The sequence below is a fragment of the Poeciliopsis prolifica genome, unplaced genomic scaffold (genome assembly GCF_027474105.1).
Source record: "Poeciliopsis prolifica strain line A6 unplaced genomic scaffold, Auburn_PproV2 SCAFFOLD008, whole genome shotgun sequence".
NCBI lineage: Eukaryota > Metazoa > Chordata > Actinopteri > Cyprinodontiformes > Poeciliidae > Poeciliopsis > Poeciliopsis prolifica.
The window spans coordinates 9442565-9586743 of NW_026562383.1; the positions used below are offsets into that span (position 1 = coordinate 9442565).

Consider the following 144179-nt stretch of genomic DNA (forward strand, 5'->3'; position numbering starts at 1 on the left):
CAAAATAAAGTCTGACCTGTATACAAAATGCTTCGCATGGAGAATGACTTGAGCTGCACATCCAACTTCACAAACAATCCTCATGTGAATCACAGCAAGGGCAGCATCATGAATGAAATGATACAATGTAAAGACGTTTGAGGGTTATCAATATTAGGCTCTGTAAATCTTTACAAATGAGACTGAAGAAAATGAGCAATTACTGTCAGGAGAAACAACACACTGCTTTATAACAGAGCTATTATTAATTTATTCTTAAACACACAACAATGTGTCATCAGTTAAAACTAATATTTGTCTGAGATTTAAACAATGTATGTTAATATTTATTTCCCTTACTTGGACACAGTGTGAACCTCTTTTTAAATCTCTTTTTGTTTTGTTTTTTTTGCTCAGCTTAATCCTTTCATCTCCTGTGATGACTGGAGATTTTGTCTCATTTCGAAACTCTTTTGAACGTTTGTTTGCACTTAAAGCAGCAGCAGCATGGCGTTTTAAGTGCCACCAGCTGTGCATAAATATAGCAATATTTGCTACGCTTTCTCCGTTTGATAATGACTAATCTGTTTTCATCATCTTGAATGAAGGAGTACACCTGCAAACCCATGGCTTTGGCTTCATGAATCACTCTGCTGGTAAGTCAGCTGCACAAGTAGAAGGCATGATCCAGTGTGCGCTGATATTGCAGAGGGGTAACAAGAAACCCAGCTGCACTGGTCAGAATGACCACATATTGGCTGGTTATTTGTTCAAAACAGCAACTTAATATACTTTTTGCTCCCTTTTGCAATAAAAAGTGTGTGGATAAATCATGCTGTTTGAGTCTTGTGTGGAGTTTAATCTTTAAAATCTAATAAAAACACAAGCAATACGCTTGAACTTGATGTAATGCCTTGTCAAAACATTCCCACTCCTTGAACTATTGCACATTTTTGTCGCATTAGAACTGTAAATTTACCTTAATTTAATTTACACTAACAAGGCGGTAATTATAAAGACATATTTGAAGTGCATTCCATATGTATCACGTCCTCTTTATTCTGATACCCCTAGATCAAATCCAGAGCCTTGAAAAGTCAATAGAGTCTGTGTATTTTAATCTCATCCTAATATTAGTCCCGATTGTTGTTTACCATAAATCTGGTTAGATGAGAACAAATAGATATTTTTGACCTGCTTGCAAAATTAACGGAGGAAAATTTGTGTAAGGCTCTGAAAGACTTGAGCTGGGGGTTCATGTTGACCTTCCAGCTGCATGAGGACCCAACACTAAAAGCCAGAACTTCGTTGGAACAGTTTAACACAAAACACACGTATGTATAAGAAGGGCATAGTCAAAGTCCAGCTCTCACAGATGTTTTGTTCTCTTCTGCCCTCAGCTGGTGGGAAACACTCACAGCAACTTCAGCTGCTTTCCACTGCAGTATTAAACAGGCAGAAATAGAAAATTGCCAGCCCTCATTAATGAGTCCTTCAAGCACACAATTAGTTCAAAGCCTTTATTTGAAATTAAAACCAGGTGAATACTCGAAACGTATTTCCTAGTGTTACAAAAAGAAAACACAGACAATAATAAAAAACATACTTTAGAGCACATGTGCAATACAATGCCCTTATAAACACTTCAGCTTGAAATAAATAGGTCATGACATCACATATGGTTCATAATTATGGCCAACATGGAGCCTCTTTCATGCAACGTTGTGCTTCTGCTCATGGCTAAATGTGTTGCGTTCCCTTCAAACGTAGCCAATAAATAATGAATAACTCCTGAATAAAATATAAGTTAGTAATAAGTGACCACAACGACACTATAGCTTATCTTCATGTTGAATGCTGTACCGCAGCCTATTCTTGTTCGTCAGAACATTTTCCTACAAGGGATGGGGGGGTTTATGCTGCAACATGGGGTATGCAGTAGTGTAGTATGTGTTTTAGCTCAAATTCATCCATCTAGTTCAATGTTTACTTCCACTTTACCAAGGTATAAATTGCGTAATTTTATCTGCAGTAATTTTCCTCCATCCTTTACCTTTTCTCTTTAATTGGTGTTGAAGAGTGGGACGAAGTTTTCTCCCACAAATGTCACTGAACTCCAAGGGAGGCAATCAGGATGCAATTTGATCAGGCTCAGCTAACTCTATTGATTCAGAGCAGCAGTGGCTTTTGCATTGCCATCTCTCTGCATAACCAACCAGTATAGTTGGTTAGGCATTTTCATAAAAATGTATTATTTCTATGCATATTCCCCCACGTTAAGGACAGAGTTAAGCATCAGAAAAACATAATCTTCTGTCTCAGGTGTTAACTGTCCATTATTATTGGTCATTTTGTCAAGACGTAGTCACTGTAATTCTTCAACCCCATTACAGGCACTTTAGAGACTCCCTGATTATATAGTGTATCTATAAATAAAGTAACATCTATGTATTAATCAGACGTCCCTCTAACTAATATAAGTTTAAATGTGAAAATGGCATAAATCTCACATTTTTTCTTGAAGGTTCACTTGTCATGTTTTTTCATAAAGGCTAGATTTATGGAGAAATCTGAAGACTGAGGAGGAGAGAAGGATTTGTACATTTGTAATTTGTGAATCCTTCTCTGACTCCTTAGTCTTAGTCTTGAACCAATCTGCAGTTAGGTTTAGGTAAGGTACTTTAAGGTCAGGTAAGGTAAGATCATTTTATTTAGATAGCACATTTTCAGCAACAAGGCAATGCAAAATGCTTTCTGTGCTTTTTTAAAAAAAAAAACTCTCTTTAGGCGAAAGAGTTTAAAAAAATAATAATAAAAAAAATCTGGCTTTCATAGAAAATTGGGTATAAGAAAAGACATGAAGCAAACATGTAGAATATGGTGTTTTGGTCAAATGAGACCAAAATTGAACTTTGCTATGAGTGGAAAACAAACACTGCAAGTCACAATTTGAAGATTAAAAAAAAACTTTACTTTTGAAAAGACGTGAAAGAAAAAAGATGATCTTTTTTTTTTTTTAAACCGGATAAACAAACGGAGACGGTCAACCCAGTCGCCTGCACTCAGAAACCTGATCCGAGCTGGGCCCTCCGAGCAGCAGCGCCCCCTGCCGCCGCAGCTTCTCACCTGCACTTGAAAACGCCAGCCGCAGCAGCAGCCCGGTCTCTTCTCTCACGCCACCGGGACTGCCTGTCCTCATAGGCAGTGTCTGCTGCGATACACCGTCACACGCCAGGGTCCACGACCAAAATCCAACATGGTGAGTATCAAACGGGCTTTCACTTATTTATTTATTTTTATTATGTCACAAAGCCCGCGTTTGGGATTAATTAGACGCGAAAAGCCTGCTTGTGAGCGGCTCCACGGAATAACCTTCACGCGTGGTTATAACGGTGACAGGCGCAACAAGCCGCCCCTGGACGGAGCCTGTCAGGTGTGGGGGAAATGGACGCCCGGGGGGCTCGGCGGTGTTGTGTGACCAGATAAGGGCTCGGGCTGCGGTCGCTCCCAGCATGCGCAGCAGCAGCAGCCGGCTGATGAAGCAGGGCCGTGGCCTTTACTGCGCGGCCCTGCTCAGCCTCTCCGTGACGTCCGCCGCAAAGCCCCTAATATCGGACAGGTCTGCAGAAATGCTGCCGGAGAAAAGGGAAGCGCACGGAGCTGGCGTGTCCGTGGAACGTGCGGCGAATCGTGGGTTTACGGAATTAAGGAATTACGGTGGATTAAAGGAGACTGCGTCACTCTATTTAATGCGATCGCGTTAAAATATGAAATTGCACATAGGCCGAAAACAAGACGTCATCTGGACAATGTTGTCTGTCTAATCATTAGTTATAATCATGTAGATGCGCTTTGTTGTGTTTAATAAACGGGATAACATTATTTGGACCTGATCTGGGTCAGACTTCATTATTTGTACGAATTTCACTCGAAATGAAATTCAAGAAATATTAAATATCAAAGTAAGGATTCTTACGTTAATTTTGCATTTTACTTTTATTTTATTTTTTAAATCTACAGTACGTAAGGCAAACTGGTTAAGTAATATGTTTGATTTTATTAAGGCTACCATTTCAAGACCCATAGTTTATTTATTCATTTTTTTCATTATTTGTTTATTTATTGCCCATGATGCTCAACTGTGATCCAAACCTGGCAAATCGTATTTTCTGCCAAGATATTCATATTTTTATGAATATCCATTGTGATGATTTGATTTTGTAATTTTGTTTATTATTTTTGTTTTTTTGCTTTTTTGTTTTATTGCCTATAATCTTTCCAAATCATAAGATAACCTGGTCATGAAGTATCACACTAAGGCTTCTTTAGTCTCATAGACATTAGTACTTTTATTTCTACTATTATCTGTGGGAATATTTTGCTTTTAGTCCTCTTAAACTGTAAGATAAGCCTATTACAAATACCATGACATACCTTGGGAACTAGGAAATCCATCTTTCTACAAGCAATTTATGATCATTAGTGCAAACTCAGTAGCAGGAACAGTCCGTTTTTGTAATATGATATTTTCAAATTCCATTTTATAGTTTTCTTGGTTTCAGTAACGGCTTGTATGCTTCTTAGGGGTGAACATTTTAAAGCAGTAGTAAGCTCTAGAGGAGAGAGAATGTAGAAAGAGGTCCAGCTCGACCCGTTCAGCTGCAGCATGTGGATAGTGACTCAGTAATTCCTGATTCGTTGCTTCAGCCATAAGGCAAAATCTGCACCCTCCACCACCACCACTTCTTTCCTCCTAGGTTCAGTTTCAGACATGTCTTTCTTTTTATAACTCTGCCTGGAGCGGCTGTGCACGCTGTGACTACGCGACATAAATAGAAACATACGATGAATAAAGTGAACCTCTGCTGCTGGTTGTGTGTAAATGATTGCAACATGTGACATGTAAGCCACTCCCCACAGGTGAACTTCACTGTGGATCAGATCCGGGCCATCATGGACAAAAAGTCCAACATCAGGAACATGTCCGTGATCGCCCACGTGGATCACGGGAAGTCCACGCTGACCGACTCGCTGGTGTCCAAGGCTGGGATCATAGCCTCAGCCCGGGCCGGGGAGACCCGCTTTACGGACACGCGCAAAGACGAGCAGGAGCGCTGCATCACTATTAAATCAACGTATGTGTGCCTGGACACAGCTCTGTGGTTCCAAACATGACTTCAATCGTGAATGATTCCACTCAACAGTGAAAATGACAGACATAATCCAGCTTAAAATCCAACACAATAAAATATCCATTAATAAGTCATTCAGTGCAAATGGGTAGCAACGTGTTTCTTCTTTGTTTTTGTGTTGGGTGGAATAACGCTACAAGCTCAAAAAGCAAAAGTCCTTGTCGGACTACATTCTAAAACATGCCTTTCAGCGTGAAACTCAACCTCAAGACTGAGATTCTTAAAAGCCTGCATACATTTCCACATGCAGTGTGTTCCTTTACACACTGCATGTGGGTTGAACGCTCAAAAGAACAAAACAAAGCAACTGTCCTGTAGCACATTAAGCTTCTTGTTACATGAGGAAGCAGCAGTCCTTTTGTTAAAAGTAGCCCGAATAAAAAGCACAATTCTCTGGAAGAGGCAGTTTGCTGTTCTGCATAACTTGTGCTAACGTTTAACTCGTCCAATCATCCTCGGTGCTCCTTTGGCACCTGAACAGTTTGCAGAAGCCATATTTCTACAAAGGGGATCAAATATTTACGTCACTTGATGACAGTCAAACCAATGTTAACTTTTATGCAATGAGATTGATTCTGGATTTTTTTTTTTTTTTATAGTTTATACACTGAAAGGACACTGTTACATTTGAGACAAATTCCTTTCTAAGTAAACAAATAAATAAAATCCCTACAGATCAAATATTCTCCTGCTCCCACCTTTCAATCTGTTTCCATCTTATCCACAATATAGTTCACCTTCTGTCTTGAATTTAGCTGAAGTGCTTAAAGGTGTCTTAGCTTGAGTTTTTAGCTAAAATGACCTAAGTGTACAATGAACGTGTCTGGCGGTATTTCTCTCTCAGGGCCATCTCCTTGTACTACGAGCTTGAAGAGAACGACTTGGCGTTCATCAAGCAGAGTAAAGACGGCAGCGGCTTCCTCATCAACCTGATTGATTCCCCGGGTCACGTCGATTTCTCCTCTGAGGTCACAGCTGCCCTCAGAGTCACAGATGGCGCCCTGGTGGTGGTGGACTGTGTCTCAGGTAATCACGCGAACAGTAACCTGCTCTTTAATGCTCTGCCCGTAGGCAGAGAGTCACCTCTCTCACCTCTCTTGACAGGTGTGTGCGTCCAGACTGAGACCGTACTGCGGCAGGCCATCGCCGAACGCATCAAGCCGGTCCTGATGATGAACAAGATGGACCGGGCCCTGCTGGAGCTGCAGCTGGAGCCAGACGAGCTCTACCAGACGTTTCAGCGCATCGTGGAGAACGTCAACGTCATCATCTCCACCTACGGAGAAGATGAAGGGGGTCCCATGGGGAACATTATGGTGAAGCCTGTTCACAGCTGCCACAGCAACACACTTCTTCTATTTAAAAAAAAAAAGAAAAGTTAATGGTAAAAATCTTGTAATTCCTTTCGTCAGATTGACCCTGTTATCGGAACAGTTGGATTCGGCTCCGGCCTCCACGGCTGGGCCTTCACGTTGAAGCAGTTCGCTGAGATGTACGTCGCTAAATTTGCGGCGAAAGGAGCCACTCAAAAGGGTCCAGCAGACAGGTGTAAGAAAGTGGAGGACATGATGAAGAAGCTGTGGGGAGACAGGTAAAAAAAAATAAGAGCAGACTTACAGAGTAAGCCATTCACACTTTTATTATGAATATTTTTACTGCCGACGCTCACTCTGTGCTGTGTTCTGTCAGAAGGAAATTATTTTAAAATCCGTCCTAAATCCTAACCTCTATAAACAACTCCTGCTCTCATTTGATGTCAGAAACAGCGAACTAAGAAATGAACACACTCAGCACTAACATTTTGCTCCTGCATAACATCACCAAAACATTTTACAGCAAAGTACCAGGAGATGTTGGACTTGGGAGAGAAGACGTATTAGTAGCATTCTTAACTAGATCTGAATACTTTCTAATGTTTTGATTTGGTGTTTGATCGCTTTGTTCTTTTCTAGATATTTTGACCCATCTGCAGGCAAATTCAGTAAGACGGCCTCTGGTCCTGAAGGCCAGAAATATCCTCGAACCTTTTGCCAGCTTGTTTTGGATCCAATCTTCAAGGTGAGAATTAAGCAGGTTTGAGGTTTTCAGAGGCTAAACGCATCAGCAGAAGTTCATTTCTTCGCCGTCGTTTTCAATTCCAGGTGTTCGATGCCATCATGAATTTCAAAAAGGAAGAAACAGCCAAGCTAATCGACAAGCTGGATGTCAAGTTGGACGCTGAGGACAAGGAGAAGGAAGGGAAGCCTTTGCTGAAGGCAGTGATGCGCCGCTGGCTTCCTGCTGGAGAAGCCTTGCTCCAGATGATCACCATTCACCTGCCCTCTCCTGTCACGGCACAGAAGTACCGCTGCGAGCTGCTCTACGAGGGACCGGGAGACGATGAGGCCGCCATGGGTCAGACATTGATGTCCTTTAACAAGAAGCATTTTAAATGTTTCCACAGTGCTTCAATAATGAACTACATTTTACTTTGACTTCATCTGATTTGGACTCTTGTGTCTCAACTCTTTTTTTTGTCAGGTATCAAGAGCTGTGATTCCAAGGCTCCTCTGATGATGTATATTTCCAAGATGGTCCCGACAAGCGACAAGGGGCGTTTCTACGCCTTTGGACGTGTGTTTTCTGGCTGCGTGTCCACAGGCCTGAAGGTGCGAATCATGGGGCCAAACTTCACGCCCGGAAAAAAGGAAGACCTGTACATTAAACCAATCCAGAGGTAAGAATGTGCTTGCAAAAAAAATAAAAATACACAGCCTGGCAAAATCCTTGATAGGCCTTTAATTAACTACAAAAAGTAGTTCCAAACTAACGTGGAAGAAAATTTTTATTCATTTTAAAAAAAAAATTTATATCAAAATGTGACTCAATGTCCTTTTATCCTTAAAATAATCTTGAGTTTCTTTAACAAAGATAGGGAAACTATCTTCAACAACCTTGCCTTGCTGCTGAAAATGTGACACATAAATAAAATTACCTTTACCTTTAATCCAATACATGCAAACAGAGCTACATTAGAATAGTAGCTCAAAGCAAATTCCTGTGATACAGCGGTCCAGTCAAAGTACAGACTGGAATTCAATTGTGACTCTGCAGCAAGACCTTTGATAGATGCTGTGTATTAAACCTGACAGAAATAGATTTCTTTTGGAAAGCAGAATGGACAGACTTTCAGCTGATATCTGTAAAAAATAGTTCTAAAAAAACATTTTGCTGGTTTTTATTTGTTAAAAACAGTTATAATTATCCTTCCATTTTATGTAAACTTTTCAGAAGCTTCTATAAGAGGAAAATGCCAAAAGGTTTAGGACTTATGAATATTATTGGATTCTTGTATTATGCCTCTGTGAAATAAATGTTGGCTGATTCTTTTACTTGCTTCCTTGTGCAGAACTATTCTGATGATGGGTCGGTATGTGGAGCCGATTGAAGATGTTCCATGTGGCAACATTGTGGGTCTAGTTGGCGTTGACCAGTTCCTGGTTAAGACTGGGACCATTACCACCTTTGAACAGGTAGCATATCGTTTTTTTTTTTCTTTATGCTTTGTATAAACATTGTAGCAAACATTAGCTTCCTGTTACAACAATACAGAAATAGTCCTGACTCTTGTCCTCAGGCCCACAACATGAGGGTAATGAAGTTCAGTGTGAGCCCCGTGGTCAGAGTCGCCGTGGAGGCCAAGAACCCTGCCGACTTGCCCAAACTGGTGGAGGGTTTGAAGCGCCTGGCCAAATCGGACCCCATGGTGCAGTGCATCATCGAGGAGTCCGGAGAGCACATCATCGCCGGAGCGGGAGAGCTGCACCTGGAAATCTGCCTCAAAGATCTGGAGGAGGACCATGCCTGCATTCCACTCAAGGTGGATGGAGAAGATTTCTTTTCCTGGGATAATGACTTGGTGCTCAGGAAGTCAGGGAAGGAATGCTGGATGTTGGCTGAAAGATGATGATCCATTGAGACAAAGCACAGTGACAAATCATTTAAAACAGCATATTTTAAAAATCTTACATTTGATTCGAGTAATAATTACATACGCCTACTCTCAAGTTTACATAACCTAGCTCTGTCATATAAAAGTATGCAGATATTTTTGAAGGTTCAGGCAAGTTTCTTTCAACAGGTTCCACAAAACACTGTCTATGTGGAAACTAGCATAACCCATATCACTCAAGGCCTGGCTAAACCCGCCCTGCCGTAGCTTATCATGTGTCCCTCCAAACTCCACTTATCAAATTAAATGGAACAGTTCCTGCAGTGTTTTGCGATTCCACAATCACAGAAATTCACGCAAAAATGACATACACCTGTGTTTGCTTGTGCTACTGCATAACTGTGAGTTTATTGCAAATTTTCTGCAAAAATGGTCAAAAACATTGAGTATAATAAGTGACTTATAACTCCCACATGCAGGTGGTAGTATTTCTTACTTTTACTGTTGTGGCCTCATTTTTACTTGATGTCAAGTTGTAGTCGGTGATCGATACGGTGAGTAACAAAAGTCACATCTGCTGTCATACATAAGTAAGATATGGTTATATTCCTTGTATTTTTTTCAAAATTAGCAAAAAAGCAGGAAAAACTAGTGAATTCCTGGAGGGACTGATCAATGTGAGAACAAGTTAAATTGCATTTATTTTTAAGAAACAGTTATCAAATGCAGAGACATCTATTTATTAATATTTTAACAGTTTGTCAATGACTTTTACCAAGATATTCTAACACAACTGGCTCTTGAGAACATGTGTGATCTCGACATGATCCAAAGTGAAAATGAGTTTGACTCCTCTGACCTATAGACTCTTCAATATCCCCATTTGGTCATCGTACGGTTGCGCCTCCCCACATGCTCTGATCCTCCTCCTTTCCTCTGTTTTAGAAATCCGATCCGGTGGTGTCTTACCGAGAGACAGTGACAGAGGAGTCAGATCAGATGTGTTTGTCTAAGTCACCCAACAAGCACAATCGTCTCTTCATGAAGTCCCGTCCGTTCCCGGACGGCCTGGCCGAAGACATCGAGAAAGGGGAGGTCACCGCTCGGCAGGAGCTCAAAGCTCGCGCGCGCTACCTCGCTGAAAAATACGAGTGGGAGGTGACGGAGGCCAGGAAGATCTGGTGTTTTGGTCCCGATGGAACCGGGCCCAATCTGCTGATAGACATCACAAAGGGAGTCCAGTACCTCAATGAGATCAAGGACAGCATGGTGGCTGGTTTCCAGTGGGCAACCAAAGAGGTGCATTGACCTGTCATCATCTCTTCTGTCTAGTTATAGTTCTGCTGTATGTAATTAGTTATCTGGTAATCGCAGACGTTCTCACCCCTTAGGGCGCACTATGTGAAGAAAATATGCGCGCAATCCGATTTGACATCCATGATGTCACGCTACACACAGATGCTATTCACCGTGGTGGAGGTCAGATTATCCCCACCGCTCGCAAAGTCCTGTACGCCTGCCAGCTCACAGCCCAGCCTCGCCTCATGGAGCCAGTTTACCTTGTGGAGATACAGGTATGGAGACAGGATTCAGATCAGCACCAAAAGCATTCAGAAAAACACACGAGTTGACAAAGAAGCAGTAAGAATCAAATACTGGTGTTAGGTAGGATGTAAGGGTCTGTTACATCAGAGGGTCAAAGGCATTTCAGTTAGACTTCTTGTAGTCGTCTCCTAAATGGAATCAACAAAAACAGACTGTGGATGTCCCGGTTCCTTTTAAAAAACTTCAATATGTTTTGCTTTCTGTTAACTACTTAATACCAAGTTATGGATGCATTGAAGGTCCAGATTAGGTAGAGTATTTTGGAAAATGTGTCTTTTTTCCCCTGCATCTTACAACAAATATGCACAACAGTAATGTCTGATAATGCAAGATGTGAATAGAATAATTGGAACTGCAATAATAAATACACCTTGTATTTCACAGCTGACATTTTCATATTGTTTTCATTTTTAGACAGGCTTGAGAGGTTGTATATTTTTGCACTTTAACAATAGTGAGCTTGTTTCTGTGCCTTCTCTCCATGCAGTGCCCAGAGCAGGTGGTCGGTGGGATCTACGGTGTGTTAAACAAGAAGCGTGGACACGTCTTTGAGGAATCCCAAGTTATGGGAACTCCCATGTTTGTGGTGAAAGCATACCTGCCAGTCAATGAATCCTTTGGTAGGTCGCTTTTATTAAATCCTCCCTCAACATTGCATTGACTCTGAGCTCAGTGATTGTAAATATGTGCTTTTTTTTCACATTTTGTGACATTGCAACCAGACTAAACTCAAGTACACTAAATTGGTAGCTAAACTCCACGTGTTACATATGCAAGGTACTATATTTGGATGCAAAGGAACTCCATGTGTCACCCTGGTATGAACACAACAACCCAACTATGACACACGGATCACAGTGTTTTAAGTATGCAAAACAGGTAGAAAAAAACTTTTCTTCATAGTGTTATCTCAAAGGGACCCAAATACAAATTCCAGCTTCACTTTTCATATTTTTACTTTTACAACTTTCAAGCAACTTGTTGTTTTCTTTCTACTTTACAATTTGTTCCTCAATCACATACACGCCTAATAAGATACACTAAAGCTAGTTGAATAATATGTGGAAACAAATCAAGGTGTGAATATATTTGCAAAGTACTGCTACATATTTACAGTCAGTCAGTGAACAGACACACAGCAAGAATTTCTCTTATGATAAATATCATAATTATACAGTAAAAGTACTTTGGTTATTAAAAACTAATTTTTTCCTATGTGTGTTTTTCCTTTTTCAGGTTTCACAGCTGACCTGCGCAGTAACACTGGTGGCCAGGCCTTTCCTCAGTGTGTGTTTGACCACTGGCAGATCCTCCCGGGTGACCCCAGCGACGTTACCAGTAAACCCTTCCAAGTCGTCAGTGAAATTAGAAAACGCAAAGGTCTGAAGGAGGGCATACCGGCCCTCGACAACTACTTGGACAAATTGTAAACTCCCGACTTCTGGATTATAAAATACCAAATCAACACAAAACCCCACCCCATGGGCACTTTAAAAACCGCTGCACAGGCTTAAAGATTCATCACAAAGTTAGTTTATTTTTAACTTGGAGCCCAGAGCAGATCAAAGCTTTAGCTGTAAGGTAGTGGGAGCAGTGATGCTGTTTTGTTTTGTTTTTCTCGTCATTTCACTGCTACTGTACACCAAGTGCCTAGGGTGAGGGTTTTAGAAAACAATTGGATCAAGGCAGTTATTCCCCATTTCTTTAGTTATTTTACTTCACCCCTCCTTTCCTTCCACATATCTGCTTGGATGGGCCTGTACAGTGCACTGTGATACTGCTGCAATAATGCTTAGAAATGGATCATGGCCAGATGTAAACCACAGAAACCACTAAAAAGTGTTACAGACGTAAAACCGACTGAACAGGAGCTTTTGTTCAGTGGATGTAATGAAATAAAATAAATATAATAAAAATATGACTCCTGAGATTCTGTTCTAAACTGTGAGAAATTTTAAAAAAAAAGTGAAAAAATTTCATCTCAAGTATCGCATCTGAGTCACAACTGACGTATTTTTAAATGATTAGAATCCATAAATAAAGCCGATGTGAGATTTTTTTTTGGCACACCTTCAGCAATTTACCTGACCGACTTAAAAATTATGGCCTATTTTCAGTGTTTTCCACCTTTTACAATGACGTCCACAGTGCAGGGGAGGCTGCATTGTGTCTGCACCATGCAGAGCTCAGGTGGAAGACAAATAATTTTAATTTGACCTATTTCAGCTGGTTTCTACTGATAAAGAAGGTCTAAATAATGAATGAACAGTGAGTAATCTTATTATTTAACTTTTTAAGATTTAATGAGTTACTCAGATTTCATCAGACGTTTATGAAGCCTTGTACTAAACAATTCTCACTTCTCATTTCATTTAGATCAGATAAATCTAACGAAAATGAGAAAAAAATATATAGAAATGCTCCCCACCACAGATGCTGTGTAACAGATCCTCCCATCGCTCAAATGTCTGACAGAAAATGCCAGCTACTTTCAGTTTAGTTATTTATATCGTCACAATTTACAACAACTGTCATCTGAAGACAAACAGATCCAATTTATATGCAGGAATATACTGCACAATCAAATCAGACCAACTAGAAAGGCATTCAAATTCAGTTACACTCCAATTGGATCATGATTATAAAACAGAGCTATTTGGTTTGTGGCTCTCTGTAATAAGGCAGGACAGCATCAAGCTCATGAGTCCTCTGTCTCAGAAACCATTATTCATACGCTTTAAAATGTTAGTTTAGGTTTTTTGGTTTTCATATATTCTAGGACATTAATGGCAAAATATTCTTTATATTGGTAAAGGAAAAACCATTTGAGTGAAGTCTAATCCAATCACAATGTTATCATAGACCATATGACAGCACTTTTTTAGAGTATTGCATTTTCAAGCCAATACAAAGTGTTGATTTTGATTGAGAATTTACTCTTGTTCAATAATATTGAACTGCCACAAGCTTCAATTATCCCTGGTCGCAATTACAAAATACCAAGGTCATATATTCAGATTGTATAAAAACATTGTTTATGCAAAATGGGCATGTTGATGGCAAAAGCATATTGATGCTTTGACCACCACTCAAAGCTATAACTTCAAAATTAAAAGCCAAATTGCAGTACGCAATTATGCTTAGAGATTAAAAAAAAGACCTCAGTATACAGACCAAATATTTTTTTACCATCTTAATGACCATCATTTTGAAGGAACAAGGCAGAAAGCCTAATCACAACTACAAAATGTAGCTAGCTTGATTTGCTATTTATTTTTTAAAAAACATACATGGCATTACGAAGAAATGTTAAAGCAACATCTAAAAAGGCATCAGCCAGGAAGTTAAAGTTTAGAATAGGTCTTCCTAAAGGAAAGTCCCCTCAAGTGAGTTAGAGATGCTTACTAACAAACAAAGCCAATGTTTTTGGAATAAACTTTGACCACAAAACCCTGTTTATCGGTTAAACTAACACACACACATAAAAATTATATAAAGAATATATAAAAATCAAACCGGTTCTGGATTAAAGAAATTGCTAAATTAAATTGCAATTGTAAGAAGCTCAAGGAAAGAGAGAGAGAAAAAAAAACTGATTTTAAGTGATTTTAAGTTTAAAAAATATATATATATATATACATACAATGATGCGAGTTCTGACTCATTCTACAATTCTGGTATTTCTATTCAACTGATCGTACATGGTAGTGGTTAATAAAAAAAAAAAGCTACACATCGTTTTTTTTTCCTCATTTAATTGCCATTTATTTCAAGTTACATATATAATGTTAATAAATGCCACTTTAATATACAACCCATCAACTTCAGCACCAAGAGAAAAAAAAAAATCTCTTCCAGCCATAACTTTTAAAATAAAGCTTAAAAAAATCTGAAGAGTTAGTGTGCATCCACAGAGCGTCAAAATAAACGAAGGCAAGGCCAAGAAGTGCAATGTATACCGGGTATAGGCAACTACCAAGCAAAGACACAAGATATCACAGATTGTACTGTTAAGTAAAAAACAGAAAAACGCTCACCTTAGTCATACTCTTGACATTATTATGAAGTTTGGTTCAAATTTGACAAGTTTTCATGAAAGCCTATGAGGTCCATCAGTGTGTGGAAGTTACAGTTGATGCAAAGTCGACTCTGTACAAAACGCTACAAGGACTTTATCTTGGCAAATCTGATAAACTGTACATTCATACAGTTGAGTCTCCTTTGCGCTAAAGCGGTGGAGCAGAAGGAGAATCCTACAGCTTAAGAAAAATTCAGTGTCAAGCTTTATGTTGTCAACCCGAAGCAGTGACAAAGATACTGTGATTAATCTGAGAGACCCCCTCCCTAACATCTCTCAATCCTTCTCGGAGCTGGTTTATAAATCTAGAGCACTAAGGGAGCACGTCAAACGACTGACTTCGTCTCACGTAATAACCCACATCATCTACCTCTACCAGCCATTTGTCCTCCCGTAACAGTCGCCCTGTGAGGAGGAGGGAACAGACTGAAGTCTGACAGATTAGTCCCCAGTATGGCTGCTGAGGTGTGGCCTTGCGCTGGTGTCGGGTTGTCACATTTGATGGAAGATTGCTGGGACGTCTGAGGTGACTATGTGTAGAAGATGACCTCTGGGATCTGTCCGTCTTCTACTGAAGTGCCGTTATTGTTGCCCGCCGCGTAGCAGAAGGTGAAACAGGTCTTTGTGCCGGTGGAGGATGACTCATGTGTTACCTTTCGCATTCCCTTGGTCCCGTAGTGAGAGTCTGGACCCTGTCAGACGCACACACAGAGCAAGATGAGTAAACACTTCCAAATCTGTGGGCTCTTTCCCATACTAGTAATTTCTCTCCGTCTCTCTTCTTGCTGACCTTCAGTGTGGCACAGGCAGTGTAGTTGACGTTGGGTAGAATCTCGACTGGTTCTTTGAACATGACTCTGAAGGTGTTTGCTGACCCGTCACAGCTGAAGCCTGTGTCATTCTGCCCCAACACTGTGTTGCTGTCTGTGTGGATTATCTAGAACGGAGCACAAATACCCAAGATCGCATAAAACCACTAAAAATATGCAAAGATTTGCCTCATAGAAGTACAGTGTCTGATCAAATTATTTATATCGGATAAACCTTTTCAGATTTTGTTACAATTATATTTTCCTCTCACCCAACAATTATGTGTTGTAGTAATACACAGGTTTGTAGTTTTAATGTGACAAAATGAACAAATCTCAAGGTATGAGGCATGAATATTTTTAAAAGACGCTGTAAATACTGGGCCGGTACCTGTATATTGACTTGGTAGTCTGTAGGTCCGTGTATGGAGCCATAAAGTCCAAATCCAACCACAAAAATCCGTCTGTTAACAGAAAACCTGTAAAACAAAGTGAGGTAGATATAATTTTTTCTTGAAATAGCTTCTTAGAGATCAGTTATATATATTCACACACTAATGAGCTTCAAAAATGCAAAAATAAATGATTGCATTTTATGCTGAAATGTTTTATTGTTATTGGTATATAAGTAAGACATTTGTCGCAACCAGCCTACAGCACGTTAGATAACATGAGGTAATATAAGGCCTAGCATCCTTGATCTCAACAAACCTTATGCGGTCGCTCGTCCCACTGTAGCCCCAGCGGCTCTCCACCTGGCCAAAACGGGTGATGCTGCACTCCTTCCCGCGGAGGCAGCAGCGAGGACGGTCGATGAAATCGACACGAGGCTTTGGGTTCACTGTAAAGTGGAGGAAGAGGCTCACCACCTCCCTGTCGGTTAGAATATTAGACTGGGCAGGACCTGGAGGATAACGGCATGAACCAAAAACAGACTTCAGTGTCAGAGCAGTGATTTGAAAGTAAAACAGATGCGGTTAATGTGTGTTCAACTGTGCTCTTCTTAACCTGCTGCAAACTCCTCTATGGTCATGAGAGGGAAGCGGATGAGCGTGAGAGACTTTCCCAGGACTTTGCGCATGTTCTCGGGAGTGGGCTGCAGCTGCTGCCTGCGAGCCTCCGCCTCAGCCCAGCGAACGGCAGCGCCAAACAAACGCACCTCTCTTACTCCTAAAGTGTCCCTCTCCAACACCGCCACCAAAGTATCTGATGGAGATAAATGTGACGTTCATAAACACTCTAATAACTAAATGCAGCTTGAAGCAATGATGACAAAAATTTCAAGTGAGTCTTTACCCAGATCTATGTCTGTGAACCCCTCGGCAGCAAGCGCATCTCCGGTGTTCTTGTCAATGTTCTCCAAACACAAGCTGGCAAGCTGCGGCTCATCAAACAAACGAGCCTAAAACAACACGGTAGCTTGTCAGACTTTGAAAGCATCATCTGATTTTCAGGCAACATCAATGCAGTGAATGCTCCTGGAGGAAGTTGAGTTTGCTCTTTATTTTTGAGCAAAAATAACAAATAAAAAAACTTGTATTCTACACTTTTGTGTTAAACAAACCAAACATATCATTACCAAAATTTTAATAAGGCCTACAAGGGCTCCGTTTTATCTGCCGTCTTATTTGTAGGTTTTGACTTGGGCACTTATTTTGAAAAATGCATATTGAAGAACATTAAACTATTCCCAAATTCCAGGACTTCATAGTCACATTCTTCAAATTTCTCAGCAAATTTTGAATTGTAAATGCTGAAGTTCACTATGAAACTGTCATCTATGGATGGATAAACAGATACATAGTTAGATGGACAAAGAGACTGACAAACAAATGGACGAAAATACATTGATAAACCTACAGATAATGAACACATGGATGAAACTAAGTGTTTCAACAAATATCACTCCTCTGGAGCTTTAGATCCTGAATCTAAGGTAAGGAAGCAGACCTGTGTAAGGAGCATGAAAGCATTGTCTGCTCTGAGGTTTTTCTTCAGGAACTCCACACAGTGAGCCTCCAGGGCAGGAACCGCATACTTTTTGGCTGTATACAGAGTAGTCATCACAGTCTCAGGCCCGATCTGGACTTCATCAGAATACAGGAACCTGAAACAGAAGACATTGTTGCAGTAAAACATAGATTTAAAAAAGTAATAATAATAATAATAAAAACTCCTTACTTTAGCAGGGCCAAAAAAGCAGCTGGTTCCACATCAGGAAGTTCAATTTCCGTGGAAGTGGTCGCCATGCCACCGTTGAACATGGCATCAAACACCGCGCTGCCCACAGCCAGGACGAACCTGACACGCCACGGCAACAACAACAGGAGGGGTCAGCTCGCTCTTTTCAAGCCATTTGTTTCTGCTGAAGCTAATCCTCTTACCTGTGAGCTGGTATTCTCTGAACACCCATACCTTTGCCAACCAAGAAATGAACGTCACTCAGCACCTCGTTGTTGAAGAGAAACGCAAACCTCTCCTTGACGGTGCTCTTCGTCGCCTGCCAGTTGTACACCGGCTCTCTGTACACTAGCACGGACGCTGCAGCCGGGGTGGCGCTCGGTGCGGTGGCCGGGGAGGCGTTCGACGCTGCGCTGCTTACCATATTGGACGCCGGGGAGGCCATGGCTCCCGCTGCCGCAGAAGCAGCACCTGCCGCAGCGGGCGGCTGCAGAGGGTTCTGCGCAGTCGGCGGAGCTCCGCTCGAGACACCGCTGCCGTCTGCCCCGCCAGGCCCCAGCTGCGGGTTGGGTCGCCTCGCAGTTCCCTGTACTCCACCGGCTGCACCGACCGCTCCCCCGTTGGATGCTGGCATTGAGAAAACGCTGTTGCTGGGCTGGCTGTTCCCCAAAGGGCCCGGGCCAGAGAAACTAAGGCAAGGAAGCCTGCCGCTGTTGTCTCCAGCGGCCATCTTCAACCTGCTGTAGGCGTAAACAACAAACTTCATCGCTTTCCGTAATTGCAGTGGTCCACACGCTCCTGCTGGGCTTTTATTCCCCCTGGCGATTATTTCAGGTACTGCAAACTGTTGTCTGAATCGCAACTCCTAATTAAGTAAATATTTCTAAGATTAAAAATCAGTGTTACTAGAAAAAACTTTTTTTTAGTAAAATTGCAAAAATAACTTTGATCCTTTCTAAAATATATTTACTGATGACGAGGCAGACGACATACATAAAACTTAAACGTGTAAAGCCAAAATACATTTTTAAAAATAATCGGATGCAACATGAAAAGCTTTATGTTTCTCGAAACTAAGGTCTATATTACATTTAAGCTAGCAGTGTTGTAGACCGGTCTGCAGACCAGTTTTTGTTGGTCTCGGTCGAGTGGTCTAACTTTTTACGTCACTTAGAATAGAAGCTCAAAGAAAGGTGAGCTGCCCCTTAGACGAGATGCCAGCAAAGTTAGCTGTACAGAGACACATAAGCATTTATAATAATAATAATTTTTTTAAAAAAGTCACTCACTGCGCTGAATTATTGTGCGGATGCGTTGACTAACGCGTCGCAGGTATGGGACACCACTGTGTCCAAAAGTCTGCAATATAGTGAGGTGACGTTCACGAGGCTTCTGAATTTCTCCCTACTGAGAATACAGGACTGGAGCCTCACCGAGAGCCATTCTTTGTTCATGTAATGCTCTGCATGCACTGCAGTAGCTATCGTTATTTTATTTAATTATATACATTGGTATTTATTTAATTTGCAAATAAAACACAAGAAGGAAAGAGCACGCAGAGCATGCGCATTACTCATTGATTGTTTTCATTCAAAGTGGCAGCTGTAAATTCTGCCATGATGGCAGTGGACTGTCTCCCAGTGTCTTCATGCATTGGGAAAGAGGCTGAGAACAGTCATGGTGAGCAGCTTAATTACTTCTTGCTTGTTGTTCTTTGGTCAGTGTTCATAGTGGAGCGTTGTTTACCGTCAGTTGCTATGTTTAATGGTCCAGACAGTGGTGGTTTCTGACATGAATGATATGGGCAAATGCCCAGGGCATTATCTTTATGAAATTTATTTCAGCTCTACATATAGGTGTTTTTATGGTAATGTGAATCAATCTGATCAATTTGATTAGCAATTGTGGTCATATTTTACTGATCATATCAGTAAAACAGCCAAAAATCAATTTGATCTTGGAATTGTCAAATTTTCGGGAGACTTTGCTGTAACATGACCTGGTCTGCTAACCATCACCATAATTTGGTGAATCAGAAGGTGTTTGAGAAACATGTCAATATGAAACATGACAATGACCCAAAATATTCCAATTAGGTTAAACATCAGGAAAATTGGAATGCTATTGCTGGATATGTTTCCTATCTATTTATACTGATTGAGGTTGACATACTCTTGACTCATTCCTTCTTTTCCATTTTTACAATGCCCCTACCACTCTTTGAGACTTAATTTAATGTCTTATCAAGCATGGCTAAAGTTAGACACATATGTGAACATTTCTTTTGAAATAATGGACTAATAATGAGATGTCCTAATTTTTCACAACTTGAGTTTAAATATTGGAGTTTAATCATTTCTGGGTGTTTTTCTGCATTTAGCACTGTGTGCAAAAGTTGTTTTTTGAAGTCAAGATTTCATGGCTTTATCAATAAATGTTTCATGTCTAAAATGTTCTCAGTATCATTTTAGACATGAAATGATACTGAATACTAACTAATAAATAGTTAGTATTCCTCTGTAACACAGCTCCTTGTTCAATCAGAAACTCTCTGTTTGGTAACACAGACACAAAGAAGTTCCCAATGTGCTGAGCCAAAGGATTTCCCAGACCAGACAAGCTTTTCCTGACTCTGGGATTTAACTTTTTCTTTCTACTGTAATTGCTTTACATTGAGTTCCTTAACACCAAACTTAAGGAAGTTTGGTGTGTCCAAAAGTCTGCAATATAGTGAGGAAAGGAATAAAGGTAGATCACTGAAAAGGATTTTGATACACAACAGTCAAACAAGAGTAAAAGTAATTCAATTATCCATCATCTACCAGCTGTTTGTAAGGTCTCAAACAGCTGGTGCCACTTTAGTGGCCATTGGGTGGGATCCACCTTGGACAGGTTGCAAGGAAATATAACCATGCACACTCATATCTGAGGACAATTTTAGAGAAAGCAGTCAATAAAATCAACCATATTTTTGGAAGTTATTTCCAATGAAACAGTCTCAAAACAAGACCCCAGAGCCAACCTGCAGCCCCAGAAGTCATTCACAAATTGTGGTTCACTGACATGCAGTTCAAGATTTTCAAAATGCAATCAGGTTATAAATTTTCATGTATTGTTAGGTAGTAGTGTTTCCAGGTTGGAAACTAAATGAGATTTAGGAAAATGGACTTGGACAGTGAGCAAAAGAATACAGACAGTCGTGATCAGGTTGTCCTACACACACCTCAAACTTTTTGTGAATGAAAAATAAACGTTTGAAAAGTGTGAATGAGTATATTTTCTCTCCATATTCTGCACTGTAAAACTGTGTTTTACTTGTTGTTTCAACATTTTCTTTTTTTTCAGTCTGAAAAGGTAATAATAGATTTGTTGAGAAAAAAAATGAATAAATAGATTTAACAATAATTCATCATGTTTACCTTAGAGGTCAGTCAGGCTGGTGAGTGGAATAAAACGTTTGATTCGTCTGTGTTTCAGTCCCTTCACTCTGAGACCCAGTTGTCTTCCACATCAATTCATTTCTGTTTGATTTTAAATAACATTCTGGGATTTTCAGAGTTTGCTTCTTGATTTTCTGTCACTAATTCAACATGATAAAAAAAAAAGTCTTTATCAGTCAGCAGAGTTTGTTATTTAAGTTTCTGGTTTTCTGTTTCTTAGATTTAATTTCGCTGAAGAATCAAAGTCACCACCGTCCCACCATATTTGACAGTCAGTATGATGTTCCTCTTCTGGAATGCTGTGCTAATTTATGCAAAATGCAATCAGTTATACACTTTTCAAAAACTTCCCATTTTGTTTATTCTTTCCCAAATATTTGTCCCAAATTTGGGATTCTCAAGATGATTCTGGGCAAATACTAGACTAGTGTTTTTTTTTTTATGTTGTTTTTTTTTGTGCGTTTGACCTTGGAAACTTCCTGCTGATGTCATTTTTGCCTAGTCTATTTCTTTTTGTTGAATCATGCGCATGAAGCAAGTGATGCCTGTTGTGCTTTAGATGCATTTCTGAGCTCATTCATGAGTCATCAATGGTCTCTCCGAATAATTTAAATAGGCCAGCCACTTTTTATTGAACAGCAGTTCAATAAATCCATAGATGTTTTCTCTATCTATGGATTAACAGTGGCTCTCATCACTATGGTTCACTGGAGTTTTAGAAATGACAACCTCCTTCCATCCTGATATTGTTTCTTGACTAAATATCTTAAGATTATGTAACACTGTTTTTATTTAACATCTGAATCTGATAGATCTGGGTGTGGGCAGTGAAACTGAACAAAAAATATTTTCAGGTAATTTATGATCAACTATTAGGCCACAGTTACTTTCTCACATAAGGTTTTTGGTCACTTTTATCCCATTAAGGTAGGAGATCATCATTTAAAGACAGTATGTATTCAGTCTGAGCATCTTAGATTTTTATTTTATTTTTTTGATGATCAGAAATGTTAGAATTAAAGAAACCTGTTAAATTAGCTGAGTTTTTCCGTGAAGTGAACTTAGAGCTAGTTGGTAGTGATGGTGAACTGACATATCGTTGATCTTTGACAGAGCGGTTGAGCTGAATCAACCCGCCGGGTTTTACAGTGCAGACTGCATCGCCCTCCCATCACGATGATGTTATACAGTCCCATCCCGTCCTCCGTGCATCCCTGCAGCCCTCTGGAGGAGCGAACCCCCTCGCCGCCTGCTCCTCATCAACCGTGACGTCAGGGCGGCGAGGCACGGGGGAGTTGTCCTCGCGCCGGAGCCCGGTGGATGCTGCTGAAACAAGATGGCTGTGCGCGCAGGAGGAGCAGCGGCGGAGAGCTGAGGCAATGCAGAGGAGGAAGCAGAGGGGGGGCGAGGAATCTACTCCTGTCTGTCCGGTCCGGTCTTCAAAGGAGCAACAGTCCCGCAGAAGGACAGACGAGTCTCTCTGAGATGGTGTCAGTTTGTTGCCGCCTGGGTTCTGGGTAACGGGTCTCCGTCGCTCTGAGTTTTTCCTGTGGCCAAGACTCTCTAAAGAGGACTGACTAAACAAACCGCGGAGCACCAAGCAGAGGACAGCCGGGGACGCTCGCACCGCTTTCAGAGATGTCCCTGCTGTGTGTGGGAGGTAAGGAGGGAAACCAGTGAAACAGACCGTGCGTGTGTGTGATGTTGCTGAAGTGTTACCTGCTCACGGTTCAACTGCAGCAGTAGTCCCCGACAGTGCTGACTGTCAGCTGCCTGGAAAAAAGTGTTGTCCGAGCACAGGAGGTTCTTTGCTGAATGGTCATTTAGAAAACCTAGCAGCTCTGAAGGCGTTTTCAAAGGTGGAAGACTTTTGACTGAATATTTCATTGAATGGTGCGTTTTGTTTTCATTCATTGTCGGTACCAAAAATATATTTATTATTATTATTTTTTTTATACATATTTATATTTTTTAAATGGCATTTTGAAGAATGGTAAAATTATCAGCTAATATACATGGCCATTATCGCGCAGGCTGCTGTTTCCCTTCCGGCTGCTGTTAGTTCTTTTGCGGGTAGCGTGCGTGTGCGCGCGCGTGTACGTGTAAGTGTGTGTTTCATCCACTCCTCATTCATGCGTGGGCAGGAGGAGGAGGAGGAGGACGAGGAAAAGCCCCTGCTGCACCGCTGCTCTGCCGCTACCGCGCTGCGCCGCTCTCTTGCCGCTCGCCGCTCCCCTGTGCCGCTCTGCCGTACCGAGGGAAATACTGGCGGCAGGAGGTGCAAGTCTACGGCAACCCCCGACGCACACCCCTTCAGGACCACTCCGCGTCTTCCCCTAAAATGCCATGCGTCACCACACGCCCAAAAATCACTTGATGCTGTCACTGAAACCTCTTATTAGTCGGATGAATAAGCAGAGTTGGCGCGGTAACGTGACGGAGTCCACGTTCAGGACTAGTGAAAGGGCGGAGAAAGACCTAAAACGGGAGATTCTCTTCCACAGTATTCTCCATCACGTTTCTGAGTATTTATTTTTTTATATACAGACTAGAGCTGATTCAGCAACAAACGCCTAGACAAGTGGCAAGAGAATAAAGAGTCAAGCATATATAGATTTCAGTTTAAAATAGCCTTCAGCAAATCCCCGTCTCTATTTGTAGATATGTTTCAAGTCAGTAGTAATTCTTATAGTATCATAAATTTAGAGGTACTTCTACACGATAAATTATAATCGGTTGACTATTATGATGAAAAATGTAATTGTGACAGTAACCATGAATTCTTCATCCAACATGTGGCACGGGGGCCATTTGCTGCCCTTGGAAGAATTCTGTGAGGTCCCTGACTGTAGACAGCAAACCAAGCTGATGCAGATGCACAATGTCATTTTCTACTTACTTTCACGTTGTTAGGAAAAATGTTAGGTACAATATGCTCTTTAAAAAGATATGTTTTTTTCCTTCTTTTTTATTAATAATTTTATTTTTAAAGTGATCAATCAACATTTTACTTAAGATCAAAGTTTGGCAGAGTTAGTTATCTAAATACAGCAAGTGTCTCTGAGGAAAGCTTATTTAATAAACCAAAGCATTTTTTCACAAAACCAAAAGAAAAAAAAAATTGACCCAAAAAGTTTGAAAATTCTAGATATTTCTTTTACGTGAAATCAAATAAGACAAGATTTTCCTCTTGTTTATTTATTTTTTCATTTTTTTTAAACAATTTTCACAGTCTAGCTTTTTTATCGTGGGTTGTCCTAAAAGGAAAAGATCAGGTGGAAATAATAGCAGTGACGTGGGTACTTTAAGTCCCACTAAAAAGCCATTTCAGTGAACAAGAATGAGTTTGACCTAGGCCAAATGAAGTTCATTTCCTTGCTTTCCAGTAGCAAGTAAAGAAAGGTGAACAAATGGGCTTGCCTCTCTAAAAATAGTGCTTTGAGTTACTGTAGTGCTTTTGAATCTCTTCCCTGTCTTATATTCAGCTCACATATACATATTACCATTAATACAGAGGATAGAATCTGAAAATAACATCAATTTGCATGTGATAACTATTGATCCACCAAACCTTTATGCCTGATAGAGAAACAATCTGTTCACACACAAGCTGTAAAGATCAGTTGAGCTTGCAGCAATCTTTCTAAAAGCTAAAAGAAAATTTAAAGGTTTTTATTTAAGACACGATACATCCAGCTGCTTAATAGATGCTGCTGCACCTCAGCCTGTCCCGTCAGTTCCACCCACTGACTGTTCCTGCTCTGAGTCACTCCCAGATGTCATTAAAAAGACCCTGAGAGTCATTCATTCATAAACGCTGGCTTTTGCAGACTACGAGGCTTGGCAGAGAGCCCTCTTTCTGTTCCGCTTACATCATTCATGCTTACCTGGCTCGAGCTATTTCTGGCCTCCATGGCACTTTGTGCCTCCTGAATAGGCAACGTTGGCATATCTGCCAGCCAAGCAGATTTCAGGCACAGACGCATATTCAATCTGAGCAATTTTTGGCAACCTTTTGCCACTTTAATGTCCGGTCATCTTATTGTCTTTCTTTTGGAACACAAAGCCACAGTCTGATGTCGCTGTCAGCAGCTGGATTACTGCTTCTCTCTCGCGATCTGTCAGAATAAGATTCTGTCTGTCTGAATGAAGGCGTCCCTCTTTTGTGTCATGAAACAGCTGAAGTCAGCTCCACCTTCTTCCAGTTTATCTTCCCTGACAGTTCAAGATGAAGGGTCTGCTTGATTTCCTGTTCAGTCGGTTTTCTTGGCAATAACCAGCCCAGTCCTCATAAGTCAGACGGTGCTGTCTTTGGAAGAAATTCCTGAATGAAGATAACGCAGGATATTTACTGCAGGTACTTTTCGGTTACTAGCAGAGTAATTTCATCTTAAAACTAATTTGTGGCGTTTACCACAATTTTTACGACTCCACGAAGTTTGTGCCAAAATGCCTCGCTATATATATATATATATATAAAATGGCCATATATATATATGTTTTGATGAATGTATACAGTTTCTTGCAAAAATATTCACACATCTTAAACATTTTCATATTTTATCATGTTGCATCCCCAAACTTTAGGGTCTGTTAGTGTTTCAAAGCTTAAGAAGTTGATTTAGAAGCTTAATAACATTCAAAATCAGATCAAAATGCATTCAGGTTGACTGTTTGCACTTAGGTAGCAACTTAAAACAATTAATTACACTTGAATTTATTCAAGAGAACTGAATACAAACGCTTGTTAGAAACCAAACACTTTTCTTTCACCTCATAATTATCAACTACTGACACATAAAATCTAAAAACATAAAATGAAGTTTGTGTTTGTTGCAAAAGAAAAAGTTTAAGGGTTCTGAATACTTTTACAACACGCTTTACCCTGTATTAATATCTTTATGTCTTGTTTGTCGTGAACATGCAGAGCATCCCTCAAGGTTGCCGAGGCTGAATGAAAGCACTGATTATGTAATTCCCATCCTTGCTGCAGGTGCACAGCAAAGGAGCGAGCCACTGCATTTAGCATGTGACTCCATCATGAGGCGTCATGGCAGAAGCTGCAGGTTTATCTCCAGTGGGTGCTTGGTACACAAAAAAAGGCTTGGAAAATAGAAAAGTACCTTGCTGACTCAGGGCAATTGTGCGTTTTCGCTTTGTGTTTGCTACTATGGTGACTGGTTATAATGTAGGTACTGTACATGTAAGAAAATTGTGAGAAGGGTTATAATTTGTGTTTCTGGTAGATTTCTAAAGATAGAAAAGCTCAGGTTTTTTATGTACCACAGAGAACTTTAATATCTTATTCTGTAAACATGTCCATGTGAGGCATGCACACATCTGCAGTGAGGCGTGTGTGTGTGTGTGTGTGTGTGTGGTGTGTGTGTGTGTGTGTGTGTGTGTGTGTGTGTGTGTGTGTGTGTGTGTGTGTGTGTGTGTGTGTGTGTGTGTGTGTGTGTGTGTGTGTGTGTGTGTGTGTGAGGACCTCCTAGAGTGTACGCGGTTGAGAGTAGTGGGTAGTGAAGCATTAAAAATGCATGTGTGAATTACGTCACGGCTGGTAAAACAGTGCTGCAGAGAGGGAGCCCAGGCTTACAGAGCACACAGAAAAATCCACAGGCAGATACTGTTTGATTTAGAATGTTATATTTGCCTTTAATGCCAGGAAAAGAGAGAAATTTGTTCCAAATGTGTTAAATAATAGATACAGAGTAATAAACGTCTTCATGGCTGAATAATTAATATGAGATGAGCATGTTGCTATTTGACATTTTTTTTACTTTTCCGAGCACATTGAAATCCATGTTTAGCACTGGAAATGGTTTCCCATGTGATCTAAGTTGTTGAAACATCAGGGCACATAAAGAATCATATTTTCAGTCAGCATTTGCATAACTGTCTGTTTGCATTCCTCACACACACTTATGTAATGCTGAGTGTGCTTGGTGACCTCTGCCTCTTTGTGGTGATAATATGTATATTTTTTAGGTTCTATGTTATATATGAGTTGCTTATGGAAAAAAGGTACCTTTATGAAAATATATTTTTTTGTCAACTGTCAATATTTTCTATAGTGGACTTAAAGAAGTACTTTCTTAAATACCTATTACAATAAACAATTTGCTTCTCACAAGCTAACTTGCAGAAATGAACTGAAATTATATGTTTGAAGCTAGTAGTTAGCATTGCACAGTAATATGATGTAAGTAAAAAAGACATTTTGCAATGCAGCCAAACTTATTGTTATATTTAGGTCTGTAAGTTTTTTTGTTTTTTACTTTCAACTTGTTCCCAGATTTTAAGCTGAAGTTGTTCTAACAAATATTTTGACAATTTTCACTAAGTGTCTTAAAAGTCTAGATAAAACTCATGATATTTTGCTGAAATTTTGTGAGTTAAACTATAAATTTGTGGATAAATGTAAGGTTGAAAGAATATCAAGTATGTTTTTTTTAATATCATTTTTTTGCATTAGAAATCTGAAGTGTGCCAGTGTTAACATCTTGGTTTTTGTTTCTGGTTTCATAATTTCCTTTCCTTGTTCATTTACTTAGATTTTTGCCTTTTTTCATTCCTTTGTGTGTTTTAATTCTTGGTTTACTATTGTGCAATTAGATTTAGTTTATTTTTCTGTTATTGTTTGTTAGTTTCAGGGGTTTCCTATGTTATATTTTCTCGCTTCCTCCTGCTTATCTTCTTCCTTCCTTCAACCTGACTCTCAGGACAGCTGTTTTTTTCTCCTCATCTCGTCTGTGCTTATGTTTTCCCTCCAGCTGTTCCTCATTTTCTTGGTTACACCTTTTGCATATATACCCATCTGTTCCCTTTTGTCTTTGTCTGATTCTCCCCCCTGTTAGCCCTGTGTTTTTTCTCCCTCAAAACGTTTTTGCTGTAAGCATTTTGTAACTCTCTTTATCAATTTGGTTACTCTAACTCTTCCACTTTCCCCTCAGTATTTTAATCTGATCCCTGAGCTTCACGTAACAGGTAGACATTAATATTCTGCATTCTTAACTCTCCCAAAGAAAAACATTCCCCACAGCATGATGCTGCCACCACCATGCATTATTGTGATCAGGATGATGCTTAGCATTCTATCACAGATACAAATTGTTTATCACATTTAGACCAAAAAGTTAGGTTTTGATCTGATCAGAGCTCCTTCTTTTACATGCTTCCTTTGACTTTACACTACTTTAACTAGGACCCTTAACATGATGACCTCTGCCCTGAGAGACCTTTACAGAGCAGCTGGACTGTCTAAAGGCAACTGGTCACACAGGATTTTATATCGGGATGTCGAAACAGCATATGATTACACATACAAAATGCATACAACACTTTTTCAGATATTTATTTTGTAAAAGAAATTTTAAAAACTACTTCCTTCCACTACCAAAGTATTCACTAAAAATACAATTAAACAGAAGAAACATTTTTTAAATTTTCTTCTATTAAAAAGGTTTTGTTTCAATTTCCGACATGTTGCCTTGACTGCTATTTTAGTACATTGCAAACCTCCTTGGTTCGCCCTCTCTGTATGAAAACAGAAGACATGTGAGCATGAAAACAGATGGTGTTCCTGTGTGTCACCATGTCCCTCTCTGTGTTCCCACAGTGAAGAAAGCCAAGCTGGATGGACCCCAAGGTAAGGCCTCGGTTCACCAAAATAATAAGAGGCGGTGCATGAGGAATCTGTGTTTTGTTTATGGCTAGATCTTTTAGAAAAGAGTTAGCGATCGTGTTGCTGAACAGAATGTATATTCGATTGTAAAATGCAGATTTATTTTCTCCATCTGATATTTTCTGTTCTTCTCCTTGCAGAAAAGTTTAACACTTATGTGACTCTAAAAGTGCAAAATGTGAAGAGCACAACCATCGCTGTCAGGGGCAACCTACCCTGCTGGGAGCAGGACTTCATGTTGTGAGTCCTTCCGTGTCCTCTCTCTCTCTCTGTCTCTCACACACACACACCTTCATCACAAGCCTCTTCTCATTCACCCGTCTTCTGCTTCTCCCTCCACTGCTGCTCGATTGCTTGATTTCTATCAGCTTTTGTCGCTATTTCTTTCCACTTCTTCATCCTAAGTGCTCTTTATCCCAGTATTGTTTCTCGCAGCTCTTCCTCTCCACCTTCATCAGCTGTCTCCTACTCTTTTTCATCTGATACTTCTGCCTCTCTCTCATTCTCGTTCTTAACTTTGGCCTCCTTCCACCTCTTCTTTTCTCTTCTTTATCACGTCCCCTGCATAAACCCCATTCATCTTCATCTTGGTCTCACCTCTTTCTCTCCCCATTCTGTAGTAACCCCAATGCTCCTGTTTTCCTCTCCCTCCATTCTCTCTCTGCAGCTTTCTTCTCTACACTAGATGTTTCTCCTTTTATCTTTTTTTTATTTCATCTTATATTTTCATAGATATTGAATGGTATCTCATTGCAAGCGCTAATATTACACAACAGTGAATATTTGGCTGTTGGAGTGATTCAGTGTTGACGACGTAGCAGCATATGGGCGGTGAAGGGTGAGAATCATTTAGCGGGATGTGGGCTGCAGCAGGCAGGATTACTGCGGAGTCCTCTGCATCTGTATGATGTTTGGAGGCGTGCAGCATTGTACTGGGGTTGCATCAGTGGAGCTGTGTTATGTAACATTTGGGCTACAGAGAGGGACTCATGTTCTCCCTCAAACTGAGTCCCTCTCTCCCCCAGTCACTGCTTTAAATCAAACTTCTCTTACTTACAGAAAAAAATGAGTAACATTGATATAGGGAATCTACTCCCCTTACTTCTTAATTAAACTTCCGTCTTTGTCCCTCCAGGCAAGCGATAAAATCACCTTTTCCCTCCCTCCCCTTAGTCATCACTCCTTCATCACTTTTCATCTTTCTCTCTGCTGTCTAATATAGGATTTATATTGGACTGTTGTAGAGTTGCTTCAAACATTTCAGCCTATATGTTAGCCACAGTGAAAACGAAAAATAGGTGTATTCACACAACTGACACATTTGGTCCGCTTTAAACGGAGCAGACTTTGTTTGGACATTTGTGCAGATGTAAAAGCACTCGTGCAAAGCCTAATGCGGACCAAACATATGGCTCAAGACCCACTTTCTGAGATGGTTTCAGTCAGGAAGTTGACGCAGTTGATCCATGTGGGGGTGGAATAAAATCCAGAGGAAATGTCTTTAGTTGCATCATAGCAATCAAACCCTTTTTACTTGTCGACCAGCTGTTTCCATGTTTCTACTTCTGTTTTGATTATTTATTTTGTCAAATTTAAGCTTTCGTGATATCCTAATATTTGTACATTTTTTTATTTATTTTTTTCTCCTGTAGTGAAATCAACAGGCTGGATCTTGGCCTGACAGTGGAGGTGTGGAACAAAGGATTAATCTGGGACACCATGGTCGGCACCGTGTGGATTCCCCTCCGTAGCATCCGACAGTCAAATGAGGTTCGTCACGACCACCACTGCATTCTTCAATGGTTTGTGCAATTTTTTTTATTCCTGCATTACCTGCAATCTTTGTGTACACAGGAAGGTCCTGGGGAGTGGGTCACGTTGGACTCTCAAGTCATCATGGCTGACAGTGAGATCTGTGGAACCAAAGATCCCACTCTACACCTGGTGCTGCTTGATACACGCTTTGAACTGCCACTAGGTGAGACTACCAAGTGTGGGTAGAGTAGCAGGAATTGTTCTCACGAAAGAAAAGCATTATTTAACAAAGTAGAAGTAAAATGCATATAGGACCACAAAATATTGTCATAAAACTTTAAATCCATCTCCAATCACCCCTATTAAACAGACACAAATCTTTCATATCTTTCTGTAGTTACCCAAGTAATTATCTATGTCTGCTCAGTGAAATCACTTGGAGTGGGTTTGGAACAAATGAATAAATAAATATACTATGTATATTTTCAGTGCAAATAGTGACAAATGAGCAGGAAAAAAAGCTGATTAATTACCCTGACCCACTTTTAGTTGTATAGTTTGCCCCAAGAGAAGTGTTTGTGTCCTTTTTCTTCTCAGTGATCCCCTTCGCATTGATTAGGTGTTATTTCTATCCTGTTTCCTCTTCCTCTAATCAATAATGTACACCTGACTCCTCAATATGCACAATATCCAATAGGCACATTCTGCCTATTTATAGAAAGTTGCCTCTGAGACTGTAAGTAAAACAGGACAGTTTTAAATGTAGAGTTGTGAGGTCAAGCCAAAGCTGTATTTCTGTGTTGTTTAAAAAAATGAACCATCAGAACCAGGCCAAAGTATGGCTGATGTTTTTCCACTGTGTTTTGGTGTTATCTTATAGGTAATTTTGTGTGGGATTATTCAAAGGGTTTCAGTTGGATGAGCCTTATTTTGAGAGATTTTGTCAGCTGGAGTTTGACCGAATGATTGCTTTCAGATATCCCTGAAGATGAGGCACGCTACTGGGCCAAAAAACTGGAGCAGCTCAATGCCATGAGGGACCAAGATGTAAGCTGCCAGCCTGTTTGTTTTAACATGCCAAAATAATCCTGCAGTACAGGCACAAGCCAGAGAGCAGGTTGCATCATACTTGCTAAAATCCCATAAAGCTTTCTTCACTTTCCACAGTTCTTTGCATAAATGATCAGGGTTTCCCCCAGGGTATCATAAGCCTGGCGGGCGCCATGCTTTCCTAGTCGTCGTTTTCCTCCCTCCCCCCGCCAGGCTAAGAGTTGCTTGTTTATGTTTTTAGGAAAATAACCAGCGCTAACCTCATCATGCAGATTCAACCCGGTTAGGAGGTTTCATGCTCTCCTCGTAGTCTTGCATCACATTGGTTTTATATTATTTCATTAGTAGTAGTAGTAGTGTTTTTCCAGTTATACGATGCCATATTAAAGATTAATTGCGGGTTTCAATAGCGTTTCACTGGCGTTGTCACGTCATAAATAATTACCCAGAAATATTTTTACATTTCCTGTCTACTTAACATCTTTTAATACCAAAACACTGGACTGCTGGTGGACCGCCTCAGCGTCCTGACCACTGGGCTTAGCAAGTTTTCTGGGGGAAAATCCTGAATGTTGATACCACTTAAACCTTTTCTTGACTTTCTGTAATTTGGAAAGAAAATTGGTAGCACTTTTTTTTAATATCATACAAAAAGGTTTGGGAAGCATGCTAAGCTTTTCAGGTGTCAGGTTGGAAATATTCTGGGATGCATTCTTGCTGATCCATTTTATAGTTAATATAAAATTCCAGTAGAATAAATTGAAAGATGTAGCTTTAAGATGACAAAATATAAGAAAGGCTATTATTTCCCAAGATACTGTGTGCATAACTTTATATATGATGCATATTTTTGTGATCCCCAGCCGACTTCGTGTTTAATAATAAGTTTTTATCTGTACTGCTTCTGTCAAATGCAGTACTCATACCAGGAGGAACAGGAACGCCCTCTCCGTGCGCCAGGAACCCAGTGTTGTAAGTAACCTGCAGCTGATTGTACAAAACAGAAAATGATCCATTTAGGTGTAATTAGATTGCTTTAACTCAGCCTCTGATATTATGTTTGGCCACACATGGGTTGCTGTGTGTTAGAGGGGAAACAGGTCTTGTTCACTGCACCATAAAGGATCAATAATCCTATCAAATGTCTGGAGTCAAGCTCCTTGAGATTGCCTGCGATTTTCTGCTGTTGGTCCAGTCTGTGGAGTTCGCTGAGCCAGCTGTCTGAGGCAATTAGAGAGACTCTTTCCATTCACTGCCTGCATTGGGGAACATTGATGCACTGATGGCGGGAATGTGTGTTGGAGTATGAGTACCAGTTCAGGTCAAGATCAATACAAACCCTCTCCTGTTTCTCTGCAGGTAACTGGAGTCTGTGGGGAGATCAGCAAAGTAAGTGCACCGTATTCTGTACTCAATGTTTTTTATCTCTAAATGAAAAGTTTTTCATGGTCTTTTGCAATGTGCAGCATAATCTATCGATTTAGAAAGGGCTGTCAGGATGCCTCATCAGGATCTGACGTTCTCTGTTAATTAGATGAATCATTAAAAAGTAAAAGTCTTTTCCTTATCACTTTTATTGCCTCACTGCATCTGAAGAATGAGTAGCAGCGATACGATTCAAAAGTAGATCCTAATTGTTCACATATGTTGAACTTGATGGAGATTCACAAGCAGATTGCACTGCTTTGTGAATATCTACTGAAGTGATTCAGAAAATATCTGATTATGCCTATTGAGTACAGATTTGTTTTGAATTATATTTTTGATCGTTACACAAATGCCTTTGAAAGAAAAAATATTTTACCTACCTTTCGGTCACTTCTGATTGTGGAAAATGGTATTTATTCTCCAGTTTTCATTTTATCTTATTAAACATGGAATAGATTTAATTTACGGTCGATTTAAAAGGAAGACAAGAACATTACTTCTAACTATTCCTTTCTCTGCCACAGTCAAAACAAAAAACTTATACATTTTGTACAAAAAAGGTCTGTTTTTCTCTGTCATCTCCCCCATTTTTGTGATCAGGGGATGGTGTTATATAAGTGCCTGTCAGACTCACCCACACAACTGCAGCTATTAATTTCTGTTAGCTTAAAAGAAAAAGAAAGAGCAGGGGGTAATGATAGACGTTGAGCAGATTAAGTTTCTCAGAGAATGATACATGCAGGACCAGGGATGATATCCAAAACTTAGTCTGATGCCTTTTTAGGAGTCAGCAGTGCTACAGTCGCAGACATCATTTGGCTTTCAGAGTGCCAAAGATGAGGATTGATTATCATAAATGATTAATAGGTCACCAGTTTGGCTTTTGACTGCTTCACTCTGTAGAATTGTACAAGCACTTCCTTCTGGGAGGGTAATTGTTGATCTATGAACACCACAGAAAAATAAAGCATCTCTTTAGCAAGCTCTGAACTTTATGTTCATTATGTGTTTTACATGTGAATGTTTGCTATGTTGCCAGGAGAAAGTGTCTTTTTCCAGTTTGGAAAATATTCCTTCATTCATCCATTCCTCTCTTCCTCCTTTGCTCTATCATTGTCTTTCTTTGACATTTGAGTCATGTCTTTTGTAGAACTCTTGCCATAAATGCATTGTGAACATTTGTTATTTTAAAATAAACAGAAAGGACTGTGAACCCTGGAAAGTTGAGTCTTGAAAAGTCTGAAATCTTTCAGAAATAATGTGTAGAGAGTTCAATTGTGAAAGTGTGACAACCAGACAGCATTGGAAAGAAAGAATGGTTTGGTTGCGATTAAACTCTTTTTCATCTTCGCTTCCCTCTGCCTTTTGTTTCTGTGCATTTGAGTAGATGAGGACCCAGACAGCGCCGTTGACGACAGGGACAGCGACTATCGCAGTGAAACCAGTAACAGCATTCCACCTCCGTACTACAGCACGTCCCAACCCAATGCCTCTGTCCACCAGTATCCCATCAGCCACCAGCATCGGAGCTCCAGAAGTTTGTCGTATCCACGCTCTGGGAACAACCAAGATCTTGACTACCACCATCAGAGGACAATCAGGTTTGCACCTTCCTCATTTAGTCATACGTACTTTCATTAGAATGTTTGTCTTTGCCTGTAAGAAAGAAAATCTTTTCAGTTCCCGAAATGACTAAAAGTTTAGGTAATAATTTGAAATGCAACGTTTTGCAGAAAATATTCAGATCTGAGTTGCATTTTTAACATTACAAAAACAGCTGAATGGAGTTTAGTTTTATATATGTGACACAACTGAGCCTGGTTGCAATTAACAAATTCAATGGATTTATAATATAAAATCTCACGATGTTGTCTGTTCACTAGTCAACTTTCCTTGAGCCCACCCAGACCGGTTTCTGTTTCCTTCTTAGTTATTTTCGGGGCTGTGTCATTTCAAAAAAGTGCAATTGCAAGTTTATTGATGGATTTTTCTCTCAGACAGGGAATGAAAATATGCATCTACCTCTCGCTCTATGAATAATTCAGCTGGCAGTCTAACGGTCAATACGGCACATAAGATTAGCTGCTTGTGTGAGTGTATTGGACAGGGGCATCCCCCCTCTCTCCCCACACCTCCTCCTCTCCATCTCATCCACTCTGCTCCGTGTGCACCCTCCCTCTCTACCTTTCTGTTTTGTGCCCACTGCTGTCTTCTTATCTTCTCTATCATCTTCCTTTCTCTCTAGGAGCCTGTGCTCAGTTTTTTAATAGCACCCATTCATCAAGACGTACAAAGCTTGTTTTTTGTTGTTGTTGTTTCATTTCTTGATATTTCCTCCTTTTTTTCTGTCAGCTGTCCAGCAGCATATTTCTGCCCTGCTCTGTTTCTTGCTGCTTGTCTGATACCCTTGTACTTCCTGTGTTTTCATTGATTAGCCATCAGCAGTTCTCTCTACTGCTCTGAGATGCGCATAAAAGGTGTTTAGTGGGGAGCACAGCGTTCCGGTCACAGTGCGTCAATACAGCGCTTAATAATTATTTCTGACGTTACAGCTCACAAAGAGGCTGACTGTTTACTACATATTACTGCATTCTAACTTTTCCTTGCTGTCGTCTATCTTTCCTTCCAGCCCCACTGGAAGCTATGCGTCTTCTGCAGAGCTCAGCCGGTGCAGCAGCCAGCTGAGTGAAGAAGATTACGGAGGAGAGTATGGAGAGAGGGATCCGTATGACGAGAATGACTCATACCACTCCTGCCACTCCTCTGTCAGCTACAGCAAAGGCTCCCCGGACTGGGACCCCGATGAGACCCAGGGGGCGTACAGTGATGAGGGCGGCTACAGCAAAGACGGAGGAGAGGAGGTTGCGCTCTACGAGGGAGATGACGGAGAACTGTATGAGGGGGAGGAGGAAGGTCTATATGAGGATGAGGAGATGATGTATGATGATGAGGACTTGTACAACCTGGACGGGACCCTCAGTGAGGACCTTGAGCCGCCGTTCACTCCCACTCCAACGTCAACCGCACCGCCGATGCTTGACGTACCCAACTCCAGGCCTCCTCTGGAGAAACAGTCTTCTATACACCAACAGCCCCCAGGTAAACCCCCCAACCAAACGTCCAATCAGGCTCAGCCTCCCGCAGCACTGCCCCCTACTGGCCAACAAGCGGTCCAGCCCCCCAAACAACCCCAGACACAACCTCAACCTCAAGCAGCCCCATCTGCCACATCCTTCTTCTCAATGGCCAAACCTCTGACTGCTGCAGTCACAGGCCTGGCTTCTTCATTCCTGTCATCAGTTCCCGCTGCCCAGCCTCCACAAGCTTATCCACCAACGTCAGCCGTTCCTCAGCAGCACCAGTCCGCTGCAGCAAACTCTGTCCCTCCTTCACACCCGGCCACCATGGCTAATTCGGCATCCCAGCTGCCCTCCACTGCCACGGGTCCTCCATCCCAGCAGCCCCCGCCCTCCGAGGTGCCACAATCACACGCCAGCGAACCCGCTACCACACAGCCGACCAGTCTTGAGGATGTGGCGCCTCCGATTGAGGAAGAGTGGTTAGAAAATGAGATGAAGGAAGTTGGTACTCCTCCTGCTCAACAGGAGGAGAAACTTCTTGCAGAGCAGAAAGAGGAGCAGTATGAAGAGAGCAGACCGCCGACACCTGAAGAGCAAAAAGAGATTCCACCTGAAAGGTAAGAAATGTTGGGAATGGAAATGGAATTGATTAACTGAATCGTGAACAGATGATTCAGATCATCACTAAACAGACACACTAGATTTGTGTCTGTTTAATAGGGGTGATTGGATATGGATTTAAAGTTTTATGACAATATTTTGTGGTCCTATTGTCACACCAATAAAAGTGACGATAAAAACTATTCATCATTTCTTGTTTTGGTAGCTGCTCTTGAAAAACACACCATTTGTTATACGCTTCCTTTGGACACCAACCACATAACGTTAGTTTAATTTTTATCACTAAGCTACACACAGAAAATGCAATTAATTATATTTTTTAAATTATTATTATTTATCGGTGTTCTCCTGGAACAAACAGTGGAGAAACTAGTATAACTAATAATCCTGATGATTCAGACAGTTCCGGTGGGTTTAAAAAGCATTAATGGGACTTTATTGTGACAACAACAAACCAAACTTTTATGAAATTCAAAATTTATGACGGTAAATGATAAATGATACAATAAATGCCCACCTCTTCTTAATATTTTTCAATTGAATTAAATCAAAAGTAATTTTCAGAGTAAATCTAAGATTGACTATAAATAAATAAATAAGATTTTAGGAGCCTTTCAGTAATCAGTTTAACTAATATTCTTTTGATATCAATCTTATTCAAAAATTAATGCTTTAAATGTTTAACAAAACCATTACTACAGGGTACAAGAGGGATGTAATTTCAGATGCGTTACATACACACTCACGGAACTAGATTGAGTTTCGTTAGAATAAAATTGTTCATTGGTAGAGAAGTTTGTTGCATTTACAGCTCAGAAGTTCATACTGGCTGATTAGAAGATCAATTTTGATCAACAGTTTTTTTCACCATCTTGTTGTTTGAGAAAACTTAATCTGATCCCAATTGTATATCAGCAACCCAGCAATATTGTGAGTACCAATTTTGTCAAAACTCATGCCAAAAGCAAAAAATGGAGAACTGTTCCTACATTGGCTCTGAAATGTATCCTTGACAAAGAGTATGTTTCACTATCCTTCACTCTCCCTTTTATCTTACTGCAGCTTGAGCACCACACTACGGTGCACTATTGCTTTTTTTTTTATTGTTAAATATAAAATATTCTTCCTTTAGTCCTCCAGTACCAGAGGAGCCAAAGGAGCCAGTGGATCCAGCCATCAGAGCCAAAGAGAACTGGCTCAGGCTCTATAACAAGGTCTTAGACCAGCTACGAGAGGTAAGCTCACTGATCAGCTTCCTGCTGCCGTATTTTCACCACCATTCTTTCTAATTTAGTGACTCTGTTCTGTTGTGTTAGTTTGATTAATTTCCAGACAATAATTTCAGAATGGACCAGTTCAAGAGACTCTAAAAGTTTCTACCAAGTCTTTGAAATATTTATGTGCTGTGCAATATTGATGGGCAGACTAGATATGTACGGCGACTTCCTGAAGTCTATTTTGATCCTGAGTTTGTAGTTCACCAGGCAACAGACATGATGCCATATGCCTTCTATAATTAATACCTTTCAGCTTTCCTAAAATATTAATACTTGTCAAAAGGCAAGCTTTTATTTTAGTTTGGGTGAAGCACCACACTGCTTGATTTAGCTGAGCACTTTTCAGTTTTTGCTTGCTTGGTTTTCACTTGCATATTTTGTTTAATCATTACATTTTGAATTTTGTTGTGCAAAGAATTAATCACTTGCTTCAATGTTTTGTTGATGTTTGTTTCTTTGCGTTTTATGTTCATTTGGCTTCCTTTTCCTTGTCTTTATTTTTTTTATTTATTTGTGCCGACCCACTTTGTTTTCTTTCCAGTTTCATGTCATTGCCATAGCGATACTCACATGCACTTTGCTCGGCCATCATTGGAGCATGCTGACAGGTAGGTGCAGCCTGAACGTTTGCGAATCGGTGAAGTCCTGTCTGACATTACAGACACTCTCATTTTGTTTATTCATCTTTACAGCAGTTTGATCCCTTCTGTTGTATTTTGCAAGAGCTGTCCCACATTTTCCTGATAGCCTGCACTTTTATAAGAATTAAAGATTAGAAATATAGTTTACAAATGGCAGCTTTATTGCTTTGATGTTTGGGTAGCATGAATAAGTAACTAAGGTTTATGTATGTAACATATCTTACAGGTAAAAGCACAAAATATTTTGAAAAGAAAACAAATAAAAGTGGGTCTCGAGAAGCCATATAAGATAAAACCCACTATAAAATATTCAATTAACTTCTGAGACGATTCTGCCCTTGCAGAATCATCAAAGTCTTAAAAAGCGAAGGCTAAAATTTTAAAACGAACTTTCAGAGCCACTGCAAAAAGGCTATGGTAGGTATTTTGTTCTGTCTTTATTTTGTGGAAGTTAAAACCTATCAACCTCATTCTTTTTTAAATGCAATAAAGTGTAAAGACTTAAATGTGTAAAATGTAATCTGCTCTTCCAGTTTTGGGACAAGATTTCACAGCTTACAAATGTTTCTTGGTTATTTTGAATCTACGAGTCAAAACAACCAAGGTTTTCATAGCATAGCTCTCCAGTTAAGCCCAGTTTGTCAAGAGGTTTCTTGATTGCAGATTGACAGTATTTAGGGGCAATAACAAGGCTTCCTGTCTCTTTAAATTCAACAATTTTTATAGTAAGTGTTTAAAAAAAGACAAAACTAACAGAAACGTAGGGACTTACTAGTTTTAGTCTGTTGTGTGTGTTAAGTCAATCTGATGCTTTGGTTTTTTATATTTTATATTTGTTTGTGATTCCAGTTGTGAAAGTGATTTATGAATGATGTGACATACATAATGATTCTTACCCATTGTGAACAGCTTGATTCTGGTCAAGGCATCCATCAAAAATGAAGGAAAGATGTGGTACTTAGTGGACTTCAGACAAAGGAGCAATAAAGCTGCTTATTGTCAGCATGAAAAATATCCAAAACATTATTATTTCTTCGTGAGTCAAGCTATATTAGACAATAAAAAGATTACATCTTTCAGATTCAGACTTGATCTTGTCGTCTTCGTCCTTTGCCTGAAAGGTATGAATGAAACCCATTTAGACAGGATATAGTAACCATGTCATGGAGCCGGTCAGTTAAGTCAACCGTGTCCAAAACGACTGCAAGACCAAAACTGACATTTCTGGCTCAGACCTGTTTTTTCTCTTTAACAGTATCATAGAAAGCAAGTTTGTAAGACCCGGGAAAAAAAAGCTGTGCTATCGAATTCATACAGGATGAGGGAAAAAACTGCAAGGACAGACTTGAAAACAACGTTTTTCTGTGTTTGAGATTATTCTTCTTGTTCTGTTTTTGCATAGGCTCGAGGAGAGACCTCCAACTCGCTCTGGTTTGGTAAAGGAGGGTCAGTAATTCCTAATTATTTTCTCTGTCATGTAAAATATTGTACACACAGAATTCATATACTATCTTGACTAGTTTGATCATTTTTTTCTATAAAACAAAATGAGTACAGAAATTAGTCAGTTTCCAAAATATATAATTTTGTATGTTTCTATAATTAATAAAAAAGATTTAATTGGTAAAATTTTGTGTATTTTTTTTTCTTTTTAAATTGCTTGCTTTTTCTTTAATATTTCACATGCAACCTCAGGTTCAACATTTTAAGCACCAGTATTTTACTATTTTCATTACGTATTGTAAAATAACATTCAAACATACACAGGACATTTCTGTGACTGTGGTTTTTGGTCTTTAGACAATTCTGAATAAACATTTAAACCAGTGAAACTATTCTTGTCATGCTGGGTCTAGTTTAACATTTAAACTGCTGTTATTGAAATGCTTGCAAAAATGAAAGCCTGGCCAAATTTCAAATGACAGTTGATCTAATTTAGTACAGATGATAAAAATCAGCAACATACTCCTTTACCACACTGTGAAATCCAAAGCCAGCTTCAGTGTTGGATTGTTTCAGACAATAAATCCCAAACTCTGTACAATCAGTTCAGGACAATTTTATCATATTCAAAGGTTTATTAAAAAATGCAAAATGTATGAAATTTTGAAATGGAAACTGTGTAGGAATCTTTTATATATCGCAAAGCTACTCCAGTTCTATCTGCAGGGCTTTTTACACTTTAGGCGGAGCAAGTTGTGAAAACTGCAGATGCCTTCTGAAGAATTGACAAGTAAGCCCCCAAAAAAGCAATCATATAAAGGAGTGTGGAGAGCTGTGATTAGTATTTAGAGGAGGAGGCTGGGGTAATTACATTTTCCAGTTAAGTCCTTGAGAAGTCCTCATGTTACATAGCATTAGAAGCAGTGATTAAAAATAGATACATTAGCTTCTCAGGCTCAAAAACTATTTCATGGCTACATTGTTTTTGTAGTTTTTCTGGAGCTAGAAAGAGCTATTACCAGTTTAATAAATATATATTGATGTGACATTGTGTTTTTACAGAATGGGAGGTGCGCTCTATAGTATTGACAGCATGCCTGACCTTCGCAAGAGAAAAGCAATTCCTCTCGTCAGAGATCTGGTGAGAAACGACAAGAAAGCAACAACACAAAGCATTACTGTATATATGCCACACTTGTATTGATTAAAATCTTGAAGCAGATGGTAATCAGTCTTTCTTAGTATTTAAAGATTGTATATCAACACAATTTAAAAAAATATCTAATTTCTTTTATTTCTTGTCTCTCCATCTGGGGTTAAAATTGACGTGTTAATTCACAAAGAAAATCAACCATTTCTGGGACTTTAAAATTTAAAATTAAATGAGAAAAACAAACAGAAAAAAGACAAACACACCCAAGCTCTACTATTAATCTCCACAGATCCTCCTTACAAATTCATCAGCTCCTGGGGTTGCCTCTTTGGCATTTTGCTCCATGTTGTTGTTGTACTGAAAGTTGTACCTTTCTCTCTGTCCTGATTTTGCACAGAACTGAAACAAGTTTTAATGAAAGATTTATTCACTATTAGTTACATATTTGATATCGTGTCTTCTGACAAAATCCCAGAATCTGTTAAAGAATAATCGATCCTCACACAACGCTCCTGCTACACCCTGCCTTAGTGTTGCAATTGTGTTTAAAAGTGATGAGAATTTTGCAGCACAAACATATTTTAAAACAATTATTTCCTTTTGTTTTTCTGTCTGTTTCATTATGGCATGGGCTCATTAGGCTATGGTGAGTATTTAATCATCATTTAATATCATCCAGAAAATCTAAACTGTTGTAAATATTCAGATGTGAGTGTGTGTCATTTTGTCGTTCTCTTGTCTCCAGTCTCTGGTGCAGAACTCTCGCAAAGCTGGAATCACCTCGGCCATGGCTTCAACCACTCTTGGCAATGAGGAGCTGGTGGGTTTTCTCTCCTCACAGCTGTTTGTCACAGTTCTCAAGATTTTCCAGGAAATTATCACTGCAGGAATAAAACTTGCATCTCTCTCCTCCCATCATTGTGCCTGCAGAAGAGCCACGTGTATAAGAAGACCCTGCAGGCTTTAATTTACCCGATCTCCTCCACCACTCCACATAACTTTGAAGTGTGGACTGCCACCACCCCCACATACTGCTACGAATGCGAGGGGCTGCTGTGGGGGATCGCGCGGCAGGGCATGCGCTGCTCCGAGTGCGGCGTTAAATGCCACGAAAAGTGCCAGGATCTGCTTAATGCCGACTGTCTGCAGAGTAAGATCACACAGATATTTGCACATAAGCGTTTGCATCTTTAATTATGTCCTCCACCCAAACTCTGCTTCCTGGTGCCAGATTGACATCCCATTATTCTTGTCCTCTATCCACTCTCACATTCTCCTCCCTCTTCCTTTCCAATTTGTCTGCTGAGTAATGTGCTGTCACAACCCGGCCTCCTTTTTCCTCTTTTGTCTCCCCACAGACTTATCATACAAACTGTTTTTTTCTAATTTTGTTCCACAACGAGAGACTTTTAAGCTGCTGCCTTGATTTTACCATCTTTTATGATATGCTTATTGAATTTCTCCTGGTTCCAAAGGGCTTATTTTAAAATATGTTGCCCAAATTGTGGCGCTATTTACATCCACTCAATAATCAGATCTAGTGGTTAAGTGGGATAATTAGATGGTTTTGGTTTTGGAAACAGCCAAAAGCTGCCAAAGACATTGAAATTCGATCTGTTGCTATTTAAAGTGTGGAGCTTTAAAGAGAGTTATTGCCTGGAATGAGGTTCAGTGCAAGAAATATTCACAATTGCAACTTGTCTTCCTGCATTGCAATGCTTTTGCCACATCAGGAGCCGCAGAAAAGAGCTCCAAGCACGGCGCAGAGGATCGGACACAGAACATCATAATGGTACTGAAGGACCGCATGAAGATCAGAGAGAGGAATAAACCAGAAATCTTTGAGCTAATCCAAGAAGTGTTTGGATTGGACAAGACGATGCACAGCACACAGATGAAACAGATCAAACAGAGCGTGCTCGACGGGACCTCCAAGTGGTCAGCAAAGATTAGCATTACAGGTTTGTTTCAGACTCATTTGGTAAAGAAGGTCACAGAAACCTGCATCTATCCGAACAGGTGCTCCAGGTTTTAAGTCTTACCACAATGTTTCAGTTGAACTGCAATCACTTACTTAACAACTATTTAGGATCCAGTAGCTGCTATTATTACTGCTACTACTTTGTGCATTTAATTTTGGGGCATCAAAATGTAGATGACTGAATCTGCATGCATGCCACACATGTCAGATTTTTATCGGTGGAAAACAATTCAACGTTATGTTTCCACTTGACAAATGTGCAATACTTTATGTTAGTTTCAGTTGTGTTATTGCCTTAGGGGAGATGTGAAAAGCCACTAAAATAATACAGCAAAATATCACTTGATTGTTGTTTTATAGTAAAACGTATTCTATACTGTCAGTGTTTTTAGCTTTGTCTTTATGATCTCTTTCTTTAGTGGCTTGTGCTCAAGGTCTTCAGGCTAAAGACAAAACAGGCTCCAGTGACCCTTATGTAACTGTCCAAGTTGGAAAGACAAAGAAAAGGACCAAAACCATTTATGGCAACCTGAACCCAGTTTGGGAAGAGAGCTTTCACTTGTGAGTACTGCAGCGAACTATGACAGATTTAGACATCATTTTATGCTCACTTTAAAAAGCATCGTTTAATTAAGTTTTATTTTTGCTAGCATTTGAATTCAAGATTCCTAATTTTTGATGTCTGTGTTGCTTCGGTCTCGTCCAGTGAGTGCCACAACTCTTCTGACCGGATCAAGGTCCGCGTCTGGGATGAAGATGACGACATCAAGTCCCGTGTAAAACAGAGGTTCAAACGTGAGAGCGATGACTTCCTGGGTCAGACCATCATCGAAGTGCGCACTCTGAGCGGGGAGATGGATGTTTGGTACAACCTGGGTGAGTTCTGCACAATAACGGATTAGAAATGGATGACAGGAGCAGTGAGTCAGATAAGAGCCAGAGAAACATATAGCTGAAAAGCTTGTCTGTTGTAAATCCAGGAGATTTCACCCTACTAATGAAGTGTGTGCATCTCATATTTATGTAACAGATAAGAGAACAGATAAGTCTGCTGTGTCGGGGGCCATCCGGATGCACATAAGTGTGGAAATCAAAGGAGAAGAGACTGTAGCTCCTTACCATGTGCAGTACACCTGTCTGCACGAGGTCAGCGTGATGGAGAAATAGTTTTATCATCTCGATTGTTTCAGCTACACCATTAAGCATGCAACAATAACACATTTTTTACTAACACAACAGCTGCTACTAATATTGTTAAAAAGAAAATCTTAAGACATTAAAATGTATTAACTTTTTTATTTGTCTGTGTTCAGCACTTATTCCAGTACACCACTGAGGACCAAAACGGAGGTGTAGTAAAGATCCCAGAAGCCAAAGGTGATGATGCCTGGAAGGTGTACTTTGATGAAACTGCACAGGAGATCGTGGATGAGTTTGCCATGAGATACGGAGTAGAATCCATCTACCAGGCCATGACGTCAGTACCTAACTTATTAATACATTGAGCCATATGTTTAATTTACTAGATATCTAAGAATAAAACGTGGGGAAAGAAGAGAAAATATTACTAAATGGCCTTGTTACAATTTTCAGCCACTTTGCCTGCTTGTCGTCTAAGTACATGTGCCCAGGAGTGCCAGCTGTGATGAGCACTCTCCTCGCCAACATCAACGCCTACTACGCCCACACCACCCAATCTTCCAACAATGTTTCTGCCTCGGACAGATTCGCTGCATCAAACTTTGGTGTAAGTCCCATAAAAAAAAAAAGAAAAAAAACTTTGATAGAAGATATGTGATAAATAGATAATGATGCTTTTAAAAACTGGAGCTGCACATGGTCAACTACATGTACTGTGCTGCTCTTGACTTGGTTAAACTATGTTTAATTATATGTTGGCTCATAAACCAATGTGATAAACTGTTTGTCAAATATCAATTAGTCTCAATTCCACTGAATAATCTCTGCAGCATAAGAAGAAGCAAGGAAATTACAGTATATTTATCTGAATTTATTTTTTTAAGTATTTTGAGTGTCTGGTAATCAACAATTAATTCATAGATGAAAAAAAGCAAGAATGACCAAGATATACATCTATCTATTTACCAAAGATTAACACAAAAAATAAAATACAAAAAAATTGCATCAAAAAATAAAATGATACTTTACACTTTCATTCTACATACTAGAGCTAAAACAGAAGATTCTTGATAAGGAAACTGGATTATTTTTTTTATTATTAAAGAGCCTATATTTATTAATACTGTTATGAGTGATTAAAGAACAGGGTTTTACAGTCTAATTTTTAACCTTTGAGTGAGAAAAAGTTCAAATCCACCTTTAGAACCTACCTTAATCTGTCAGCTTTCAACCCCCAAAGCGACACCATGAGAACAGAGGCAGCTATACTTTGTGCTATTTCATCATCTCATTCTGAACACAAGTTTGTGGGTTTGTTCATGCTGTTCCCACCTTCATCTCTGAGATCACTCTGAGACCGGCAGGCGGACTGTTCTGACCCAGGTCACCAGACGGCTTGGGAGGGACTTCACTTTGGATCATTTGGAGAGCTAAAAATGTACTAAGTAACCTTTAGCACCTGCCCATGGCATTGAAGAAACAGAAAACCTTGAAAGAGCTTGTGGCATAATGTACGATCCAAACAAGAATACAGTTTCCACAAACAAATGAGAAAAGTCAATCAGATCTCTTCATGACTCTGAAGGGAAACTTTTCTCTCTCAATCTGAATTCAGCTCCACTGGACGTTGTGTAGGTGTCATGATGGCGCAGACTGGGTAATCAGATGAGATTTAGGCGAACATACCATTGGACAGCTAAAGAAAATTTTGATTCTTGTACAGTCTCTATAAATTTAAAGAGACCAAAATGTCAAAAAGGATTAGACATTGGATATAACTCATTGCAACAGTGATGCAGACTCTGACTCAATTTATAAACGCCAAAGCTCAATTATCTTGTTGTTAATTGGGACATTAATTTAGAGGAACATAAAAAGCAAAAGTGAGAACAGCTCAAGTGCAGCACTAAGAAAATTTACGAGAATCAAAACTGAGGTGTTCATGTGCACTGAAACGATGTGAGACCTAATAAACCCAGGCCTGGCTTTGTGCTTTCAGACAGTAACAGCTGCTCTGTTTTTCTCTGCAGAAAGAACGGTTTGTCAAACTGCTGGATCAGCTTCACAACTCCCTGAGGATCGACCTGTCCATGTATCGGGTACTGACTGCTGATTCTAATTTACATGCTGCTTTAAGCAGCCTCACGAGTGCAGTTGATTATCTGTCTCCCGCTGACTGCCTTTGCATGGGCTATTTTTAGGCATTCCTGTGTGTTTTTAGACTGTGATGAAAGCGTTGTGGATATTTATGCTGATGCTGCAGTTTCTTACGGCCTTTCTGTTTGTCTGCGCTCCAAGAATAACTTCCCCGCCAGCAGTCCTGAAAGACTGCAAGACCTTAAGTCTACTGTCGACCTGCTGACGAGCATCACATTTTTCAGGATGAAGGTGAGCACACACACATCTGAAAGTTGATATTTTTACACCTTTTGAAAATATTACCTTCTAATTAAACATGACAGATCGAATAATTTTTAGAGATTAGCCTGGAGATATATTCTGAATCAGTATAAGTTTACCAAGCATGAAACTGGATCTCTACATGTCAGTTGTTTCATTGAGATAGCTACTGTGAGGTAGCCTCCTGCCGAAGCACTGTGAGTTTGACAGCTACTTCATGGCATTGTTTTGACTCCACCATATGGTTATTCTTGTTTGTGTTCAGGTCCAGGAGTTGCAGAGTCCCCCCAGGGCAAGTCAGGTGGTGAAGGACTGTGTAAAAGCCTGTCTCAACTCTACCTACGAGTACATCTTCAACAACTGCCACGACCTGTACAACAGGGAATATCAGACAGACCCGGTGAGTTTATACGTATGAAGCAGGTCCATACTGCCCGATCAGCGCTCATGCACATCCTTGTCCATATTCTTCCCTTGTTGTCTTTATAAACTCCTTATGTGTGTCAACTTTCTCATTCATCTTTCTGTTTGCAGTCGAAAGCCGTTCCTCCAGATGAACAGGGTCCCAGCATCAAAAATCTGGACTTCTGGTCAAAACTCATCACACTGATTGTTTCCATAATAGAGGAAGATAAGAACTCTTACACTCCTTGCCTTAATCAGTGAGTGTGTTTCCATTGCATCTATTGTAGTTGTACTGTGAAAAGTGTTATTAGATCGCAGCTTTATTGGAAACTGTTCACAACAGTGAACCTGCCTTAGTTTAGCTTTTTGAAAAGGAAACCAGTAAAAAAGAAGGCATTTATTTTAATATTTATGATGATTAAAAGAAAAGAGCCCATGGGCATTGTTTTGAGAAACAATGAGGATAATTGCAGCTTGTTTATTTCCTTATTCCTCAAGAGATTTTAGAGTTCTGTGGTTTCTAGACATAGGCAGAAAAAGTGCTGATGGATATAAATGAGCCTCTTGTTCAGTAACACAGCACCATTACTGGATTTCAAGACTAAAATAGACACAACTGGCTTCATTGTCTCTTATAGGTTTCCCCAAGAACTCAATGTGGGTAAGATCAGTGCAGAAGTCATGTGGAACATGTTTGCACAAGATATGAAATACGCCATGGAAGGTAAGTTGTAAATATCACAGAATAATATTTATCTCTTTGTTTCTTAAATCAAAGAAACACGGACATATTAATAATACAGTGGCTTGTAAATTACTTTGCCTTTGAAGTTGAACAACCACTATCTTCAATGTATTTTATTGGGATTTTATGTGATAAACCAAGAGAAAGTTGTGCGCAATTGGGAAAGTGACATCAAAGTTTTAACACATTTGTATGCATTATAATCTTATAATCATCAAGTAAAAATCTGAAAGATGTGGCGTAAATTTTTGCTGCAAGTATAACTGCAAATCTTTTGAGTTACGATTCAAATTTACCCATTTCTTGTGGGAGACTTTCTTTCACTTTTGCCAGGTTATTATTGTAAATAGAAATTTGTTCTTAATAACCCCCCTGGTTAAATAAAGGTTTAATAAGTAAAAAACTTGAAATAAAACATCTTTTGGGTTTCTTCTTGACTCGCTTCCATTAAGGCCAGACAAATAATTGTCCTGTTAACAGATTTTTCCATGTGAGTTGTGGATCTCTGCGGCTCCTTCAGAGTCGCGCATTTACTAATTTGTTGAATTTTGAAAGCAATTAATGGTCATGAGTTTTATTTAGCAGTATCAAAATAGATCAAATTAAGGATAGTATTCATATTTTATCCATCAATTAGCATATATGCTTGTACCTACTCGGGTCGCAAGGGTGCTGTTGCCTATCTCCAGCGGTGCTATTTATATGTTATCTATAAAAATCTTGAATAACATTTTACATTTTTCTTCCATTTCACAGTTGTACACTGCTTTATCGCACAAAATCCCTATCAAGTACATTGATGTTTGACTGTAGCAGGAGAATGTGTAAAAAAGCCAGTGGGGTGTAAAATAAATTTACCAGACAATGTTTGTGTGAAAAGAAACAAAGAAAGTGTGAGCTTCTCCTTATTTTGTCTCCCTGTGTGATATTTAGAGCATGAGAAGAACCGCCTGTGTAAAAGTGCAGACTACATGAATTTGCACTTCAAGGTGAAGTGGCTTTATAATGAGTACTGCAAGGAGTTGCCCACTTTCCAGAAGCACGTACCCGAATATCCAGCGTGAGTGTTTTCTATGTTGCAAGACGCCTCTCCTGTCCTATTTACCGCCCTGACGGGAAGATTTATCTTGCGCCGGTTTGCTCTTCGCTGTGCAGCTGGTTCGAGCCATTCGTCGACATGTGGTTGGACGAAAACGAGGAAGTTTCCAGAGATTTTCTTCATGGCGCACTGGAGAGAGACAAGAAAGATGGGGTAAGTTTTTCACCTTAAAAAAACACAGGGTTATGACATTTCTAGGTAATCAAACTCTAGTTTGTTCGAATAGAAAGTATGGTTTGTTTGGGGAGGTGAAAACTTAGGCCTCTGCACAATTAAGGTGAGCTTTGGCATGATTAAACTTAATATGTGGATGCAAGTGAACCTTAGACAGCTTCATAAAAAGGAACTGAACTATAGGGAATTCTGGGTAAATACAACCAAAATAAAAACTCAAGCTAGAGAGAAGTGGCTCATTGTCTTTTTACTAAAGAGACTAAAAAGAAATCCTACAACTGGTAAACTCCATTTATGATTATATTTTTGAAGAAGGAAGTTGTGCTGGGCATCTTCTTCTGGAAAGAGGACTCTCAAAGGGTTTGGTTTGTGTGGTGACAACAAACCGCAGCTGAAAATTTAACAATTGTTCCAATTTTGGTCCCCAATCGAACCCAGTCTACCGGTGAAAATACCCTATAATTCACATTTAAAAGCCTAAGCAAGTATTGGAAAGTAATATGTAAGTAATTTAAATTGAATTCTGCTGAGGCAGCAACTTGGATGTGATCTCCAAGATAAGCTCCCCTAAAAGTAAGTAGTAAAATATTCATGGTTTTCTCTTATGCAAATTAAATTCTGCTACTCCGCACATTTCAGGCTGTGAGCAGCAGATTGGAGGCCTCAATGCAATCGATGATGACAAGATAGCAAAAGCTTGTGGAAAACACTTCACTGTGGAGCACAGCAGATGCTTCAGTGCGAGTTAGTGTAAACACACATGTACGATGGAATGGCTCACGCTTGCCGTCTCACACCTACGTACCCACACAGCAAGAAGATCGATACGAAGCAGCTGAAGAGTCTCCCATATCATATGTCATAGATCCTTTGGGTCCAATTACTGTTGCCCAAGGCAGCTTCTGCTTTCCTGCGTCAGCGAGATGGAGGTCCCTGGGCTCAGTTGCGTACCTTAACGCTATTCAGCTCTGGGCTAATGGCTGGGCTGCTAATGAGGGTACTTTTCCCGATCATAGCCCTTTGATTACCCAAACATCCCTCCGTTTCCAAACACTTTCAGAGAATCCGACCCACAAGTGTTTTGATTCCAGTCACAGCCAGTGAGCAGGACATAGTTTCATTGTTTCTGCATTCGATGGAGGCCCTCGTGGGGAATAAAACCTCTCACTTATAGTGTTGGGAAAACACTATAAGTGTTTTCTGATTGCATCTGCATCGCAAATCAACTCCCTTAACCACCACCACCACCAACCTGTGCCTCTTGATCTCCAGTTCCAGGTCACGTCGGAGCACGCTTTGTTCTCCTGTTCGGTTGTGGACGTGTTCTCCCAGCTCAATCAGAGCTTTGAAATCATTCGCAAGTTGGAATGTCCCGACCCTCAGATTGTCGGCAACTACATGAAGAGATTCGCCAAGGTGACTTTTTTCTCCATCTGCTCTTTCTGAACATTTCTACGTCAGTTTTTAATGTACCATGCCTTCATGTGGTTTCCTTCTTTCAGACTATCGGCAATGTCCTGCTTTCTTATGCAGACATCATAGCGAAAGACTTTCCAAATCATGTCAAGAAAGAGAAAGTGGTAAGGACATAAATATATAGACATCTGATTTAAGTTTGTGTAATTGTAGCTGTATTTTTAAGATGTTTGTGGTCATGTTAATTTATTTAGGTACGTTAAACCACTCTTCATTTCAAGTGCTGAGACTTAGAGTGAATTAAGGCTGCTGTGTAATTAGCTCAAAGTGGTACACACTTGGAGGGGAAAGTAAACTACACTCCCACAGAGACCAGAACCCCCCAAGAGAAGCAGTAATTACAGAAACCACAGCTTCTTCTGCCCCAAGACTCTATGTGGTTTTGCAAAAGAAGCTGCATTTAGATGACTGTTAAAGGGACCTCAATATGATTGATTTCAGCACATAGGTAGGAGAAGATGTGGAAATGGAAAAGAGAAACTATGGAAGCGAAGTAAGAGATGTGTGTGGGTGTGTGTGTGTTTTTAGGTCTTTGTGTGATGATTTTCTTTTTTCCCTCCTTTCAGCCATGTATCATAATCAATAACATCCAGCAGCTTCGGGTTCAGCTGGAGAAGATGTTTGAAGCCATGGGAGGGAAAGATGTAAGTTTTCCATCTACAGTGTCTTGCAAAAATATTCAATGATGTTGAACTTTCCCACATTTTAACCACATTACAACCAAAAAATATTTTGTAATTTATTTTTTATAGGGATTTCATGTGCTAGACCAACACATTATTGAGGAATTGATACATAGTAATACATGGCTTTAAATTTATTTACAAATAATATCTGCTCCTTTACTGGGATACCGATAAATAAAATCCAGATTAAACAATTGCCTCCAGTAGTCAGATAATCATTAAATATTCAGTTAATTCAGCATAAATCCAGAGATCCAAGATAGGGTGGGTTACTACCCACTCAGAGCCTCAAAGTTCTGCAGAGAACCGCTGACGAGCCATCATTTGATCCAGTATGTTAAAACAGAGAAGGATTTCGGCCCTCAAGGACTCACTTTGGACACTCCTGAACTATTTGAAGTCTCAACCATTCCTTTACTTCCACATCACAGTCATCCACTGCTTCGTGTTTGTCGATTACACCAAAACCCTAATAAATACACTGAAGTTTTTGGTTGTGATGTGACAAAATCAAAAATGTTTCAGAGATATGAATACTTCTGCTAGGCACTGTGTATGTGATTTCCTGTAAATGATATGTTGAACGTCTATGTCTTTGCTGAAGCTCAACTTGGAGGCAAGTGACTTCCTGAAGGAGCTCCAGAACAAACTTAACAGCGTCATGGATGACCTCAGCCGTATCTTTGCTGTCAGGTGGGTATTTCTGTTTCTTTCTACATAAAACCAGTCAGAAAATTTTTTTCTGCCACTAACTTCAAAGTGTGTGCTCACGTTTATTTTTCTCTGGGGTGTCATGATAGCTTCCAGCCCCAGATTGAAGATAACGTGAGGCAGATGGGGGACATCCTAGCCCAGGTGAAAGGTCAGACAGTCCCTGCAAATGGAAGTGTGGTTCAGGAGGCTGACAACGTCCTGCAACCAATCATGGACTTCCTGGACAGCAAGTGAGCAAGACTGGATGTTACTGTTTTAAACAAATAAGAGGCTCCGACAGCAGAAGCTTTATGTTCAACCTAATATTTTTCATCTTAAAGAAGATAATAAAATAATTAACCATGTTAACTACTTGTGCTAGCAAGCCAAATTTATAGGATTTGTGATTTCCAGTCGCCGACCTGACAGAATAACTCAAAGGGCAGCAGGTGGCCTCTGTGCCATAATTGAACACTCCTGTCCTAAAAGAACCACCTGTCATATTATCTCATTTACATTTAAAACATATAAGTATGTGTGTGTCAACAGTTCTGACTCCCTTTTAAGAAAAATATACATACAGTTATAGGGTTTTGGATTGCACTATGTTGTTCTGTTATGAACAAAAAGTGCAAATAAGAAAGGTCCAAGAAGAGAACCCTGTGGAACTATGGCAAAGCAGTTTGGGCAAAAAAAATAAAATAAAATCCCATCAACAAAAATACAAGATGTCACAAAAAAGATGATACGATCTTCTTTTTTAGCTACAAACTGTGCCTTTATTGATATACAAGATGATATATATCTGAGGATGCAACGTTTATGGCTTTCCAAAATTATTTAAAATGTTAACTTATCTGTTTGCAAGAGTAGAGTAAAGGGATCGCTGCAGCGTTTCGGGATGTTTTTTATTTATTGACTTTATGACGTTAAGTTTGAACTTGCCATTCTGAAAGGAAAATGAATCTTTGCTGACTGTTCGTAGGATGGGCTGCTGAGTTCAGGCAGTAATTTTCACAACAGAGTGGCGTCTGTTTTTTTATACAGTGTTGCCTCGGGGCGCAAAGTTCAATCATTCATTGTTGATTGTCAGTCTTTTTTCTACTGTCTACACAGAGATCTTCCAGCACTCATTTTGTGTAATCTCTTTCTTTATGTAAGATTTTATTCTTGTAGCAGTTGGAAGGGTTTTCATATCTTTTTATTAATACCCCAAACACTTTCCGAGCTCGTTTCCTCAGACATGCTACAGAAATAGAAATACAGATCTCTGACGTGTTTTGCTCCAGTGAGTTGACAGATCGTGTGTTGTTGTGATTTAGCTTGTCGCTGTTTGCAAAGATCTGTGAGAAGACAGTCCTGAAGAGAGTGCTGAAGGAACTGTGGAAACTTGTGATGAACACGATGGAAAAAACTATTGTGCTTCCAACACTGACAGACCAGACGGTATGTAAGAAACACACACACACACATGCACACACTTTCTATCTCTTCACCAGGACTTTGCATTGACTTCCACCTTTCATTTATTTCAATAGCCTGACCCTTACCCTAAACCAGTGCTTCTCAATTATTTTCCGTTACGCCCCCCCTAGCAAGAAGAAAACTATTCGCGCCCCCCACTCCTCACCGTGACTATCCATCTCTGCATAACATTTTTTCGCTGAAAAAACTCTAGCGGCTTATCGGCGTGATTGGGATGTAACGTATTTAAGTGACGCGCTAATTTATTTGGCTTCATGCTGTCCGCTGCGAGCATTTTTAGACACAGCAAACACACCGGTCTTTCCTCTTCTCCAACTGTAGTCACAGTGAAGCCAAGCTAAATACGCTTCGTCGTATTTCCTCTTCTTAGCTTTCGGTTGACTTTCTGTTGTCTCATTATCTTTGTCTCTCTCCGCTTTTCTTTTCATCCCTGTGAAAAACTTTTTCATGTTGGGGGTTGTTGAATAACGGAGGCCATAGACAGAACGCAGTCGGAGGTTTTTGTTGACTTAACACTGCTAACCAAGGCAAACCTGTTGTCTTGTAAGTCGTAAAATGTTGCACTGTCGCAAACGTGACAGAAGTAACAATGAGAGCGCCACTGCCGCCTATTGTGCGCAATTACACTTTATACTAGTTCGGCCAAAAAAAAAGCCTGTTCCCAGGATCACACGCGCCCCCCCAGGTATCGCACCGCGCCCCCCAAAGGGAGCCCGCCCCACTATTTGAGAAGCACTGCCCTAAACCTAAACATCACCAGTAGATGCCTAATCCTAAAACTGACCTAAACTAAATTCACACTTCAGTCTTAAACCTTACCACTAAGCAAAAACAACATTTCTGTGGGAATAGTGGGTCCTCACAAAACAGTATTTGTTGGAAAATGGGCCCTAAAATGTATCAAATACAACGCCACGAACACACACACAGGCACACAAGCAATTACATCATCTTTTCCATCTTGATGCTCTGCACGTCTTAAATTCAGTGCATCTATATCAGTACATGTACATTAGTGAATTCAACTATGATTGTACGGTAAACTATCTATCCTGTCATTTTCTCATTTTGCTTCTACTCTTCTACTCTTCTCTCAGGTCATTATAAGTATGTGTGAATAGCTTTTAAACACATGAAGGAATACTGCTTTTAACATGAACCCTCTGCCAGCACGTGTGACGTCTGTCACAGTTGGCAACCACTCTTATCTATTCTCTCACTGTGGTCTCTCTCTTTTCAGGGAACCCAGATGATCTTCAATGCTGCTAAGGAGTTGGGTCAACTCTCCAAACTCAAGGTAACTCATGCAGATGGCAGCGAAACCAGTGAAATACCAGTGAATTTTTTTATATTAATACATGTTAACTCTTTTGCAATTTTTGTTTTGCAGGAACACATGGGCCGGGAGGAGGCCAAAGCTCTGACTCCCAAACAGTGTGCAGTCATAGAGCTGGCGCTAGATACTATTAAGGTATGACACCTGTTGGGTGTTTTGAGGTCACCACCATTAAATGACAGTTAAGGGCAATTTTATATCTCTTATTTTGAATAATTTTAACCTATTCTAGGTTCGCTTGTCGGACACTACTAACCTGCCTTTAACACATTTCTGTCAAGCTTTTCTGCTTTTTGACCATCACATGTCATGTATTATTTATATCAAGATTCGAGGCGAAGTCACTAGTTACAATAACATTTTGTGCGTAAGGCTAGTTACCATAACATTTTGTATGCAGGAAAATAGGATATGACCGACCCAAGCAGTCATTCCCGTTCCTGAGTATTTTCATCTGATACCGTACAGATGTGGATTGAAGCTGTAGGTATTTTTTTTTTCAAATTAGTTTTTTTAAATTGTACAGTCATATGACTCACATTACATTGTACAAATAAAAAAGGCGGTACAACTTTCTTTCTAATATTAAGGTTTATAAGTAAATAAGATTAAATAACCACCGCTTTTACAAATAATGCACATCAGAGTTGCAATTTTCATCAAAGGAACATCCAGAAAAAAATAGAATATGCACAAATATGAATAAATAAATAGTTGAAAAAAGAGAGAAATAAACAAATACTAATAAGCTGCAGGAATTTTGAATTAAAGTAACTCAATAAAATAATTCAACTTGTTGGGTGGGTGTACATTTTCAGAGCTAATGACTTAAAAATCAGATTTATGTAACAATGACTTTAGTCTGAGTTTTAAAACTCTTAAAACAGTTCATTTAAAAAAAGGCTTTTTTGTGACAACTCAGTATGACTACATCTTCTCAATTTAAACAAACCAAACAGAAGTGACTCCTGGGACATAAGACTCTCATTCTGAGTTTTTGATGTGTATTGCCTGCATGTTTGTCTCCGTGCTCAAGAACTGCAGCATCAGCTCTCGCTGCTTGTCAGATCTCTGTCACCTTTGATGGATCTTTTTCTCCACAAAACACAAGAATCCCCCAGAATGTCATTTTGTCTGTGACACTTGCTGAGCATTGATTTTTAGAGCCGAATTATCCCTCCCCTCCCTCCGCACTGCAAATCCCCTCAACGCAGACCCCTCTCTGTGTGTTGGAGCTTTCTCATTTGCAAAGGAGGCTCTGGGCTTTCCTCTCCTACAGTTTGTGTCTTTTCACAGACATTGTCTGTCTCAACTCAGCAACACACCCAACTCCTCAGAAGCGCGGCTGATTTGCATATTAATGCATTCCATATTACTGACTGCAGAAAAAGAATTACATCTAACAACTTTTAGTCGCCAAACTGATGTCAAGAAGCAGCTGCTGCAAAAGGCCTCCTTCTGCATCTTATCACCTTGCCACAAACTGAGCAATAAAAAAGACACTTGAACACATCACAAACATGACAGTCTCCCAGCAGGAAAGCCCATCTATACCTTCACATAAGAATGTCGCTTTTTGCAGAAGGGTGCAATAACACACATTTCAGTCATGTAAAATGTATTAAATTGTTATTAATTTAGTTTTAGTTAGTTTTTCTTCCAAATTCTGGACATAACAAAAATGTTAGATCAGTTGTAAACAAAACAAAAGTTATTTACATGGTTTGCTATCTATATCTCGTCCTCACCTAGAGGGAAACCTTAATGAACTCCTCAGTTCATAGCCCTCCTTCACTCTGCAGCTCATATTGTCTTGGATCTCATTTTGTGCTGTCCAGTAACCCGTGTGTGTGTTTTATCTGTTAACCAGCAATATTTCCATGCGGGTGGCGTTGGTCTGAAGAAGACGTTCCTAGAGAAAAGTCCCGATTTGCAGTCTCTGCGTTACGCCTTGTCCCTGTACACGCAGGCCACTGACAAGCTCATCAGGAAGTTTGTCCTCTCCCAGCATGCTCAGGGTACAACTTCAGAGAGCAACAACCCACACACAGACACTCACGTAGACATTTTGGCAGAGAACAGCTCATCAGTTTCTTCTTAAGACATTTTGAACTGCTGTCAAAGAGCTCTGTTGCTATAAGGAGTGAAAATGGATTGCTCACAGTGACATGGAAAATAATTTATTAAATAAAGCCCCGCTTGCTACCTTTGTTTTTACTGATTTCTGTCCAACTGATAAATACTTCTAACTGTCCTTTAAGGATTCCTGACATGTCTGGATTATGAACCCATGAGCTTGTGATCTGCTTTATTAATAACCGTGTGTGTGTTTACTGAGCTGTTGCCACTGTAACTCTTTGTAATCGTGTCTTTCCTTCCTTTCTCCCTTCAGTCCATGGAGGGAAAGGAATCAGATATTCTGCAAATGAAGACACCCCACCAGAAAAAGGTAGAGTATAATCCAAACTTATTTTCACACTCTGTGATCTAACGGCCAACCTGGTCAATCCCGTTGAAGCATTTTATTAGCTAAATGCATGTATTTGGAGTATAAATAGATATATGTTTACACTTCCTTGCAAAAGTATTTATGGTACCACCTGTTTGTAACTTAATCTCAGCATAAATCCAGTTGTTCTGTGAAGACCTCAGAGGTTTTAGTAGAGAACACAAGTGAACAAACAACATTATAAAAATCAAGGCATAAGCAGATGAAAGTTGTTTATATCAGGATTAAGTTATAAAACACCAACACAAGCGTTGGGCATCTTGCAGGTAATATGTGGTTGTCCACTTAAACTGACACCTCAAAGAATAAGAGTAGTAATATTTAAAGGAATGTGTCAGATTATTGTTCTTCACATATACTCTCCAACTAATCTGATTGAGATTGAAAGGAACAATGAACAAAAACTTCAGACTGTAGCTGTCCAAATCTGGTTGAGAAATACCACAAAAGATGTGCAACTGTAGTTGCAGCAAAAGGCGGTTATGAAAACGAGGGCTGAATGCAACAACATGCCACACTTTTTAGATTTTGATTTGTTAAAATCTGGAAAGCCATCATTTTTTTCTGCCTCACAATCACGCGTTACTTCACTGTGTTGATCTATTGTGAACATCTCAGCAAAATGCAGTAAAAAAATCCAAGACAATGTGTTTAAAACTGTATTTGTGGAGCAAATACACACTTCTGTTCAAAATAGATATGTTGTTCATTGCTGATGGTTCCTTTGCAGCCTCTGGGGTGGACGCGGTCGGTGAGGTGGTCATGAACGTGGACATTTTACCCCAGCCGAATGGAGAGCACAAGATCAGTATTAAAGGTTAGAGGCTGGGCGCTGTCCTGTATGTCAGTCGTTCTTTTTTCGTGCTTTTCCTTCTTTGCTCACGTCGTCTTTCCCTCCAGTGGTGGCTGCTAATGACCTGAAATGGAAAGCACAGGGTTTCAGGCCTTTTGTGGAAGTCTACATTATTGGGCCTCACCTCAGTGACAAAAAGAGGAAATTTGCCACTAAGTCCAAGAACAACACCTGGTCACCAAAGTTCAACGAGAGCTACCAGTAGTGAGTATCCGCTGGCTTTCATCATCTTGCTTTGGCTGGACACTGAAAAAATACAAAATCTAACGAAGTATTATTGGTACATTTTCTTGTGGAAATATCTTAGGACACTTGAAATGAGTCAAAACTAACTTATACTTAACTTTCAACAAGATACTGACATTGGGAGATTATAGCTTGTACTTTTTCATCAATATTGGCTTAAATTAAGCTCCTATTTCTTGCTATAAAGTTACTAGTAAGTTAGTTTGAAACTATGTCAAAAATACGTGGTAATATTTTGTGTATTTGCAGTGCAGATAAGACAATCCATGGCTGAACATGTGAGGGTGTTTGCTGTTTTTCAGCTCGCTTGGCACTGAAGTGGGTCCGGAGAGCTACGAGCTGCAGGTGTGTGTGAAGGACTACTGCTTCGCCAGGGAAGACCGCACTGTGGGAATGGCCGTGCTGCAGGTGAATGACATAGTAAACAAGGGCAGCGTCACCTGCTGGCTGCCGCTGGGACGACGGGTCCACATGGACGAGACGGGCCTGACGGTGCTGCGCATCCTCTCTCAGCGCAACAACGACGACGTGGCCAAAGAATTTGTGAAGCTCAAGTCCGACCAGCGTTCAGCGGAAGAGGGCCGCAGCTGAGGCGGAGGAGGGCAACCCAAAAAAATAATAACAAAAAAAAAACGTGTGCACAAAAACACCAGAAACACACCCAACGAGGCGTCGTGTTACGCACACATAACAGCCGCGCATACATAGAAAACCACGTGCAATATACAAGCACACATGTGAAACTGCTCTACTGTACATATATCTGCATACATTATGCAACATCTACATTGTAATGTTATCAAACACTGGGGAAGTGAGTTTATATTGAAGAAAAAAAACAAAGACTTTATTTAATTTTGAATATTTCTGCATCTGCACTAAGCTCTAAGTTTATCGTTACTTAATCTCCCAACACTCTTTCTGCTACATCACACCTTTTATATGCTGTACAATTAGTTGTGATGAAAAGCAGCACAGAACCAACAACTAAACTATGTGAATAGTTTGACCACTTTGCACTTTTCCTTCTCTGCATCTTCAGGAGAGCCGTCCTCGTCATTAACTCATTAACTCCGTCTCTCTGCCCGTCTGTTTGCTTGTGTGTCTGACCGCGTTGTTCGCCATCCACAGTCTTCCTAAAATACAATGTGGTATGTGAGACATTCCTGCCAAATAAATCTCCCCCACCCCCCACAAAAAAGAAAAAAAAGAAAGAGAACACAAATCAGTGTCGAGGGGCGACATGTCTCTTAGTCTTTAACGTAAATGTATTAATGTCCTGCATGTTGACCCCAGGAACACTGTGACTCACCTCTCTATAACCCACCACCCCCAATCCTCTGATACACTATCTGTTTTGAGCATGGTGCAATGGTGCATATAATCGTGTGACAGCAAGGTTCTGACTAATGCTCATTGTTGCAGAGAGGACACACTGGCAGGGAAACCGTTCTGAGCCACAGCTGTGATGCGTTGAGTGAAGCAGAGCCTGTGGCCAGATAGCGCATCAAGTTAAACGGAGCAATACCCCGGCCCCCCTCTCACTCTAGAGTGCACATTAACCCCCTCCTTAAAAAAATAAAAAAGGGCTATAAGATCTGTGGACTGGATTGTCATTTTCACTAAAACATACTGTCAGTGCTTCTTTTGGCCGACTGAACACAAGATTCATCTCAGCTACCGAGCGTTGCAGAAGTATTTATACACGTTGGACTTTTCAGCATTTTTTTTTAATACACCCACAATATTTAATGCATTATATTTGAATTTGATGTCACAGATCAACACAACTTAGCCAATAACTGTAAACTGGAAAGAGACGGAAATGAGTTTTCTGCAAAGACGTTTAGAAACCACGTATTCTTTTCCTACCACCTTAAAATTCTGCAGGCTTTTTCGTCGGTCCATCCTCCCAATAAATATGAAGGAGTTTGAGAATGCAAAGTGACAAAACAATTTCAAGAGGCTTAAATAGTTTTTCAAGGCGCAGTAGCTGCAGCAGAAACTCCCTCATAAGCAGAGCCCCATACCGAAACTCCATCCAATAAGGCAATACTAGCTTATGAATCCATGAAACCCTCTGCTGTGTCTTCTCTTCATGTGTACATGCATGTGTGTGAAAGCGTTGGCGTGTCAGTCCGGGCGGATTGTCACTCCCAACTGTATGGGCTCTCTGATAGTGAGCAATATCTACACGCCCAAACTGTATGCACTGTCAATATTAGAAAACTACAAGAGCACCAAGGGCACGATCCACATCAAAGGAATGGGAAACTTATGATCGCATCTTTTTTGTGAATCACTGGGATATTTTCTTTACGGACTCATAAATTCCCATTCCTGTTGGAAGTGTATAATCTTGTTTTTTTTCTTTTTTTCTTTACTTTTACTTTTTTATTTATTTTCTACATACTTGCCTAAGGAAAGTGTCTTGATTTTGCAATTTCTTTAGGAAGAGTAAATCTCCGAGAACCAGAGCACTTTTTTAAAAAAAAAAGAATGAAGCCATTAAAGTCACCGCCAAGCATTTATAAAGTTTAAGTATTATTTTAAGTCGTAATGGTTAATAAATCGTTACCTTTTTTTGCAAAAAAAAAAAAAAAAGCAGACACTCATAGCCATAATCAAGCTCGCCTTGCAGTCTCTTTGTATCTCTAAATGTCAGTGACAGTGACTAAAGCCGCCCACACATTGGCCTGTTACATGTTGTCTTTACTTTGAGGCTAAAATCTACCAAATATAAATCCTGTGAATGTCACTTATCCTCAGCAGAGCGCTTTCTCTGCTCTTGTGAAATCTCAAACCGTGACTTGCTTAGAGACACCGACTCATGCCTTTGATTTAAGCCAACCGATTTCACTTGACTCATAAGAATATAAACACCCTACTGGGTTTCTCTGTGAATCTTTGGCAAAGCTTAAAGGAGAACTCCACTGATTTTTACACATCAAAAACCTTCCTGATTACCATATGAGAAAATGTGTTACTTTGTTGCGTGAAGTAACGCAGACATCCCCAACATATGTGTCTTTGGGATTTTTAAAGCGAGGTGCTGAGAGATTGCTGATAGTTCAGATTACATAATTTACACATTAAGCAGTACATAGTAAGCCCAACACAATAAACCTTCATAGAGGCAAATAATGAACAAAGACATCTGGAATGACGTACGCAACTGACAGATTATTTGGCCACAAGGGCTAAAACTAATGGCTAATCCAGGAGAGACTAAGACCGAAACCTGCTTCTACCTTTTTGAAATAACTGCCTTCAGCAAGCAATATTTAGCGAACCTCAAAGCCACCTTTATGTCGGGATTGGTTGTTTGCAACACAAGAAGTGGAGGTAAGAGAAGATTCACCAGGTATCATCTTCCTGTGTGAAACGTACGGAGACCTAAATAAGTTACGTAAAGCATTTCTAGTCAAAGTACCTGTTTTTCCTAGGCTCCTTGATGCATTGCAAGGATTTTCTTGTTGGTTCTCAGATCAGTGTTCTAACATGGAGCAAATGGTTTCTCACAGAGCAAACATGGACTGCAAAAAAAATGTAGGAAAATCAGCTTGATCACTTTAAATTGGATAGTTTCAGTCTGACTACCAGTACCTCTTATAAAGGCTGAGGAGAATGACATGAACCAATGGAAAAATGTAGTGTCCACATTCATGTTGCTTCCTTATCCATGTAATCCAATAGAAAATAATACACAGTTCAAAAGATCAATCCTGTTTCACTTTGGGTTCATGTTTAACACACAGCTACTGAAGGCACTGGTGATTATAGGTGCAGCAGCTGCAAACAATCAAAGAGTTGGCATGTTTAGTTAAAGAATCAAGAAGTTTAGCAAAATGTAAATTGGTTAAAAAAATAAAAATTCTCCTCACTGCCTACAAATGGCTTCCTGAACTTTACTGCAACTTCTGGTAGCTTACTGGACTTTGCAAACACAACCTGAGAGCCAACAGGACAAAGGTGGATTAAAGTAAAGCGTTAAAAAAAATCAGACATATTCCAATGTTTAAGTGAATGCTATTTCATAGATTTTTACATTGTTTTATAATGTCTTCATATGTGTTTCACTCAGGAAGATCCACGGTGGTGCACTGCCTCTTACCTCCACTTCCTGATTGTTTCCCTTCCCCAAGCAAATGTGGTGACAGTTTTGATGTTTGACAAATAGGAATCAAAAATATCTGCCACATTTTGAGGTTGTAGTTGTTTTAGAAAGGTGGAAGTTGTTTCAGAAAAGCAATTTTTATTGGAATAGCTGTAAGCTTTACTCTCCATTTATAATACATGATAAAACTATCATTTATTTACTGCAGTGAACTCTGACATTTTAACACATCACCTAAAAAATTCTGAACCTTTTCCATGGAGTTAGATTTTATTTATTTATTTTTTTTCCCTTATTTTTCAGAATTTCTAACATTAGCCAGACTAAATTGTTGTTGACTAAATCATTGCTTTGTTGGTCATGGGAGAAAAAAAAGAAAGAAAAACAAAGGATCTCTCTGCTCTGCTGCATCAGCTTGAATCATTTTTATTTATCCTTTTTTTTCCCTGTCTGCAGCAGACAACAAAACTAAAGTGCAGTGATAAATCGGTGGAGTGCTCCTGCAGGGGTCATGTGTTGCGTGTGACCCCAGGGCTCCAGACAAAAAAAAAACTTCCTGTTCAGTCTGGATCTGAAAAAGCAACAACAGCGGCAGGGGCCCTTCTGGACTCCTGCACACACTCACCGACCGACAACACGCACCTGCACACCGATCTCAGCTCAAGCACAAACATGGGCATGCGAGATGACACACATGCATGCATGCACGCAGACACAACTCTGTGGAGACCAATGACGCCCACCCTGTGAATAGAGTCAACTAAACTTGCATGATGGGAAACTTAATTGTGCCAGCACGTGTCTCTTTGATGTTATTTGACCTTTTTATCATTATTATTATTATTATTATTATTATTTTTGCTTACTGACTTGGTCTTACTTTCCCGAGCTGTGTAATAAGCCATCTGTGTGTTGTTTTGTTTTTCAAAAAAATAATAATAAAATGACAATAATCATGTTTCCAATTTGAATGTAGTGTGAACACAGAACTCGCATGAGAGAATTATTTTCTACTGAGGACGTTTGTAATTTGTTTCTTATCGTTATTGTTGTTGAAATGAGGACGAAGCGGAGCTAGAATGCAGCCTGATTGTGATCTGCTTCCTATTAAAAGGATGTTTTTGTGTCACAAACTAAACGTCTCCCTGTACCTTTACTTTGAAACTTTTTTTTTTATGTCACATCGTCAGATTTCTCTGTGCATCACAAATTGCGGCTGTCGACGGGGAAGAACAGGCGAAATGAAAACAGAAATAAAACCACTCACAAGTGATCATTGGGAAAGGAATCCCGACCAAAAGGACGAGATCCTGAACACAAACGTTTGAAATGAACTCCTCCAATCTAACATGGTAACGGAGGGGTGCAGCGTTTAGCCGCTGCTCTTCACCACAAAGGGGTTTACCTGTGGGTGTTCATCTGGTGATCGGGATACTTCCTGAGGGAGGGTTTCCAGACACATCCCACTGGAAGGAGATCTGAGCAGACCCAGAAGATCTGAAAAGTGTGGCGTGCATTTGTATTCAGCCATCCTTATTCATAAAAAAAAAAAAAATCCTTGCTACCAATTACCTCTAGGAGTAACCTCTTATAAATTATTTTCAATATAAGCCAAGAGTCACTGTAATGCTTAGATGAAACTGAATTGATTTGTACAGACACTGTCCATTCAGTTTGAGTAAAGTTGAGCCATGTCGCAAAGAAAAACTGGCAAAAGTTTTTTCCTCTAGCCATTCAAATCCATGAAGACTTGCAGTAGAGTGTAGTTTAAAACACTTGCCTCAGGTGGGCTGAACACCAAAGCATGCAGGGCTTCTAGGTCAGCGGTCTTCCCCTTGTCAAGGTCACAACACAACATTTAAGGATAAAAAAAAACACACATTGCTAATCCTATGTAATCAAAACATTCGACTTAATGCATTTTAGGTTCTCATATCTAAGTCACATTCATCCGACATGCAAATTATTTAATAGGAGTTCCCCTTATTGAATTGAAATACTAAGTTAAATGAGCTTTTTACACGAGTCATATTTCATATCTTTATGCTAATGAAGTGCTTCTGCAGACAACACACCCCTCCATTAAGCAGGCTTTGTTTTGGCTGCAGCTGTGCGTCTGCAAGGTTACACTGCCACCTGGTGGCTCCAGCTGCAGCTCCACGCTGGTTGCACCTCCACCCCATACTGCACCGCTTAGAAATAAAGACACGAGACACAAGCTGGTATTTTTTACAGTAAAAAAATGAAACCAAAAAACAAGACTTTATTAAAGAAGCATAAAAAATAAAACTCTTGATACATTTCTCATAACCGTTAAGTCAGCTCAAATTATACGCTTATACAATTTCTCCGGCTCACGGTTAAAAGGTCCATAAACTTTCAAATAAAATATATTTCAATTTTAAAATTTCTTCAATAATTTTTCTCATTTTGTTATAAATTGCCTATATGTAGTACACAGGAAATAAAGGAAAAAAAAAACAAAACAAAAAAAGAATAGTGGAAAATAAAACATAAAAATTTTGAAGTAATAAAAAGGGTCACATTATTGTCTGGGATATTTAGGTAAGCAAATAAAATCGTAAAAAATAAAACATGTAAAAACTTTTTTTGTTTTTCATCTTAAAAATTATTAGCTAATGCCGGGTGGCTTTGAAGACATGCAGATGGTTAACTTACAAATAATGATACATGTTCTTTAGAAACTACACTTATCTTCAATTAAGTCCTTTTTGCTTTTGAAAAACAAGATCCTGTTGATTGTATCCAGGGTATTTACACACACAGGTTAGGCCTGAAACCTAGTTCGCCGACGGTTTAAACATTTTGGTTCTGCATACAAAGAGAATTAAAGCAAAAAATAGGAGAGAGCAGGGGGCTTGAGGGGGAGTCTGTTACCCCCTTCCCTGGCACGGCTCTCTTAGCATCCCCCCTCTAATCACAAAAAGAAGGTCGGAGGTCACTGACTAGCATGCCTCAGGAAACCCTGTTTTCAAACCTTAAAGGAAGGAATTGGGGGATGGGGATACAATTAGCTAAAAAAATTAAAATAAAAAGAAAGAAAAAGAAAAAAAAACATTAAAAAGTCAATCTGAAAATAAAAAAAAATTTGTACCTTTTTAACATTTAAAATTACTGTACATCAACCCTAACATTTGCTCGTTGGCCAGAAAAAAACAAACAAAAAACCCTCAAAGATTTAACATGAAAACCCATCTGGCAGAATACAACAATTTATTCTTCAACACGTCAGCCTGGACAGTTTCAAAGAAAGGGCCTCAACAGACTCGCACCAGTCATCACATATGTGCTCATTCAGACGGCCCGGCATCTGGTCCCAGTTTGAAGACGCGAAACGACAGCAACGGATCCGACAGGAAGGGCGGGAACGCAACGAGAACGAGCGCAGGGGGAACCGTCGGGTCTATGGTGCACCCGGGGGCTGCTGGGGGGCATCGGGGTGGCGGTGGTTGTTGTTGTTCTGAGAAGTAAATGGCGGCCCCTCGCTGTAACGAGCGGGTTTGTTCGTCTCTGAGACTCAGTAGGGAGTTGCACCAAAGCACCATGGATAAGTCTTTGTATTGACTTATCAAGTTCCAGCTCCCGGGTTGCATTTTCTCCTGCAGTTAAAAAAAAAAACAAACATATATATATATATATATATATATATATATATATATATATATATGTGTGTGTGTGTGTGTGTGTGTGTGTGTGAATGCGAACCTTTCGAAAAGCAGCAAAGAACTGCAATCACGCTGAAACTAACTGGAGCACCAAAGAAGCATAACTTGTATAAATCACTGTTCGTCGTCTCTTTAAAAAATTAAAAACACAAACCCTGCAACCCGTCCTGGTCAGTGGGGAACGTCACACTACACACCAACAGGACCCGAATGAGATGAGCGCGCAGGGACGACTGGAAAACTGATTAAACATAAAAAAATAAAACCAGCAAAAAACATTCTGCAGCTGCTGGGATTGGAACACAAGAAGTGTCTGGAAGCCCTGGATGACCTAGCTACTAGCTGCCATAAAGGATAAGTTGATTCCTCCTATACGGTGTGAGCCTGAACATGTGTGATTATGTGTGTGTGCAGTCAGAGGAAGCCCTTGAGAATGTTTATTCTAGGTGTCATGGCTTGTCTCATTCTATGAGAGAGAGAAAACAAACAAAAGCAAAAGAAAGGGGGCCACCGAAACAGACTCCGCCGCCTGAAATGCAGCGTTTTTAACACTATAAGAGGCAGTTACTGCAAACTCGTTGAACTTTTTTCTTCTTTTTTTTTCCTCCAAGGGGAAAAAAAAAACCAAAAAAAAAAAACCACAAACACCAAACAGGACGCACCTGTCTTATTGGAGTAATGCTATGAAACACAGGACGAATCTCAAACTACTAACTATATAGTACACTACATTTTGTGGACAGTACAGCGCTGTATAGATAGATTTAACACATCTGGCTTCTTGGGCCCCTTTGGGGGAGTAATGGAACGTCGATGGGAATCAATCTGGGGTCCAGGGTTCGGTATAAGCATAAAACAAACAAGTGATGAGCTTTAGGTGCTTGGATACCGTGGCAGACGAGATCAAACGTTATACTAGAGAGCTTCTTGTTGCCAATTGGTAAGATTAATCACTTCAACCAGCCTCTATTGGGGTGAACCAGAACGCCTTGGAACTAAGCATCTAATAGGTATCGTTTTTCTACGTTGCTGTTTGTTCCAACTTATATTTTTAATTCATGAGATACGCGATCTGTAAAATACAATTGTTGAACATGAAATATGCCAGTGTACATCTACTTTTTACTTTAAACTTAATGGCTTTCTTAGTGTTTTCTCATTGCTTTCTTTTAATCATTAACCAACGTTGATCGTTCTAAAAATCACATGGAATGTTGATTACCGGGAAAATACATGAAGTTATGTCTACATAGTCTCAGTTTCTAAAATAAGAGCCATAAAGGCAGGCGACAAAATAAAAAATAAATACATTTAAAAAAAAAAAAAAGCAAAGATAAGAAAGGAGATGCAACTTATCTTTCCACTTATACGGGTTTTCTATGACTTTCATGCATGCGTCGTCAGCGGAGAGTTGGCTCCCCCTGGTTGCTGCTGAGAGAAGGGAGACTGTTCACATCCTTTGTGGGGGACTCCCCTCGAAATTAGAGGATTACCTGCGTTTTGATTGGCTATATGATGGCAAGAAGAAGAGCTCACCCAAGGCGGCATTAATGCAAAAACTGCTAGTAAATATGAAGCTTCAATGCTCCTTTGATAGACTTCAGTCAAGGCCAGCGTTAGTCACGATATTGATCTCTATTAACCTAAAAGGTTAACTGCCAACGTACGTCTCCAAAGACACAACACCTAGAGCTAACGTTCACCATCTGTTTATTTTATGCTTTTATCACGAAATAAGCCCCTCAAGACATCCATTTACTCCCATTCAAACCGTTCCATCTCCACCACCGCCCCCAAAAGGGGGAGGAGCCATTTGGGAGAGAAGGAAGTGGAGTGACGTTGAATCCATCTATAGGTACAACAGTGTCATCTGAGAGAGACAGCTTTGCTGTCTGAGAGGGGTGGAAGACGGAAACAGTAAGAGCTGTTTCTCTTTTTTGTTTTTCTTTTAACAAAGGGATTACAGTGCGTGAAAACAAATTCAAGCCCCTTGTTCGTCTTCTGCTAAATCGTATAGAACTTAACATTCTCATGTGACATCAAAGCCCTGTCTCGTCATAGAGTTCTAAACATGTCTTACCCACACACTATACAGACAAGAGTCAAACTACTAAAAGAAAAACAACAAAAAAATCCCACTAAAAACGAGTAGATTTAAGTGTAACAGACACGATTTGGATCAGACGAATGAAACGGCGCCCTCTCCAGGTGATGGCGCTCTGTCGCGATTGGGCATCATACTAACACAAACACGAGATGTGAACGGATTGTCAGGCAGTCTAAACATACAAACCGACCACAATCACAGGCCGTCAGCGTCGCTAAAAATGGTACATTTCTCACATATTACAGAATAATAAACAACCACACTAATTATGCGGCGAGGACTCATCCAAATTTCACCGAACGCGTTACCAAACTGAATCGAGGAGTATATTCCCAGTAATCATTTGGCTTATTTGACGGATGGCTAAGTATTGTGTGGCATTGAGAATTCATCCTGAAGAGGTTCCTCGAGAAGTGTAGTGTTTTCCAATAGGTGCCTGACAAACATGCCGACCTAAAAATAAAGAATGAGGATGTTCCAAGAACCATTTTCACTTTGTGTCACAAAAGGAATAAAAAAAAACTTTTTAGCATGAGCGAGCGAAAGAGAGCGGAGGACGATCGGGAGGTCGAGGGCGTTAAAATGAGGAGTAGAAAAGTGCAGGCCTCGTTGACAGCTTTATCGAAAAATATCTGTTAAGTACAAAAGTGTCAAAAGGAAAAAAGGCTGTGAGATAGAGAGAGAGCAAGAGAGAGAGAGAGAGAGAGAGAAAAGCAGGCAGAGATCTGAAGAAGCCAGAATGAAGACGCGTGGAGACGAACAGGCGGGCAGGCGGCCCGCGGGGGGGCCACTCCACGTCGAAATGAAGGCCTGAAGAGATATAAGACACTAGATTCCTTCCATAAGTTCACCGCTGAGAGACTGTCTGAGCCCCGACTGTCTGCAGACAAGTTTCAATCCACTTCCCTCGGAAAATAAGTCATTATTATTATTATTATTATTGGTATTATTCATCTTGACAGTTATCAGCAATATATCAACATCCGTAAAGTATCATCATCTCTATTAATGCATTTAATATGGTCCATCATCTGTGTGAAGGTTATTAGTGTGATTCCTTCCATTTCCTCCACCACAGCTGGTGCCCGTCTGCCTCCCCACCCCTACCCCACTACCTAACCCCGCTCCACCCACTCAGCTGCCCGTGGCATTAGGAGAAGATGCGGATGCACTGTGTGGTCGGAGTGTGGCAGACGGGGCATTCGGGTTCGGCCGACTGGCAGATTTGCCCCGCGCACTCCATGCAGAACAGGTTGTGGCCGCAAGGCACGAGGGCCGCCGTCACCTCGCTCTCGAAACACACAAAGCAGTCCCTGTTGACGCCGGGGCCGACGCCGACGAGTGCCGCCACCCCGGAGCTGCCTTTGAGGCGGCTCAGCATCCCGGAGGTGATGCCCACGTTGCTGCCGCCTCCCTCGGAGTCGGTGGGCGAGCCGCCGGGCAGGGACGAGGCCGAGCAGGAGGAGTAGCCGGTTGACGAGCCGCCGGAGCTGGAGCTAGACGCTCCCGAGAAGGAGCCGCCGCCCGTGCTGCCGGACTGCAGCCAAGAGAGAGTGCTGAGGGGGTCGCTCTGGGCGCGGCGGGCCAGCGGGTGGTCCAGTGGGCCCACGCCAGTCTCCTGAGGCAGAGTCGGAGACAGTCGCGGGGTGATGGCACCGCCGCTGAGGCCGCTGCTGTTGCGGCGCAAGGGCTGCTGCGGTTGAGAAGACGCGGAGGTCTTGCTCCCGGCTCCGCCGTTGACAAAAGGCGCCCAGATGTTGGAAGCACTGAACTCGAAGCCCAATTCGTCCGAGGATGCGAGTCCCGGGGTGGAGTCTCCTCCGAAGGTGAAGCCACCTCCGGCGCTGCTGGAGCCTGTGCTGAAAGGACTGGTGGGGCTGCCGCCCTCAGTGGGCTTCCTGTTGGAGCTGAAGCTGTCTGAGCTCATGCCGCCATTGTGCGTGTGATAAGCAACCGAAGAGGACATCTTCCGGCTGGAGGAGTGGTGCATGGACATGGGAAGAGATGGGGGTGGGGAGGGAGGGGGAGGGGGAGGGCAGGGTGGTGGTTTGTGGCTCTGGACCAGAGAGACGCTCCGAGCCCCCCGCTTAGGGAGCCAAGGCCTTCTAGGCTAACGTCAGTCCCGTTGGTGTGGAAGTCGTTGTCTCCCTGAAGGTCAACAAAGGTTCCAGTCCGGAGGGTAATGTGGGTCTCGATCTCCTCTCTCGCTCTGTCCACGTTCTCCGGCATTCCCGTCACCTCAAAGACGGGGTCTTTCTCTCGGCTCGGGGTCACAATGTAGGTGTGAGTCTGCTGCTGGATGCGCTTGATGGTTGCTCCTTTCGGCCCCACGACTAAACCAACCACTCTGTAGGGGACCCTCACCTGGATTGATAAAGAAAGACGTTATTCCAACCTTGATTTTAGCCATTTCTGTTCTGCAAGCCCCAGACAGATTCTGTACCTGAATGGTGGTCTGTCCCGGTAGGTGAGGAGGGCCCGGCAGAGAGCCTCCTCCGCCTGGCCCTCCAGCTTTGCAGCGAGACGCCCGGATCATGGAGAAATGCTCGGCTGCAGATACAATTTCACGCTTGGCCATTTCCACATCCTCCCTACGCCCCGTCACGATGAAGACCGGATCCTCTCCTCTGACTGGAGTCTTTATGTAGGTGTTTGTTTTGGCACGCAGGGCCTTGATCTTACAACCTGGAAAAATGAGAGCCACACAAACGTGTTTTACATCCACATTTCTCTTTGACCTAATGTATCTTTTATACATGTAAATAACAAAACAGCCTAATGTAACAAATGTCATGAAGTACTTGCTGAAACAGGGCTCAGAGTCTCAATCACAGTCTAAAAGGATCATTTTATACAATTATGCCAAATATCTATGCAAAAATGAATAAAAAAATAAATTAATTTAAAAAAAGCTCAATGAAACCAAAACAAGTTGCCACAATACAATCAATGTGATTCAGGCATTTATGAGTTCTTCAAAATTCAATAGATATCAACATTAGGTTACTTTCATTTCCACAAGCATGGAGTTTATTGGAAATCTAAACACTACAGACAGATTTTTTCTGTCAAATACCAAAACAGTGAGAAAACAGAGGCCTTGCAGTGTTGAAACGGTGATTTGTCTGATTTCCTATAAATAGGTTAAAGAGAGACAATACAACGAGACACATTACTTAGCGTCTTCAGAAGGATGATACAATTTTACAACTGTTATAATATGCGGTTTTTCAGGTCCATGTCCACAATTGCTCAATAAAAGCAAACAGCTTAAAATGTAAATTACTTACTTGCAATATATGTTTTAAATATATACATTTCCTAATATAAAAGTGCTGGACGTGGTTGTATAAATACACTACTGTTAGTAGAAAACAACACCTCTCTAAAATATGCCTGCAGTAAAAGCAACACTGGTAATCATTAAAAATAGTAAAATCAGTAGCAACAGTGATGCGTTTAAGTTGACTTGCTCCCACTGTATTAATGGCTTATATAAACACAAATACATGCCAGCTTCTTCCCCCCATTCATGTGGAAAAAGCTCCACTTCCGATTGTTTGATTGGATACTCAACTTCCATCAGGACTACCTGCCCGTCTGCCTTGTTTATGTCCTGCGCTGTCTAAAAACCGGCCATTACTGACAATCAAATGGAGCGAGCGCGATCATGGCAGCAGGTATTCGAGCTGTAAGCGAGGCAAAGCGTTAAAGCGGGCAGCTGCAGCAGCGTCTGTCATGTAATGTTGGCCTCGGCCGCTCCGCCGCTGCTCTGTGTCTTTAAATGCGAGGGCTTCGCCGACGCCGACCAATGGGACGCACGGAGCGTGATGTCATTCTGGGAAGCAGAAAGCATGGCTTTTTCAAACAAAGAGAACAATGCCGTAACGCTAGCGCGGCTGCGACGAAAATACCGAGCCCGAAACACACGTCCAGCCTCACTTCAGGTTACATGTTGATTAAAAGCCGTAAAGAAATGCTTTGTTGGTGGGGGGGAATACAAGGGGGTTCGGCTCGCAGGCGCTCGGCAGCATCGGCAGACAGCGCTGGGTGCAGGGCGTTTACACCGCCCAGTCCCGTGTTTTGTGCGCCTGCTTTGCCCCTGTTTTGAGCTTCGAATCCGCGCAGAAATCGCGATAACAAGGCGACATGGACACGTTCTCGCGTTCGAGGTGCGATGTCGGTGATGGAAGCGGTCGCTTTCTGTGCGCCGCGCACCAGCGGAGCGGGATTTCGCTACGTTTTCTTTGTTTGGTGCAAGCTTCTAGACACGTCCAGACTCCCGACAATCTGCCGCTTTGTCTGACCCTCTTCCACCCCTCCCCCTCCATCCATCCTCCTCATCATCATCAGCCACCCTCACTCTCCCACTCTCTTGTCAGATTATTGTCAAAATATTGAGGGAAAATAACAGCGGAAAACAGCCCAGATGTGCCTCTTTTTTTCCTTTTCTTTTTTGAGCCAGAGTCCCGCATTGTGCTATTAAAAACCAAAACAAGGCGATCGGAGAGGCATGCTTAAAGCGCTGAGGGGGTTTAAGTTCAGGGAGCCCCCCTCTCACCAGACAGCCACCCAAACAAAGAGCAAGCCAGACCCCGACACAAACACAAACACGCAATAATTACCATCATCCATCAACATTCCTACCTTGTCTCCCCACTATTTCAGCGACATGCTCGGAGCTGGGGACAGGCACACATTCAGTCATGTTCACGCTTCTTTTCCTGTTGCAGAGGACGGAGCTTTGTTCCCCGTGGAGCATGGAGTGGGACCCGGCCATGTGGTACCCGCCGGAGCCGTAGTACTCCGGAGACGGCGAGCAGGACGTCGGCGAGTCCCGGGACCCGCTGGGATGCTCCAGCATCTGCAAATCCACGTAGCCCCCTCCGCCCACGCCGTTGCAGCTCTCAGAGCCCGGACCCTGGGTCCCGTCCAGAGCGTCCACAAGCCCGTTGCCTCCACCGCCGCCGCCCCCACAGTCCACTTTATCCATGGCCATGAGTGACAGCTGGTCCAGGGCGAATCGGAGAACTTCTTGGTGGTCCTCATCCCGGGAGTCCTGGTCCGTCTCCCGGGGCAGAGCCACGCCACTGTGCTGGCTGCTGATCACCACGTCGTGGTCCATTATCTCGGGGTGAAATAAAGGGCTAGGCATAGTCTCTCCGTGGATCTCACATCAGATCACGGATGCCAGTTTGTTAGGAGTGATCTCACCTTCAGCTGGAAAAAAAACACACACACACACGAAAAAGAAAATGCATTAAAAATGGGGGGAGGAAAAAATAAGCAGTTTCTAATAAATATGTAAAACACGAGTGGAGGAGGGGGATGGGGGTACCAATCAACAGCAGCGAGCTCTACCAGTGTTGATCTGAGCGGCTTGCTTTGTCTGTTGTGGCAGCTTGTCTGACAACTGAGCCCATCCAGCAGGCTGCTTGTTGTCTTGCCCCAACACAAGTCAATCAAAGTATTTCTCAACATTAATGAAACTAGGAACGAGAGCCGTATCGCCTGTCCCCAACGCACGAGTCAGAGTAGTTAAAATAAAAAGGCAGAGAATGAGCAGACGCTGTTTTTAGCATACAGGAGAGAGCTAACAAGCTAGCTCCACAGTCGGCTCACAGTCACGTTGTCGACCCCTTTGTTTGGGAGCACCGCGGCTAGCTGCTTTAGCTGCGCTCTGCCAGTCGAACTTGTGCTCAATATAAAAAGGAGCCGTGTTGTTTTTTAAAATTAAACAAGCGCGGAAACATCACAAACTTACTTTATCTGACCGCTGATACCCTTTCTTCGCCTGTCGTTCAGTCTTGAGGGAAAGACGAGAAGCAGCAAGAAAGGAGGAGGAGATCAGTGCAGCGCAATGAGCTTAGCGCGACAGCTAACTAGCCGAGCTAAATGGGGGGCGTTGGAGAAGGGGGAAAAAACGTTAAAAAGCAAAAAGGGGGCACCGATGTTGTTTTGTCTTCCCGGACGGCCACGGCACGCTCCTAGGAGGGCCGCTGAGTCTTCATTCTCCGTCTCGTCAGTGAGAAGCGTGGCTGAAACCCGAGGCTGGGAGTTCCCTTTGAGTTATAAACCAGTGATTCTCTGCTCCGCTCGGTGCTGCCGCCTGACCCCGCTCGCTCCGCCGCCTTTGTCTCACCAGGCGTACGCCGCTCCGTCTGCCGCACACACGGCACTGACGTCAGCCGCGACACAACAATGGGTTCAGAGGCCACATGCAGCATCGACGCGCCGCTGGCCGCCGCTCCGGCTCCCGATATGCGACACTGATTTAATTTGTTGGGGGAATTGGTGTTTCACGCGTCCGGTTGCAGTGCGGGCCGATCGGAAAATGAATAGATTGAAATAAAAGTATATGGTCATGGTTGGGTGTGTTCATCATGGCTACCAATGAGGTGTTTGGGGTGGTCCAATTACACCCCCCCAGTGATGCTCATGCTCAGTGGTATTGTTTGCTTCATAGCTGATTTTATAACAAGATGCCATAACTTGGCAAGGTCTGATTACTGACCTTAAAACACACCGAGGAGACAATTTATGTTGTGCGACATACATTTAAAAAAATACATGTCTTCAATAAAAGCCCATGTATGCGTTGAAATCACACGACTCATAAATTTATTCTACGATTCGGGTATTTCAGCACTTTTAACAATTAATCAAAAATAGCAATTTTGATAAAACACTTGAGCTAAATGTAATAAAGGATGCACCAGCAGCAGAGGGCGTTCCTCTGATATAAAGGAACTCAATCTCACCTTTTTTTTTTGTTTTTTGTTGATGACCTCACTTAAGGTGAAACAGGAAGGAGAGGGGGTTCTGGGTAAAAGGTCTTAAATCTCATACAGTAAAGGTGTTGTTGAAAACAGCTACTTTCAGCCGCTTCTCTTCGATTGTTACATGTTATTTCATAATTTGTTAAGTGCTGTATGGGGGCTTGCTGCAAAAACACATTAAATGCAACATTTCAACACATCAACAATTACCTTCCCAGTTATAGTTTATAGAGAAGGCACAGATTGAGGATTTCTGATCAATTATTGGTCAAAACACTATATATATATATATATATATATATATATATATATATATATATTATCATTATTCTGATACTTAAAAATAATTTCAGTGCCTTGTGGAAGTATTCACATCCCTTGACACCTGAACCTATGAAAATCTGAAAGGAAAGCAAAAAGCATTAATTAAATATTACTTTTTGTATAACTTTGTGTTGAATTTAATCAAAGAAATAACTTGGAAGCCCATAGTGACTCTGGAGGAGCTGCAGAGAGCCACAGCTGATGTGATTAGATATTAGACAAATCTGGCCTTTACAGAGGAGTGGATAAAAATCATAAGCCTGTGGTTGCAATGTGACCAAACGCAAAAAAAATTAATAAATAAAAGGAAAAATCTTAAAGTTTATAAATATTTTTGCACTGCGTTGTCTGTGAAACAAACTCATGAGTTATAAAGAAGCTGCATTTATTTCACAAACAAATTTAGTATAAGGATGTACAGTACATCAGTGTTGTACAATTTCACTTGTCTTTCCAAATCTTTAACAGTACTCTCTAAACTTTAATGTTGTTGGCAAAAGGACGCAAACAATGCAAATATAATGACTCAGGCTTAGTATCAGGAACAAAACCAACCATAAAACTTGAAGACAGTCTTTTACTGACAGCCACAGGAGTGCTGTTTTTGTATAAAAAATACTGCAGCTCTTCTATGCTTTCAGAAACACACCGTATAACAAACCACCAACAGTATCAGTAAAATATAAAGCAAAGCAATCTGGGAGAACAGTTAAAAATATACAGCCTTTGCAGAACCCACATCAACATTATAAAAACACGCAAATTCACATATGTGAGGTTTGTAACTTCAACACTGAGGTTAAACAGCTGGAAACTAAATGTAACACTGCATTGTATTGAGCACCTTCCACAGCTGCCTTACATTAGTAGAGGTAAAACAAAAAAAATTAAAATAAAAAGCACCCTTTTAGGATTACACTACCAAGTGTAAAAAAATATAAAACAATAAAGATGACAGTCTTTGTTTGGGTTCGGAAAAATTTAAAGATCTTTTTTTTTTTCTGCATTCAAAACAAAATGGAGTCCATCAGCAAACCTGAAAAGAGACGAGAAAGAAATGTCACTCATTCAGGAAGGTAATGCGGTTTATGTTTCTGTAAACTATATGAATCAAACAGCTCTCATGCTGCGTTTACGTCTACCTCGGCTATAACTCCTCATTCTCCAGCGGCTCGGTCTTCTTCTCCACTTTGTCGTCTGCTGCGTCTGCGGCAACGTCCTCTATGTGAGCAAGAGAGTCGGCCATCAGGGCCTCTTCAAGTCGTCTCCTCACATTCTGCACCAGGTCCTCCTGCCTCCTGCACACAAAAACACACACAATGCCAAAGATGACATGTTGTGGCTCTAAAGTTACACTCCCCCACCTCATAACTGTCAGAGACTGGAAAACTGTAAATACTTTCAATCCACCACAAAACATCCGTCTGTATATGAAAGGTCTATTGACTGATTAATCATGATTAGTCGCACATTCTCCATAGTAATCTTGCGATTAATCAAAAATAACGGCATTTAAAAATGTCTTTTAATGTACCTTAGCAGAATGCTTACAGTATTCTTATAAAAATAATAAAATATGAATGTTCTTATATGCATTGAAATGGATTTACTTGTTTTATGTAAATTTATGTTTTTTTTTTATAATTGCAACAATACGAGAAATGAAAATTATAAAGATTATTTTACAGAAAACTCTATAAAAGGTACTTTCTCTAAAGAATTTGTCAGAAGAACTCATACATGTACTATTGTACAAGATAACTGTGCAGCAGTACAGTTAATTTTCCTCCTGTCATGAAAGACAATTAAAGGCAGCAGATTTTAAATGGGATTATAAAAAGGAAATAAAGAGCAATGCATAAACTGCAGCATCACAGAGTGTAATGCAGAACAAGAAGTCATCCCATAAAGAGCTGTTAATAAGGCTTATTTTTGGGCAGTTCCTCCAATTGTTTGATGGAAAACCCTAAACACATCAAAAAGCTCTTACGGAGGAAATGGATCCATAAAATCCTGAGGAAAATTTACTAAGATGAGCTGGTTAAAAACAAAAATCCTTGGAGTTGCCTCAGAAGCGAACAGCTGCATTTAAAATGATGATTTACTATGGTTTGTTTACAACAGCTAAATAATTCGGGGGTTCTTCCCGTTTCTCTGCCTCTCAGCTGTGAGTGAGGCTCACAGCTGCTCTGCGCTGAGCCGATTGGGAGGAGAGCTGGACAGGAGAGGAGAGTGGAGCTGTTTTCAGAGACAACTTTCCTAAGAAACGGGAGACTAAACCCACAGCTGAAACAGAGAAATAACTTCACTCCACAGTGCAGACGAGGTTTACATAAAAATCCGTGCATTAGTTTTTAACGCACGATTAATTTTGGTCATTATGAAAGTTGCTTGACCGGATTCGCAATGTAGACTTGTAAATTTAAGAGTTTTTATTGTATTTTTAGCTCCTTCTTCACCACAATAGACCAGAGAAGCATCCATATTATTGAAGACAAATTCCATTTAGTCTAATAATGTGCCATCATCACTCAGAGGCAAGGCATCAAGTTCTTCTCAAACTCTACTCAAACTCCTGAGTTTGAGTAGAGTCCTCAAGTTGAGCCTTTTCATATTTTGCCAAGATGTCACTCCAAACTTCAATGTTTTTAGTGGGATTTTATGCAAAAGATCAACATAAAGTATCACATAATTGTGAGTCGAAAGAAAATGAAATATGGTTCTCAAAATATATATAAAAACAAAACAAAAACAAAAGCCAGAATAGTCATATTTCCAGTTTGCTACAAAACATGTAGGAGGCATAGCAAACATGCTTACCAGGGTGATCTGGAAAAATGAGACAAAAATCAAACCTGTAGACATACTAGAATTGATTGGCAGAAACCAACTCTGCGCATGCCTCTGAACACATCATCACTGCAGAGAAACATGGTGCCGACAGCATCAAGCTGTGGGGTTGATTGATTCAGCAGGGTCAAGGCAACTGATGAGCGTTGATAGGAGGATGGATGAAGCTAAATGGTTGAAGAAAATCTTCTAGAGACTGCAAAAGGCTGAAGACTGGCAGCTTATCTTCCAGCAGGATAACAAGCTGGAGCTACAATGCGATGATTTAGATCAAAGCATATTTGTGGTCCAGTCAAAGTTCGGGCCAAAAAAATACTCCACAATCTATGGCAAGACTTGAAAACATCTGTACATGGACTCATCATCCAATATGACTGAGCTGCAATAGTGGTGGAGCCAAACACCAGAAGCAGTTAAGGGGTTATTGAGGCCAATTATGATAATTATGATAAAATGGGAAAAAAGCTAATGAAAGTTGAATCTAGATTGAAGTGAATAACATAAGCAGAAACTAGTCAGACCACAAACACACAGCAACCTACCCAGAAGAGAACCACGGCGAAAAAGAAGCAAAGATGACTGGAAACAGAAACTATTCAGCTGAAAACATTTGGATGAACATAATCTTTGTGCAAGCAGTAAAAATATACATTTTTTAATTAATTGCACAACTAAATCCAATTTTTTTAAAAAATCATAAAAGATATTAACATCTCATCTAAGTGTTATCCACTCTAAAGTTTTGCTATAGAAGACCATAAGGATTTTTATTTCCTAATGGTTTTCTATTAGGAAATAAAACACTCAACAGCTTTTATTCCGGTTAAAACAAGAAAAACATCATCGGTATAACTGATTTTTTACGTTATTTTTATTAAAAAGAATGCCTTTAAAAATGTTGCCGAGGTTGATTATATTTAAGTGTATTGTTTTAATATCAATTTTCAGTTAGAAATGCGATCACCATGGCAACCCTAGTTAGAAAACATCCTTCTATCGATCACTTTTATTTCAGGAGTAAAAACAGAGAAATTCAGTTTAAACCTGCAATTAAGTCACTTTATTTCCCCCAAGAAATTAGCCATTCATATGAGGACACTTTTTTTTTTTTTGACAGAGCTCAATATTTAATAGGAAGTTCTAATTTTACACATATCTTGTAATAATAAATTAGTTAGAAGTTGTGACAGTTTTCACCCTCTGACCCCAGAGTAAACAGACAACCCTTGGAAGCACAAATACAATCAATCACAAGAGTCACCTTTGACACTCTGAATAATCTCTTTAAAAAAGAGCCAGTTGTTCATTTGATGGAATCATTTTCTATAAAGGAAGCCAGAAACAATGGCTTCACACAAATGCTCTATACTTTTAGCTTTAATTGATCCTACCTGATGTCATCATCAGTCACCACAAAGGCCTTGCAGAGAGGCTGGGTTGTGTTCAGCCAGACTCCCGGGTTTTTCTCCACCGCCGCTGTGAGCTGGCCAGTGATGGGCGCTGGGCTGGTGTGCAGCGCACTGGCAATGGCAGACAGGAGCGTTTTATCAGAACACACCGGCCCGACGCCTGAGGGGAAAAAAAAAAAAAGAAAAAAGAATGAGTCAAATCAAGCAACAGAAAATGCTAATTTTGAACTCGAGCTTCTTCGCATCTTGGTAGTCCTGTCCTCACCCTGCAAGCCTTTGGGAAGGTCCATAGTTTTCACCAGCTCTTCTGCTATGTCGAATGCATTTAACCCGCTCAGCTTCCGCTCCCAGAACAGCTGACCAGAGAGACAGATGTTAGACTTTTAGCTGGAGGCCAACATGCTCCTTATTCAGGGCAAGATAAAAACAACGCCCTGACTTTTTCCTTCATCCTCCAACTCACTTGCTTTGGTTGGTCCACCGCCTTCTGAGGGTCTGTTTTCACCTTGTTGTTGGGATGATTAGTTATCTTAGTCACTGGTTGTTTGAAGATGGAAGCAGTCTGTCGAACTGGGAGTGTTGTGTTTAAATCAGGCTTGACCTGCAGAAGAGACGACAGAATTAAAACAAAAACAACAGCTTAAAAAGTGCATTTGTGTTTGGTAGAATCACTGTTCCATTGTTTGCATTGTCATTAGCAATTTAATTGTGGTGAAGTTGATTAAAACCTAAAGAGGTTGTTTTATAAGCATTACAAAAAAAACCTCTCAATGTTATGAAAAGCAAGAAAACGAAGGTAAGAAAAATCTACATATTTGGAGTTATTACACTTTTAATTCGCCTTTAGTTCCCATAGTTGCAGTTGCATAAAATCATGTAGGTTTATCACCAAGTGAATGATCATTGATTACACCAAACAGGTGCTAAAGATCATCAATAATACACACTTTTTGAGGCAGCAAAAGCTGACAACTGAATGAGGAAGAGAAAACAAAACTCTTCCTCATTCAGATACCTTGAGATCAAACTCAAGGTAGTCGCAGTATCTCAGAAAAGTGAGAAAAGCCCATTTTTGTAAATGTTTTATTATTATACATTTTCATTGGACAACATGGAGGCTACTACACTTTGATAAAATGTAAAGCAGTCACCATGCAGCTTGTATTACTGTGTAAATTTGTTGTCCTCTTACAATAACTGGACACAAAGAACAATAATGTTTAATCAGCTGGCAACAAAAGTGAGTATGCAACAAAGTGAAATTGTCCAAATTGTGTCCAATTAGCCATTTTTTCTAATGTCATGCGACTCGGTAGTGTTACAAGGTCCCAGGTGCATTCAATTTGGTGGCATTGCTCTCACAGACAGAAGATTTTAAAGCAGACCAAAATCTCAAGATGCGTTATTCAAACTTCACAATCACAAAGAAGCTGGAAGCCTTGAAGATGGATTTCCAAGGAAAGCTAATGCAGCAGATAAAAACACATTAAAATAATTTCCCTCAGGAATCAAAAGATATCCCACAGAGCAATCTGCTCAAAACTGGTAAAAAGCAGCCTGGACTGTCCAGGGAAGTCAGTCAAAGTGACTCAATTTTGTGCAAAAATGCCAGCGACTCTGAACTGACGAGTGAAAATTGGGAAATATTTGGCTGAAATATTTGGCATATTGTTATCGGAGAGGCTAGAAAGTTGAACAATAATGTGTTTCTGCAGGCTATCAACAGAAATAAATGTTCTTTACAAGCTTAGCGCTGCTTTTCTGCATTTAATGGAAGATTACATGAGACAGAACACTACAAGGATGAAGATCTGATTAGTTCCGCAAGACTTTTGGAACGACTTTCTAGCAGCAACGAAAGCAGACAGTAGCCACAACAAGAAAGGATGGATTTCTCTTTGCTTCGTTCACAATGTTTCTTTTTTACAACTTTGGCATAGAAGTCTAAAACTCTAATCTGGTCCTAAGGAAATCCTTAGGACCAGATTACACTTAACATGGCTCTCATGCAACTAAACCTTGTGAATGCCTTTTGTCCGAACTGCCGCTGAAGGTTGCCCTCTTTCCCTCTCTCTCTCGGTGCACAGTGCTTTACACACAGCTTTCAAATTGCAGTTGTGTACTTGAACCAACACACTCTTCGCAATAGTGTTTCAAACACATTTTCGCTTGGGGTCTTTTTTGTTTGTTTTTGTGCATCTCAGACTTTGCTTTTCTCCATCTGTCCTGCCATATTACATTGAAAATTCGTTTGTGTTTTTTAGACAGGTGGCGATTTGAAGACGTTCACTGTAAAATTACGTTTCAAAGAGGTCTACAAAAATGATCAGTTTCTTATTATACACTGTGAAGTTAATTTCTGTCTCACATGATAGGTAGGCTCCGTTTTTGGCTTGTGTTTATTCATCTCCTTATTTTTACTTCTATATTTGTGTCACTGTAGCATTTCAAAGTATGATTCACTGGGAACTTGTAATGTGGATTCCTCTTTACATAGCATTTTGTGTAAGTGTAATATATTATCTAGAACATGTGTAAATTTATTTTTATCTTCTTTAAAAGTACCACTTATCTCTGACTAATGTAATGATACAATACAGGGAAGGCCCAACTATATACACACAGGATTCAAAATTTTAAATAATAAACCCCTTGTTTTTGCTACTTGATTTATATATAAATAAAATGGAAATCTGCACATGTAAGGGCTACCAAGCTTTGTATGAACAAAAGCATTTAACCTTTCAATAAAAGGGAAAAACCCTGTTGAAAATTGACAACAAAAAATGATCTTGGTAACTTATTTAATGTTGGTTTCTGGAAGGTTGTTTTCTTCATATCCTGATCAGTCTGCTGTTGGTCTCACCTTAAGCTGATGATTTACATCGTAGAGATTCTTGTGTCTGCTTCTCTGCACTTTGGTCTGCAGCGATCGTCCGGCCCGCAGCTGGCCGGCGTTCACATCAGTGCGAAGGTCGCTGCGGAAAATCTGTGGCTTGTTGAGAATTCGCTTAACGGGTAGGCTGAAAAAATAAAAGAGAGGGAAAAAAATTAAATACGATGAAGTGTTCTTTTTAATTGTGCATGAATGTAACATGAAATGAAACATTTAAGTAGGTTTACTTAAATGAAGAGGTGATTTACCAATATCACTTGGCTATAAACACTATAATGCAAAGAATGTTTCTTTTCACATTTTCTGCACCCCAGGGTTGTATTACTCAGCTGCCTGTGGACGTCCACCTCCAATAGATGGAATGACATAAACATCAAGCACATTTCGGTCTTATTTCTATTGATTTTTGGAATTAAGGTCCGTTGAGTAAAAAGTCTGTGTAGAATAGAGATGCATCAATCAGACGCTAACAGGCAGATACAGATTTCCAGGTTTCTTAAGAGATCTGAGCTTTCTATTAGGTTTGGCTACAGTTTCATATCTAAGGACTATTAAACATAAGTCTAATTCACAGCAACTTTATTTTACGTCTACAATTAAAACAAAAAGTTGGCCATAAATGAGATGAATGCCAGGGCCTCTTTACAGAGGTGGGAGAAATTGCCCAATTATCTCTATGAAAGCATAAAAGTGCATGTCTAACATCTATCTGATTTGATAAAACTCAAAACAAACCCTGAACAACAAACATGCAGTTAGTATGTTGAAATACTGAAAAAAATAGGATTTCCCCCCCCCCCCACTTTGATGCATTAAAAGAACCGGAAAGAAATCAGACATTTTGAATAATTATCAACGATCAGAGAATTTGAGAAAATACTGGCTGATTTTGACCATAGGCAAGTTGATAAGGGTGGAGCACTGCCTATTGTACTGAAAAAAAAAGTTCCCATAGGTTTTTATGAGCTGCAAGAGAAGTGGATTAGGAAAAAAAGACTAACTCTGCCTAATAGTGTAAAAGTTTAAAAATAAAATGCACATCTAAATTCCAGAAAATAAATTCTGTATCAACATTTTAAGAGATGCAAAAAAATAAATAAATAAATAAAAATTTGGCATGTGGAACTGTCATCAAAAACAAAGCATAAAAGCAAAAAGTGGTCAATTAGAGGATAAGAACTACCATCACATCAAACATTTTTCCATATTACAAAATTCAGTAAATGAGAGTTCCATAACTGAATTAAAAATTATTGTTAACCAACAAATAGTCAGTTGGATACATGAGGCCCCCTCACATCCTTCCTCTTTCACGTGTGGCTCAATACAGAGGTGACTGGATGGACTGGTTACGACAAGCCAGGGAGTTACAACAACCAGAAGTATTTCCTTTATCCCTATTGTCACTAATAATAACAGTAATAATAATAGTAATAATTTAACTTGTTCTGAATAATTTTACTCAACTATAAATAACATTTAAAAACCAAGAAACGTCTGATTAGTTCATGACTGACGGAAAAATACACTTAAAAAAAAACAATAACTTAGCCACATGTAGACACACCGTAAATAACTAATGTCAACCTGTGCAGTATTCCTCCCTGTCCTCCCATTCTTCATTATATGGACACAACACACACACACACACACATATATATATATATACATATATATAATTTATTTTGTGTGTGTGTGTAAAGGAAAAGTTGCAGTGTCTCTTTGGCAGCAGGAAGGCGTCATAAGGTCCCAGAGAGGAGGGGGTCGCTGAATGAAGTGCAACACCGGGCCCTGCACCCTCGCGACTCCAGCGTGTGTAAACAATGAAACTTAGCTAGCTAATCAAGCTAGCACCCTGGGGAACAACAATGACCCACACAACATACCTACCGCCTCCAGTCACAGTAAACCATACATTCAACGCACCCATAAAATTAAAAAAAAACAATTTGTTTAAGACGGTGACAGAGAATATACATAACTCCGACATGTCCACATGCTAATGAAGTGTTTAACTACTCAACGAACGCGTGCCTGCACGTCTTGTTCAGAATAACTCAACTAACACGCAGTTCAACGCCTCACCTTTTTCTCTCCATGGTCCCGTTTTGTATCGCAGTGTTGGCTGGAGATTCTGCGAAGAAAGAGGGGAGAAAAAGTCCGCTATCTACCTGTCCTAAATTTAGTGTTTCGCTGTCGAATCCTGCTGTCAGGACTTTTTAACGCCTGCAGATCACTCCGCCTGCTGGACGCGCAGCATTAATCTACTGTAATGCATGCGCCACACTTCACTGTAAACTAGTCCGACTTCCGACTATGCATCTCTGCTCTAAACGTTTTCGCTTACAGTCAAAAAGCAGGACCATCTTCCACCTACAGGTGACTTTTTACATTTTATTTATTACATATAGACTGTTTTCATAGGTTTGTAGTTTTAAAGTTAGTTGTAATAAAACATCTTTTATTGCACTTGGGAAAAATAATAGAACACAAAGGGCTACACACATATTGCAAAAATAGAATAAAAATACAATTTTGGACATAGAAACTATTTTTTGCTCACCTTAAAACAGTTTCAAATGATATTTGGATCTTAATTTATAAACCTAAATATCCACACACACATCATATTAGTTGATTTCAGGCCTTATATTGGCCTGTAACTTAAGTTTGTGATCATTCTCTACAGTAAAATATGACTAAAGAAAGTAGCTCAACCAACTTTACTCCCCGTATTAGAATAATCGTCTTTCACATACAGCTCAGCTGATTCTTATCTTGTAGTCTCTGAAAGCAAGTATAAAAATACTTTTTTTTTTCCATCAAGCCAATCAAAGATCTGATTCAGTCAACAGTCTAAAATGCAAACCAATTCTGCCAGGAATTGAATTTAGTAAAAAACCACTTCAATCATGTTTTTAGAAGTTTTCAGATGCTTAGCAAATGCTCATAAAAATACTCAAACACAAGTTAAAATACATACTTTACTTCTTTTTGAATCAAAATCAAAATCAAACATCTAATTTGATCCATATAACACAATGATTTAAAGAAAAAACAAAATCCTCAGACTGCACAGGTAGAGGAAGCAGCAGAGATGACATTGGTTTTTTCATTCATTCTTTTGTTTTACACTGGCAGAAAACAACGAAGACGTCAAACGCCTGGACGATTCCACGTAAAGTTGATGAAAGCAGTTCGGTGTTGACTGTGGTATTTGTGATGGGCTCTGCAGTGGGGCGACAGTCCGATGAACAGGCTGCAGCGGCTCATGCTTGTTATGAACATCTCAGAATCAGTGACAAGCAAGAAACAGAAACCGACCTGGGAAAAGAAAATGACAAATTGAGATTTTTTCATTCAACTCAAGATTCAAGCACTTTCCATCTTCTTCATGAATGGAGGTGTAAGAACAAAAATAAAATTATACCCACGTATTGATGTAAGGGGTTAACAAACATGACCAATCGCCACATTTTCATCACTGCGTGTTTTCCATCATCATAAAATCGCTCTTTGAGCCTTAGCATCTGGGTAAGTAAGGCTTTGCTCACACTGCTGGAGAAACTGTTTTTTGTTGTTGCTGCTCATACCGTCAGATCACATTTCAGTCACCTTTTACATGAAGTATTCTAAACTAAAATTAATTTTTGTAAACATGGCACACAATAAACTGTTAAATATAAACTGTTGAATCTACAACAAAAAAAGGACTAAGCATTTTCCTGTGAACACAGGGCGTGTTGCCATAAAGATCAATAAGAGTGTTCAAATAGATCAATGACACCTGAAATATTCTAACCTGATGAATATTGCATTCAATACATCTATTGTGACTGCAAGATGAAAGTGCAAATTAGACTAAATGTATTTTACAAATGTAAACTGCAGCCATGACAATGATCCAGACATAAAAAAATATACATAAAAAAGTGCTAATTTTCTTAGTCATATTTTAATGACTTAGGCACAATATAATTTAAGAAAACATATGAAACACCAAAAGAAACAAACAAAAAGAAATTAAATTATCATCATCATCATTTTGCTGGCAAGCAGAAAACAACAGTCTTCTTTGACGGTCAAAGCAATACCGCAGATCACACAGAACCAAACAATTAATACACACTGTGTCTCTATGTTGCTACCTTTGACTGACAAGTCTGGCCCTAGTCGTCCTTCTTGAATTTGCCGTTGATGTAGGGAACATAATCCAGAATCACACGCCAGTCTGTGAAGTAGACCAGGGCCACGCCTCCAGTTGTTCCCCAGAAGGTCATAGTCGGGATCCTGGAGAGTGGAAACAAATCACTCAAACACATAAGTGAGCCAAAAACCAATTTGTATTTGAGAGAACCACATATTAAGGTGAAGCTAAAAAAATGCATTTGGTTGTCTGTTTAGTTAGATGGATTAAAAAATAGAAGAAAAAAAAACAATAGACAATACACGTTAAACAGATGAAAACAAGCATAAAGAACCATGTCAGTCAAGCATTACATCAGAAATTACACAGTAAATAAACACATATTAGAAATAACAGTCTCATTTCCAGATGGGATACAGTTATACAGGGCCCAGGTTTTTAGTAACTTGCAAAAAAAATTTTTTTTTATTCAAATATTTATCCTGAAGACAGTGGAACAAGGAATGCGGTGAAATTAAATTTGACATTTTCACACCTCCATTTTCTTTTTCCATACTTACACAGACCTGGAAACTATTTAAAGAATCTAATTAAATTCCTTTCCAAACTTGTCAAGATTGTGTAGAAACTCAGTTACTATGACCCCAGACAATTATGACCGGTTTACTCAACTTGTTAAAAATTAATAAATAGTTAAGACAGGCAAAACTATTATATTATGCAAAATATTATGTAAAAGGTTTTTAAATAATTTACCAGAATATCTTGATCCCCGATTTTATTTTAAGTATTTGACAAATAAAGCCAGTTAGCTCTTTGTTCACCTTAAAATAATACTGAAACACATAAGTGAGCCAAAAACCAATCTGTATTTGAGAGAACCACATATTAACGTTACAATACGTTACAATATTCCCAATGCTATATGGTAATCGGAAAATAATAATAATAATAATAAAAAAGAAATAGAAAAAGAGGATAATGTCTTAATGTAACATATTTTCAATTTCACGGATTTTTGACCCAGAATCGAGCTAATAGCCTGAAACATACCTATGTCCCCATTGCTATGACCTCGGCTAGGCTAACGGCTAATTTTAGGTACTACTAAGCCACAACTCCAAGCTCCATATGTCAAATTTAATCAATTATTTACCAACAAAAGCAATATGAAAGCACATACCACGACTTGGCGATGGCCGTATACTTCTGACCGATCAATTTGCCAATCATTTTAGATGAGATATGCCCTTCTACCTACAGGACGCGCTCCTTTAAATGGTGCGAAGAACTTCCGCCACAACGCACCCTAATTACTTCCGCTTATTTACAAAATAAAAGTCGTGACCTAAAATGAAAACAATCTAGTGCTCCTGTTGCATCCTTCCCGAACGCGTATGTTTGGGAAGGATGTAACAATATATTGTGGAAGTAGTCTTGCAAAATATATTACTTTAAGTATTCAAATAAAGTTTTTTTTATTGATCCTAAATGACAACATTGACAATGTGTCAGTTAGTTTTCATTTGCTACTTATTCTTCGTAGAATATTATGTGTACTTGTTCTGATGTCAGTTTTTTTTCGTAACTACCACTACGTCTTATAGATTTACATATGATAAAAATGAAAATAGACTACCAATGAAAATATTAAAGATCATTTTTACCGGCCCTTAGAACCAATACGTAAGCAGCCATGTTGTGAGTGGCAAGTTTGCCACATGTAGCAAGCAACAGGAGAGGTCTATTTTTTTTTTCGTGTCACAGAAGCAGTAATAATTACGTCAAATTCATTTTAATTATCACTTAAACAAAAATGGACAACTTTATCTTCAACTTTTTAGCAAACACCAAAACATTTGGTTCCTTCAGACTATAACAAATTCACCAAGAAGCTTTTAGTCGCAATTTTGAATAGCAAGAAAAGACTTCTGTCTCTCACTACTCCACTTTACTCGTAACCTTGCAGAACACAGTGGCTTTAGAGTGCCCCACATGTGGAAAAAAATAACAACCAAGTTTAGAAAGTAAAGGTGAACTACAAGGTCAAGGTGGACTTCATGTGAGATGACCAAGGAAGAAAGCTTATCAATAGAAAGTGAGGCTGGAATTTACCACAGAGACCTTAAGGTAGATGAGACAAAATGTCCATCAGCTCTATGATCACAGAGCAAAAATGCTAATCAAGTTTAACTACCACCATTTCAATTGAGCCACAATCTAAATCAGTTTGTCAGTAAAGATTTTTTACTCCTTTTGTCAGATTTAAGTTCAGTTACCACTGTGGGCTTTTTGTTCATAAACAGAAGGTACTTGTTGAAATGCAGATTTTCCAGAGATGAGACAGAGACAGCAAAGTGCAAAGAACAAAAACTTTTAATATCACTTGCAAGTGGAGAACAACACAGATAAAATCATAGCAAACTCTAGGTGTGTTCTGAGGAGGCTGAAACAATCACAAAATCATATACAGTTCCTTGGTGCACAGGAAGTTGGGAGTCAGTTCAAATGCCCACTACCAAATTAGGACACATAACATAAACAAGGGTAGATAGCCCTGAGGGGGAGGCGTCCTTTACCTAGCTTCCTCCAAGGCCACTCAGATAAGTTGAGCATCTCATCCTGTTCCCATAGTGGGGGTGCACTAACTATTTGTTATCTCTTCCCTTCCAGGCAGCTGGCCTTGGTCCTCCCTTTTACCAACACAAAGAACTGTTCTTATGAGACTATGAGTTACCAGGTGCAGCTGGATAGGAGAGAGAGAAGTAGAAAAACAGCTTATACAACTCAGAATATTTTACATGTCTAGATGTAATCTTAAATATTGTAGATAATTTTGTTCCACATACCGACTATTCATGAATGCTCGCTTACAAAGTATGTATACAATTTGCCCCCATATGTCCAGTTTTAGTTTTCTATGACTTTTATTATCATTATTATTAATAGTAATATCACCACTGTGTGGAGAGACATATTCCTGCATTTATATTGTTTTTAATGTTTATGTATTAATAAATATGTAAACTATAACTGTCCCAATTTCTTCATTTTATTTAGATAAATTAGTTTTTTCTTTATCACTGAGTGAGAAATGTCCCCAGATTTAGTTTTGGCAATCTGGTCACCTTAGTCTACTTTCTACAGAATTCAATTCAGTTTAATTGTCAGGACAAAAAAAAACCTAATTGAACAGTTTTAAGAGAAGTTTATGTAAATCAAAAAAGATCCTGTTCCTTTGGGTAAAAATGAATTTCTTCTTAAAATTTAAAAGTCTAAATAACAACACAGAGAACAGACGTTATTAAAAATGGCACATTTATTGCTACATCACTGTTATATACACAACAGCTCTCAATATCTACTTTATATATAAAAAATAGGAAACTGGAGGCACTTTGAGGACATAGCCTACATAGATAATGTCCCCAAATATGAGAAGACAGAACTCTGTGGCAGGTCATTGTTCACTGAGGACAGACAGGGTTTGTTAACAAACATATCAATTGTACATTTTGAGACAAGGTTACTGCAGAAATAGCCACTGACAAAACAAAATCTTTAAAAGTGTTTTTTCCAAATTAAACAAAGTCTTTTTTTTTCTTCCCTTGGGAAATGTTTGAGTAAACGAGGCTCGTCCACAGGGCGGGATGAGTGATAATATGACAAATACTGTTCCCTATCAGTGTTGGCTTCCAGTGATAAAAGTTGACATGGGTCCATCTTGCAGCTGTACATAAACATCAATGCACAGGCCAGATCTAAGGCAAAAATCTTAGCAACATGAGAATGTGAAAGAGGAGAGATTTCGATACAATTTTCAGCTTCAAAGTTGTAGATCAAGTTACTAGTCAGGTAACATCTCATTACACACTACTGTGTAATTCCTCACGTGACAGATGTTACTAAAGTATTAATTTTTATTGCAAGAAGATACAAGTTATAAAACCTTGAAAGTAACAACATCCACCTGGACGCAATGAGGCACTGGTGAGTAACCACTATCCAAGCTCCTGAAGTCAGGAAAATAAAAGGCTAAGGCCACCTTTTTTCTTTTTATTTATCTATTTGAAGATAGATAAATCTATTATCTATTTTTATTTATCTATTTCTTATCACAATGAAACCGAATTTTCCCTACCACTGCATCACATAAATCAACAAGCTAATTGTAAGGCTGAATGTTAGGGAAGAGGGAGGTGTGTAAAAGAAAGAAATCAGTCATTTCTTGTTCAAAATGAAAAATAATAATAAAAACATTTGCAAATTACACCTCGCCAACAAGGTTTAGTGATTTCAAACAAGTGTATACTTAAAAAATGGACCAATATCACAACATGTGATGTCACAGCGGGATAATTTGTCTTTGCTAACATCTCCAAGCACCTGGCACCAAAGAAAAAAAGCTCACTTTGTTTATGGAATCTAATCTTCCTTGTCTTACATTAAAACAACATAAACAAAAAAGGAAAAAGCATTCCGAACAAAACAACTATATTACAACGTAAAAAATAAAATACAAAAACAAAGATATAGTATGAACTCTACAACAGGAAGATCCTTATAACAGGCCTCACAATTGTTCAATAAGGGGGCGGTGGTGCTGAGAACATCCAACGCTCAACACAAGAGCTACCAAAACATGTCAGTCAATGGCAAAAGAGAAAATTGTCTTAAAGGTAGCAGTAACACTCATGATCCCTTTCAATACTTAGCAAATTGTCTGCAAGCAAAATGTTATTAATCACAACACAAACTGCTCTGAGACTTAAATGAGTTCACCATGTCGTAACAGTGACATTGTGTAGGTTATGAATATATGCAGGATGATGCAGCTGGCTTTAAAGAGGCGAAGGACGCTTGGGTCCAACGTCTAGACCTACATCCGTGTGTGTTTGCGTCTGTGGTGGGCCTCCCTCTGGCAGTCTTTCCATTCCACTTGCATGGCAGTGACTTAACAGATGTACACGACTTAAAAGAGATTAAAGACTCTGGGCTCTGCAGTTCTGGGCCAAGAAAACAAAAGTCACCCAAAGTTCCAATGCACAGTCAGCGACTCTGGCAACCTTCTCAGCCACTGAAATAAAGTTAAGAAAAAGAGCCTGAAACAGCAACAGAAAAAGAAGCCAGCTTCTCCTGACAGATCAGGTACAATGTCCCGGAAAAGTATTTCGTCCCCTTAAACTTGTTCCCCATTTTGTCACTCAGCAATCACAAACTTCAGGGCATTGTTTTTGGATTTCATAGAATAGCAATGTTAGTAGTGCAAATAGCTGATTTACAATGGAAAATAGCAAAGCAGTCAGCCTCCACATGTAGGTTGGTATTGTCACTCGAAGTACTTTTCACTGGTCTAACATGTATAGTCATATTTAATAAATTAGATAGTATGTTGCGATAAGGCTCGTTTGTCAGATTATGAAAATTTATTAAGTGTGTGTTATTGTTTCTATTGCTGTGATGTAATATTCTAGTATAAAATGTCATGTTTTCATTAGCTGTAAGTGGAAAATCACCTTAATTAACATAAATAAAGGCTCGAACATATGAGTCTGTATCTGTTGTGAGTTATCTATTGGAAAACAAAAAATCGAATAAAGTTATTGAAAGGGTCCATGCATTACCAGCTGTAATAAATCATAAACCATTTGTTTCAAAAGTGTAAGGTTGTGGAAAACTGAGATTTGAAATACTGACTTTTCTTAATTTTTTTTTAAACTTTATTATTCAAAATAAATCCATCACATGTTTTTGTACGGTTATTAAATCATTTCACAACTTAAATTAGATTTAACATTATTATTATTAAAGTACTCAGTACCTAGCTAGTCTTTTTACCAAATTACCAAATTTGGTTGACTACTTTTTACTTCAACTTAAGTAAAAAAAAAAATATTGAAGTTGTGCTCGAGAACAATTTTTTGGCAACTCTACCCACCTCTGCATATTTCTTGGAAAAAAATTCTATTTCCTTTAGTCTCAGGTAAAATCTGAACAAAACACCGTGAACAATGTGGTTCCAAAGTGACAAATGTGAAGAAGTTCATAGGGTTTGAATGCTTTTGCAAGGCAGAGTGTCTTCATTTTTCTGTACTTCAGCCATCATGACCAAACACTGCACACTATAAAGACATGATTAAACAGATTTTTGTTCAATCGTCAGGTGTATAAATCACCCCTCTCAACTTGTGAAGAATGTAAGACCTCTTTTTGATGGGAATGCCAAAAACTACTCAACAAGAAAAAGCTCAACTTCACTCAGAGCAACTGATCCAAAAGTGTTTTTTGATCCAAACAAGTTTTGCTCCCGATGTGTAAAGCAATTTTTGACAATGTCCTAAAAAAACCCCAAACATTATCATAAGAGCATTTTTTTTGTCCATTATCCACTGTCTCCAAAAGCAGTGTGTTCAGTTCCAAGTACTTTCACGTAAAAGTCAATAAAGTTGTATTTGTTTACTCTGTCCCGTGTGCTTCTTGTATTTGTTCTCATCGTCAGGAATGTGGCCACCTATAATGAGGTGTTTGCATGATTATCACACACTGAGATGGACGACAATGATCGATAAGGCCACGTGTTCGTTCGTAGGGCTGGGCAATCAACAGGAACTGGAAGAGAAAGGAGGGAAGACGGTTAACATTCAAGAGAAAAACAGCAATAACTAGCGATCATAATTCTCTCAAAGGATCACAATAGGATAACTGAGAGTTCAATAGCGAGCCAAAATTATCCACACGCTTCTATTATATTTCAGAAAACAATTCCCTTTTCATTTTGAACATAAAGTCTCCTCTGACTAAAGCTCAGATTAACTTTAAAACCAATATTGCTAAGGGTGGAAGAGTCCAAAAGAAGCTGTGAAATGGTCCCAGTATAAATTGGAACTCAGATTTATCCAGATTACAGCATATGCAATAAAGAATGCAAACTCAAGTGTTTTTCGACAGTCACTCTTTTATTTTTCGTTTTGTTTTCAGACTGAAGGACAGTAGTGAAGCTTTGGCAGACGTACCTGAGTATTACATGTGACCCACGGGGTTATGCCCATCCCCTCCTAGAGAAGGGTGACCCCCGCCCAGCTGCAGCTGGTGCTCCAGCCCCGAAACCTTCTCCTCCTCTCGCCTCTTGAGGCAGGCGGCTTTTGGGTTTAAATTACGCTCTAAAAAGATAAACAGAAAACAAACGTCAAATGAATATTCATCTCCAGGTACTGACGCTTTAGAACACTTTGCGAGAGGGCAAGCAAGACAAAAGGATGGAAAGTGAGGTGAGTTGTGCAAGCATTTGGCAGAAAGCAGAGATTTACTTCCTTAAACGTTCTCCTGTTCTCCTATCTTCATGTACTGCCATAGAGCCGCAGAGAAGAGCCAAATGAACACCAAGCGGTCAGTGCAGGCAAAGTCGTACGAGTCCAGCTCTAGCGAGAGAAATCCAGCTGTCTAAGTGGATCACACCTGCTTGCACTCGGCTGACCTACCTCGCACCTGCTTCTCCAGGCTCAGGATGACCTGGACAGCCTGCTGCAGGATGACGAGCTTGGTCTGGGCCTTGTCGCTCTGCAGGTGGACCTGACACATCCTGCCCAGCTCCCTGAAGGCTTCGTTTATGTCGCGAACTCGCACTCTCTCCCTGGCATTGTTAGCTAGGCGGCGATCGCGCTCCCTCTGCTCCTTCTCCTCCGCAGTCAGGTTCTCGTCGGTCAAAGAGACGAGGCTGCAGCCGGGAGGAGAAGTAAGGGGTGGGGGAGGGAGGAGTGGAGTACGTTGTGATTTATTTTTCCCCGTCCCACAACAATGGTGAACAACCCTAAATCACATCCCTCCTGAAATATGCTTGAACAATCTGAATTTGTAACTTCAATGAAGAATTTTCACCCTGTTTCTGTAATTGTTTTGTACTAGGAAGTGAATCAATTGATGCGGGTCAAAATGCTTCTAAGCTCCAGAGAAAAACCTGAAACTATTAAAAAAGACCTCAGTAGAAACGCACCACAGGTCCACTGAAACATTTATGGACATCTACTTTCTTTTTGGGTGCAATTTTGAGAAGTTTGAGAGCAGGGAGCAATCAAGACGAAGTGATACCAAAATACAAGTCCTGAGCTATAGGTTTGGTCATTAGGGTCCAGAATGGAAGTTGGGGATCGGGGGAAGATATGGACACAGAGTTATGAGAAAGACAGGAAGCAACACCATCTGCCAAATGCAATACACGGAAAGAGCTGAAGCAGGTTAACTGTGTCAAATACATCAGCAGGCGATGTATTCATTCATCTCAAAGCGAGAAAGACGTCAGCCGGTCTTTGTTGCCGTCTTCAAATGGAAAATAAGAGGAGATGAAGCAAAAACGTAAAGGGTTAGAAAGAAGGAGAGTTTTAATGTTAAAAAGGCTGAAGCGTGCAGAACAAAGAGTCCAAACACGAAGGAATGTTAATTCACAACACACAGCTCAGCTTTGAGGCAACTAAGTCTAATTTGGTAAAAGGTTATAAAAAAAAGGACATTAAATCAAAATCACAGTTGTTCAAGTCAAGCACAACAGGCAATTGTGAAAGAAATGACTAGATGAAGGCATAAAAAGCGATTACTAAAGCCAAAACAAGTGAAGCAGACAGTGTGCTGTGAGCGAGGCAGCGGAGTGAAGTAAAAGCAATGACAGACCCGTTATGAGAAAATGGAAACCTTCAGGGTGAACAGGAGAATGGCCACGTCTTAAAACTGTGACACAGCTTTATTTGTTCTAATCCTCTCTTTGCTTTTAGGACATTTTAGACACCAGAACTATAAAAATCCAAATAGCTTAGATATGTTTAGCAGATTTAAATATAAGAATTCGTTCTGATTCTTTTGCAAACAATGTCAGAGAAGGTCAAGCTGTGTGCGAGTTTTAATTTGGAAAGAGGCCCCTCCCCCTCCGCTTCCTTTCTCTCTGGACACCCACTGACCTCGAACTTGCTGCTCCAGGTTGAGTATAACTGTAACGGCCTGTTGCAGAATGATCAATTTGGTTTGGGGTTTCTCATAGCTGAGGTGGAGCTGACACATGCGACCCAGCTCCTTAAAAGCCTCATTGATGTCCCGCACGCGCAGCCGCTCACGGGCGTTGTTCGCCAACCTCCGTGCTTTCTCCCGCTCAGCCTTTATCTCCACCGGCAGATCTTCATCGTCATCCTCATCATCCAGACTACTGATGAGTTGGTGGCAGATAAGGAGGGAAGGAGACAATAATATGGGTATAGCTCATTTGGGCAAGGATCCCATATACAGTTGTCAGGTGTTTATATCCACTTATCACAGGGACGACTGTCATCATTTTGGGCTTTTATTGGTTTGTCTGAACTGGACTTTTATCAGGTTCTATCGATTGTACAATATACATTTGCCAAAATAAACATGCAAAGAGGCTAAAAAATACACCCTGAATGATATTTTCACTTTTGGCCTTCAGTAAGTAGGAGAGAAACCACACGCTTTTTGTAGTCATCGGTCCTTGCGTGTTACTGGTTGGACATTTGACCATTCTTCGTGGCAAAATTCATTCAAATCGGTTGACTCCCTGGAACTGATCCAGCTTTAAATTGTAGTTTATCATTTTTCAGCAGTGCTGAAGTCAGGACCATCAGCTCAGTGTTAGCCTGTTTGTCCAGGATGTGTTTCACATAACTGGCTTGTTAAGCGAAGAGGAAGAATTTGGAGATTAGTCATTTATCTGCAATAAACTCAAATTCCAGTCTTTAAAAATCACTAGTCATTTTCTTACTTGAAAAAAAAAAAGGTTAAAATGTTATTAAAGGCCCAAAATGTTAATGACATTCATGCCTCTAAAAAGTGCATGTAAACTTATGACCAGAGCTGTACCTGGCTAAGTAATTTTCCTAATTTGTGCTTCATGTTCAAGGGACTACCACAATAAAAGAAGCTCTAAACAATGGGTTGTTTTTTAATCACATAACAGAAATTGAATTAGCTGGTAAAACGTTCTAATTTCTGTCATATTATTAACATTATGCCTGAAGATTTGTCAAGCATATACTTTTTTTTTTCTAATTCTGCAACTGCAAATATTCTAATTCTATATAAATTACATTAAACATTATGGTGCAGTTATGATTTGGACACCTTGTTCGAAGACGAGCCTTCAGATCTTTTCTGTCGTCCTCTGACTTGTCTGTAATTGAGCAATTCTCATCGTCCTCTTTCTCTTCTCGCTTGATAGATGTGCCACCAGAACGATTCCCACTTCCAGGCAGGCCTGAACACACACAGCAAACAAGGTGCTAAACAACACTGTTACTTATTTGTGACCAAAAATAGAGATTGCAATGAGAGCAGAAAAACCTACCCGTAAAACTATCCGGCTGAGACCCTGAATGAGCAGATGCAGGGCCGTGATGCAAAAGTCCTCCACTAGAGGGCAGACCAACTGAATCCTCAAGGTGGCTGGAAACCTTTAAAACAGTTGTTCTTGTTAGTGCTGGCTTAAAAGCAGAAAAACACCATTTGGCCAATCCTCCCTCCCCCAGTGACCCTTGAATAACACATCAACCCTCTTCCTGAATCTCACCAGTCCTTGCAGACGACTGGCCAATCCGAGAGCTGCACTGTTGAAGCCCGGTGCGATCCCTAAGCCAGCCGACAACAGGCTGTGCATTTCTGCAAGTCCTGGCCCTCCCTGTCCACTGGCGTGCCGCTGGAGGACATTGATGGCTTCGTCCAGACGGTCCTCCAGTTTACTCTGCTGGGGAACGGGGAGAAGGACAACACACGTAAGATTAAGTGTCATTTACGTAATCGCCCTGTTTCTACGTCAAACGTCACACAAAGTGACTCACCATGGACTGAATTCCTCCCTCAAAGTTAGGTGAAGGGGTGGCCTGGCCTGAGGACCGAGTCCACTGTGATGCAGAACCTTGAAGAAGAAAAACAGAAGGGTGATAAGGTTCATTCCTACAGATCAGACAAGTATCTATAAGGCAGGTAGGAGATTTAGAAATGGAATGATTTGCTTTTAAAGTTCAGAAGCAAGGCAATTTTATCTGCACACATTTTCAGCGACAATGAAATTCGCAGTGTTTCATATGATTAGAACAAACAAGCAGGAAACATTACACTGCAGAGGCAAGGTAAGGGAAAACAATGACAGGTTAAAAACAGGCTACATTTTATGACGTTTCAATTGTTATTGATCAATATGGCTCTAAACAAATGAATCTTTAGCTCCGAGGACTCGTGCATTGATCAGGATTTTTAGATTTGAAGTATATGATAAAGTAAATGAAGCGATCTGATGTTAAGAGCCACAACAAATTTCCAGAACTCTCAGTCAATTTATCTAATTTTGTGCCAATATAAAAGGCTATGATGAATCTTCGACAGATATTTCTATAGAGGTCGGACTTTAAATATGGAACATAAAAAAACAGAGAGTCGAAGAAAAACACCACTAAATGAAGAAAGACAGGAAAGAAGAAATAAAAGAATGAACGACAGGACAGACGAGAGGAAAGATAAAGAAACAAGAAAGGAAGAAAGGAGCTAAAGGAAAAAAGAAAAAGTAAGAAAAGAAGGAGGAAAACGATGCATAAAGCAGTGATAAAAAAAAAGTAAGAAAAAACAGAAACTAAGATAGAACAAAGAAAAAATAGTGGAAAAAAGGATCAAATTAAAAGGGATAAATAGCAGACAAATGAATGAATGGAGACAACTGTTAAAACAGGAGGTATGGGAATAAAGCCTTGAAACACAGAGACCTTCCCATATTCTACTTTTTCCATCTTTACCCAGTATGAGAAAAAAACAGCATGAGTCATGTTCCACGTTTTTCCAGTCTTTGTAAAAACCTTGAAATGTGCTCATGCACACAATAAGCAGAAGTTTTATATTCGATTCGATCAGACGAAGGAGAGCTAGCTAGTTTTAGATTTTACAGTCGGCTACTTTTATCTAAAATATCTCCCAAAGACTGAGTGTATAAATCAGGAGTATGTTAATCAACCTGAAGAAACAGGCAGAAACTTCATGACAGATGTTTGCAGTTGTGCTGTGTGAGCTCTTGTTCAGAGGTGGAAAGAAACAGATGAAGTTCGGGCCAGCAGTAATGAAAATTGAAGAAAGCAAATGAGCGTAATCGGCCTCAGAAGTCCCAGATTGTGGCAGGTAGCCATCGGCTCTGAACGTCCAGACACTGCCAGGACCCTGGTACACCCACCTACAGTCTGGAGACGTCTGGTCTCACAAGCCAGAAAACATTCTTCTGACGTGGAAACAAAGCCAAGCTGACAGTGGGCGCTTTGGTCTAGTAAGTCAAAAACTGAAACGCTTGCCTTGAGCAGAAGGCTGTTTTGATTGACTACTGTCTGAACAACAATGCAGCACTGAGGAATGCATTGGCAACGGCAGATTTGGTGAGACCGTTTCCAAATTTGTCAATGTGCAGATTGAAAACGATCCAAACGGGGATTACAAACTGTGATTTCAGCCACCAGAAGAAGAAAAGGTCGAGCTACAGATGGTGTGAAAGGCATAAAGCTCTTATTACAGGATTACATGCAGAAACTGTCAAAATGTACAGATGAACTGTGGCAAACTCCCCCAAGATGCCAAAAAATAAATGAATAAACTTCTTCCCAGCACGTTCTGAAAACTGAGCAAGGAAAACAACTATTTCAGAGAAGTTCTCACTTATTACCGTTATTGTTATCAAGTGATTCAGTTTTGCAGTATGCCACTTTTTGTTATTAATAAAAAAAAATTTAATTCAACACATTAATTTCTAGAAGCTGCCCCAAGACTTCATGGTTATTTTTGTAAATCTAAAACACATTTGTAAACATGACTTTGTGTTTTTCAGGCAATAGCTCTAATAATTTTCTTAATTAGCTTTGCATAATTTCACTACTTTGTTACCCCTCCAGTCTTGTGACAGTACTTTATAGACATAGGGTGTCATGTGTTAATGCTTGCATTGATGGAAGAGAAAAAAAAGGAAGTGACCCCACCTTGTTTTTATTTTTACTGTATTTTCCCTTCCTCTCTCGTAAGCTATATCAGGCTGGTGAGCGTACATGAAAGTTACACTGTGGGTGGAGTAGCTTTAAATAAACATGAAATCAAGAGAAATACCGCTTTTCTGCTGTCAAAGTTGTGGGGTTCTTTAAAATAATTTTGAATCCTAATGTGAATTTCTGATATTTAAAAAAAAGTACCACTTTGCTATTTTAATTTTATTTATTTACATTAAATAAATCTCTAATATCTGTTAAGATGATTTGCTTCAGTAGTAGTTTTTGATGCATAGTTCAGACTTTTCTTATAAGCTTATAACTTTACTCATGGTTGATGTATTTGATACATTTGGAACAGTGTTTTATTGTCGCATAAACTTAAAATCTTAACCCGACATGTTTTCAGTCCATTTTACACATTAATCATTTTACACCCAACATATTTCTTCTCCTTCAGATTGTATGTTTTTCACTCACCTGATACAGCCTGTGGTGAACCGGAGGGAGTAGACGGCGATGGAGGGAAAGCGTTACTGTTGGGGTCTGAAGGATAAATCTGAACAAAGAAGTTCTGATTTTCACTCAAAATAAAAATGTCTGTTACTTCCGTTTATATTGCCTCAGAAAACAACACATAATCAGTAGAGTCCTATGTCAGTAACATTATTACTTGATTATAAATATGTACTCTACAGCTACTTACTGATGCCAAGGCTTTTCCAATTTCATCACCCGAACTTCCTGGTACAGCACCCCGATTTGCTTCATTAATAAAAGCAGAAGATTTTAATTGGTTCCGGTGCATAGTGTCTTGCAAAAGTATTCATACCTGTTGAATTTTTTCACATTTTGTCATATTCTAACCACTGACTCAAATGTATTATGTGGAAATTTTAGGTTGTAGCAGTGAGAGAATACAGCATAACTGTGAAATGGGTGAAAAAAGAACACATAATTTGCTTGCAAATGTATTTAAATGCTTTAGAAAATGTGTCAATCACTTTTCTACATCGAGATGCTGACATTTTCCCCTATCCTTCTTTAAATAATAGAACACGGTCAATTAGAGTGGATGGAGAGCTCAGGTGGATTTAGGTCTGGATTTTGACAAGGCCACTCTACCGCTTGAACATGTTTTAATTTAAACCGTTTTTGTCACAGCTCAAACATTTTAGCGTCATTATCCTACTGAAGGAGCCTGAAGTCTTTTTCAACATGATTCTGCCACCACCGTGTGGCGTGAAAGGAGCTTAAAAAACTTGAAACTGGAGATTGGGATGAAGGGTAAAGGACTACTGCCACTTCCCCACTTGGTGCTGTAAATTGCAAGTTTTCAGCTGAAATCGTAATGAAAGGTGGTCCATTTAAATGACACTTCAAAGTTATGCATTATTTTGTGTTGGCCAATCATAAAGTCTAAATAAATTACGTCAAATCTTCCAGTCATAATGTTATAAAATGTAAAAAGAATCAAGGGTTGTGACACTTAATTCAGTACCTACATAAATATATTAAAAACAAAACTACTTTGACATTTGAAGCTGAAATGGCACACAAATGATTTACCCATAATTGTTTCAGTGCCAGCGATGGGAGGTGTTTGGCTGGGGACTCCGAAGCTGCTGGAGCCTGCATGGAAGCTGGTGGGATGAGCTCCGTTCACTTCACTGCCATGCAGGGGGTAGTTTTGGGGTGAGAGGGGAAGAGGATGCCGCTTCTTAAAAGAGAACATTATATTCAGCGTTAAGGACGCGTTAAGGACGGAGAAGCTTAGAAAAAAAAAAGTTTTAACAAAAATTAAGGGGGGAAAAAAACCGAACACACCATTCTGTCTTGAGGGTTGATGGCAGTGAATGGACTGTGCTGGCCCAGATGGGGGGAGTTCCCCATCACGGCAGAATAGCCAGGCTGAATCATCGACCCGGCAGAGCCCCAAGAATCAGAGGGCGGGTGGGAATCTGTCAGGGGGAATCCAGCAGAGAAACAGGGAAAATAAGGCAGAGCCATAACCAGACACAGGAGAGAAGACAATGAAGGCCACCTATGAGCCGTGTCACATAAGCGTGATGACTTTATTCTACCGTGATTCACTATTTGACCCACGGGGCTGTCAGTAGCCTACAACCACAGCACCTATGGCTCATCTGGACATATCACAGTAAAGGAACCGACTCTCCCAGCTGCGCCGGCTTCAAAGGAAAATTCCAGGAAATTGTCGTCTTTGCCAGACTAAACTTTTCATCTAAACACAAAGAACTAGGAGACTCCAGAGGAAAATATTGTTTCAACTGACCTTGCATGTAGAACGTTGATTGGTAGACATTTCCTGCTTTGGAGGCTGGGAAGCAAGTGGCGTCCCGATTAAAATCCTCTCCTGTGGCTGTGGGGTAAACCTACAAATAGAAAAGTGAAATGATGACCGAGTCTGACAGAACAACACAATGAGCTCAAACCACATGTTTACATCATTGTACAAAAAGACAAATTACCGTTTTTTCCCCCTCACTTATATTCAATCAGACAAATGTTTCTCTCTTTTAGATTGCACAAATAATTTAGATCTGCAGAATGCCAGAGTAATGAGAGATTTTTTGTTAATTTCTACGAATCCAACAGCTTTCTTACATTTTTCTCATGTGTACTGGAATTGCCGTTGAGCTGTTTGACTTGGTTCAAACTGTTTTCGTCTCCTTTCACAAACTTATATCGACTTGCTGGAATTTTGTCCCATTCCTCCGGACAGAACCGGTGTAACTCAGTAAAGGAGCCTTTTTCCACTATTATTTTCTTTTCTCAAGATGCAATCTATTTTATGAAGTGTACCAGTTCCTCCTGTCGCAGGCCACCCCACAGCATGATGCTGCCGCCCCATACTTCAGAGTTGGGATGGTGTTCCCAGGCTTATTGTCCTTTCCCCCTGAATGTAACGATGGTCATGATGGTCAAACAGTTCCACTTCAGCTTCGTCAGACAGCCGGAACTTGAAAAAATGTATTTTTTTCTCCTTTGGTGCATTTTTAAATCGTAACCTTGCTTTTTATGTTGCTTTTGGAGCGATGGCTTTTTTCTCCGAGTGTCCTTTCAGCCCTTGTTGGTAAACAGAATGTATTTCACAGTGGAAATAACACTGCTTCACCATCTTCAGCCAGCATTTTCATAAGGCCACCCCCTTTGTTCTAAGGATGATTCACAGACTTCAGACCAAAACACATTCTCTTCTGGGACACATCCGTCTCCTTCCTGATCATTAAGATGACTGTTCATTCAAATGACATTTAGACTTAAATGTGATTGTTTGGGTAGTCTTCACTTTCATATATTTGGGAATTGTAACTAAGAATGAATCAGACTTATGCAGTTTCACAATTCCCTTCCTCCTCTTGGTTGTTTTTTTTTCCTTGTATTAATCCTTGATGTCACACAAGGTACCTGTGTTTTTGAAGTGTTCATTTAACTCAAATGTGAATGAACATGTCAGAAGCTTACAAAGCTACTATGTTATAATCTGGGTTTTCCTTGATTGCTTAAAGGCAGAATATTATCAGTTCTGTCTTTAAAAAAAACATTTAAAAAAAAGTTTCCTCAACTACTCAGGCACTGAGCACATATAAGTAATTTTGGTAATCCTAACTGGGCCACAGCAGTGACCCTGTAGTATAATTTATTATTAGAAAGAATAAAAAAGTATTTTTGATATTGTGTAAACTTTTGATTTTAAGTGTTTCAAAGAAAATACACTTTTTTGAGTTTGCATAAAACTTTCTAAAGTTTTTACTACAATACGCTTAGCTCTGTGTATGATCGAAATCTATTTCTTTCTGAAGCCAAATTGCTACTCAGGCTAACAAGGATTATTCTATCTGGATGAACACTTTTTAAAATAACATTTCTTTAGATTTGAATAAAGATGAGACAGTAAGAAATGTACAGCCAGACTCCTTTTCAAGACCATGAACATATTTTAACGTGTTACGCTGTTAAAAACAGGCATGGAGTTCAATCTGCTTAACAAACAAAGTTTCGACCAATCAAATGCAATTTTCATATTGAGGTGGGAATAAAGAAGACATTGTTCTGTGTCACCTCCGTCCAAAATGAGACTCAGTCAAATCAAGAAACCAAGTATGTCTGTAAAACTGAGACCAGAGCGAACTGAAGTTTTCTCCTGTAATTTGATTAAACAGAGAAAAAAAGACGAGGAAAGAGAATGAAGAGGAGAAGAAGGAACAGGGAGATGCACTCCTAATTACTGAACCATCTGCCGAATCCTGGACAGCAGCCAACTCCGCTGGCAGCTGGGATGGAGGGATGGGGGAGGGAGTGTGAGAAGGGGGAGGGCCGTTGTTTATGGTTGTGGAAGAGGAGAGAGAGAGAGGCTGTGTGAGGTGGGGCAGCGAGCAAGAAAAAAAAAAGAGGAAACAGGGTGTCCATAGAGGAAAACATGGAGGAGAGAAAGAAAGAGAGGGAGCAAAAACCATCAACCCCCTTCAGTACAAAATCTCCTCCGCAATTTCGTACTGGAGAGGAAGAAGTGTGGCCACAAAGCCAAGGGGCCACAAGTACAACATACTATAAATATATGCTGCAAATAAGTGACTGGGTAAATAAGTGGTTTGCCCCACTGTTGCCTTTTGACTTTGCCGCTGAAGAAGCACAGATGTTCAACCTAAAAGGCCCTTGCTGCTCCTATTATTCTGCTGGAGAATCAGAGGAAGAACTTCAGATGCAAAACTAAATGGGAAAATCTTTATTCAGCTTAAAAACTGAACATTTTGGGATGCTTGGACTCAACGTTACAGACTGAGGTGTAGCACAGGGGGAAGGTTTTCTGGAAGTGTCTACTTACTGAGGAGGGGAGGCCAGGAGGAACCTTACGGATCTTTTTTGGCTGTGGATTTGCTGGGAAAAAGACAAAAAGGAAACATTGTAAAATGAGGAGATTGAAATTTACAGACAAAGCCACTCCACAATACGTAATAAAGGTTTTCCTTTTAAGCCTGTCAGCCTTTGTGCAGCCTCATAATTCCTGCACCACCAGAAAAAGTTGTGTAGTTCTGTGTATTGAGAAGGAGGTAATGATACTTTCTCTGCCTAATAAGAAGTAAGAACTCGAAACCGCGTTTTAACACTAACAAGAGAAGTGGTGGAACCCACAAATATAAATATAGATCAAAATGGAGACATCATTTGTAAAATAAAAACCAGTGGAGACAAACATGTCTGATGAAAAGAAAAATGTGTATGTCTGCATTCTTACCACTGAGGTCCTGTGCGGGTCTCTTCCTCTCGTAGGATGAATAAAACTGGGAATTGGACTTGGCAGAAGGCGGAGAGAGGCTATCAGGACTGGGCAGGGGTATCTCACTTGGCATAAAACCAGGCTACAGACGGTTTGAAGTGAAGAGAGGCAAAAGCCCTTTATAACAGCAATATGAACATGTCCATGTAGAGAAAATTAAGGTTATCATTGATATACATCTACCTTAAAAATAACCTGTTTGTTCTTATAAACTGAGAGTTCTGTTGATTTCTGGAGTTAGATGTGAAGAACAGCTTTAATTGTTAGGGTAGATTTTTACTCTGAGTTAAAATCAAGACCATACCACAGCAAATTAGGCAAGTAAGGTCTGAGTCTGGTCCAAATAATCTTTTTGGTCTTTGCAAAATGTATATATTTATTTTTGAGATCTTTGGCTTAATAAGTGCATTGAGTAGGTTGTTTTGCAGCAAACTTTCCTTTCTGAGACTCTGTATTCCAGTTAACAATTATTCAGTTACTAAATTTGTTGACCATTATTTCAATAATCATCAACGATTAATTGCATAATCACGATTAATCCGATCAATATTTTCAGCCCTATTTGTATCCACAAATCCATTGCAACAGTGGTATGCTTGCATTCATTTATTTTTGTGTTAATCTGCAGGTTTCCCTTTGTCACATTGTTGTTGGTACAACTTTACTTTCTTTGAAAGAAACTCACTGGCCTCTCAAAAAACGACTCACCTGTGTCCCAAATGACGAGTATGACCCTCGTTCAGCTTTCCCTGTTGAAATAAAGAAAAAGATGTGAGGATTATTAAAAGGCAGCTTCTATGTATCTAATCACACTGCCCTGTCTTTCATCCCATTTGCAATGTGAATGTATGCGCTGCAGCATTTAAATGAACCGAATAGACTCATTACAAATGCTCCAGGGGCAATTTTATCCAAACTCTGCCCCCTCCACTGACAGTTAAACAGAGAAGAGCTATAGTCCACTGTTATCCCCAGGGAGGGCCCTGTTTGTGCATGGGTGCCCTTTACACCCCGACCCCTCCCATTGTGAATACACACAAACAAACCCCTCCTCCACATCCTCCCCCGTTTACCCTACTCCCCTCATCCTGAAATATGCGCTGCCCTAAACTGCCACATGAGTACCGGAGACTTGTGAATGGCTGCTCTGAAAAACAAACTGCTTGTTGTTCTCTTCAGTCACACTGTCCATTGATGTACGAGTCTGAGCGCCAGTTAACACATTCCTCCATCACTTCGTCCAACACTGGTAAAATTTTTTTACCAATTTGCAAAAAAAGAAAAAAAAAATAGAAGGGATGATTTGAAAGTGGTGATGTCTGTGCTTCGAGAGCTCAATTTGAATTAAAGTCTTCTTACCAGCAATGCCTGGTCCAAATACCGGGGTAGAGGCCAGACTTTCTCTCTCACTGTAAAGGCCCTCTTCAAAAACCTAAGAGAAAGAGATGGAATAGCACTTCATTCATATTCGCAAAGCATCCTTTGATTTTCAGTTTATCTACATCAAAATGCAACAAAATGATATATTAATTATAAGATAAATTGGATTAATCGTGATTAATTGATTATTGAAATAATCGTCAACGAATTTAGCATTTGATTAATCGTTATCTGGAGTATGCAGACTCAATGAAAGAACATTTGCAGGAGAACATGAAGAACCATGAAGTTTTTATATATAAAGATATATATTTCCATTAAAGAGTTTCTTGAAATCCTTTGAAAATATGTTCTACCTAGAACTCCTTATGTGGCATAGTTTTAGTTTGATAATTTTCAAATTCTGTTAAAAAAAAAAAAACATTCTTAAGCACCTTTTGATATTTTACAATTATGAATTGGTGATGCAAAAATTTATAAATTAATCTGCAAATGATCAAGCATACACTAAAAAAAGTCTGTGTTATTGCATTACTGGCAATAAAGTGTTTATTTTGATATTTAAAAAATGTTAAATTTTTTAAATAATTCCAAACTGAATTATTTGTTCGTTATTTCTAATATTGTAGAAAGAAGATTTAAGTGGTTGAATGAAACATCTACAGAATGTGATCATCTTTTTGTGCAATTAATTGTCTGAATAATTGATAGAATAATTGATGACTAGAATAAGTGTTAGTTGCAGTCCTGAATTTACAATTTAATTTTAAGCATAAATGTAATATTGCTGCATACTTTCACAGTCACCTGCTAGTATCCTAATAAGTTTTTTTTAAATGTTTTCAATCAGTACTTAATTGAAAAATAATAAATTACACTCTTGTTTAAGCCCAGGAAGGCAGGTCACAACCCAGTATTAATCATCGACAACACTGGTAACGCATAAGTGGTCAAATCTAGAGCACTTCATAATGTTGCAGTATGTGTGTGAAAGAGGTATGAAGCAATAAATCATACAACACATGAAGAATAACACAACATCTGCACTCAATGGCTGAGGCTAAAATAAATCATACCCTTCCCTGGTTGAAAGATGGACTAGTCTGCTCCGCTGGTCCCCACGGACTGGACCCTCTCCTCTCATCTACACCTGTTGGACAAAAAAACTCTTGTCAGCCAAACAGTAATAGCTTTGTGAACACAGATTTATGTCCCTGTTTTGCAACAAATGTGTCACTTGAGAAAGTGACGACTTGCTTTGATACAGGTTTTTCAGGCTCCTTAATGTAACCTACATTGAGGAACTTCAAAGCTCACAGAGCGAGACAACACTGACAGCGCTGTCACATAGTCTGGAGTTGAGCTGTAGGAAGTTTGAATAATTAACACCCAGTACGAGGCTTCCAGAATCATCCTCGACATTCCTCGGTCTCCCACTCCACTCCTTTACGCTTTCCATGACAACACTCGTTCATAACCCATTTATTCTCACACGTTAGGCCCACACCTTCACCTTAGCACAAGGCTCACCGTCTCAAAATCACATGGCTGGCATGTGCCATCGCTGGTCGGAGCTTTGAGAAAGGGATGTCAAAGATTTGTGGAGCAGAAATCTGTGCCCATCCCCTCTCTCTCAATCTCCTCTCATACTGCAACACAGCATCTCTTGGGGAAAACTGAAGTTTAATTGCACTCGTATTTGCATAATTGTGCATATTAATGAGGCTGAGCCCTATGAATATTCATATTTTTGTTTTGTTGTCTAATTAAAAAGCTAAGGAGGGGAGGGGGGTGCGAGAATCTTGACAGGATCAGCAGTAGGACAGAATAATAGCTCCATAGTGCCAAAAGCAGCTAGATTGCAGTGACAAGTGTGAGCTACACGACACCAGCGGAATAAGAGATGAAGGAGGCAATTTCATGTCCCCTCTCGATGTCTGACTGCCGCTCTGTCTGTCAATCAAAGCAAAACTTACACGTTCGACATTTTAGCGTGTTATCAGCAAGCACCTTCAATCAAAAAAAAACAAAAACAAAAAAACCCCCAACAACTTCTGATATGTTTTAGATTTGAAACTTTCTCTGCTTCAGTTGAACACCCTCATTATCACAAACACACAGCCAAACAGCAACACAATGGAAATAAATGTCATTCTACTCATCAGGCATTAACATCGGCCGATACCGATGTTACATCGTACCCAAGAAGATGCATCAACAGGAAGCAACAATTAAATACAATTAAATTCATTCGCCAACCAAGATTTACTCTAATCCTATTTTTTGACTCAATAAAATACAATCTGACCAAGTGAATAGCACTTTTTGAGTGTTTGAGAGCAACGTTTACTAAAAAAAAAATTCTTTAACAAGTGGACTTGCATCATAAACCTACCATAACCCTAATTTCAGTACGGAAATTTTAACAACTCAGCGTTAAGCAGGCGAGATTAACAAAAAAACACTTGTTAATCTAGTAAAGCAGTTCATTTATATCTGACCATACTTGTAAATAGTTTCACTCGGTGACATTTAAAGGAGGGTCTAATTGTGAAATAACATTTCACTATAGTAAAATCACTTAAAACTACAGTGACAATTTGGAAAAAAAGAGAATAAGCTAATCCAAAAATAATGGCAGAACATTTTGTTGCCATTAAAATGTCCACTATTTTAATAGTGGATATTAAAAACTGCTCAGTACCTTCTTTAATCCAAATGACAGACAATAAGGCATTCAGTCTGGAACATGTTTATCTATATTATCATGATAAACCACTAGACTCATTATAAAACCCTTCTTTCCTCTTCGGTAGGAATAGCGGCAGAGGAAAGAGCTTTTCACAGATTCCTCGAATCATTCAAGTATCTCAATTATTAAAATTTCTCGAAGAAAATGTATCTGCCTCGAAGATTTGTTAAATTATGTGTTGCTATGTACCTCACCCTGTTCCGCCCAGTGTGGTGGGTAGTGCTCTTACTTTTGCCTATGAGTTGTTGTGAAGTGCTAGCAGCATGGTGTTGAAATGTGCAGCGTTTTGTCAGGGGAGAAATAGAGATTGCTGAATTTAGCGTTGCAATGGTTGACTACGACAGCTTTTTTGGTGTCGGAATCGCGTCGTTACGGTTTTGGAGTGAACAATAGGAATGGCAGAGAGAGACAGAGAAAAAGAAAGAGAGAGAGATCTGATTCCTCGGATAATCATAAAAATGTTCTATAGAGTACTTGATTACTAAGATATTCTTTTACAGCAGCCCTTATCACAGATAAAATGTTTATGTTAACAAATTAGAATATAGTGCCGGTCCAAGGTTTCGTCCAAACACTGCAGCTACTCTCATGGTTACACTTGTGCTGTACATACAGCTAAATGTCAGTCAGCTATCTGAAAAAGGTTCCTACACTTTTCACTAACTCACAAGTAAGGCAAACGTTTTGTTTGGAAATGTTTCCAGTCAAAAAAAGCAAGTGCAACTACAGTGTGGGAAATAAAAGGATGCAATCATCTTCATTCAAGTAAAATGTTTTTTAAAAAATGACAAAGAAGCAGTGTTGGCTGTAGACAGGCCAACTAATTAGCCAATTATTGTCATCTTATAATACCTGGTCTACTCTACTCAGGATAGAAAAGTGTAAAATGGAGAATGCTCTGCACCTAAAAACTGTGTCTAATTTGGGTGTTCATTACACTGTTTTTTTTTTTTAAGTTGCGTATGAAAATCTAATATACAAAAAAATATAAAGGGACAGAAAATCAATACTCTACATAACTATAACAGTGAAAAATTACAAGTTACTTTTGCAGTGGTAGACATGAATGTTGCTTTTGATGTAAAACAATTATGTTGTATTTTAGGTTCTTGTTTAAATTTGGTGCTAATATTGTTCCTTTTATTTTAACTTAGGATATGTTCATTTTCTCAAAAACATTTGATTATTGAATACATGTTTCCATATCAAGATTTCTTAACATTTTTTAATTAATTTTGTTTTACGAGTGAATATTGATTCCTAAAGTGGCTACAGGAGACCATACTGTTGCTTGCTAGTGAAGCATGATAATAGTATTGATTACAAACATACTAAGTATAGTCTTAGATGCCAAAATCACAAGTATCAGCTGTAAAGAACTCAGACAGGCTATAATATCTATAAGTAGGAAAAGAAATAGAGGGTGAGTAACAGGCAAATTCTCCCGAGAACCCCAATGCACTTTTCCTCCCAGCATGCAACACCCCTTTAAGGTTGGCTGGTCTATCATTACACAGCACAGACAGAGCTATCGGAAACAGACAGACAGCCTTAGTCACTGGCTTCGTGAGAGAAACGCAGGCAAATATATTGACCAAACATGCAGGCATGTCTTGGTTTTTACTGGAACGGTGCCCCAGGCCAACTGCAACTGCGCGTTCTGTTTGTCTACACAACTTCTTCCTTCCCCTGGAAAAGTGAGTCACGCAGACACAAAGCGTGGTGTCAGATACAATCTCAAGAGAGAAAACACTGTTAATGAAATCCTGAACAATGTACAATGACACAGGGCTGACTTTTTAAACCTGTTAGTCACAGGAGACTTCCTAAGTACAAGACAATGTGACACACTATCCTTTAACGCACGCAGCTTACAGTCAACTGTTTTCCAGCAATAGTTTGGATTTTTTTTTTTCTTTTTACAATTTTTGCTATAACAAGCAGAAGTCTGTGTGAAGTATTTTGTGTGAAGACTTCACACAAAAGATCTTCATGTAACTTTCCCACCTGAGTTTTTCAAATTCAGTTTCACATCTGCTTGAAACAAGGAACCTTTTCATGCAAATTTATATCACAAGCCCATCAGAATTTCTGCCCATACCACCCTAAAAATACACGTTAGAAGTCTCGGTTTCTTGTGAACTAAAAAATGAAAGCGCACATACCCAAAAAAACTGAAAAACAGTGGACTAGATTGAACAGATACGATAATCACTCAGAACAAGAGCACGGTAAAGTTTCACATTTAAACCATATGAATTGGGGGAAAAAACATGTAAATGACGACTCTACTTTAAATCCATGTGAAACTTTTAAACCCATCAGGCGTCTCTCATGGTGCCATGTGGGCAGGTATGAGACTAATGAGGAATGATGATGACCTCAAGTAAAAATAGGACAGTTTCATGGCATCACTATACAGTAAACCCCAAAAATATTCATAACTCTGGCCCACATAGATATAAAAAAATGTTTCAACCAAAAATGAAAGACGTTAATCTTATAATAAGGAATAAAACAATGTAGAAGAAGAATCATTTTAGAAAAAAATCTGAATCTGTTTTTAATTTATATTTTCTTTTTGAAAAATGTTCATGTTAAAAATAATTTTACATGTAAGTTTTTTTTTTAACTTTTGAATTTCTCTCTTAGACCACAACCCAACTTCCTCTATTATTATTAGGAATCTTTATTGCAATTACAGCAAACAGGCCCTTATTATAATTGTTGACCCTGATTTTTGCTATTTTATTGCGTTATCTTTAGCAAGTTTAGGTCTTTGAGGTAGGAAGGCCGGGTTGCATCAAGCAAGGTAGGCAAGCTAGAAGATGTGGTTGTTTTTTCCAAAGTGTCAAAAAAATGAGAAATATACATGATAGATACATAAGATTTTGGTTATCAGCCAGAACTACCAAAATAGCATTGGATACGATATCAAACCAGTGCATCCTTAATATAAAACCCAATAATATAATTGCTTTTTTGTGAAGCAGAAATGTGGTAAAGCTATAACTTTTCCAGTTCTTCTGACGTTATAATAATGTTATCACGAAAATCTATTGTTAAACTATTTCTAATCCATTGACTAGAGCAAAAACATCAAGTACAACTACAGAAATTTGGAGGCAGTTGCTAACTTTTCAGAATATTGTATATATTTTTTTTGATATTTAGTTCTTTATAAATGAACATCAGGAGTAAAACAAGTTTATCTTAGTTAGGGAGCCCCCATGCAGACAGACAGTAGCTGGCTACAGTGTTGAAATTGCAGTTTTCACATTATTTCGAGAGACGGTTCCACACCATGACTGACTGTGATTTTTGATGAATATGTTCAAGCAACAGAATGTGTCCTTCTCTTAAGGAAGGCAAAAGTGACCTAGGGTTCATTCAGACACCTGACTGGCAGTGAGCAGCAACAGACTGGTTAGGAGCAACACATCCAGGAAGCTATAAAAAACACAAGTCATTTCAACATGTTTTCTTGAATCTGAATCAAAAGGAACCACCACGGGATAGGTAGGAATGGTATGATGGAAAATGTTTGTGGTTTTGAAAGCGTAACTTTTAAAAACCTCGGCATGCCTTGATAGCAGTAACCAGCCCACGCCTAATTCAGTATGTGTGTAAGACTAATGAGTGTTACATAATTACTCATCAGGAATCAAGAGTTTTGAGCTTTGATATTAGACATCAAACAGCATAGCTCATTTCAATGCCAGGGGTGTGTGCCTAGGGTGTCTGGATTTCCACTGAGCCTCTTATCCTCTGCTAAAACAACTCCCTAATTTTAACAGAGTAACTAAAGGTTGCTTTATAATTTTCTTTTGTTGGGTGCATTTACTTACTTTTATGCTGCAAAGGATCAGAGTCTGAGGTAAGAACAAAACTAAACTCTTGAACAAGAGTCTTAGGAATATCTGCTAAGCTCAGTCCAGGCATTTCAAATACAGAAATGAGGAGCAACTTGATCAAAAAGCTCAAAGAACTCTGGTACGGTTCCTGTGGGCCGAAGGTGCCTCATGGGAAGCCGTTAGGATTGATAACATCTACATGCCTCTTTTGTAAGAGTGCGCCTGGTCCTTATAGAAGAACAACACAAGTAGCTTTCTTGTGAGTACATGAAACAGAGCCCCCAATAACCCCACCCAGCAACCATAAGTGCTGTCTTTGATCTTCCTCTTGAATATCATGTTGCTCTCTGATGCTTGTTGAAAGACTTAATGCACCTCCAAAAATACAATGGCAGCAGAAAACTTTTTTGACTGCGACTATAAGGTCTGGTAGAGTAGTGATTCAGCATCTGGGGTCGGCATGTAATCCGCCATCAGACATATGAAAGTACCACCATCTGATACTGGGCATCCTAGTTATTATTTGACAACACTGACTTGCAAGTATGCTTTTACTAATATGAGGGTTGGATTTGTGTATCTGATGAATTTATGAAAACTAAAACAAGGAAACGAGAACAATGTATTATTCTATTACAACTGGAAAGAAGCCAAGAGAATAAAAATGAGGTAGCGAGACTGGAGATCACCTCTAATAGATTTATTTTTAGAAAGTCACAGAAGCATTACCAAGCAATATGGCCACTGAAGGCAAACAAACTGTCTATCTTGTATAATATCTCTTACCAGGACCTCCAAACTGGCTGCTGGCGAGAGTCGTCGGCCCATTCTTTCCATTCGAAACTGGAAGTTCAAACATCTGAAAAGAGAGCGATAAATCTGTAAAACCACAGCAAGGCAATAAAACATTTGTATGTTCTCTCGATGTTTATGCAAACGTTGATCAGAGCCTAATCCAAACTGTCCTACATGCTTTTGCTAACAACAGCAATAAACATAAGGCAACCCGAGCGTTTCAGCTATGATTTGTGACAAAAGTAAATAAATAAATAAATTGAGCCAAGACAAACAGAGCTTTATAAAAAGCATGGCTGCTTAAACACATTACTTCCTAATGGAGAATACATCTCATTCATTCCTATTTTGAGGTATTCATCACCAGATTTGATGCTTATTATTAAAATGAAATGGATTACGAAGATAACATTGAGGCTTAACAGGGCCTTACCGCACTAAAATCCAGCAAGTCGCTCAGCTCCTTGTCGTTTTCCACTGCAGCCATTCTCTGATGCTGTTCACTGGGCCTTTACAGTCTCAGCAACAGACTACAAGGACAAGCACAAACAACATGATGTCATTTTGCTTCAATAAACCGATCCTGATTTCATTAAATGCATTGATTAAGATTACTGTTTTCTGCACTGTATATTTTAGTGTAGAGAGTTGTGTTAATGCTGCATTCCAGCTTCAAAACATCAGCTCTTCTGCAAAACATTTGCTGGTAACAGCAAATGTTGTTTAATCTTTAGATGGCATATTGAAATCGAGCTTTGTCAGAAGAAGGATGAACAACATATAACAATGTCCAATTATTTGTTATCACTGATTCCCAAAGAGGATCGAATTCTCCCTGTTCAGCGCAGCTAGAAATGCTAAAGGTGGATTGCCAAAATCATTCAGTTCATTTAAAGCAGCAGGTTTCAAACTCGGCTAAAAACAAACGTGTGAGGCTCCGCCCCAAACAACTACAATGTCAGTAAAGACCGATTAATTGTTGCCATGTCTCTGCTCAGAAAATAAATACTGACGCACAAGCAATTCCATTTATACATCTATTTCCATATGCGCGTTGGTCTGCTATGCTAACTGACTTTGACACAAATACATTAAGGAAGAAAAAAAAAAAACACTACTTAATGAATGACGAAGCTTTTAATTGTGGTTAAAAAGGATGCAAAAAAATAAGTTCTCACAAGTCAATACCTCTGAAGATGATTAATAAATGAGTGGATAAAGTTCATATTGCTTCACACAGCCTTTTGTCCAACAGAATAATGTATGTATGTTAGTAAGATTTAGTTTTAGTCACTAAATTTATGGATACACCCATAAATCTTTAATTTGCACAAAGGAAACCCGCAAAGTAATTTTGTGGCAGAAAAAATATGAATTAATTTGCAACAATGATCTTAGCTTTATGCCTTTTTAATAAAAAAATAAAATAGAAAATAGAAAACATACAAAAGGACATTGTGAGTTCTTTAAGGGTGCTTTGTTTTTATAAGAAATCGTAAATAGCTTATCTGATTATTTCAGGACTAAAACAATCAAATACAGGATTAACCAACAAATTAATAACTGCATCCCCACGTTGAACTGAGCTATCTTTATACCCTCACAGCCAACAATTTAGTCAGAGTTCTGATCAAGTAGTGAGAAAAGTAAAACCAGTTCTAAAAGTAGCCCACATCAAACCATGGTTCAGCCACAGGCCACGTTGCACTTGGTTTTAGTCAGCCCCTGGACTTGGGTGCTTATTCCACATCAAAACCCAACTGTGTTTTTAGCATCTCTGTGCACTGAAATCTACAGAGTGATAACACAGCATGCTGGATTCTTAAAGTGGCAATTTATGGCCAGCCAACATCAACACAAATGTGTCTTTTAAAACTACAATTATGGATTTGGTAAAAAAAAAAAAAAAAGAGGGCTTTGATGTTCTCATGGGTCAAAACAGATTATTAAATATGAACTTAATTGTTTTACCAAACATGATCGCTGTGGTTCAGTGGCTTTTCCTGAAGTCCATTACAAAATGTGTACGTTTTTTGGATTAAGAATATGAACTACTATTTTAATTATGTACAAAAAAATTCAATAATGTAATACAGTGAAATTCTCTTTTAGATTGTTAGGCGCTACTCTTACATTGTAAACTGGCTAGATAAAAGAGTGGAGGAGAAAAAGCCAGTCAAAAAGCAGAATGCTAAAAACAATCATCACATCATGGTTAGAGATTTGTGACCTATTAAACTTCCTGTGTTTTTCAGACGTAACTGACGTAACAAGACTACCATCTGAATAACTCATTTATTTTTATGACCTTGCCGACGAGCTGAATTTTAAAATAAAATCATCACAAGGGAATAGCAAATATAGACTTCCGACAAACCTCCATTCTGTCCCCAAATGATTTTATTATTATTTTTAAATAAGTTTTTTTTTTAACAATATCCTGAACAATTGTGAACACAATATTTAACTAGTGAGATTTAGTGAGCTGCATGCTCCAGAAAATCATGAAATGACATAATGCAGAAGTTTGCTTCCCATTTTATTGCTTTTTGGCTATTCCAAAATTCATACAAAATAAAGACTTTTAAAATCTGGACAGGATTATCCCACACCGAAAGGAGATTCTTTAAATTAGGAGGTCAGTAACTAAATACTGACCCCAAAAAAGAAATATATGTCAGGCTATATATATATATATATATATATATATATATATATATATATATATATATATATATATATATATAGTGCAGTATTGTTATTTTTGATCTATGAACTATTTTGCCACTACTGATTCGATGAGCTCTTCAATATTATTAATATGATTTAATTCAGTAATCGTCTACTGGGTGGCAGAATGGTTTCAGTGCTAAATGTAACTATTGTAATGAAGTGGCCTTTCTCATACTGAAAGACTTTTCTTTTCAACAGGATTATTTTCATGTTTTAGAGGGAGTCCGGCCACTAAAACCTTTATAGCCGACGAGAAAAACAACACAAAACATGTGTATTTCTTGCTCTCATTATGTATGTAAATACTTGTCTCTCGGCATGTCATTGGGGTTATAAACCTATTCATGGTGCAAATTATAGAGAGGGATTTGGGAGGAGATAAACAAGAAGTGATGTGATGAATATTAAGTTGTGGAGAAAGGGTGAGATTGTATGCGCTCCTCCTTTTTTTTTTTTCCTACTCAACATCATCATTATATAGTAGCTGCTTTGCTTTCTCTGCATTAGCGTGTCTAAAATGAATAAACACTGCGGTGGTGTGACGACCAAGAGGCTGTAAATAGGGGTGCATGCGCGGAATGCGACCGAAGAACAATACGCTGACAGCACATAATCTAGCAATTTCTGTCTCTCAGCAAGCCGAGGTCAAAATGGGGGATAAGTGCTTAGCCCCTCCTAACAAATGGAAGTTGCATTGCGCTTGTCTTGAGCACCCCCCACCTTTTTGGCCAGGGGTGTTTGGGGGGGAAAGTTACAAGGCAGAAATAGCTGCAGAAAAAAACAAGAGCTCCTGGCTGGCGTCAGAAAACGCGGATCCAGGCTGTTCCTCGGCGTTTATACGTCTTCACCTACGGGGTTTGGAAATGCTGCGGGACGTTTAAAAGGATCTGAGGGGCGGGGGAGACAAAAAAACAAACAAAAAACAAAAACCTGTTGCCTGCCGTCTCACATCGACATGAGCACAAAGACTGAGTCCACAAAAAGTTGAATGAATATGAATCGACTGTAATAAACAGTTTCACTTTTCATCATTAAAACTGATTTTCGACTGCCGCTGGTTAACGAGGGATTTATAAAAGTCCTGCAGTAAAAAGCTGCACGCGACGGATCTAACGGTAGACGGCGAAAATACACAACTTATTTTCTGCTGTCACTTTTGCACTTTGCGCTGATTTAACAGCGATTCGGGGCGCAACTGAACGCCGCATTCGTCATAAACACAACACGAGCGATATAAAAAGGAGTCAACGGCTTGCGTCGAAACGCAAAACCCGCATAAAAGTGCCGAGACCCCCGGGGGAGCTAACGCGCTCCGGTAACATGCTAATAACGTTACAGCTCACAGAAGTGAACAAAGAAGTGTTTTCCATCACACCCTAATGCTGTAAAGCACACAGAGCACCTCTGCGAGACCGAAAGGAGGGAAGAAAATCCAACACCCCGCTTTTCTTGTCTACGACAACTTCACCGCTGCGCTCAAAACTTAGTTATTACCCCGAAATCAGCGTTAACAACACAACCTCGGCTTCGCGTGAATGAGCTTGTTTTGAATGCGTTCACGGTTACCTGGAGTCAGCAGTATAGCATCCAGCAGCGAGATATACGACAGTGTATGAGAGAGGAAAACAAAGTTAGGGATAGAATCCTTCTCCCGTCGTCCCGGTCTGCGGGCTTGATGAAGCGCAGGGAAGACAATATAAAACGCTCCTCGCTGTCTCGCCTCCGTTGTTTGTTTGTTTTCGTTACGAAGCCGACCTCGCGTCTTTAACGCGGACCATAACTCTTGCGGTACTCTTGTTTCCTTTCACTTGGAGAAACTGCGATCATTTCTTTTCCCAAGTAGACATTTTCACAGCCTCCACATTGTCGGTTCCAATGGAATATCACTCCGCAGCGCACAACCTACTGGAGGACACGGGCGCCGAAACATCAGCGGCGTCGGGTTTCAAATGAGGAGAAGAATTCAAATCAGGCAGTTTTTGACAGTTGGCGTTTATGCGCAGCGTTTAACAGACGCACCGTAAAATGTCAAGGCTTTAAAATCGCGAGCGAGACACAAAATGGCACAGCCACAAATTTAGGGGATCTACGTCAACTCGCGGATGAGGACAACAGAGTACACGACCGCAAGATGGAACGATAATATCGGAAGGAAGGACCAATAGGACGCCGCGAAATTTTGATTGACGTGCAGGACGACCAATTATATCCCAGCGTCACACTCTCAAGTGCAGTGTCAATTTGCCAAAGGGTTTTGTGGCGTTCTGGTGTTCTTGCACCCTTTGCTACGAAGTAAAAAAAAAAAATTATAACACTTAGACAAGACACGAGGGTTGCTGCCCTGGCATGTCTCTGGATAACATAATTAAAGTTTTCTTTAACACCCACTTGGTTGAATTTATTCCTAAAGTTCGTAATTCAAAAGTTGACTTGCAGTACACTGCTGTGAAGAAGTATTTACTCCCATTTAAAGTTTTTTTTTTCACATTTTATCACCTTGCAACCACAAGCCTATATATCATTGGTATTTTAACATGTCAAACCAGCACGATGTGTGGCCGTGCAAGTGTCTTCTGATCTCCCTAAACAAGTTGTAGCTGTGACACGACAACATGTGAGAAAAAGAAAAACAAGGTAAAGGAGGCAAATGCGTTTGCTATTTCTGCTTTGTCTGTGCCCTGTTTGAAAGTCTTCAACATACACTGTTGCAAAACTTTTTCTTATTTCACAAATTAAAACATTGTAAAACTACAGTGTCCGGCAGGCCTTGGACGCAAATATATATATAAAAAAAATATATATATATATATATATACATTGATTTAATTAAGAGCACAGGACATAAGTACCGTATGTGCTTGCAGTACCCATGTCATATCTTGTATGTTCATCTCCTAACATGTGTTCTGAAAGCCAAAACATAACTTTTGTAAATGATCCAAAGAAATCATGCAAGAAAGGCTGGAAAATGTGTAGCATCGCCCACAGTAACCTACATAAACGGCCACGCTGGTGTTGTTGTATATCAAGAGAGCTATTTTTGGCATTATGAAAACAAGGGTGCAGGATGCAGACACATGTTCTAAAGAAAACCTCAACTGCTTTGGGGGGGGGAAAAAAACCCTAAGTGACATCTGTGCCGGCCTTTACGAGAAAAGCCAGCCATCCACTTTGTGGTCTGCAAACATGCACACGAACATTTACGAGGCATGCATTGCACAAATGCAGCGCTGGGACACACACCTGTATGTGATTAACTGAGCAGGTCCTGCTATAATCTCACAACATGGTCAAGGTTTTGTTAAACTTCTAATATACACACTTTTTTTGTTCTTGTTGTTGTTTTTTTTTTAAAGTCATTTTTCTAAGAATAATATTTTTGATTTGCCCTGCAAATATCAAAAATATTAACATAATTATTTTTGTAAAATACTGCACTTAGATTCATGGAGCAACTTCACCGAAATAAAAAAGGATGCAAAAGTACTGCACAGCTTGGGGGTTTTGCAAAAGGGTGAAGAGCGTTCAGCCTACTTCAGCACATTAACCTCATTATGACAAAAAGGGTTTCATGTCACAAATTCACTGTGATGCTCCAACAGTACACCTGGGGAAAGGTGGCGCACACATTCTCATGGAAGCGATCGTATCTCTGCATTCCACTGAACATCAAAGATCGTTTGGTTCGTTACTTTTTTGAAAGTAGGACAACACGACTGAGCCATCGTAACGTCAAGGTTCTATGTCAGAGTGCAAGATAGAAATGGAGTCTATATTTAGAGTGGAACTCCATTTTCCTAACCCCAAACCTTTGCACCCTCCTCTCCACCCACTCTTTCCTGGGCTCTCTCCTCTTTTAAGCATCAGCTCTTTAAGGTTTTGTAAATGGGTTACCCCCATGCAAGCCACCCACGCATCAGGTACAGTATCAAAACCTGGGGCATCCTGTTATGACTTCTGGTTTCCTGTTTCCTGTAAAAAAAAAAAAATACAGCCCCCCTCTTAGCTGTCGTTCTCAAACACAAACACACTTCACACCCCACAACCTGTCAAAAAGCAAACAGAGCAGAGCTGGGATCAGCTTTAAGCAATCCGCTGCAAACAGACTAAATTAGTTGGAGAGCTTCCACTTTCAGTTCTGGCTCAAGTATGTGCTGGATTGTAATTGTGTTGTTGTTTGTCTTCTTTTTCACTCCAAAGAAGACTTAATCTTGCATTTGTTGCAAGCCTAAGACTGAAATGTTTAGCAGTCAACATTTGAGGAAAATACACAGTGTCTTGCAAAATTATTTACACCCCTGGAACTTTTGAACATTTCATCACATTATTAACCCTCAATTCTTTTTAGTGGGATTGCATGTTACAGATTAACCAAAAGTAGTGCATACTTGATTTTCAGTGTTTTTCCTACTAAAAATCTGTGAAGTTTGGTGTGTTCTTTCCTGATACCCCTAAATAAAATCTGGTGCAACCAAGTACTTTCACAAGTCATCTAAGTAGTAAATTGTTTGTAATTTATTCTCAGTATCACTTTGCATCTTCAGTGAAAGCCTCTGAGTGTTGCTTGAAAACATCAGAGCAAACAGCATCATGAAGACTTAGGACCAGGTAGGTCAGAGATAAAGATGTTTTGATCTTGAAAACAGTGTTTGGATCTAAAAGTAGACATTAAACACTTTTTGCTCTAAAATGAAATTAAAATGGAAAGAGAATGGCACAACTACAAATAGAAAGAGACCTGAAAAGGCATGCAGAGAAATAACTTGCATGAGCAAGAGTGTCGTGGTAACTCAGACGTCGTTGCAGAGGACCACAGCTCTATATGTCGACAGCTATTACTTGTGCACTCCATGAATTTGTGCGCTCCCTAAATCTGGCCTTGATGAAAGACCAGCAAAACAAACAGAATTATGGTGGCAGAATTATGCTGCAAGGATGCCTTTCCCTCAGGATGAAGGGACGTTCGAGAGAATTGATGGGAGCATGTACAGAAACGTTGACAGAAAAGTTATTGAATGGTTTAGAGCAACCCACTTCCACACAATAAGGTAGTTCTGTAAAGTATCAACTCTGGAGGGTGGTGAATAGAAATGCACACAATTGTTTTTAGATTTTTCTTTGAAGAAAATGACTTTGTGTTGGTCACAGAAATCTCAATTTCACATTGAAGTTTATAGCATAATGTGACAAATACTTGACTAACACATTGTAAAGGAGTCACTGAACACTGCTGTGAAAGGAGCAGCTGCTTCACCCCACTGCATTTAATTTGTAGTTATTTCATGTCTTCATATATATTGTGCCAAAGACGAGGACGTACATGTGTCAGGGGACCATTTCCACAGCAAAAACAGCAGTGTATGCTTTTGAGTGAGCTATTGGTCCCTGTTTGCCAAGAAATGTTAAAAAAAACAACAAAAAAACAAAAAAAACACATACAAACACTGCACCATAAAACACAACATGCCACCGCTGCACATCCCCCTCCATGATACCTGAGCATCTCTCACAACAGGGGTCAGACACATCACTCTTAATGAGCAGAAATCTCACCGACTTCCTGCAGTGGCTCTAGCCCGCCATGCTGAATGCTTGGTGATAATGTGCACCACTAATTGTCAAGAGTGCAAACTCACCCTTATGTGTTAAACTGTTTGCTGATGCCAATGCAGAATCTTGGGAGGCTTGCTTAATGGTTAGTTCTGTTTTCATCACCACACCTTACCAATGATTTGATGTAAATCATAATCTTTTGTGGTCATGGCGTTGTATTGGTCACTGGCATCTTTTTGAGCCTTTAGAAAAAGGAGGAAAGCACAATGCTGTTCTGTTCCTTTCCCTCATTTTCTGCTCCCCTTCCCCTTTCTTGCAGATTGGAATTCATTAGCAATCAAAGAGCCACTGACAAACGCCCAATCTTAATTACCCCCTCATTTGCATATTTGCATATTAATGACTGCAGACTTTGCTGTTTTTCTGCTGCAGTTCTCCTCCTCCCATCATCACGGCTCAGACACACTGCCATAACACACACCCCATTACTTTTTTGTTGTTCTCAAAGATAATCGTTTTTTGATTCTTTTAATTTTTTTTTGTTTGGAGTTGACAGGCACACAAAGAAATATATTTTCTAATCTCTTGAAAGATGAATTTTGTAAATTAACTACACGCTGAAATATGAACGGATGTCTCAGCAGAGTCACAGCTTTTATTTTTCAGTGTTTTGAATGTGCAACATTTATTGGCTTAGCTAAACAAAATACTCGACCAAAACATATTTCGATATCATATCCTGGAATATGGGTCTGTTCAGTTTAAGTGCCCGACCTGGAGCTCATGAGTGGTGTACTTCAGGTGCTGCCCCCTTCTGGCCTAAGACGTGTACAACCGAAAAGCATGTGAAACCCTGACGCCCAAAGAACCAAATAAACTACAGATGATTCCATTTAAAATTGTAATCTCTCTTCGCAAAAAGGGGGGAAAAGAGAGAGACTAAGATTCGGACAAATCTGACACAAAACCAAAGACATCGGGAGAAAATACACAGAGGAAAACAAAATAACAACGAAAGATCAAGCCGTCCAAACACAGGAAGCACGTGGCAAAGTCATGTCCTGTTGTTCAGCATGCAGTGTATACGAAACAATGACCATTTTTTGCAGCTGAGTGTATTTACATAGCCATAGTGCAAGTTCCTCATATGACAAGATTTTGGTGCTTTGCAAAAAAAATATATATATATATATTCATGTCCCTTATCGTTGTATTATGGCCACAGACATCAATTTATCTTATTTAGATTTTATATGATAGAGCAACACAACATACCATATATTTGTAAACATAAAAATTAGAAAAATGACTAATAGATTCTATATATTTTTCAAAAATAAAAGGCAGAAATTGCACCATGCATTTGTATTCAGTCACCTTTGCTCTGATACCAAGATAATATCCAAGCCCTCAGAAGGGACCCAGTTAGTAAGTACTCTCAGGATAGGTTAAATTACACCCTTGTATAATTTAATCTCAGTTTAAACACTGCTGTCTTTGAAGACCTCTGAGGTTTCCTTGAGAACGTTGGGAATAAACATCACAAAGAGGCACAACAGACAGACGAGGGAGAGTTGGGGAGACATTTATAGCAAGGCTAAAACAATATTCTGACCTTGCACATCTCAGAGTTCATCATCTGGAAATGAAAAGAATGTGGCACAGCTGTCAAGCAACCAGTCTACATTAACTGCCCAGTCGGTTAAGGATAACCGTCAACAGAGTGATGATGTCTGGATCTTAATCTGTTGTGTAGGAGCTCCACCTTTATGAAACAGTGGCATCAAGCAAGCCAGTAATTGAAACAAAAGTATGAGCCAGGATGTCTAATTTTTTTGTTTCATCAGTAAACATCTCACAAATCAACAAATTGTGTTTCAAATAATATGTTGGTTTTAGCTGAATATTGAAGAATTTCTAAGTCTACATTTGGCATTTGTCACATTTGCCTAAATTTACTGATAAACCTAATGCTAAAATTATGATAGAAAGTGAATGCTAACTTTAGCATTGCTGGCAGCAAACAATTAGCCAGTTATATTATACTCCCAATACTTTAAAATAAATTGCATCATATCTGTCATTCTTGACTTGTAAATGAAGGTGTATATGCATGGTTTATCGAAACAAACATAGGCATCAATCAATCAATATATCAACTTAATTTATAATAGGAGATAGAGTTAATTAACTTGAGGCAAATAAGCTTTCCTGCCAAACAGAAAATTTAAAATACACACATAAAAAAATAATAACCTCAATATGTTGATATTAAACGCCATAAAAACCATACAATAAAACGCCATAAAAACAATTCAATAAAAAAAGCACATTGACTTAAATACGGTATCCTCATTTGAACAAAATCAGAAAAGAAAAAGAGAATGCAATATTAAAACATGCTAAACAAATTTTTAAAAAACAAGAACATATTTGGTTTTATACATTTTTACATTTTACATTTTACATTTGGAAATGTAAAATGTAAACAACATTTGAAACATTTGTTCAGAGGTTCTGAAGATGAGACACGTCTTTTAAAATAAAAGTAGATAACCTCTGCACTTGCTATAAGAATAAGCATCTTGGGTTCAGATGCTTCTAACCTGTCAGTTCAGACTATTTATTTCCAAGAGTCAGGCAACAGCAAGAAGTGCTTGTACATACTAAGTCCAAGGTTTAACAGTGGAATTAGTAGACAAAAACATTTGGTTTCATCCAAATGTGACTGAGTTTTTTTTCTTTCTTAACAATCTGAAAGGTTAATCCAGATAATCACATTCTTTAAGATTACATTAGATTCTCCCTACATTAGATAAGACTCACACAGATCCCAAGCTTTATAATCTTTTGTTACACTGAAGCAACGTGCATCCTAACTCTCAAATGCTGCATTGTGTTTTCCTTGCAGCAGGTGGCGCTCCTGCTCACCACATGAGTGTTTATAGTGCGTGTAGCTGCATCTGACTGATCTGAAGAAGTTTCCTTTTTACAATGCAGAAGAGCAAAGTAGTAGAGACAGGGACAGAACCGCATTTAAATTTATACAATTCATACCAAAACTGTATCTATTTAATTTTTTAATTGGTCTTTTCAGTGTCATTTCTATTTTTAATTTGAATATTTCATACTCTTAGTGGCTTACAAATATCAATGAGTCACATCAAAAACTGCAATATCTTTTGATTTTGAAACGATGTCATTAAAGTTCATAGTGATCAGGTAACTTTTAAAGTCATTATTAATTTGATGGTTAAATTTAGATTATAACAATAATAATTATTATAATAATAATACAATAACAATTATATAATAATAATAATAATAATAATAATAATAATAATAATAATAATAATAATAATAATAATAATAATAATAATAATAATAATAATAATAATAATATAGAAATAAAAACAAAGCACTTTATAAATAAAATGTTTAAAGGAAATACATTTATTTCTGTGATCATTTAAAAGCACAGATTGCTTGTGAAAATATAAAGATCATTCTAGAGAACCCTTTATGATCTTTAGCTATCAACATAGGTTGCAGTACGGGCAGAAAGTAGATGACCTTACATATAAGTGAGAAGCATGTTGGGTTAGTAGAGCTGCAATGCGCCTTGGCTTAAACCGAGAGCTGTTCATCTTAAAAGTCATCAATAAAATCTTAAACTCAATGCTGAAATTAATTGGTTGCCAATGACAGGTTGCCAATGACAGGAGACGGAAATAACAGGAAGGTGTTCTCATCCTATTCATTTTGGTGCGATTCGTAACATTTTTATTTATGTTTCTTGGCTCATGCACATTCAAAAAATACCTTCCAAATATGATATGAATTGCAATAGTTCCATCAGGAGGGAAAAACACGTAAATTATTTTTCTAAATCTCTTTGCGATAAAACTCTGCTGACCTGAGTGTTTATACTGATAAAACATGTTTGAGCCATTAAGTTTAAGTGCCTAATTAAAGAGACATGATCATAAAATGCACTGGAATCAACAAAAGTTACCTCAGTTCTGTTCATATCTACAGTGTTGTGGAAACGTATTTGACCCCTTTTTATTTTTTATTTTTTTGCTTTTACTTTTCTATTGCATGTCTCATGTTATAATAGAAAGATCTGTGACTATACAACCATTCATTGCATTTGATTTAAAATGTCACCCGGGTTAAAAGAGACATGCAATGACATGTCCCAGAGGTGACACGTACAAACAAAATGCAATTGATTTTATCAAGATCAAATAACAAACGAAAAATCCCCAAAGTTCTCTAGAGAGACTTAAAAACAATACTCGCCAGACACCTCTGTGACTTCATAGTGATAATACAGAGGTTTAGGACTGTGCTGTTTACTTCTAATTTGCTGAATGAATGATTTATCATCACTGATATTCAGAATTAGTCAAGTTGAAGAGAGAACAAAAAGAAAGTGTTTACATAAATGGATAGGAGGATCAAACAGGTATAACAAGCACTTAGCTAACATTCTGTTAAAAGTAAAATCTGAAATGACATGATTCAAAACATAAAACACTATGCAAGAAAATTGGCTTTATATTCTTTATTGTTACTTGATTATTTCTCTGCTTTGATTAGCACAACTTGAGTACCCATAACATGTACAAATTCTCGCACAGCTACAGATGATGATGATGAATTGATTGGAAAACGCTTTGATTTGTTTAGTTCATAAAATAACTAGAAGTGGCGATGTACGTATGAAGAGAGCTCTTTTTTAATTGAAGGACGTACCATGTTCTGCAATTAAGCACAAACACGTTCAAGTTAAAATAGCTTCACCTGCTCTAAAAGTCATCCTGTCGAGTGTTTCGTTGAGATTTGCAACATCCATCCATTTACTATACCTGCTGTGTCCTGTGAACATTTAGTTTTGCTACAGAATAAAAAAATCTGAAGGGATTAATCTTTAATGGAAGATGAAATGAAGATGTCTTTCTGATAGTCTGAACTAGAAATCAAGAATGAACACTGTAAATTAGTTTTTAAAATTTGTTACAAAAGCTAATAAAAAACTCTAATTCAGAGTGTTTGAGTTTGTTAAATACTTTTGTTTTATTTGATTCTATTCTAGAAACGATTGTATTTTGTAGCAAATACAACAATTATATTATATTATATTATATTATATTATATTATATTATATTATATTATATTATATTATATTATATTATATTATATTATATTATATTATATTATATTATATTATATTATATTATATTATATTATATTATGTTTCTTCTCAATACAACAATAAATAAGCAATACACTAATAGTGAACAAAAAGCTAAATGTGACTAAAAGGTTCTTTGCTTTTTTTTTTGTTTGAAAGATTTATCACGCCCATATGACCTTTAAACACCTAAATAATCAAAAAATCTGGAGAGTATTTGTCTTTAAATAAACTCTACTAATAAAATGACTTCAGAAAAATGAAATAAATAAATAAATAAATATTCTCAGGTAAAAGGATTTAGAGTATAAAAAGAAAACTGCATTTAAACTGCAGTGGTTAAATTTAACAAAGTGACTTAAAGTGCCCTTAGATGTAGGAGAGTTTAAAGTAATAATTTTTCATAGAAATATTAAAAGAAATATTAGAGGTAAAGCTGCAGATGCTGCTAAGAGGGGAAGTAAATCTTTGAAAAGAGTTATACGACCTGAGGAGGAACCTGAAGAAAACCCAAGTATCATCACATTACTGCCATGTCTGCAGTGGCGACTCGTCTCCACCTGACCACCTCCTTCTTTGATCAGCGCTGTTGCCATGACAATGCCTCTGTGGTCAGCGTGTGGATGTGTCCTCTGACCTCTTGAGAGGTGACCTTTGGCCAGAGGGCGCTCAGATGGGGTCAGGGGGTCAGCTCCCGCTAGAGGACAGTAAAAGCACTTCAGCGATTGGCTATTATTTGCCCTTCCCGTACTCTCATCTGTTTAATTGGCATATTGACCAACTGGCCCTTTGCACATTGTTTGCAGCAATTTATTCAGTTTACTCAGAGTATTGTATGGAGCAAACACTGCTGTCGGTGTTGTTAGTGTGCCGAGTAATCATTGTAAAGGTGCATTTGTGTCTTCCAGTCTATCTGTCCACTGATTTAAATGTTTTAAGAGGGGTAACATATAATTTAGACCATTCGGTGAGAATAGTTTCATATGCAGAAGAAAGCCGATGGGCTCTACAGCTCAAACTTTGCTGTTAAGCTGAAGCAGCTTGGCTCAGTCTCACTCCTCTTCCTCTCCTCATCTTCCCAATGATCTATCCCTCCCCAGCCAATCACTTGTCAATATCTCCACATTAATTTGAGAGAAATTGTGTGGGGGAAGGACTTTCTGATGGAGCGAAGTGGCACAAGGACAAGAGAAGGAGAAAGGCAGGCGAAGACGATGGAAGTAAAATAAAATCAGCAAATCGAGGGCTTGATGAAGTTACAGGAAAAGATTTAGTTTTACCCGTCATTCTTTTACACGTCTTTCCTGAAATCGCAAAAATTTGAGTCCATTTGTCCGAATGAGCCCCGCTGTCAGCAGGATCTGTAACGATAATGGCTGCTAGAAAACTGAGCTGAGAATCCCTATTGGTCTGGCATCTAACGCAGGGGCCTCAGCAAAGAGAAACTGTGTAAAACTATGATTGATGACACATTTACAGTGCACTGTGCTCTGCAAAAGTATTCAGACTCACAACAGTTTCACTGTTTGTCGCAATAAAACAACAAATGTTAATCCATACCAGGTGTTTAACAGTGGGGCATCCGTCCATTGTCTACACCCGTTTATTCTCGCAAGGTGGTTGGTGCTGATCTCCAGCCTCCAGCGGCCATTGGGTTAGAGAGAAACAGGTTTTCAAGCACCTCCATCAGCATCCTTTTGGATCCATTTCTGTTTTTAAAACGAGTTACCCTTCACCTCTTGACCCCTTTGGCACTGATCTTGTGCAAATCTCTGAATATTTCTGACCCCTTGGACAGTTCTAACAGAACAAAAATGATCAATGGACGATGTCACACGCTTGTTTTGCTTCACTTCAATACCTCCGCTCCTTTCTTTGTGGATTTTTAAACTCTCGTTCTAAGTTTTGCCTGGGTTTGAGGCAGCCTGACGAAACGTCTTTCAGGATTTGTCAATATTTCAACCAGATCCGTAAACAGTGAGTACGTTCTGATGACATCGACGTTGATGTGGACCGTGACATTCAAAGCTGAACTTATACAAATGGTAGAAGTGCAATTCAGCAGGGTTGTTCTTTTCCACTTGGCGCTCAGATTTGTCATCTATTTCCAACAGACATATTGTGGAACATTTTAAAAGGTTTTGGGGCGAGTATCGAGTGAGGCCCGCTCTACTGAATACTTCAGCCTACAGGAATTCTTTGAAGTAATGGTCTGCTAAGTAACTTCTCGGCACCGAGCTCGATAGTTCCTCCACAGTACTTGCAGGAATGATTTTTCTTTCCAGCATAGCCGCTCTTGAAAAATTGTTGGCTCTGCGATTAGTTGAAACAGAGAAAGTATTAGCTCAGAAGTGTATAAATATATATATCTCGGTGTGTGTTAGTGTGTTGGTATGCGTGTGTGTGTGTTCATGCGGGGCTTCCACATTTTTCAGCTCTCCCGCAGTCTAATGGGTTATTTGTCATCTGCGGTGTAAAGGATTTTTAAAAGTCAAGCCAGGACCGACTCCCTCCCAATCCTCTCTCTCACCCTCCCTCTCGTTCCCACTACCCCCCTGACACTTGCAATGGGCAATCGATAGGGTATTGATCAACTCTCTCTATCGCCAACCCACCAGACTAATCACCTTAACACCAGCCCAGTTCTGGTTCTCTCTCCTTCCCCTCTGTCCTCGTCTTCCCTTCCTGTTGCTCTGTGCTTGCATCTCTTGCCTCTGTTGCTTTGTCGTCGCATCATTCACACAGGAACAGTGTAAATGTTTTGGGATCTCAGTGCCAGCTTGATGAGTATGTTCCTCTCGGAGTTAAACACACAAAACCTTTTAAATGACTCTTAGCGTTAAACACAGACCCTCGTATCTCCTCGTATCTCCTCCGGTAGCGTCCTATAATTGCCAGATTTATATCTGAGCGGCAGATAAAACAAAAAAAATTAGCAGGGTGGCCAGTTCTTTATCTACTTCTCATTTCTCTGCCCCCTCCTCCTGCTTCCAGGTTCCATTTCTCCCTGTCTGTCTTTGTTTGAGGGTGAAATCAATGGAATATATGAATCTGGCTATCTCTCTTTTCCCTGCTTAAGGAGACTTGTGTATGACAGACATGGATAAGGTGGTGAAAGGACCATTTCAGCTTTAATTTGTCCAGTCGAAGCTAAGGTAGGTCATTGCTCAGGCAGCATGCTTTCCACGCTCACAACCCACAAACTATATAACATTATTTACTATATACTAAATAATAATACTACTATTCTAAAAACTAAAGATATTTGGATTCTACCCAGTTCTTCATATTTTTAAATTTTTATTTTCTTACTTTTTCTATCATTTTGTCCCTCACTTATATGCTATCTTGTGTTAATGTATTACATAAAGTTCCCAAACAGACTTAATGTCTTTTGTGATTGTGATGAGGCAAAAACATTAAACAGTTAAGAGGTGCGGATGCCTCTACGGTGAGCCCTAACTTTTATTACTTTGATCAAAGCTGCAGAATTATTCTTCTTTTCACCAGTTTAATTTCACACCAACTGTGAATGATCTGTGCGACATTTAGCATTTTTTATTCAAATAATGAGTAATTCATCACATAATTCATTACGTTCGTCAATTGAAAGAAATGCTTCGAAAATGCAATAAACACAATTATTTCTTTTTTTCGAATATCTGTCCAGAAGAAAGTGATTTTGTTGCAGATTGATGCAGGAAATATACAAATTTTACTTATTGAACAAAACATAAAAACAATTGTGTATCTTAGGAAAATGCTGTGTCCTGTTTGTTCAGCTCATTTTAAATCATCACACAGCTTCTTGCTGACATCAAACTTGGAACTTTTACTCATCCAATCACTTTATGTTTCTTAATTCTCAACCAGTCCGTAGCAGATTTATTGGTTTGTTTTGGATCACCGTCTTCTTGCAGGGTCCAGTTGTGCTACAGCTTTCTTTTTTTATTACTCATGGTCTGGGATCTCACTCAAGCACTCCTGAATTTATGGTGGAGCCTCACATGGCAAACTGGACAGGTCCTGCAACAAAGGATCCCCAAACCATAAAAATTTCCCTCTTTGCTTGGTCTGGAGTTCTTTTGCTGGAATACTGGATTTTGTCAATGCCAAACTCAATATTCTGGCATATTGTTGTCTGGACATTTGTTTGTCTCGGAGACCAAAGCTTTCCTCCTTACACACCTCCACTGAAAGAGACTTGTGCAGTCTCTTTCTCATTATAAATGCATTTTTACAGCCAGAGTAGTAAGAGCCTTCAGTAGGTTGAATTTGCTTTGACAATCCAGTCCGGGGCATTTTGGCCTTCACTCATTTTGTATGACTTCACAGTTTTTCTCAGTCACTTTGGGGCATTTCTCCAATTATTCTTAACATTTTCAAAACAGCAAGTGCATTTCTCAGAACAATCCATATGAAAGTTTGTATCTTTCTCAAAAACCTTAGTTCATCTTCCAAAAGTAAATATTTGTATCAATGAATATTTCAGTCTCATTGGTATGATAAGTCCTTGTTTCATTATGTACGGATAAATGCTTTGTCATGTTGTCAATATAACAGTGCACTCAGTAAGGATGTTCTGTTGTAAACTATGAATAAATGTTGATGACAGATATAATAAATTGTAATTGTGACAGTTCAATGGAGGGAGACCGGACAAGATTCACATTTGCACTTTTACTGTAATTTGCTGACAGACCATGTCATTGTCATACAGATGGGAGATGACAAAACTGCGGAGCACAAAGAAAGAAAAAACAGAAGTAGAAATGGGAACTTAAGACAATCTTGAGGAGAACTCTACATTTAGCACAGTCTACTTTCTATCACCCTGCTGTCAAAAAAATTCCTCGGTGGGGATAAGGATGACAGGAACTCCTTCAGCATCTTGTTGTGGGCCACAGACCATAATCCTTGTCCTACCATTGTCAGAAATGTAGCATTATGTTGTTTACATGCACTATATACTCACCAGCAGATGGGTCATGAGATGCACCTTTGAGAAAACAGGATGGGTTGATCTAATATGTCACATTTACTTACCTGACTGAGCAATTTACCAACTCAGGACAAGTTTAAAAAAAAAAAAAACTACTGATGGAAATGTATAGAAATATGATTTACAGAATATAAAGACTTATACAAGCATTTTGCGTGTCAAGACTTATGTGACAAACATAACAAAATATTCTGTGTTGTTGAGTTTCAAATGTATTATTCAGACATCCAAATACACGAGAAAAACATGCAGGCCCTTAAGAGGTGTCCTAATCTTTTCACATCAATCTTTCAAATTGCATGATACATTCCCGAGCAAAAACAACCTGAATGTCAGCAGTAAAGTTATACAAAAAGATAACTCATTATAATTGATTTTCTTTTTAAGCTATCAAAGAGGGAGAACTGTAGGACAATGAGTCATTTTGAAAATGACATTTATCAGTGGCCGTGTTGCTAAGCAGCATTTTGCCGTTGAGCTAAAAAAAAACACATTTCAACTTTACCTCCTTTTGAGAAATTCATCTGTGAAAAATGAAAGAGAATAAAACCTGCAGGGTGATAGAAACACTATAAAATGCAGCCATTTGGCCCCATATATGTTTTTTTAATATAGTTTCTAAGTGTTCTTCTCAACACCAAACTGCAGAAACAACGTGGCAGCATGTGCGATATTTGGATCAACACACATTCGCACACACGCAGGGAGACACACACACACACACACACACGCACACACACACCTCAAAGGAAAATTGATTGACTATTCCGTCTCAATACATCTCCCATTCTGTTACTTAGCAACCAGAGCCTGCAGGATATGGATGCTGGAGAAGTTAGACTTCTCTGCATTTTCATTGATGAAGACATATGAGTAATGGGAATGACATACTGTGAATTAAAATGCTCTAAATATAACTAAAAATAAATGTTAGAATTTGAAGTTGGTTGTTTCACAGACAATTCCTTTGGCGCATCTGCGCTGAGAAGAAAAGATGAACAAAGCTGAAGTGAATAAACAGATACAACTTTTTAAAAATACACTGTACTTAGCAGACAGCACCGGGAGACAGAAGACATAAATGTATCCGACATAATTATTTATTTCGATGCAAAAATCTTGCTGTTGAAGCCTTCTTCACATCAAACGCCAATAGTAGCTACAACTTGTACTGCAAAGGAAACACGTTTTCAAAAGTCGGCGGACCATGATCTGAAATGATCTAAAAGATTATGAGTTAAAGCACAAAGATTAGACATTTTCATCTGTTATGAACTGAGTGCAGAAATGTTGAAAATAGCACACTGGCTGCATTAAAATTCAGATGCAATTTAACATTAACTGCTCACATACATAAATATAAATCATAAATATGAACAACTCCATAAATTAGTGTAATTTCAAACATGTGATTTCCTTTAGTTAGACTGATATTTAACTACATTTAAAATGTATAGGTATAAAACTGTATATATTTGGCTCTTTTTTCAGGTCACAAATGCAAATTCACACAACACAAAATACATCCATGATCAAAGACAAGCTTTCTGACAGAAAATATTATATAAATAGTATTTAGTACCTTAAAGTATCTTAAAGCTTATCATTCTACTTCTTCCAGGTGATTTTCCGAATATATTGCTGCTGTTTGTCCATATTTTTTTTCAGAATTTACCCCTACAAACTCCTGGGGGAAAATATTCTGAACGTTTTTGCACTATGCAAAAATGTTTTCTTTTTTGATCCATTTGTCTACTTCTGCAGTGAGACTCAAATATTTTCTTTATTGCATAACTACAAGCAGTAAAGTACTGGGAAAAAAGATAAAAAAAATAAATAAATCTTTAATATTAAATGCGAGTCTAAATGTATTTACATGCACATCATAATTTCGTTATAATTTAACTTGCAGCTGGTGCAACAATTCTGATGTTTCAAGGTTTTCTAATTCAATAAAGGAAAACAATAACAACACCGTGCAGCACAAGATTTTAGAAAAAGGCGATAAGTGCGAACCAAAAAACATAAAACACTAAAAGGAGGGAAAAAAAAGTTCCGCTAAAGGAAAATCTTTTATTTACTCTCCTTCTTTTATTCTCGGTGCATTTATGCAACGCGGTTCTAAAATACGTCGATATGAGAATTTAAGGCCTACGCAAATGTTATTGCCACCTTTTCTGAGCGCAAGAGGGAGCGGAGCCTTTTTGACGGCCTTCTACTCTGCAGATAATAAAACAGGGCAGCTGATATTTATTTTTCCAGCATGTTCCTCCTGTCCAGCATCCATACAGGTCAAAGCCCAACCGCTGAAACGATCCCACACAAAACGCCTCGGTGTTTAGGAAACAGCGGGCTGATCGAGGATCAATACATCGAAAGCTGCTGATCAATACCTGAACTTTGGGGGGGACAGAGCTTCCCGCATTATGATAACCGGAAACAAATGTTTATCATAGACAGCCTGGCCATTTATTGGCTAAAAGTAATCTGCTTTTGTTGGAGTGAACAAAAAATAAAATAAAATAAAATAAAATAAAAATCTGAGTTGCTAAAAGTAAAATAAATAAATAAAAAAAAAGGTTTTGGCTTAGCACGGGTAAAAATCATTATTAAATCATTTTTAGTTTTGTGAGTTTGCTCATTTCTTAATAGGCCGAAGCTCAATTAATGCATTCATTTAGACGCTTTATTTTTAATGACATACGTAACAAACATTATGTTTGCTGCGCAGAGAAATATCTCTCTCTTTTTTTTTTAACTAAATCAATAAATTAATTTAAAATTACGATGACTTTGAAATAGCCTTTTCCTCTTTTAAAAACGGGTGGTTTAGCGAGTTATTGTTGTTTGTTTTTGTTTTTTTTAATGAAAGATTATGTTCAAAGATTCAGATTGAAAATCTGGTTTTCGATTTGCAATTTATTATGTTCGGACACAGTACACGTGAAAGCAATATTAAAAACAATTAACAAGAAAAAAACCAAACAAAACACACACACACACACACACACACACACACACACACACACACACACACACACACACACACACACACACACACACACACACACAAACACACACACACACACACACACACACAAACGCAATAAACGAGTTTTAGGCGGATTAGAATTAGAATTAGACGGATTTTAAGACATCTGTGCTGTTTGACTGTGAATTTACAGAGCAAATCATTTATTTATTTTCCTATTATTATTATTATTATTATTATTATTATTATTATTATTATTATTATAGTAGTAGTAGTAGTAGTAGTAGTAGTAGTAGTAATAGTAGTAGTAGTAGTAGTAGTAGTAGTAGTAGTAGCAGTATTGCATGCAGCGAAACTCCAAATCTTGCACTATCGCATTTCACATCCCGTGTTATTGCCTCACAATGTGAAAGTATTTCACAGATCCTCTGGTTGTTTTCTGGAGACACTATCCTGCCCTAAATTTAGTGACCTTCTCTCGGTCAGAATCAGCGGGGCTGGCTGGTTTCTCATTGGTCTGCACCAGTGGAAGCGTAGGGGATCCTAACTTTGTGACCTCCTGGCCCCTCGCCCCTCCCTCTGCCCGCCAACCGGCCCGCGCGCCCCGTCATTAATCTCTGTCAGTCAATACTTCGATCAGGTTTATCACTGAGCGCATAAATGCAAAACCATACAGTCCGTGGGAAAACAAAGTCTCATCAGTAAAAGAAACTGAAAAGACTGGATTTGAAAAAATAAATAAAGTAAAATGAAAAGCAAATCATAAACAAGAAGTCCGCGTCAGAACATGCTCCGTGCACTGATGGTGAAAGTGATGTGTGCAATGTTAAAAAAAAAAATCTAATTTGTAATAATATTAATATTTAAAATAAGGGTACATCTCATGTCGCAGACTCTACGATGAAAACTTCATCGTGTTTCGCAGCTTCCTCCAGCGCTGCGAGGCAGCTTGAGCCTCTGCTCGTGCGCGTGCCACGTTATAAATCCACGGAGACGCGCACCCTTTCCTCTGATACGCTCTGAGTGAGAGCGCTGTCGGACCAGAGATGAGATCCAGCCCGAGAGAGCTCCAAAGCACACGAATGCACTCAGAGCCCGTCGGTTCTGCACGGAACGGAACCGGTCTCTTCGCAGCTCCGGATCAATCGGCGAATTTCAATCAATGGATTCGCGTTCGAATGGATTGATCGTTTTATTTCTTCGGGAGGGCTAAGAAAAGAAGGCAAGAGAGCACACGAGTGAGAGAACAGCCGGAGTGAAAGGCAGTGGGGTGCGGGTGGGAGGGTGGGAGAAGGGAACACACTCTCCTTCAGCAATGGAGCTCACCATGGACAACTTACACAGTGTCTCGTCGCATTCCCAACCAGGGGACCTCATGAACTCTCCGCACGCTCGGCCGTCCCCGTCCTCGAGCTCCACACCCCGGAACCTGGTCTCGCACGCTCCGGGTGGGCGACCGACCATGGTGTCCGGCATGGCCTCACTTCTCGAAGGGTCCGGCGGGGACTACCGGACGGACCCGTCCGCCTTGTCGGGGCACCTCCATTCGTCCATCAGCATGTGCGAGACCGGGATGAGCCTTAGTAACACATACACCACGCTGACCCCTCTGCAGCATCTACCTCCGATATCCACCGTGGCGGATAAGTTTCACCACCCGCACTCGCACCACCACCCTGCCGCCCACCAACGGCTGTCCGCCGGGAACGTCAGCGGGAGCTTCACGCTGATGCGGGAGGACCACCGGGGGCTGACGTCCATGGGCAACCTGTACAGTCACTACCCAAAAGAGATGTCCGTCACTGGTATGGGTCATGGATCGTTGTCTCCCTTATCCGGCGGGCTCGGTTCTCTGCACAACTCCCAGCAGTCGCTCTCCGCCTACGGTCCCAGCACGCACCTCTCCACCGACACCAAGATGCTGTCGCCGGTGTCAGGGTTTGAGTCTCACGCCTCCATGCTGTCCCGAAGCGACCAGGAGCACCTGGCCAGAAGTTTGGGTGGACACGGCCACGGCTTGATCTCCAACCTCAATGGGATGCACCACCACCCGCACAGCCACCTTCATTCCCAGGCAAACGGTTCCGTGATGATGGCCGATCGGGAGAGGCACGGTCACGTCGCCGGTCAGGGAGTGTCAGGTTCGGGCATACAGGCGGAGGAAATCAACACGAAGGAGGTAGCTCAGAGGATAACGGCCGAGTTGAAGCGCTACTCTATCCCGCAGGCGATTTTTGCCCAGCGGATCTTGAGCCGGTCGCAGGGCACCCTGTCGGACCTGCTGCGGAACCCCAAACCGTGGAGTAAGCTCAAGTCGGGCCGGGAGACGTTCAGGAGGATGTGGAAGTGGCTGCAGGAGCCCGAGTTTCAGCGGATGTCTGCCCTGCGGCTGGCCGGTGAGGCAATTATTTCACAACATCCATGTTTCAAACAACGGGACATCACACCGTCATTGTAGACACACGTAGGTTGTTTAAAAAGAGCTTCACGGGTCCTAAAAGACTCAGCACCAGGGACAGCTCCACTGCTCATTGATTGAAGCTGGGGGGGAAAAAAACACTGGTCATTTCGCCCCTTTGTCGTTTCGTGCCTTTGTAGTTACGGTCGATTTGTGCCCGCCTTATGGGGTCTGAAGTTTGCCACGCGACGTTTTGCCCTTTTTCTACTTGGTACTTTTATTATTTTAGTGGTTTTCTACTTAACTTTTTTAGAATACTTTGTGGTTTTCTGAAAGTCGCTTCTTACTGACTTCTTCCTGCTATAAAGTGTTTAGTCATTTTGTCCTTTTATTGTTTTTAGAAGTTTTGCATAACCTTTGGCAACCGGGGATTTAAACTTACTATAACTTACTCTGTCTGCCACAAGAAAATTAATATGAGCAGGAAGGAATCGAATAAAAATAATTTTACCAGCAGAATACCCGTCATAGTTCATCTTGTTGGATCAGAACTCTTTATCTGATCACACCAACTAATTAAGAGTTAAGTGGTAAAAATGTTAATGAAAGTTGGGTTTCAGTAAATTCTTTACAGTAATATTGAGTTAATATTGATTTAAGATCTTTCAAGGTTGATCAAGACTCGAATGCATTCAAATTTCTAAGTTCAACAAAAAGTGAACTTTTGCAATTGTTCAAAGCTTATGGAGAGGCTTGTCTGCTGACATGAAATGGAAGCAGGAATGGACTCATTTGAGAAAGGAATTTGCAAAGGGGCGAAAAAGATAGAAGAAAACTTAATCTAATGTAGAAACAGACAAGAGCATTTTGACTCCTTATGGACTTCATATTTCAGTAACAGCTTTGAGGACACTGACATTCAGACACGCTGTTGTAAAGTAAAATTTAATCTATACTTTTGATCGAAATATTTAATCCCAGATGTTCACAATCACGTCGAAGTGAATATACTCCCATGACGCCTGTTTCTCACCACCAAGCGGCGGTTCGTCTACAGGGTCCAACAAGTTGCGCCGGCAGAAGCGGGGTGACCCTGGGTTGCCTGATCAATACGCCAGTTCCCACTCTCCTTTTTAAATGTGGCTCACCGATCAATACCCGTAACACCACTGAAAGATGCAATAACCACACGGTCCTCTCCTGCTTTTCAAATAGCAGGAAAGTAAATATTAGAGCAAAAGACCAGGTAGATTACCATTCAAGTTGTTATGTAGAATATTTTAAAATATAATTTAGGGATTCAAGTCACCAATGGTGTAAAGAAACGCTGAGAAGGGGCTCATCCAGAAAGAGGTCAATTGGATACGAGATGGGGGCCACTGATGAACTTTGGGTGGCACATAAAAATCAAAAGCTAGGACAAGATATTCATTCTGTTATCCTACTAATATCTATAGGAATGTTTGGGGTTGCAGCCAGGTTACAGGAGGTGAATCATAATAATCTATCTATCTATCTATCTATCTATCTATCTATCTATCTATCTATCTATCTATCTATCTATCTATCTATCTATCTATCTATCTATCTATCTATCTATCTATCTGTCTATCTATCTATCTATCTATCTATCTATCTATCTATCTATCTATCTATCTATCTATCTATCTATCTATCTATCTATCTATCTATCTATCTATCTATCTATCTATCTATCTATCTATCTATCTATCTATCTATCTATCTATCTATCTATCTATCTATCTATCTATCTATCTATCTATCTATCTATCTATCTATCTATCTATCTATCTATCTATCTCTATCTATCTATCTATCTATCTATCTATCTATCTATCTATCTATCTATCTCTATCTATCTATCTATCTATCTATCTATCTATCTATCTATCTCTATCTATCTATCTATCTATCTATCTATCTATCTATCTATCTATCTATCTATCTATCTATCTATCTATCTATCTGCTGTGTTAGTGTTAATTTTACACAATTCCATGGGAAAACAGTGTGTTGCATATAAATTTTATCCGCCATGAGGGTTTTTTTTTTTTTTAAAGAAAAAAGGTCTATATTCTCTGTTTTGTTGTTTATACTACTAGTCCATGTTACAGATTCCAACCTCAGTTTTCAATCAATATTTCATCAGAACAGACTGCACATCCAGCAGGAGGTTGCTAGAAGTATAAATCTGGGGACGATGTCGGCATTGGGATTGGTTTCAGATTGTATTCCTCCTATTTGTGTCATAATAAAAAGTTTAAAGATAGATAGATAGATAGATAGATAGATAGATAGATAGATAGATAGATAGATAGATAGATAGATAGATAGATAGATAGATAGATAGATAGATAGATAGATAGATAGATAGATAGATAGATAGATAGATAGATAGATAGATAGATAGATAGATAGATAGATAGATAGATAGATAGATAGATAGATAGATAGATAGATAGATCAGGATTAGTAGCTGAGGGTTTGAGTGTCATTAATAGTGTTGCTCTGTCCTTTCAGTGTTTGCCTGGCTTTGCACATAGGAGATCAATAAGGCCCATTCCCTATCCCAACCCCCTTCTCTCCCACTCCCCTGTGCTTACCCTCTCTGCAGCACATGACAAAAAATATCACTAATCTTTCTCTGTTTAGCCCAGCAACAGGCAGGCAGGTCATTTGGCTTGGGATACTGACCTGGAGGGCAAACAAAAAATGAGGATAAATTCTTCAAGTCAAACGATGTGCAGAGGCATCTTTGCCCTCTCTTTTTATCGCCGGTCAAATGTACTTGTGCTATGAAATATTGATGCAAGTGTTTTTTTTCCAGAGGAATCCAAATGGAACAAAATTGAAATGAACAAAACTTCAGTCAACATGTCTTAAGTCCAAAAGCGAGAAAAGCAAAACTGACATGGGAAAAAGAAGAAGAAGGAGGAGAAGAAGAAGAAGAAGAAAAAGAAGAAGAAGAAGAAGCCTCATGCAGGAGCCAGAAGATGCCATTGATTGAGAGAGGGCCGGCAGGTTTGGGCTTTGTGTGAACAGTCAGATAGAGGCAAGCTAGTGAAAGGATCAATACCAGCCTTAATAATTGATAAGTATAAGGGAGACGAAAGCAAGAGAAAGAGAGGGAGAGCGAGAGGGAGAGAGGCAGGAGAGTGGTGGTGTGAGCGCTTGTAACAGCATCTTCTTGGTAAGCAAAGTAAAATTTGTGGTTAACAGCTGAGGACCACACACACACCAGTCCCACTTCCCAAACATCACAGGACGGGGTGTGTAAGTGGTTTTCAAAAAACGCTGTTTACAACCCAAACATACTGAGAAATATCAATAGTACAAGCTCGGTACCAGCCAGCAGGGTCTCGACTTCTACTGCTGAATGAAGCCGCAGACAGGGGTTCACAGCACAAAACGAGACTTTTTTCTTTTCAACCAATCACAAGAGGATCTTGTCCAAAGAGAATCTTACAGTAGACAAAGGGCATCAGAGCATCTAGCTACCTATCGACACCTATTAATGAGCGCTTTCTGCTCGTGTCAGCGAATCCTCTGAACAATCCAAGGTTGTGATGTCATTTGATTTTAAAGGTGGGTATGCTTTATGGGGTTTGTAATGCATCTTTATGGAGGCCTAGAGCACATTTTACTGAGCATGCTCTTCTCAGTGTGTCTGCGTGAGTTCCTCCACATGCACATGCATGTGTGTGTGTGTGACTGGGTTATAGAGTGTGTCTGCACTATACATTGTTCAGGCTTATCTGACTCACTCTGAATCGGTATTGATTTTCTCTCTTCTGCTCTCCTCGGGTCTCTCATATTCTTTCTCTCTTTCCTTCCTTGCTTTCCTTGCGTCCTTTTCTCGGCCTCAATTCACGTCTGCTTTCTGGTCATCTTACTCTGTAACCAAGATTTTGCACATTCAGTGTCCGACAAACCGGAGTAAAATATGTTAGCCCTCAGTTTGAAAGAAAGTGGATGTAGCAGAATCCTTTAGCTTGGCGATAAAATGAAAAAAAAATTAAAAAAAGCAAAGCAACGTATCTTCAAGTACGTGTATAATATATAGATGTAATACATTTAGACTGCTCAGGGAAAACAAACTGTACAAATATAGTATTGTGTATTAGTGTATTTTTCAAGACAAAAATATTTAAAAAGGCATTTCTCTCACTTCTCTGCTTGCAAGCCATCAGAAAAATTGTTATTGTGTCATGACGTAATTTAGGGTAAAAAAAACTATGATGCAATTTTAAGGGTGTGAATGTATTGGTACATGTATCACCAAAATCAGGTTATAACATGTACAAAAAGGAAAAAAAAGAACAAAAAAGAGTGAAATGCATTTTAATTCTCCTTGCTTAAACTACCAAACCAGAGAATTTCATGGGTATTTAATATATCTACATAATTATTGTTTTTTTTTTAATTACTAAATAAAAGTCTCGTCAGATGCCACTTTGTGGTGCTGAACGGACAGCTCCCTTTCACCTCATACTTCTGCAATTCGGTCCATTCTGTGCGTCCTGCGCCTTTGAATGGCTACTTTTAAGGTTCTTCAACCTGAAACCTGCGCCGACGTCGCACATTACGCGTCAATTCCCCGCGTAAAAGGGACGCATTCCTGACGAGAACAAAGTCAAACAATTTGAAATGAGAAACGAATAAGAACTCGAAAAAGAAAATAGGCTGTGCTTGAAAGCGGATCATAATTTACGCATTTTATTTTGCGCGGTGTTTCAGTGTTAAAGGAACATACCGCGTATTTCCAGGTGTGTTTTTTCGGACTGCTCTCTAAATTAGTGCAAACGTTCAGCCACCCGGAAGGCGATTATTTCTCTTGTACAAATAAGATGAAATAGTTTAATGAAAAGCGGGTGAAAAATTTTGACTACATAACCGGGACGACTTGTATTTAAATGTAGATAAAAAAAAAAAAGTTATGGTCGATCAAATGCGTAGAAAAACAAAGTCCAGGTTTTTTCTTTTCTTTTTTTTTTTCTTTTTTGGAAAGGACGAGGGCCTGCTATGAATAGCTTGAACATGTTTGTCTGGGGTTAGTAATTATGAGGAGTTTTATTATATAATATAAAAAGATACCCACGTCCAGTGATTATTCACGTTTTCAAGAAAACACGAGCTTCAATTTATATTAGATAAAAACATAACAGGATCATTTTAAGGTGCTAATATATATATATGTAAATACACAAAATATCTTATAGCCTAGTTTGTCAATAAGGTCAGTCATAATTTACTATATAATTAGTATAAACTCCAATTTAAACTACATGTTTTGCTTCTCTTTTTTCTTTTCGTTTTCAATTGAAAAATAACAATTTTTTTTATTTTTATTTACATCTCCTAAGACATTTCTAAGGCGTGTCATTTAAAAGTGGCGGTATGGGTGGTCGCGCAAATCTCCACGGAAAGCCTCCCTCCCTCCCTCCTTCCCGGAAGCCAATAACTGATGTGCTGCTGAGCTGCCAGTCACTCGTTTAAACAGGAAAACGTGGGATTTTCACCGAGAAACACATGACAGCTAACAGATAAACCAATTCTGATCAATTATCGGAGCTTAAGGAGGAGGGTGGGGGGCTGGGGAGGCGCGCTGTTCCACGGCTCCTATAACGATGGGAGAGGGGAGAGCAGACACTGAGGCGTTTTAACTCCCATCAATGGATAGGCCCACATGCACATGATCGATACAATCAATAATCGTATATCTGAGGGGGAGGGGGTGTGACAGAGAGTGATTGACACCAAACTGTTTCTCACCCGCAGTAGTCCGTCCAGGGCGGGAGAGGGCCCGTCTCACCGCACACAAAGCCCGATCTCATCCGTCGGTCCAGGCGTCGACTAGCAGCAGCACGGTGCGGTTAGTTCACCGTCTGCCCCGCACGGCCCACCAGCACTCACACACATTGTGCAGTTCACACACTTTCTCCACATATTAAACTGATGCTACATGTATACATCAATAATTAGTGTTCAGGCTGCTGCTTTTGAGGGTAAATGTAGCCTCTAAAGTTTGGCTCTCTTCCACTTATTGGCTTTCCTCTCTCTGTTTGGTGGCCCTGAAATCTTGGGATGCCATCTGTGTTTCTGCACTTTTTTCCCAAAACAAGTCAACGTGGAAAGGTGTCTCCACACGCCACATTCCTACATTGATTCAAATTGTTCATGCACTTTTTTACTTTCTGGAAAACAAAACAAATACCATCACGTTTCTCTCTTCTGTTGTTTAACGCCTATATCCACAGGGAGAAATTAAGTTATTTGAGCAAAGTTCATACCTCATTTAATCCCTTC

The 144179-nt window shown here is 39.5% G+C and overlaps 8 protein-coding genes across 17 annotated transcripts in view; 3 read left to right on the forward strand and 5 right to left on the reverse strand.

The window, feature by feature from the left end:
• The first annotated feature begins 3120 nt into the window (after positions 1-3120).
• Positions 3121-12628, forward strand: LOC129362115 (elongation factor 2). Its single transcript, XM_055033461.1, has 14 exons — positions 3121-3238; positions 4900-5114; positions 6016-6197; positions 6276-6487; positions 6584-6762; positions 7124-7229; positions 7313-7565; positions 7692-7887; positions 8560-8683; positions 8788-9030; positions 10048-10401; positions 10494-10676; positions 11195-11327; positions 11944-12628. Exons 1-14 carry the CDS (start codon positions 3236-3238, stop codon positions 12135-12137), a joined length of 2577 nt encoding a protein of 858 aa, XP_054889436.1. The 5' UTR covers positions 3121-3235; the 3' UTR covers positions 12138-12628.
• Positions 12629-14451: 1823 nt separating this feature from the next.
• Positions 14452-18541, reverse strand: LOC129362280 (BTB/POZ domain-containing protein 2-like). The gene is made up of 9 exons (XM_055033729.1): positions 17979-18541; positions 17776-17895; positions 17545-17701; positions 16891-16996; positions 16603-16800; positions 16306-16498; positions 15986-16073; positions 15576-15722; positions 14452-15477 (listed from the first exon to the last, which is right to left on the reverse strand). Exons 1-9 carry the CDS (start codon positions 18539-18541, stop codon positions 15316-15318), a joined length of 1734 nt encoding a protein of 577 aa, XP_054889704.1. The 3' UTR covers positions 14452-15315.
• Positions 18542-19374: 833 nt separating this feature from the next.
• Positions 19375-63815, forward strand: LOC129361856 (protein unc-13 homolog A-like). Its single transcript, XM_055033014.1, has 43 exons — positions 19375-19455; positions 22329-22875; positions 28834-28863; positions 29040-29139; positions 30552-30669; positions 30754-30877; positions 31631-31701; positions 32622-32676; positions 33064-33093; positions 34520-34733; positions 35762-36829; positions 37966-38068; positions 40154-40197; positions 41257-41335; positions 41988-41993; positions 42093-42167; positions 42278-42497; positions 43081-43308; positions 43748-43889; positions 44035-44204; positions 44359-44474; positions 44642-44805; positions 44922-45075; positions 46499-46567; positions 46767-46856; positions 47134-47268; positions 47403-47530; positions 47912-47997; positions 48952-49078; positions 49174-49270; positions 50564-50707; positions 50794-50871; positions 51334-51411; positions 52058-52146; positions 52254-52397; positions 53469-53592; positions 54872-54928; positions 55022-55102; positions 56838-56985; positions 57360-57416; positions 58207-58293; positions 58377-58533; positions 58878-63815. The coding sequence occupies exons 2-43, from the start codon at positions 22854-22856 to the stop codon at positions 59164-59166; spliced, it is 5598 nt and encodes a 1865-aa protein (XP_054888989.1). The 5' UTR covers positions 19375-19455; positions 22329-22853; the 3' UTR covers positions 59167-63815.
• A 2703-nt stretch (positions 63816-66518) lies between these two features.
• On the reverse strand, positions 66519-74641 carry LOC129362089 (RNA-binding protein MEX3B-like). Its single transcript, XM_055033428.1, is given in 5 exon segments — positions 66519-70525; positions 70528-70849; positions 70929-71170; positions 73133-73705; positions 74250-74641. Coding segments are annotated over 4 exon segments (1962 nt in total). The 5' UTR covers positions 73641-73705; positions 74250-74641; the 3' UTR covers positions 66519-69635.
• Positions 74642-75956: 1315 nt separating this feature from the next.
• mbd3a (methyl-CpG binding domain protein 3a) lies at positions 75957-84990 on the reverse strand. Its single transcript, XM_055033570.1, has 7 exons — positions 84829-84990; positions 82714-82870; positions 80311-80448; positions 80113-80203; positions 79830-80007; positions 76731-76886; positions 75957-76624 (listed from the first exon to the last, which is right to left on the reverse strand). The coding sequence occupies exons 1-6, from the start codon at positions 84840-84842 to the stop codon at positions 76736-76738; spliced, it is 729 nt and encodes a 242-aa protein (XP_054889545.1). The 5' UTR covers positions 84843-84990; the 3' UTR covers positions 75957-76624; positions 76731-76735.
• A 723-nt stretch (positions 84991-85713) lies between these two features.
• LOC129362175 (cytochrome b-c1 complex subunit 10) lies at positions 85714-88196 on the reverse strand. The gene is made up of 3 exons (XM_055033571.1): positions 88074-88196; positions 86892-87033; positions 85714-86067 (listed from the first exon to the last, which is right to left on the reverse strand). Exons 1-2 carry the CDS (start codon positions 88121-88123, stop codon positions 86913-86915), a joined length of 171 nt encoding a protein of 56 aa, XP_054889546.1. The 5' UTR covers positions 88124-88196; the 3' UTR covers positions 85714-86067; positions 86892-86912.
• A 1995-nt stretch (positions 88197-90191) lies between these two features.
• On the reverse strand, positions 90192-118802 carry tcf3a (transcription factor 3a). Of its 9 annotated transcripts, none has more exons than XM_055033056.1 (21): positions 118274-118802; positions 114408-114504; positions 113966-114038; positions 107650-107723; positions 106553-106625; positions 105902-105942; positions 105152-105275; positions 104741-104793; positions 102188-102287; positions 101719-101852; positions 101461-101611; positions 100598-100656; positions 100372-100450; positions 97723-97799; positions 97455-97625; positions 97233-97338; positions 97010-97142; positions 96006-96077; positions 94369-94604; positions 93904-94050; positions 90192-93499 (listed from the first exon to the last, which is right to left on the reverse strand). In XM_055033056.1, the coding sequence occupies exons 2-20, from the start codon at positions 114459-114461 to the stop codon at positions 93911-93913; spliced, it is 1950 nt and encodes a 649-aa protein (XP_054889031.1). In that variant the 5' UTR covers positions 114462-114504; positions 118274-118802; the 3' UTR covers positions 90192-93499; positions 93904-93910. The 9 variants fall into 9 exon arrangements, with proteins under 9 accessions (XP_054889031.1, XP_054889029.1, XP_054889028.1 ...); XM_055033054.1 differs by having other exon boundaries at positions 96006-96074; positions 97455-97628; XM_055033053.1 differs by having other exon boundaries at positions 97455-97628.
• Positions 118803-136769: 17967 nt separating this feature from the next.
• Positions 136770-144179, forward strand: part of onecut3b (one cut homeobox 3b) — a 12015-nt gene continuing 4605 nt past the window's right edge. For both annotated transcript variants that reach the window (XM_055033449.1, XM_055033450.1), the window contains exon 1: positions 136770-137850. In XM_055033449.1, the coding sequence (XP_054889424.1) occupies positions 136770-137850 (1081 nt within the window). The remainder of the gene's footprint in view (positions 137851-144179) is intronic.

Bases quoted from the DNA above. Each gene is read 5' to 3' on its own strand.
- LOC129362115 (XM_055033461.1), top strand. The intron at 7,230-7,312 runs GTGAGAATTAAG...TTTCAATTCCAG, and splicing joins TTTTGGATCCAATCTTCAAG to GTGTTCGATGCCATCATGAA. The intron at 9,031-10,047 runs GTGGATGGAGAA...CCTCTGTTTTAG, and splicing joins ATGCCTGCATTCCACTCAAG to AAATCCGATCCGGTGGTGTC.
- LOC129362175 (XM_055033571.1), bottom strand. From the start codon at position 88,123: ATGATTGGCAAATTGATCGGTCAGAAGTATACGGCCATCGCCAAGTCG. The intron at 87,034-88,073 runs GTATGTGCTTTC...TCCACTCTCCAG, and splicing joins ACGGCCATCGCCAAGTCGTG to GATCCCGACTATGACCTTCT.
- mbd3a (XM_055033570.1), bottom strand. The intron at 80,449-82,713 runs GTGAGACCAACA...TCTCTTCTGCAG, and splicing joins ATGTAAATCATCAGCTTAAG to GTCAAGCCTGATTTAAACAC. The intron at 80,204-80,310 runs GTGAGTTGGAGG...CTCTCTGGTCAG, and splicing joins CGGTGGACCAACCAAAGCAA to CTGTTCTGGGAGCGGAAGCT.
- LOC129362280 (XM_055033729.1), bottom strand. From the start codon at position 18,541: ATGAAGTTTGTTGTTTACGCCTACAGCAGGTTGAAGATGGCCGCTGGA. The intron at 16,074-16,305 runs GTTTGTTGAGAT...TTTGTTTTACAG, and splicing joins GGGACGAGCGACCGCATAAG to GTTTTCTGTTAACAGACGGA. The intron at 15,723-15,985 runs GTACCGGCCCAG...GCTCCGTTCTAG, and splicing joins ACTACCAAGTCAATATACAG to ATAATCCACACAGACAGCAA.
- tcf3a (XM_055033053.1), bottom strand. From the start codon at position 114,461: ATGGCTGCAGTGGAAAACGACAAGGAGCTGAGCGACTTGCTGGATTTT. The intron at 101,853-102,187 runs GTCAGTTGAAAC...TCCCCCTGACAG, and splicing joins ATCAACGTTCTACATGCAAG to ATTCCCACCCGCCCTCTGAT. The intron at 94,051-94,368 runs GTAGGTCAGCCG...TTATCTTTTTAG, and splicing joins CCTGGAGAAGCAGGTGCGAG to AGCGTAATTTAAACCCAAAA.
- LOC129361856 (XM_055033014.1), top strand. From the start codon at position 22,854: ATGTCCCTGCTGTGTGTGGGAG. The intron at 38,069-40,153 runs GTAAGCTCACTG...GTTTTTGCATAG, and splicing joins TCTTAGACCAGCTACGAGAG to GCTCGAGGAGAGACCTCCAA. The intron at 50,708-50,793 runs GTGACTTTTTTC...TCCTTCTTTCAG, and splicing joins ACATGAAGAGATTCGCCAAG to ACTATCGGCAATGTCCTGCT.